Source organism: Pseudophryne corroboree, chromosome 1 (assembly GCF_028390025.1).
Source record: "Pseudophryne corroboree isolate aPseCor3 chromosome 1, aPseCor3.hap2, whole genome shotgun sequence".
NCBI classification, from domain to species: domain Eukaryota; kingdom Metazoa; phylum Chordata; class Amphibia; order Anura; family Myobatrachidae; genus Pseudophryne; species Pseudophryne corroboree.
The window spans coordinates 422352525-422496703 of record NC_086444.1 but is presented as its reverse complement, the minus strand read 5'-3'; the positions used below and the strand labels follow the sequence as shown (position 1 = coordinate 422496703).

General features: G+C 45.5%; 1 protein-coding gene across 1 annotated transcript; it reads right to left on the bottom strand.

The window, feature by feature from the left end:
- Positions 1-68115: 68115 nt before the first annotated feature.
- Positions 68116-117675, bottom strand: LOC134958956 (uncharacterized). The gene is made up of 5 exons (XM_063941581.1): positions 117477-117675; positions 71984-72072; positions 71653-71674; positions 69732-70361; positions 68116-68299 (listed from the first exon to the last, which is right to left on the bottom strand). Exons 1-5 carry the CDS (start codon positions 117673-117675, stop codon positions 68193-68195), a joined length of 1047 nt encoding a protein of 348 aa, XP_063797651.1. The 3' UTR covers positions 68116-68192.
- Positions 117676-144179: the final 26504 nt, after the last annotated feature.

Here is a 144179-nt window from a genome sequence, read left to right as displayed (position 1 = left end):
TATTATAAATTTATTTTACACAAATGCCACACATATATACCATTATATCTAATACATAATGTTTATTTTTGCATTTATCTTTTACAGCTCCTTGTCTTAGTATTCTTCCAGCTATCTACAGCTAATTAAATGACAAACAAGTTCATCCTATGTAAGCTGAAATGCCAAGGACAAAACACCTGCATTGGTATCAGCAATTTAGATAACCATGAGAATGTGAATGAGAAATATGTGAAAAGCAATATTATATAGTGTTAAAAAAATGTTTCGTTAAAAAAGAGTGGAGTGTTTCTTTCTAATATATGGGAACCGTATATTCCAGGGACGTGCAGTCAGGGGAGGCAGTGCCTCCCCTGTCATTCATGATTAAACTAATACAAAGAAGATACTTATGACACATATTCTGTGTCATAAGTATTTTCTTTATATTATGTTAATCTTTTTAGAGTTTAAATGGCTGTTGAAATATATTTGTGCGGCACCGAGAACTGTGCCTCCTGCTCTCCATTCTAATCGTCCGGAACCAGGGGTCGGGGCCAAGCAGAGGGCTGTAAAAGCCCATTGAAAAAACCAATGGAAGCGGCACCTGTCCAAGTGCCGCAGAACAGCAGGGACGTGCTTTCAGCCTATCCGAAAGCACGCCCCTGTTACTGCATCCGGCTGTGCCAGCGTCTGGTGAGTGTACGAGTGGGAGCATCGCATTGTAATATCTCTCTCTCTCTCTCTCTCTCTCTCCTTACCTCACCTCTACCGCTGTGATATCAGGGTTATCTCTGCGCTCCCTGTGCATTCTCTGCGGTTACTGGTCTCCTCCCGCTGCCCAGTGCTCCCCCTGTTCCTTCGCTGGCCCTGTATGCTCTAACGTATGGAGCCAGTAACCTCCCTCCGCGCAGCCAGGGAACAGGATCCAGCTTCCCACATGCCTGGGTGCACACGTCAGGAAGCAGAGACTACGGAGAGATCAGTGGCCGTGGCGGTAATGAGGCGGACCGAAGTGACCCCTAGTGTGATGCGGAAACTACAGGGAGAATTGGGGAGCGCCGGGCAGCAGGAGGAAATCAGTTAACGAGTAGTGGACACCGGGAGCGCAGAGATAACCCTGATACCGCAGCGGGAGAGGTTAGTACATCTCTCTCTCTCTCTCTCTCTCTCTCTCTCCCTCCCTCTCTCCGTCCCTCCCCCCCTCCCCCCCCCCCCCCTGTGTATAACTTCAGGAACCACTGGATTGTTTGTAAGTATAACTTATTTTTTTACAGGTACCCCTATTGTATTCTATTGGACAAGTGGACGTGATCAGCGTGGGATGTAGGTAAGTAATCTCTCAATCATTTTTACAGGTACCCCTATTGGATTCTACTGGACAAGTGGACGTGAGTCTCGGTGTTGGATGTAGGTAAGTATGTGTTGTCAAAGTCGAAAAATATTGAAGAACACACAGCACGTATAAACTGCACACACATGCCCACTGCGCGTGCACTTGTTCTGCCGTGCGTGCACATATCCGCAATTTGCGTATGGTCGCTCCCGCGGACCTGCGCATTGGCGCGTGGTATGGGTATTTACGGCAGAGTTTGTGTACGCATGGAGAGCCATCAAAACACATTACATATTTAATCCAAATAGTGCACAATGTACACATAGTCTCCTTGCACCACATCAGAAAGTTATAGCTGTTTAAATGGTTGTAGAACAAAGGGATTTACCTTTACAGGATAAGAGGGGACAGACTAAGGTTATAAGGTGATATTTGGTATCCAGCTGTAGGGTATTTTAAGGGTAACATTCCGGTGTTAGTCTGCGGAAGATCGCATGGTCCTGCGGATAGTTATGTGCAGGAGCAGAATATAGATATAAACTGTATTTACTGTATATTATGTATGCGGCGGGAATCCAGAGGAGACCACCCACAAGAGCAGTTGAGAAAGACATCGCCTACCTTTTCAAATCAACCTATGACCTCTCCTGTACTGTAAAAGTGCATCCCTGTGTCCAATGGACAAAGGGATTACAGTATCCATTGTATTGCTTTTGGAAGACTTGTATAGATAAAGCCTGCTGCAGGCCGGCCAGACACAAGACTCTCAACGTTATCTATTTGATTACGGAGGACTGGACCAGGAAGCGCACGCGAATATTCTCACGTATGTACATTGACCTGTAGCCATTATTCTGTTATATATATTGTTTGTATTGTAGTGTATAATTTGTATTGTAAACCCCCTTTCAGAAATAATCCACTGTGGTGTCGGAACCCAGCGGTTAATCACAATTGGTGTTGTGTGCTCATTGCCCTGCTAAGGTTTAAAGTGTATTATTATTATTATTATTGCATTGCATTGCTGTAGAAGGTTTTAAGTGTATCTCTGGGTGTGTACGCACTGTGAGTAATTTGTACCGTCAGCGCGGCGTGTGTACGCAAAGTCCGTACACTGTACGGGACTCTGTACGCTAATAGCGTAAAAGGTGCGTAGAGTATGAACTAAGTATAGCGGCCGCAGCGGCTAAAGGTTTAAAGTGTATTGACGGTGTGTTTAAGGTATAGCTTTTATTCCTGTAAAGATAATCGACATTATCAATTGGGGGCATCGTCCGATTTTCCACATTTTTACTGCTTAACAGGTCACAAGCAGACATAATCTATCAGCATAAGGGTGGACGGGGATCCTACGTATCCTTTTCTTGGTCGGTGGATATACCGAAAACCCTACTTAATTGCTGATTAGATGGTGTCTGCTCTGTATGGTTTGTAGGGATGCTGGTAAGAACTCGTAAGGTAAGCAGGTAAAAAGTTATTTAAAATCTGTGAATTTATTTTTGGCGCCAAATGCGTACACAACAAAAGCGTACACCCATACCCTTTGCATACTCTCCCACATTGTTGCCATAACATTCAGATTACTAGATTCATAATATAAATATTAAGGAAGGAAGTGTAAAACACAAAAGCAGTCTGGCCTAGTTATAAAGGTTTATACAGAAAAGAAACTGTGTGGCGTGTTAAGTGAGTGATTATAGTTAATATTGCTCACATTTATAGAAATTGTGTGAGTTGTTTTATTGCGTCCGCACATTGGTACACGTGGTACGGAACGTGAGGACAGCGTACACAAAACGTGCACGTAGCGCAAGGCCGCACACGTGGCATTAAGGTACGCAAGGTTGCGTAATTACGCAAGCTTGCATAGCGTGTGTGCATAATAAAACCCACAAGATAGTTTAGTTTAAAGGTGGGATAGTAGCCACGCTACAATAACACAAGATTGCCCAGCTTCCAAAGTTTAGTATAAAACCCTTATTTACTGTATTGCCTCTGGGAGTAAAGCTGCATGTCTGAATGATAATTTTCTATACAGAAAAATAAAGTGTATTTGAGTGAGCGAGTGCAGGAGTGAGTGGATACTGAACCCAAGAACTAGGTGGACTACTAGGTGGTCTAGGTGTGCACACTGGGTTAGTAGAGATCCGGTGGCGTAGGGTTCACAACCCTGCGTTATTAAGAGTGGACTAGGTGGTCTTGGTGGACTGAGTGGTATCCCACACAACTCTAGGTGGTCTACGAGGTGGTACTAGTTGGTCTACAACAATGGTAGGGCATATAGATAACTAGTATCTATAGCCTGTGCTATTGCATCACACGTCCGTTTGTTCTGCACAGAGCAACGTGATATTATTGTGTCATCTGTGGAAGAGCATACGTAGACGTGATTGTATAGACAAAGGGGTTTTTCTTTGATAACTTCGGGAAATCTCCCTGGTGGGTTTCACTGGAAAGAGTGAAAGATAGTTATCTAATTTCTCTGTTTTTCACTTGTCAAAGTCGGAAAAATATCATGCTACACGTTGCCATATATTCACCCCATGCGCTTGCCCGCTGCACATGCACATTCTCTCCCGTGCGTACGCATATTCGCAGTTGCGTGACGGCGCCTCCTCGGCCATGCGCTCGAGCGCGTGGTATGTGCATTTACGGTAGAGTTTGTGTGCGTCTAGCGGGCGACTCAATCGTTACATAGTAAATCCAAATAGTATGTTTTATAGGTAATGTTCCCCTTAATAATAACTGTAAGTTTGTTTATTGTAACTGGTCACTGGACAGAGGAATTCCTCTTTGCATGATGCTTAGACAGACAGGGTTTGAGCAGTGGTGTTTGGTACCTAACTAAAGAACATTTTATTAGAAACAATCCGGTGCTGGTTAGGTAAAGATTAATCGCTCCTGCGTATAGTTATGTCTATTAGTAGTTTCTGGACATTTACTATATTTGCGGTTCATTATCCATGCGGCGGGAATCCTGAGATTCCCTCCCACCTGAGCAGTTCGATATAGTCACAGCCCACCTGTTCAAACTAACCTATGACCTTTTGTTATAATGCGGGGAGACATTCCTGTGTCCAATGAACAATGAGATTATAGGTCCCTTTGTAGTGTACTGTACGCAGTGTATATAAGAACAGCCAGCCTGGCCAGCTCAGTCTCTCTCCACAACGGTTTTCATCATTGACTAACTAGAGAGCTGGCACCAGGACTGCGCAGCGATCATTCCCAGTGTGTAAGTTCTTTTCTGTAACCAACTTGTTCTCTGTTTGTATTTTGCCACGTTCTCTCTTTTACTCTTTCTCATTGTATGTTATTGTTTGCGATCGTGACGCTATTGTATATTTATGTGTAGTTATTCTGCTTAGATATTGATGTTAGTCTGTAGTGTATGAACTGTTAACTGTTTTCCCCTTTTTACATAGCTAAATATTGTTAGTAAAGGTTTTGGAGCCTTAGCAAGGTATTGTGTGTTTATTACATTGCTGAGGGTAATCGGAGCGTCTCAATCGCTCAAGCAGCTTTTGTATTAACAAGGTTAAGCAGCGTTATATCGCTACAGTATTTCAGTAGTAAGGTTTACAGTATAAACTCAATCTTTCAGTGTGTTGCATACAAGGTTTACTGAGTGTCATCCCGTGAGCGTCTGCGCCGCTCGTGTTCCCCTCGTGATCACGAGCGTCCGCTACGCTAGTAGCGTAGCATTACGGTAGTCGGCCGCCCATAGCGTGCTCGACACCAAGCGTTAGCTGTGAGCGAGCGTGCCGCATGTGCGTCTCGACCACGGCTAAGCATCTGCAACGCTAAGTGCGTACCCTTACGGTACCCCATACGCCAATTACGTACTGAGTCTCTTACCCATATATAGTGTATGTTATAAGATAAATATTTAGCTTTATCAATTGGCGGCTCGTCCGTCCTCCACATATCCGCACTAGCGAACACAGACTTTATCTGTCAGCAAGGGCGGGAAGGCAGTATCCCTTCGTATCCGTATTGGTGGTGAGGGATACAGTAGTGCTGACTAGATAAGCGTCTGCATCGCTACGCTGTAGGAGTGCTGGTGGAATCCGGAACCGGAAGGTAAGAACAAAACGCTATTGTCTTTTAAAACTGTTTATCTCTGTTTTGCGTACGCAACACACGCACACACCTGCATTTCTTTTCATTTGTGTAATTTTCACATCTCACCTTCCTGCTTGCCATTTATAATTGATAACGTGCTGAGAAAGATTTGTTGCTATTGGTAGTTAAAAGTAATATTAATACGTTAAGGAGTAAATTGTAAAACACGCACACGGCTTTACCTAAAGATACAAGGAAAGATCTGTGTGGTGCTCGGTAGATGATTACAGTTAAAGATCATCTACATTGATATAAACGTGTTAGTTGTATTTCTGTGGATATACCTGGCTTGCGTACACGTGTCTCTAACAAAGGGCGGGACTAGCGTACGCGACGCAAGGGCCGACGCACGGAGCGTATATTACGCAACAGAGCGTCTGGGTATGCCCACATAATACAAATCACACGATAGTATTGTTTTAGTAGGCGATACTGAGGCAACGCGATAATAGCACAAATCAATCTCAGTGTCCAAAATTTTAAGCTAATAGATCCTTCTCTAGTTGCAACTCCTCTGGATTAGCCTGCGATACTGAATGAAAGGGATTTCTGCGCAGAAACGAAAGTAAAGAGTATATGAGGTGAAAGTGTGTGTATACATATATATATATAAGTTTCTAATTTTTGGGTGGAACCACAGGAAATCATTGAGTTCTCGTGAGGTACATACGTGTAAGTGACGGCACGGTGGCTTGGGAGGCATCCCTTGTTAAACATATTAAAAGAAGAGCATTAGAGTATAGCAGACCAGGAGGTCTACTGTAGCACAGACCAGGAGGTCACGGACCAGGAGGTCCAGGTACAGCAGACTAGGAAGTCCGCTATAGATAAAGAGTAAAGAAGCACAACACCAGGAAGGGTTGGTGCGGTACCCATATAGGCCATTAAGCTCTGGCTGAAGGAATTCGCAGCCACAATTTTCGATTCCACTGGTCGTTCCGCACATAAGATTAGTTGCTTATGTGCAGAACGATTGTACCGCATGTAATTGTGTGCATTAGTTAGTAACTTGACCCAGTACCATTTGCGTACGCTAGAGGGGTCATAAACGCTATTTGTACATTCTAACGTGATTTGTGTAATTTTTTTTTATTTTAAGGGAGGTTCGCTGGTCACTCGGGAATTCTCTAACAACCAATAGTTACTGGGAAGGGTTAAGTGCTCTTCGGATCACACCCACATGTTCCAGTAAATAGAGGTTCAGGTTGCAGGGGCCCTAGGTTGAGTACGCCAGCGCTAAGGCAGTGTGTGGGCGTATTGGTCGACGTGGGCGAGTGAGTGGAGGTACTCGGTAAACTTCCGCCGCTGGCCTACCCCGGACATCTTGGTTTTTGTAAGGGTTCGCTGAAGACCCTGATTTGAAGGTCAGAGGTAGTGAAAGCAACACCTGCAAAGATGGGGGCCAGTTGTTCAGGTAGGGGGCGATCAACCTCGGTTCAGGTTGACTTAGTAAACCGACCAATCGGGTCGGCAAGGTATATCATGTGTGAGAAATACGGTTCACACACAGAGGTTTTGTGCGATGAATGGGAAAGAATGACTGTGCATGACGGGGAAAAGTTCCCACGGGTAGGCAGTTTTAGTCCCGAGGTGTTACAAAATCTAAGGAGAAGGATATGTCTCATTAAATCTGCAAAGAGACGGATCAAACATTATGATTATTTACAGTTATGGCAACAGGAAGGTGAAATACAAAGAGGATTGGCTCAAGCGGCTGGATCTAACCCTATCAGGAAACTGATAGCCACCGCGCCTCCACCACTATACATAACGGGAGAGAAAGTGGTTACAGAGAATGACACACTGATGTATGATAAACATGCACTTAGTAACTGTATAAATGTTAAGAATAATGTAACTAAGATTGTTGATGCTAATACTAACCCGTGCAAGCTGTACCCTGTTTTAAACTTTCCCCAGGATTGTGACCAAGAGGATGAGCCCACAACAATATCGGCACTCTCTCTAGCAGCCACCATAGCAGAAACAACAGTGGGCACGACCCAACCAGTAAGAGCAGTATAAAAAGGCCCCTAGTGGAGGGACAGGTGAGGTCGTATCAACTGGTAAGTACGGCACTGTACACTATGCTGAAACCATTACACCACATGTTGTAGAATCTACTCAGAATGATGTTATTGAACTTAATCCCATTAGGGTAATTGCAGTACCAAATGGGAAAAATGACACTTCAGGAGTCACTCCTGTCAGACACATCGCCATGCACTGCCCCTTTTCCCGAACGGAATTAAGATCAATGGTGTCTGAATTCCATGATCCTAGGAAAGATCTAGTTGCAAGCCAGAAGTACATTAGAGAGCTAGGAAATACTGTGGAGCCCAATAACAAAGACTGGCGGATATTGCTGAGGGCATGTTTACCTTCCAATGTCGACTCAGCGAGATTTATAGCTGACTGTAAATTAGACGAAGAGGTACCCCTTACGGATGTGTACAACCAAGATAATGTAAAGAGAATAAATTTACAGTTAGGAGAGTATTTCCCAGCTGTTGCCAAATGGAACAAAATTTTCTCCATCAAACAAAAAGAGGGAGAAACAGCTGCTGATTATTTTCATCGGGCACTGCAGGAAATGGCTAAGTATACAGGGATAGAAGACATTAAAACAAATGTGAATCATAGAGAAGTAGCAGTATCTGTGTTAATGGATGGTTTAAAGGAAGTATTGAGGACGAGGGTACAGACCACCCAACCATGTTGGAGAGGTTTGTCAGTGACTACTTTGAGAGAGGCCGCTATTGATCATGATCGAAACATCACCAGACACAGGGAGTCGCAGAGTGATAAGTTAATGGCCGTAAGTATACAGGCCCTGACCACAAGGCCACCTCAGTATAAGTCTCCGACCCCTGTGGGTAAGGCAAATGTGGTAACTTGTTATTACTGTCATAAAGAGGGACATTTTGCACGAGACTGTAGATCGAAAAATGCACAAAAATCATATCAACCCCCTAGACAACGACATGACACACGAAATTGGGATCAAGGACCGCAGAGACGGAGTTATGAGCCACACGCAGGGGAAACAAAAAGGTATCCCCCAAGAAGAGACTGGCAAGTCTCTGATAGTTCCCATTTACCCCCTTCACAGGTAATAGCTGCCAGCGCAATGCAGGGAGGCCACCACATACAATAGGGGTGGGGCCACACCTGTAGTCTGCAGCCAGTGAAATTAATTGCGAGCCTTGGAAATTAACCTGAGGTCACAATTGATGTAGCTGGTAAATCTCTAAATTTCCTTGTAGATACGGGGGCGGCCAAGTCAGTGATAAATTCGACCGTGGGCTTGAGAACCACTGGTAAAACAATTCCAACCATGGGAGTAACAGGAGTAGTACAGCACTACCCTTTAAGCAAACCTGCAGAGATTACGATAAGGCCTTTGCATACCAAGCAATCTTTTCTGCTGGCTGCATCGGCTCCGACTAATCTCCTAGGGAGAGATTTACTGTGCAAAATGGGATGTGTCATATATTGTACTCCTGAAGGTGTGTTCTTGGACATACCCGAAAACCACGCTCAGGAAGTGCAGGATATGCTAGACTCCCCAACAAGATTAATGTCCCACACTGTTGTTGTAAATAGGTGTCCTTCCAAAGTAGAGGAAATGATTTCCCAGATACCGGAATCACTTTGGACCAAGGATGGACAAGACACTGGATTAATGGCAAACGTAGCCCCAGTAGTTGTACAAGTAAAAGATGGTAGGATAGCTCCAAAAATCCCACAATACCCTCTGAAGCCAGAGGTGGAGTTAGGAGTTTTCCCTGTAATAGAGCGCTTGCTACAACAGGGCATTCTGGTAAGAACGTCCAGCACTGCCAATAGTCCCATCTTCCCTGTTAAAAAGAGTGGGGGGAGGGGTTACAGATTAGTGCAGGATCTAAGAGGGATCAACAAAATAGTTGAGAGTCAATTCCCCGTAGTGCCAAATCCAGCTGTCATCCTTATGCAAATCCCTCCTACTGCCAAATTTTTCACTGTGATTGACCTCTGCTCCGCCTTCTTCTCGGTACCTCTGCACCCTGACAGTCAATACTTATTCGCATTTACATACAGAGGAGTTCAGTACACCTGGACTTGATTACCACAAGGTTTCATTGACAGTCCAAGTATTTTCTCTCAGGCCTTGCATGATTGTTTACAGTCTTTACAACCTGAGAGTGGATCAGTATTAATACAGTACGTGGATGATTTACTGCTGTGTTCTGATTCACTAGTAGCGTCCCTGAGAGATACGAAACAACTCCTGTTTCATCTTTCAGACACAGGACACAAGGGCCCTCATTCCGAGTCGTTCGCTCTGTAATTTTCTTCGCATCGCAGCGTTTTTCTGCTTAGTACGCATGCGCAATGTTCGCACTGCGACTGCGCCAAGTAATTTTGCTATGAAGATAGTTTTTTTACTCACGGCTTTTTCTTCGCTCCGGCGATCGTAGTGTGATTGACAGGAAATGGGTGTTACTGGGCGGAAACAGGCCGTTTTATGGGCGTGTGGGAAAAAACGCTACCGTTTCCGGAAAAAACGCGGGAGTGGCTGGAGAAACGGAGGAGTGTCTGGGCGAACGCTGGGTGTGTTTATGACGCCAAACCAGAAACGACAAGCAGTGAACTGATCGCAGATGCCGAGTAAGTCTGAAGCTACTCTGAAACTGCTAAGTAGTTTGTAATCGCAATATTGCGAATACATCGTTCGCAATTTTAAGAAGCTAAGATTCACTCCCAGTAGGCGGCGGCTTAGCGTGTGTAACTCTGCTAAAATCGCCTTGCGAGCGAATAACTCGGAATGAGGGCCCAGGTTTCCAAAGATAAGTTACAATTATGCCAGACCAGGGTGAAGTATTTGGGACACTGCCTAACACAAGGACTGAGACACCTTACCGCTGATAGAATTCAAGCAATTCGTGACATGACCCTGCCACAAACCCAGCAACAGATTAGAACGTTTTTAGGAATGTGTGGGTATTGCCGTAACTGGATCCCAGGTTTTTCCATACTAGCCTTGCCTTTGCAGGAGATGGTCTTCTCAAACAAACCTGATCGGATTTCGCACACAGACGAGTCTGAGATGGCATTTGAGAGACTTAAACAGTGCCTAACGCAGGCACCAGCATTAGGTATGCCAGATTATGGAAAACCCTTTGAACTGTACGGAACAGAGAGTGCTGGGTGCGCAGCAGGTGTCTTAACCCAGAAGCATGGTGATGCCAGCAGGCCGGTAGCCTACTATAGCGCTCAGCTAGACACGGTAGCGCGATCCCTCCCCACATGCTTGCAAAGTGTTGCAGCAATAGCATTGCTAGTAAGTAAAAGCGAAGATGTAGTGCTAGGACACAACCTCACAATTCATACACCACATGCAGTGTCAGCTTTACTGAATTCTGCCCAAACCAGACACGTCTCATCAGCGCGGTTTACAAGATGGGAATTGGCATTGATGGCCCTGGTAAACATTACTATAAAGAGATGCAGTGCACTAAATCCTGCAACATATCTCCCAGGTGTGCCTGGACAGCCACAAAGGGTGGAGGATGAGAGTGATAGTGAAGGAGGATTTAGTAAGGACAGCGACACACATGATTGTATGGAATATTTGACCCAAAATTTCACGGCAAGGCCTGACATCAGTGACAACCCACTGGAAGATGTAGATTTTACTTTCTACACTGATGGTAGTTGTCACAGACAGACGGACTCGGGAGACTTGTGTACTGGATACGCAGTCGTAGATGACCAAGGTACCATAGAAGCGGAACCCCTAGGTCCACCACACTCAGCACAAGTTGCTGAACTGGTTGCCCTAACCAGAGCATGCGAATTGGCTAAGGGCAAGTCAGCCAATATCTATACAGATTCTAGGTACGCCTTCGGAGTAGTCCATGATTTCGGGGCCCTATGGCGCCTCAGAAATTTCATGACAGCAGCTGGCACACCAGTAGCGCATGCAGCCCACATCAAAAGACTTCTAACAGCGATACAGGAACCCGACAGAGTGGCTGTTATCAAGTGTAAAGCTCACACGTATAGCCAAGACCCGGTATCACTTGGTAACAGCCGAGCAGACGAAGCTGCTAAATCAGCAGCCAGTAACACCATACAAACAGACGGTACACAACTGATTGTATTTGATACTGTAAACACACAGAAATTATATGAAATGCAAAATTTGTGTTCACCCCAAGAAAAGGCAGTTTGGAGGTCAAAAGGATATGGCCAGGAGTCCTCAGGACTCTGGACAGATGGACAGGGTAAGCCAGTGGCACCCAGAGCATACCTTCCAAGTCTAGCGGAAGCGGCACATGGGCTGACTCATCTAGGCAAAGAAGGAATGTGTAAGTTGGTAAGAGCTTATTGGTGCGCCCCAGGATTTTCTTCCCATGCGGGTAAAAGAGCGATGACATGTCTCACCTGCTTGAGGAAGAATATCGGAAAGGCAATACCGACAGAGCCATCCCATATCCCTCCGACAGATGGCCCTTTTCAGGTAATACAAATTGATTTCATACAATTGCCACCTTGTAGAAATTTAAAGTATGTATTGGTCTGTATTGATGTGTTCTCAAATTGGGTTGAAGCATTTCCCGCGGCCACAAATACCGCTGTGTTTACTGCAAAGAAAATTGTGCAGGAATTTGTGTGCAGGTATGGTATCCCTAGAATCATTTAGAGTGATAGGGGTACCCATTTTACAGGTGAAGTCTTTCAAACAATGTGTAAGTTGATGGGAATTAATAGTAAACTGCACACTCCGTACCGCCCTCAGGCGAGTGCGAAGGTGAAAAGAGTAAACAGCACTATTAAAAACAAATTAAGCAAGGTAATGGCTGAAACAGGATTGTTGTCGCCCGAAGCTTTGCCAATCGTATTATACAGCATCAGAACCACTCCCAGGTCCCCTCTTAATCTGTCTCCTTTTAAAATTCTGTTTGGTCGACAACCCCATGTTATGATTAACCCCCAGGATGATTTGAAATGTAACAATGAAGTAACCGTAAAGTACTTGGTTAAGATGAGTAAGCAATTGAGGAATCAGAATGATAATCTAAAGTTGGTGATTCCTGATTTGCCAGACAGTAATTGTCATGACATTGAACCTGGGGATTATGTAATGATACGGAATTTTCTACGCTCAGGTTGCCTTATTGACAGATGGGAAGGACCATATCAAGTCTTTTTGACCAGCACAACAGCATTGAAGGTTGCCGAGAGAGAGACTTGGGTCCATTCATCTCATTGTAAAAAGGTCACTGACCCAGAGAGGTCCCGTGATAAAGAACAGACGGTAGAGGTTGTATCACTAGAGTGTCTGTTCAGGGAAGATTAAGACGACACCTGAGCGCTGAGAATAATAAGATCGGAGGCGTTTGTCGAGCCAGATTTCTTTTCCCCATTTGTTATTTTCTCCAGTTCCCATCTCCCTCCTGTTTCCCTTCCCCCTTCTTATTTTCCTCCTTTTACTCCTCTAAGATGGACTTGCCCCAAGAGACTGTGATCCGGATTTTCCTGTTGACCATGATGTTGACCAGAGCAGTCTGTTTCGGTGAGAGTACCATGGAGGTCGAGGAAGGATCGGGAATGGGTTCTGATGACCAGGATGGAGGCGTAGATTTCCAAGAGCAACATAATCTCCGAGTAAAGGCGAGTATCAGAAAACGATCTGGTAGCATTGACAATAGAAGGAATTGTGAAGGATTGTTAGCTGAAGAGAACTGCATCTGTAGGCATTGTGACAATATAGTTGAGGATGGGTGCATCAAGAAATGTCAGTCCAGTTTTAATGTCCACATGGACCGGCATCCATTGAGTGACTATCACTCCTTAGTGGGTAAAGTGTTAAATCAGACAGACTGTTGGGTATGCTCTCAAGTACCTCAAGGTCATAGCAAATCAGGACTAGTACCATTCCCTTTAACTGTAGGAGAGGTACTTGAGTTAAGTGGTGGGAGGCCGGTGGACAAGAGGTTTAATATCTCTAGTCCTCCTAGTTTGAAGCTCCACCAGTATCATGTGGATAGGTCTTTAGTATGCTTTAACATTTCCAATCCCCGAAAGCCGGGAAATTGGGAAGTGTCATGGAGTAATCAAACCATGACATTTTCATATAGAGCCGATAGAATGCCCATAGACACAGAACTTATACGCCAGATAGCCGACCATGGAAGATTTTTCCGGTATAGGTACACTCTAGGAAGTAGGACCATACGAGTTGGAGAAGTATCACCAGGATACTGTGCACATATCGTACAACCTGATACGTGTACTAGACAGATGGGAGAGTTAGGGTTAGGAGATTTCACATGGAAAATTTGTAACATGGTAATGTCATACTCTGTCCCATATGTTCTCCCCGATGATGCATATTTCATATGCGGGAGAAAGGCGTATAAGTGGCTTGCCCCAAACTCAGAGGGATTGTGTTACATTGGAAAAGTACTGCCTGAAGTAATGACTGTAACCCATAACAAAATGAAAGATATTCACCGCAGTGCCCAAGCTCCTTATACTCACACTCATTACGAGCACATCGTTAAACGGCACCTGATAGAAAGAACAGAGCATCCAGCCTCTGATCTGATCCATGAATCCACCGGGATTCAATTCCTACTCGCGTTAGATATCACTCGTACTGCCAGAGGAGTGATAAATTATAAATATATATCTGCGCTTGCAAATTTGTTAGACAATATCACCGAAATGTATGACGACACGTTCAGGTACACTGGGAAAGAGTTACAAGCCTACAAAACAGAACTGGTTCAGCATAGGATGATTCTCAATTACCTCACAGCTGTGACAGGCGGGTATTGTGTTACCCTAGCAACTCAGTATGGTATAAAGTGCTGCACGTATATTACAAACAGCACTGAGGACCCGGCCGAGGTCATAGACCAAAAGATGGATGACATTTTACAATTAAAGTGGGAGTTTCGAAGGAAACACAATCTCACACTCGCTGCTGTGGGTAATGAGCTGACCAGTTGGGTGTCATGGTTGAACCCACGAAATTGGTTCTCTGGTTTAGGAGAATGGACCCAAGGTATTATAATGGATGTAGGAAAATTTCTCTTGTGTATTCTGGGAGTCGTCATATTGGTTGGCCTGATATTTAGATGCGTTCGGATTTTAACGAAGTGTAAAGGTAGTACTAGAGTGATGAGTCTGAGGAGCGAGGACACTGTATTAACAACAACTAATTTGATTTATGACCCAACGATAGAGACAATGTTGTGATGAAAATGTGATTCCACGGTCCGTTTCTTTCACCCGTTTCTCCTTTGTTTTCCTCCAAGGTACAAAGACATCCGCTTGGAAGAAGAATTTGACAACCTCTTTTATACAGACCATTGATGGACTATGCCACAGACCCCCAATATCCCTAGTGACTTTAACTTTTACGATAGCCCAATACTTTAGAGACTGTAATTTTATGGACAATGGAACAATTTTTGCTCGCTATTTATAGCAAAAGCACCGAGAGACAGCAGACAACATGTACATCAAGACAAGACATCAGACAAGCCCTCAATCAGCGACTGTTTATTTAAACTCACATAGTTTACGACTGCATTTATAATGATTGTTTCTTATCTTCATTTCTACAACCTGCAGGTAATGACACACATAGTCGACAGGGAATATAGACACAGATATCAGCACTCACATATCCCCCCATTCATGTATCATCAACTAAATGTGCTCCCCCATTTGTTGCAACCAAAAGCCGAAAAGAGCTCGGTAAAGTTTGACAGCCCATCCACAGACCCTTAATACGGGATAAGAAGGATTCAAATGTATACTTCGCAATACCTCGAAGCTTGATTTAAAACACATACGGCACGATGATACATGACCCCTCAAACATGGATTCATACACACATGCTTCTACTATCTCACTAGGTCATACCTTTTTCCCACCTTCTCCTCTCCTCCCTTTACCCAATCATAAAAAGGTATTTACATGATGACATATATTTTTCTTTTTTTTTAACTGTTTTAGGAAGTGGCAGTTATTGGTGACTGCCAAAGGGTGGACTGTCAAAGTCGGAAAAATATCATGCTACACGTTGCCGTATATTCACCCCATGCGCTTGCCCGCTGCACATGCACATTCTCTCCCGTGCGTACGCATATTCGCAGTTGCGTGACGGCGCCTCCTCGGCCATGCGCTCGAGCGCGTGGTATGTGCATTTACGGTAGAGTTTGTGTGCGTCTAGCGGGCGACTCAATCATTACATAGTAAATCCAAATAGTATGTTTTATAGGTAATGTTCCCCTTAATAATAACTGTAAGTTTGTTTATTGTAACTGGTCGCTGGACAGAGGAATTCCTCTTTGCATGATGCGAAGGGACAGACAGGGTTTGAGCAGTGGTGTTTGGTACCTAACTAAAGAACATTTTATTAGAAACAATCCAGTGCTGGTTAGGTAAAGATTAATCGCTCCTGCGTATAGTTATGTCTATTAGTAGTTTCTGGACATTTACTATATTTGCGGTTCATTATCCATGCGGCGGGAATCCTGAGATTCCCTCCCACCTGAGCAGTTCGATATAGTCACAGCCCACCTGTTCAAACTAACCTATGACCTTTTGTTATAATGCGGGGAGACATTCCTGTGTCCAATGAACAATGAGATTATAGGTCCCTTTGTAGTGTACTGTACGCAGTGTATATAAGAACAGCCAGCCTGGCCAGCTCAGTCTCTCTCCACAACGGTTTTCATCATTGACTAACTAGAGAGCTGGCACCAGGACTGCGCAGCGATCATTCCCAGTGTGTAAGTTCTTCTCTGTAACCAACTTGTTCTCTGTTTGTATTTTGCCACGTTCTCTCTTTTACTCTTTCTCATTGTATGTTATTGTTTGCGATCGTGACGCTATTGTATATTTATGTGTAGTTATTCTGCTTAGATATTGATGTTAGTCTGTAGTGTATGAACTGTTAACTGTTTTCCCCTTTTTACATAGCTAAATATTGTTAGTAAAGGTTTTGGAGCCTTAGCAAGGTATTGTGTGTTTATTACATTGCTGAGGGTAATCGGAGCGTCTCAATCGCTCAAGCAGCTTTTGTATTAACAAGGTTAAGCAGCGTTATATCGCTACAGTATTTCAGTAGTAAGGTTTACAGTATAAACTCAATCTTTCAGTGTGTTGCATACAAGGTTTACTGAGTGTCATCCCGTGAGCGTCTGCGCCGCTCGTGTTCCCCTCGTGGTCATGAGCGTCCGCTACGCTAGTAGCGTAGCATTACGGTAGTCGGCCGCCCATAGCGTGCTCGACACCAAGCGTTAGCTGTGAGCGAGCGTGCCGCATGTGCGTCTCGACCACGGCTAAGCGTCTGCAACGCTAAGTGCGTACCCTTACGGTACCCCATACGCCAATTGCGTACTGAGTCTCTTACCCATATATAGTGTATGTTATAAGATAAATATTTAGCTTTATCACACTATACAAACAATTCCAGTGAAAGAAACCGAAAAGGAAATTTTCACTGCCTCTCTCAGGAAAATATTCCAAACAGAACTTCCACCGAAATAAATTACGGTGTAAGGTCTGATAGGAGCCCTAAATTGGGTACATTGCCTTCGCTATCAACAGTGTATGGTAGTACTGGCCAGCGTGGGCGCGAGCGAGTGGAAGGCGCTCAGGTATACTTCCACCGTCTACTTATATTGAGTATTTTGGTGTTTGTGGGAATTTTTTAAAAGGTAATAGAAGAGACCCACAAATATGGGAGCCAGTTGCTCAAGTAAGAGACGTTTAGACAGGGTTCAGGCAGAATTGTGGCCAAAATGCTCCGCAAGGTTTATTATGTGTGAAAAATATGGTTCACACACAGAAGTTTTATGCAATGAGTGGATATGTATGACCAACAATGATAGGGTACCATTCCCTAGAGTGGGCAGCTTTGAACCAGAGGTATTACAGAACTTAAGGTTAAGGATATGTCTGATAAAATCCAAGAAACAAAGGATTGAACATACAGACTGTTTAAATTTGTGGCAACAGGAGGGGGATATGCAAAAGGAATTAGCTCGCGCAGCAGGTTCCAAACCTAGCGGGAAAACAATGGCGACGGCACCACCATATATTGTTGGGGAGAAAATGGCTACAGGCAATGATACATTGGTACAGAATAAGAGTGTAATTGCAAAATGTACTAACCCTAACCCTTGCCAGTTGTATCCTGTTTTAAATTTTCCCCAGGATTGCGAACAAGAAGATGAGCCCAGCACGATATCGGCACTCTCTCTAGCAGCAACCATACAAGACACTCAGGTGGGCACGGCCCAACCAACAAGAGCAGTAGTCAGGCCCCCTAGCGGAGGGATAAGTGAGGTCGTGTCCACAGGTAAGTACGGTACCGTACATTATGCAGAAACCATAGCACCCCACATTGTAGAATCAAACCAGAAGGATGTAATTGAATTAAATCCTGTCAGGGTGATTGCAGTCCACAATGGGAGGACTGACGCTCAGGGAGTCACTCCCATCAGGAACATTGCCATGCATTGTCCCTGGTCCCGGACAGAATTGAGGTCAATTATGTCAGAGTTTCCCGATCCCAGAAAGGATCTAGTCGTATGCCAGAGGTTCATTAAAGAGTTAGGTAACGCCACCGAACCCACAAACAAAGATTGGCGAACAGTGCTACGGGTATGTTTACCCTCCAATATTGACCCCGCGAAGTTCATAACTGATTGCAATTTAGACGAAGAAGTACCTATCACTGATGAGTACACTCAGGAGAAGGTACGACAAATCAATCTGCAATTAGGAATATATTTCCCTACTGTTGTCAAATGGAATAAAATCTTTTCCATAAGACAAAAGGAAGGTGAAACGGCATCCGAATATTTCCATCGAGCACTGCAGGAAATGACTAGATACACTGGGATCGAGGACATTAGAGACAATGCACATCATAGGGAGGTAGCTGTTTCAGTATTAATGGACGGGTTGAAGGAGGCACTCAGAACAAGGGTACAGACTTCTCTACCAAACTGGAGAGGTATCTCAGTGGCTGCATTGAGAGAGTCCGCTGTCGAGCATGATAAGAACATCATTAAACACAGGGAGTCACAGGGGGAAAAACTGATGACGGTAAGTATACAGGCCCTAACGGCAAAACACCATCAGCCAAAAACCCGGACCCCTGCTGTTTGGGACAGACCTAGAACATGCTACATTTGTAGGAAGGAAGGGCATTTTGCCAAAGACTGTAGGAGTAGTAGAGCGCATAGCCAAGATAGAACCCTAGACAGAGAATACGAACCACACTACTACTCACATTGGGGGTAATTCCAAGTTGATCGCAGCAGGAAATTTTTTAGCAGTTGGGCAAAACCATGTGCACTGCAGGGGGGACAGATAAAACATGTGCAGAGAGAGATAGATTTGGGTGTGGTGAGTTCAATCTGCAATCTAAATTGCAGTGTAAAAAAAAAGCAGCCAGTATTTAGCCTGCACAGAAACAAAATAACCCAGCCAAATCTAACTCTCTCTGCCAATGTTATATCTGCCCCCCCTGCAGTGCACATGGTTTTGCCCAACTGCTAAAAAATTTCCTGCTGCGATCAACTTGGAATTACCCCCATAATCGGGATCAGGGACCACATAGGAGAAGTTACGAGCCACATGCAGGGGAAACAAGGAGGTACCCCCCAAGGAGAGATGGGCAGACCTCCGGAAATTCTCAGCTACCTCCCCCACATATCGTAGCTGCCAACGCGCTGCGGGAGGGTCTCACCACACCATAGGGGTTGGGCCACACCTGTAGTCTGCAGCCAGTGAAGTTGATTGCTAGCCTTGGTAGTGAACCTGAGGTCACGGTTGATGTAGCTGGTGTACCATTACCTTTTCTTGTAGATACAGGGGCGGCCAGGTCAGTGTTAAATTCAACTGTAGGTATGAAAACCACGGGTAAAACAATTTCGGCAATGGGAGTAACAGGAATAGTGCAACACTACTCTTTGAGTAGACCTGCAGAGATTACGATAGGGCCCTTGCAAACCAAGCATCCCTTTTTGCTGGCTGCAGCGGCTCCGACTAACCTGCTTAGAAGAGATTTATTGTGTAAAATGCGGTGTGTCATATACTGTACTCCTGAGGGTGTCTTCTTGGATATACCTGAGAATCACATTCAGGAAGTGCAAGATATATTAGACACCCCTCAAAGGCTAATGTCGCATTCTGCTGTTATAGACAAGTGTCCATCAAAGGTAGAGGAAATGATCTCACAAATACCGGGTTCCCTTTGGACCAAAGATGGACAAGACACTGGATTGATGGCGAATGTAGCTCCGGTAGTAGTGCAAGTAAAAGACGGTAAGATAGCTCCAAAAATCCCTCAGTATCCTCTGAAGCCAGAGGTAGAATTAGGAGTGTACCCCGTCATAGAGCGATTGCTACAACAGAGCATCCTAGTCAGGACGTCCAGCACTGCCAATAGTCCCATCTTCCCTGTGAAAAAGAGTGGGGGGAGGGGTTACAGGCTAGTGCAGGATCTAAGGGGGATAAACAAGATAGTTGAGAGCCAATTCCCCGTAGTGCCCAATCCAGCTGTCATCCTCATGCAAATTCCCCCTACTGCAAAATTCTTCACCGTCATTGACCTCTGTTCTGCCTTCTTTTCTGTCCCTCTACACCCTGACAGCCAATACCTCTTTGCATTTACATACAGGGGAGTACAGTACACCTGGACTCGTCTCCCCCAAGGTTTCATTGACAGCCCAAGTATTTTCTCCCAGGCTTTGCATGACTGTTTACAATCCTTTCAAGCTGAGAGCGGGTCAGTATTAATACAATATGTCAATGACTTATTGCTGTGTTCTGATTCACTCGAATCGTCCTTGAAAGACACGAAACAGCTTCTGTTTCACCTTTCTAATACGGGACACAAGGTTTCAAAGGATAAGTTGCAGCTGTGCCAGACCAGGGTAAAATATTTGGGACATTGCTTGACTCAAGGACTTAGACATCTCACCGCTGATAGAATACAGGCGATTCGCGACATGACCCTGCCACAAACCCAGCAACAGATCCGCACTTTCCTTGGAATGTGTGGGTACTGCCGAAACTGGATCCCAGGATTCTCCATACTGGCTTTACCTTTGCAAGAAATGGTCTCCTCGAACAAACCAGGTTGGATCTCGCACACAGATGAATCCGAATTGGCCTTTGAGAAACTCAAACAGTGCCTATCACAGGCACCTGCATTAGGTATGCCAGATTATGGGAAGCCTTTTGAATTATACGGTACAGAAAGTGCAGGGTGCGCAGCAGGAGTTTTAACCCAGAGACATGGTGATGCCAGCAGGCCGGTAGCTTACTACAGTGCACAGTTGGACACCGTAGCGCGGTCTCTCCCCACATGCTTGCGAAGTGTTGCAGCGATAGCTTTGCTAGTAAGTAAAAGCGAAGACGTAGTGTTAGGACACAACCTGACCATCCATACACCTCATGCAGTATCAGCCTTACTGAACTCCGCCCAAACCAGACATGTCTCATCAGCACGGTTTACAAAGTGGGAATTAGCACTAATGGCCCCTGTAAACATCACCATAAAGAGATGCAGCGCGCTAAATCCTGCAACTTATCTGCCAAGTGTGCCTGGACAGGCTCAAAGGGTGGAGGATGAGAATGATGGTGAAGGAGGATTTAGTACAGATACTGATACGCATGATTGTATGGAATACCTGAATCAGACTTTCACTGCAAGACCTGACATCAGTGACAACCCACTGGAAGGCGTAGACTTTACCTTTTACACTGACACAGACAGACGGACTTGGGAGACTTGTGTACTGGATACGCAGTCGTAGATGACAGAGGTATCATAGAAGATGAACCCCTGGGCCCACCGCACTCAGCACAAGTTGCTGAGCTGGTCGCCCTAACCAGAGCGTGTGAATTGGCCAAGGGTAAGTCAGCCAATATCTATACAGATTCTAGGTATGCCTTTGGAGTAGTGCATGATTTCGGGGCCCTATGGCGCCTCAGAAATTTTATGACGGCAGCTGGCACACCTGTAGCGCATGCATCCCACATAAAAAGGCTTCTAACAGCGATACAAGAACCAGACAGAGTGGCTGTTATCAAGTGCAAAGCACACACTTACAACCAAGACCCAATCTCACTTGGTAACAGCCGGGCAGACGAAGCTACTAAATCAGCAGCCAGCACCCCCATACAAACGAACATCACATCACTGATGACATTCAACACAATCAACACACAAAAATTAATTGAAATGCAAAATTTGTGTTCTCCACAGGAAAAGGTGGTCTGGAGGTCAAAGGGGTATGGCCAGGAGTCCTCATGACTCTGGACAGGTGGACACGGTAAGCCAGTGGCCCCCAGAGTATATCTTCCAAGCTTAGCTGAGGCGGCACACGGTCTGACTCATCTGGGTAAAGAGGGTATGTGTAAGCTGGTGAGAGCCTACTGGTGTACGCCAGGATTCTCTTCTCATGCGGGTAAGAGAGCAATGACATGTCTTACTTGCTTGAGGAAGAATATTGGAAAGTCAATACCAACAGACCCATCCCATATCCCTCCGACAGACGGCCCTTTTCAGGTAATACAAATTGATTTCATACAGTTACCACCCTGTAGGAATTTAAAATATGTGTTAGTCTGTATTGATGTATTTTCCAATTGGGTAGAAGCGTTCCCTGCTGCCACAAATACTGCTACGTTCACTGCAAAGAAAATTGTGCAGGAATTTGTGTGTAGGTATGGTATCTCTAGAATAATTGAAAGCGATAGGGGTACCCATTTTACAGATGAAGTCTTTTAGGTAATGTGCAAACTGATGGGAATTAATAGCAAGCTGCATACTCCGTACCGACCACAGGCGAGTGCGAGGTGGAGAGAATGAACAGCACTATTAAGAACAAGCTGAGCAAAGTGATGGCTGAGACTGGATTGTTGTGGCCAGAAGCTTTGCCACTAGTGATGTACAGCATCAGAACCACTCCCAGGTCTCCCCTTAACCTATCACCCTTTGAGATTATTTTTGGCCGACAACCTCATGTAATGATTGACCCCCAGGATGATTTGAAATGCAATAACGAAGTGACTGTAAAATATTTGGTTAGGATGAACCAGCAGCTGAGGAATCAAAATAGAAATCTAAAGCTGGTGATTCCTGACCTACCGAACAGTAATTGTCATGACATTGAACCGGGGGATTATGTAATGATTCTAAATTTTCTACGCTCAGGTTGCCTCAATGACAGGTGGGAAGGACCGTACCAAGTCTTGCTAACCAGCACGACAGCATTAAAGGTTGCCGAAAGAGAGACTTGGGTCCACTCGTCCCACTGTAAGAAGGTCGCTGACCCAGAGAGAACCCGTGACAAAGAGCAGAGTGTAGAGAACATCGTATCACTGGAGTGTCTGTTCCGGGAAGGTTGAGAGGCAGTACTGTTGAGACGGCACCTGAGCGCGGAGAACAACAAGACCAGAGGCGGTTGTCGCACCAGTTTTTTTTATTTTCTCCATTCCCCACTACCCTCCTTCTCTTCTTCTCTTTCTCCCCCCCCCCCCCCTTCTTGTTTCCCTTCTCTTCCCTTAACAAGATGGACTTACCCCAAGAGACTACGTTCCGGGTTTTCCTGTTAATCCTGTTGTTGACCAGGACAGTCTATTTCGGTGAGGGTCCCAGAGAGGTCGAGAAAGGATCTGGAATGCGTTCTGATGGCGGGGATGGATTTGTAGAATCTCAAGAGCAACACATCACTCGAGCAAAGGCGAGTATCAGAAAGCGATCTGGTAGCCAGGGAGCTCGGAGGCACTGTGAAGGGTTATTGTCTGAGGAAAATTACATTTGTAGGAATTGTGAGAACATAGTCGAGGATGGGTGCATCCAAAGATGTCAGTCCAGCCTTAATATCGACATGGACCATCATCCGTTGAGTGATTACCACTCACTAGTGGGTAAGGTCTTAAACCAGACAGAATGCTGGGTGTGCTCACAAGTACCTCAAGGTCAGAGCAAGTCAGGATTAGTACCGTACCCTTTAGCAATAGATGAGGTACTCGAATTACGGGGTGGGAGACCGGTGGACAAGAAATTCAATATTTCTAGGCCCCCTAGTTTGAACTCCACCAGTACCATGTAGATAGATCCTTATTATGTTTCAATATTTCCAATTACCGAAAACCAGGAAATTGGGAAGTGACGTGGAATAACCAGACAATGGTCTTTTCGCACAGAGCTGATAGGATACCCATAGACTCTGAACTTGTACGCCAAATAGCCAACAGTGGAAGGTATTTTCGGTATAGGTATACTCGAGGAAGCAAGACCATGTGGGTTGGAGAAGTATCACCAGGGTACTGTGCTCATATCATCCAGCCTGATACTTGTACTGAGCAGATGGGAGAACTAGGGATTGGGTTTTTCACTTGGAAAGTTTGTAATATGGTAATGTCATATTCTGTCCCCTATGTTCTCCCCGATGATGCCTATTTCATATGTGGGAGGAAGGCGTATAAGTGGCTTGCCCCGAACTCAGAGGGATTGTGTTATGTTGGAAGAGTGTTGCCAGAGGTCATGACCATAACTCATGATAAGATGAAAGATGTTCACCGCAGTGCTCAGGCTCCTTATACTCATACTCACTATGAACACATCGTCAAGAGACACCTCATAGCGAGGACAGAGCACGTAGCCTCTGATTTGATCCACGTATCCACCGGGATTCAATTCCTTCTCGCATTAGACATCACCCGTACTGCCAGAGGAATTATAAATTATAGGTATATCCATGCGCTAGCGAACTTGATAGATAATATCACTGAGATGTATGACGACACCTTCAGGTATACGGGAAGGGAGTTACAAGCTTACAAGACGGAACTGATTCAGCACAGGATGGTCCTAAATTATATCACAGCCGTGACGGGTGGGTACTGTGTTACTCTGGCAACTCAATATGGTGTGAAGTGCTGTACCTATATCACAAACAGCACTGACGACCCCACGGAGATTATCGATCAAAAGATGGATGATATATTGCAGTTGAAGTGGGAGTTCCAGAGGAGACACAACCTTACCCTGACTGCTGTGGGTAATGAGCTGACCGGCTGGGTCTCATGGTTAAACCCACGAAATTGGTTCTCAGGATTAGGAGAGTGGGCTCAAAATTTTATTATGAGTGTAGGGAAGTTTCTCCTTTGTATCCTGGGAGTCGTCATAATTATTGGCTTGATATTTAGGTGTGTTCGAATTCTGACGCGGCGCAAGCACGGCACAAATTTGATGAGTTTAAGGAGCGAGGGCATTGTTATAGAAGCAGATTTAATTTACGACCCATCCATAGAGACAGTGTTATGATAAGGATTGCAAATGAATTCCATGGCCTGTTTCTTTCACCCATTTTTCCTTTGTCTCCCCCTCTGCCCAGATACACCCATCCGGAAAAGACATCAGCCCTACCCAAGAATGTTTATGTAAATGTTATGTGAATGTATTTTAGATATGTGTCTTATCTTCATCTCTACAACCTTCAGTTAATGACACACATAGTCGACAGGTGATATCCACATATATTAGCACTCACATATGTTCCCCCTCCATGTATCATCAACTAAATGTGCACCCCATTTGTTGGAACAAGAAGCCGAAAAGAGCTCGGTAGTGTTTGTCGGCCCACTTACAGACCCTTAATACGGGATAAGAAGAATTTAATGTATACTTCGCAATACCTCGAAGCTTATCTAAAACATATACGGCACGATGATACATGCCCCTCAGACATGGATTCATACATACATGCTTTTTACTATCCCACTAGGTCATACATTTCCCGCCTACAACTCTCCTCCGACCATCCAATCGTCTGTAGATATTGTATTGATATTTTTCTGTTTAGTGATTAGATAGTGGCAGTTATTGGTGACTGCTGATAGTGTAGGAGCTTCCGCAGTGTCAGGAATCGACTTACCAGGCTGACATCCGTCCGCCGCTGCGGACTCCGTCCTGGCTCCCTGCGGTCGCCTGTCACCTATGCCCCTGCCATGGGACATCATCAGTGGCCTGGGAACACTCCTGAGACAGCGGGCATGTAGCGCGCCGCGTCCCTGCTAGGCCGCAGCGTGGGCGCCGCCATGACAGTCTGTAAACAGCCAGTACACTGCGGCCAATCCGGTGCTTGGCCGCACCCACTTTCCTTCACTCATCCAATCCCTGTGCACCATGGGGTACATAAGAGACTGCAGGATCAGTCTGCAGGCATCCTGGACTTTGTGTCTCTCCAGCGACCCATGTGAAAGGATCTGTTCCTGTTCCTCCTGTGTTCCTGGTTCTCTGCTTAAGAACTTGTACTCCTGGTTACTCTGCACAGCTCCGTGGAACTTCAAGGCCCAGCAATACCTGCAACCTGCAAATAAGGCTTCACACTCATCACCACCTTGTGTGCTTCAGCCTGCAGTTGAAGACTGACTCCAGGTGTGTTTCATTCCTCCACCTGTGATACAGCTTGCTGCTACCAGTGCCTCATCACCTGCACTGTGAAGTCAGACTCCTGCCTCTGCTCAGGTTTGCCATTCTACACCTTGCTGCCTAAGTTTCCTGTTTTAACACCAGCACTGGTTTCCAAACCAGAACCATTTCACAAACACTTGTTCTTCTGTTTATATATTACCGGATATTATTTTCTCAAGTCATCTGTCATCCATTGCCATAGACTTTCAGTTATCATACTGAGTGATTGACTTTATTCATCTGTTATTATTGTTTCTGCTACCATTCTGTGTTATATCATCTGCCAAATAAAATACCATTGCGCTCATGCGCAGGAACGTTATCCAGCCTCCTCGTTTTCTCCCATCTACCTCCACTGACCCACTAGCGCCCCCTCCGGGGACACAGCCCAAACACAATCTGACAGTAAGTCCAGGATGCCGATGGACTCGGATGGTGGACGGAGTGTGGGGTCAGAGGCCTTGCAAAATCTGGTCTCCCGTCTGGATGGTCAAGAGGTTGCGCAGCAGCAGATGCTTCAATTCCTGCAAGGGATGTCCTCCCGATTAGATACACTACAGCAATCCCTGCCTAGTGTACTCTCTCCTACTGTTCCTGTTACTCCAGCACCTGCCAGTGCTGTGAGTTCTTCTATGCCGGCTGCATCAGCTCCAGTGTCACGTCTGCATCTGCCCGTGCCGAGCAAGTATGATGGCAGTCCTAAGTTATGTCGCGGGTTTCTCAATCAATGTGAAATACAGTTTGAGTTATTGCCACATAATTTCCCCACGCCAAGATCCAAGGTTGCCTACATCATCTCCTTACTCTCTGGATCTGCTCTGAGTTGGGTGTCTCCTCTGTGGGAACGTGCTGACCCTCTGATTAACAACTACACAGACTTCGTGTCAACCTTCAGACGGATCTTTGACGAGCCTGGTCGTGCGACATCAGCTTCGGCAGACCTGATCCAACTTCGTCAAGGTACCCGAAGCATGGGACAATATGTCATCCAGTTCCAGACGTTGGCTGCAGAGGTTCAGTGGAACAACCAAGCTCTGGTAGCAGCTTTCTGGCACGGACTCTCGGATCGGATCAAGGATGAATTGGCGACCCGTGACATTCCTGTTCAACTGTCTGATTTGACCTCCCTGTGCATTAAGTTGGACTCTCGCATCCGCGAACGCAATAATGAACGCGCTCGGAGTGAGCCACGCAGATCAAGGTTCATACCTTCTGTACAGTTCCAGTCTCCCTCTTCTGACGAGCCTATGCAGATAAATAGGTCCCGCCTAACTCCTGAAGAGCGGGCAAGAAGAATACGTGAGAGACTCTGCCTATACTGTGCTGCTGCGGGCCATCAGATTAACTCCTGCACGGTGCGTTCGGGAAACGCCAGATCCTGACTTGTAAGGGAGGAGTCAAGTTAGGATCTTTCAGTCAAGCTCCTTCTCAACAAGACCTCATCCTTCCAGTGATGCTAGAGACTCCAGTTGGGCTCCAGTCTGCGTCAGCATTAGTGGACTGCGGTGCTGCAGGAAACTTTATCACCCAAGCTGCGGTAAATAAATTTTGCCTATCTACCTGTGAACTTTCTTGTCCAGTTTACATTACTGCTGTGGATGGTAGTCGAATCTCCAAGGGGAACATTTCTCATCAAACTGTTCCAGTGGTTCTGGGAGTTGGATTTCTCCATTCTGAACTGATCAAGTTCCTGGTCATCCCTCAAGCCACCCAGGAGATTGTCTTGGGCATGCCCTGGCTCCAGCTACATAATCCACAGTTTGACTGGTCAACGTTGCAGCTTACCTCATGGGGTTCACATTGTCATCAATCCTGCTTAGCCCAAGTGTGTCCCATTAAGTCTACCGAAGTAAAGACACAGTCAAGTCTCCCAGCAGCTTATCAAGACTTCTCAGACGTCTTCTGTGAAAAGGCTGCTGATATCCTGCCGCCCCATAGGGAATGGGATTGTCCCATCGATCTCCTTCCTGGCAAGAAGCCACCTAGGGGGCGCACCTACCCGTTGTCTGTTCCTGAAACTGAGGCGATGAGTAATTACATCAGAGAGAATCTTCAGAAGGGATTCATCCGTCCGTCATCATCTCCCGCTGGTGCAGGTTTCTTCTTTGTTAAAAAGAAGGATGGAGGACTGCGTCCATGCATTGACTATCGGGGTCTCAATGACATTACTATCAAGAATAGTTATCCATTACCACTCATTACCGAATTATTTGACAGAGTTAAAGGAGCCCGCATCTTCACCAAGTTAGATCTCCGCGGTGCCTATAATCTCGTCAGAATCCGGAGTGGTGACGAGTGGAAGACAGCTTTCAACACTCGAGATGGCCATTATGAATACCTGGTAATGCCATTTGGGTTGAGTAATGCTCCAGCAGTGTTCCAACACTTTGTGAACGAAATCTTTCGTGATGTCCTGTATAAGTACCTCGTTGTTTACTTAGATGATATCCTTATCTTCTCCCAAGACCTTCCATCTCATCGTCTACAAGTTTGTGAAGTTCTCCGACGTCTTCGTGAGAACCGGCTCTACGGGAAACTATCTAAATGCACCTTTGAAGTTCCCTCTATACCCTTCCTGGGTTATATAATTTCCGGATCGGATCTTCAGATGGACCCGACAAAATTGGAAGCTATTGCCAATTGGTCCATTCCAAACTCTCTCAAGTCTATCCAGCGATTCCTGGGTTTCGCCAACTACTATAGAAAATTTATTCGAGGATTCTCCACTCTCATCGCTCCTATTACCAACCTGACTCGGAAAGGGGCAGACCATTCCAACTGGTCAGAAGAAGCCTTGGCAGCCTTCCAGAAGATCAAGCTAGCCTTTATGTCTGCTCCAGTGCTGTCTCAGCCAGATGTCAACAGACCATTCGAGTTGGAGGTAGATGCCTCTACAGTTGGGGTTGGAGCTGTTCTCTCCCAGAAGGGATCCGATGGGAAAGTCCACCCTTGTGGATTTTATTCTCGAAAGTTTCTTCCTGCAGAAGCTAACTACTCCGTGGGAGATCAAGAACTACTGGCGATCAAGCTGGCTCTCGAGGAATGGAGATATCTCCTAGAAGGGGCCAAACATCCGTTTAATATCTACACGGATCATAAAAACCTGCTATATTTAAAGGCAGCTCAGTGCCTTAACCCTCGCCAGTCCAGGTGGGCTATGTTTTTCTCACGTTTTAATTTCAAGCTTCATTTCCGCCCAGGTTCGCAGAATGTGAAAGCCGACGCGTTATCCCGATCCATGGAATCTGAAGAAGGAACATCTGACTCAGTGCCACATTCCATCCTGAGTCCCGTGGTTTTCGCTGCATCTCAAGTCTCCCCAGCCCCTCCTCCTGGTAAGACTTTTGTTTCCCCAGATCTCCGTCCCAAGTTGCTATCTTGGGCCCATCAATCCAAGTTCACTGGTCATCCTGGGGTCCTGAAGACCTTCAAGTTCCTTTCTGCTACATATTGGTGGCCAAAGATGAAAATGGACATCCAGGATTTCGTGGCATCCTGTCCTAAATGTGTGCAGCACAAGACTCCTCGTCAGTCTCCAGCAGGTCAGTTACAACCACTGTCTATCCCTAGTCGTCCCTGGTCACACCTGTCCATGGATTTTATCACCGACCTTCCTCCTTCTCAAGGACATAATACCATTTGGGTTGTAGTGGACAGATTCACCAAGATGGCTCATTTTGTTCCTCTCCAGGGTCTCCCTTCTGCCCCAAAACTTGCCCAAATCTTCCTACGGGAGATTTTCCGCTTACATGGTTTACCCTCTGAAATAATATCTGACCGGGGGGTACAGTTTGTAGCGAGGTTTTGGAGGGCCCTCTGTTCTGCCATGCAGGTCAAACTGAAGTTTTCATCTTCATACCATCCTCAGACGAATGGGCAGACAGAGAGGGTCAATCAAGAACTTGAGACTTTTTTAAGATTATATGTTTCATCTTCCCAGGATGACTGGTTCGATCTGCTCCCATGGGCCGAGTTTGCCCACAACTTTCGATACCATACTGCCACTGAAACGACACCATTCTTTGCAGTATATGGGCAACATCCCCGTGTACCTGATTTCCAAGAACTCCCTCATATGGATGTTCCTGCTGCCACTACTGCTCTGACTCAGTTTTCATCTATTTGGAGAAAAATTCACGTTTCCCTCAAAAAGGCCTCCAGTCGGTACAAGGTCTTTGCCGACCGCAAGAGACGTGCGGTTCCCCATTTGAAACCTGGGGACAAGGTTTGGCTATCAACCCGTAACCTCCGTCTCAGGGTCCCATCCATGAAGTTTGCACCACGCTTCATTGGTCCTTACCCTGTCGAAAGAGTCATCAACCCAGTGGCCTATAAATTAAAGTTACCATCTTCCCTTCGTATACCTAACGCTTTTCATATTTCTCTCCTCAGACCTCTAGTCCTAAACCGCTTTCAGAATACTCTTCCAGTAGGTCCCAAGGTTCGAACTCAGCGGGGCGTGGAATTCGAGATCAATAAAATTCTGGACTCCCGTTGTCGGTATGGACGTCTCCAGTACCTGGTCGATTGGTCCGGTTATGGCCCAGAGGAGAGAAGTTGGGTGAATTCGTCCGATGTCCATGCTCCTAGGTTGGTTCGTGTCTTCCACAGCACTCATCCCTCCAAACCACGTGGGTGTTCGGTGTCCACCCCTAAAGGAGGGGGTACTGTCAGGAATCGACTTACCAGGCTGACATCCGTCCGCCGCTGCGGACTCCGTCCTGGCTCCCTGCGGTCGCCTGTCACCTATGCCCCTGCCATGGGACATCATCAGTGGCCTGGGAACACTCCTGAGACAGCGGGCATGTAGCGCGCCGCGTCCCTGCTAGGCCGCAGCGTGGGCGCCGCCATGACAGTCTGTAAACAGCCAGTACACTGCGGCCAATCCGGTGCTTGGCCGCACCCACTTTCCTTCACTCATCCAATCCCTGTGCACCATGGGGTACATAAGAGACTGCAGGATCAGTCTGCAGGCATCCTGGACTTTGTGTCTCTCCAGCGACCCATGTGAAAGGATCTGTTCCTGTTCCTCCTGTGTTCCTGGTTCTCTGCTTAAGAACTTGTACTCCTGGTTACTCTGCACAGCTCCGTGGAACTTCAAGGCCCAGCAATACCTGCAACCTGCAAATAAGGCTTCACACTCATCACCACCTTGTGTGCTTCAGCCTGCAGTTGAAGACTGACTCCAGGTGTGTTTCATTCCTCCACCTGTGATACAGCTTGCTGCTGCCAGTGCCTCATCACCTGCACTGTGAAGTCAGACTCCTGCCTCTGCTCAGGTTTGCCATTCTACACCTTGCTGCCTAAGTTTCCTGTTTTAACACCAGCACTGGTTTCCAAACCAGAACCATTTCACAAACACTTGTTCTTCTGTTTATATATTACCGGATATTATTTTCTCAAGTCATCTGTCATCCATTGCCATAGACTTTCAGTTATCATACTGAGTGATTGACTTTATTCATCTGTTATTATTGTTTCTGCTACCATTCTGTGTTATATCATCTGCCAAATAAAATACCATTGCGCTCATGCACAGGAACGTTATCCAGCCTCCTCGTTTTCTCCCATCTACCTCCACTGACCCACTAGCGCCCCCTCCGGGGACACAGCCCAAACACAATCTGACACGCAGTATAGTATATATATATATATATATTGATTCACGTTTTTCGCATTTATTAAGATATTTACTGTTAATCACAAAATGAGTTGATATGTCCTTAAGAAAAATGTGCAGAGCTGGTCAGAATACTGTATTTGCTGAATAATCTTGTTTTAAGGCATGACTTGTACAAGACAAATGCAACATTAAATGTATTGGAAATGTATCCAGGACGGACAAAGCAACACCAGATATATCCAAGGCTAATTGAGAAGAATAAAGAAAGAAATCTTTTGAGTTTATGTCCGAAAGACTGATAAACGAAATAATAACCATTTTCAAGGCTGTCCTAGTTGCCACTTCTAACATTGTATGACAATCGATGTATTCAAGACATACATGGTGTATTCTGATTGGCTAAAATGTATTGGCAAGCATAAACCCTTTGTGTTCAAGCTATAAATAATAAAGCCATGACGGCCCCCGAGCGGGTCACTTATGATTTGCTTCGATTACGCATAAATTTGTGTCATCTTATCATTCATTGACCTCCAACCGGTTGCTAAAGGGGAACAGCATTCTGACTGATGACTGAAGAGAGTTCATAATCAGACCTGAATAGGTTAATATACCCTATCATTTGGGAGCATCGTCCGGGGTATTCCAGCATCTCCTCCACTGGCAATAAATCCTCTGATCTTTCAGGAACCGCTGATAACAAAAAAAAAAACCGGTAAGTGAGATTTATTGTGTAGATTTCTACCTGCTCACTTGAACTCAGCGCTTCCTGTGTAAATCAAGGGGAGAGTCCAGTCGGGAAGGTCAGAGGATATCTTAAAGAGCCCAGCGTCAGTCAGAAGAAATTTTTTTTTTAAGGTACCATACATGTATGTTATATTGTTGAATTGTGTTATATTGTTGAATTATGTTATATTGTTGAATTGTGGGTAAATAATTTCAGATAATTTGTCACAAGTGCACAGGGGGAATTAATCAAGTATGCAGAAAACTTTTAAATTGTACAAGTACTAATGCATGTTTATTAAGAAAATAGAGCCGTTTTATAAAGGTGGCGCATGGCCAAGATATGTTCTAATGCTGATAACCAGTTTGAATTGATAAATAATCAAAGAGGTATATGCAAATCTTGTACCTGTGTTGTTGTGTTAAGAAAATACAAAGGGTCTGTAGCACCAAGATTGCTGGCAATTACAAGCACTGCAGTCTCATTTGGTTATGTGGAAAATGATGATGAATTTTATTGTACAAAAGGGTGTCATTTTAAAAAGAGAATTGTTTGAACATTACATTAAGAATGATTGATTTAACATCATAACCTATTGGCCTAGGAACCACATAATTCCAGGTCTAAGACCCATGTGCCGTGCAGTCTCAAACAGCTGCCGTGCACGCAGATAACAGATATAGGATTTACTGTCATCTTTGTTTTTGTATCCTTGCACTGTTATATGTACTCTGTCAATATGCTTTTGAAAAGGTGGGGGGGAGTCGGGTTGTCTGCTGAATAATGAAACTAGATTCTCCTACACACACTGATAGGTATTTCTCACATCCAAGCATTCCCGGTGTTAGCTGTTACTTTCTGAAGAGAAACAAGCATTAAACTACAACAGGGATACTGATACAAGCAGGAGTCCATATAGGCAGGGGGATAGACCCTTGGAGTAACTTAACAATAATATTAGGGACGCATCTCAGTGATCCAGAAGAAATAATCTATTATGCAGGTCTCACTTGGGGAGCAGTACTAACAAATTCTCCACCAACACAGGGAGGAAGGGGCAACACTACAACCCCAGTCATTTGTCCACAGACGGATTGAAGAAGCTCTTTTAGAGATTCTTTAACAGGAGATTTTAATTCCCTCATAAGGAGTTATTAAAATACCACATCAGGATGGGTTCAAACCCGTGGATATTGTTAATAACAAGGAGGGAAGCAAAGCTTTAAAAGGAGATTTTAAGTCCCTCATAAGGAGTTACTAAAATACCACATCAGGAGGGGTTCCGCGCACGTTCACCCAGGCATGGGAGCGCGGTCTGTAAAGATGTCAGGGCCCGACAAACCCGTGGATATTGTTAGTAACAGGGAGGGGAGGAAAGCTTTGAAAGGAATAAGTAAAATTTTTAAAAGAGCAGGTTTTCCGTCAGAAGGGACACCAGACTTAGAGAAATGGGAAAAATTTGCCTCCTGTAACAAGAGTTGGATAATTAAGCATAATTGTAGAGATCAAGCATCCATCTGGATCACTGTAGCACAAGAAAGAGAAAATAAAAAAATAAGAAAAGCCGAAGAAAAGAATGCCATACCGAAGGTAACAGTTCACGTTGTCCAGGAACAAAGCAAGTGGAAAAACAGAAGCCCAACACAAGGGGCCACCGAAAGAAATTCAAAAGAAGGAACCAAGCAAGATAACAGAAAATGTTATTTCTGCAAGCGAGAAGGACATTTTAAAAAGAATTGCAAGAAATACAAAGAATGGTGTGAAAACCAGCAAGAAAAACCTACAGCATGAAGAAGTGGCTTCCCGAGGTACCTCCCTGCCAAAACACCATCTGAACAAAAAAATGATCAAGTGACCCTTGTACTGCCAACAGGTCACCAATATCAATGCATTATAGATTCGGGAGCAAGCCGAACAATTTTAAAGCAGCAAGAGGTACCAAGTGAAATAATGACCACTGAGACCTAGTCCAGCAACAGCACCTCCACACTATACCCCACCCCTATACCCAGACATGCATGCACACCCAGGTACCCCTAGTATGACCAGAATTGAATCATCTGCAAGCTCACTAACAGTGAAATTGAAAAGAGAAGAACAGGAAAATAGAACAACGTTTGAAAGTGGAAAGATGTACATGACAAGACTTAAGAGATGGTGTCATGCACAGACACTCAGGGCACCAGCAGCCCCAGACTTGAAACAGGAGAAGACTGAGTCCATCAGAACTTACTATGATAAAGTCACTATACGACACACAAGATGATAGAATATGAAAGTGTGCAACTCCTGTGTCGGCAACAGTGTACTCAGTCACCACTGGCAGTTCGATAAAAGTGACTTTACCCACAGGAGACCCAAGGGTTTCAAGAGCTGTTTTTATGCACAACCAGATTCCTCTGCGTTTACTTACAGATCAAGCCATTGCAACGACTGGATTGGGAGGTTAAGCCCTACCCTTGCAAGAAAGCAAAGATGTAACCTGAAATACAAGCTGCTATACAAGACTATCTCTCACAGGAAAAGTAAGACAAAGAGGAACAACAACTCCCAGCATAAACATCATTATGTTAAACACCAGCCTGGGTGGACTTGGACTAAGAAAATGACATGCCAGCAGCAGTGAGAAAGAATATGCAAGTAAAGAAAGAACAAAGTATGAAGAATAATGAATGAATCATAAAGAGAGGTGATTGGAAAAAAAATGAAAAGTTGAGAAACAATATGAAGGTTGCATGAAAGTTTGGAGACTAAAGGAAGTCTGCTTTAAGAAGGACAAAGAAAGACATCTGACAAGTGGTCAGTACTACCTGGCAAGATTACAGAGATAATGCCATGATTTAAAGCAACAGAAGCTCCAGGGTTTAAAGCAAATAATAAGGAACAAGACAGAAAAAGTTCCAGAAGACAAATGAATGATGCTTCTTCTGCCAATATGAAGTACAAGCTTCTTTAGGTACTCCCCAGTGAACATAATGTCTCCAGAGGAAACAGCAGAAGGTATGATTACAGTCACCTTGCCCACTGGAGAAATACGTCTGTGCCTAATGAATACTGGAGCCAGCACACGCAGAAGACAGCAGAGGGAGATACCACAAGAACTGGTGATATCAGAAATTCTTAAAGGGACAGGAGATGAGAGAAATGCAGTCACCAATACCAGCCCAATTCTTGACCTTGGAGTACATGTCCAGTGACTTTGCTGAAGCACAATGTACTAAAGCTTATCCAAGGAGAATACAGTACACACCAGCAGAAGTTTAACTTTCCAGCAACTTATCAAAGGAAAGAACAAAAAGCCATTTAGAAGCAAGTTAAAACAGAAGTTCAGTATTGGCTCATTCCCGCAGTACCAGTTGTAGAAGAAAGGAAGCAATACTACTGGACCGGAATAGCCCTGTGGAGGGGCTATATCACCAAGTGATATATCCACAAAACACACAGCTAAATACAGGATGTGAATGAACTGCTGATTGCCACCACTACTAAAAGAAGCACCAAGAAGGGGCAGTGTCCTTAGTGAAGTCTCTGGAAGAACAAGACTGCAGAGCCTCAGAAGGAGAAATTGCAGCTAGTCAAGCAAGAGTTAATCTTCCTAGGACACTCAAGGTACCCGACATCTAACAAAAGTGAGAAGGAAAAGATTTATACTGCAAGCTAAGATGCCAACTAGTGTCAAGCAAGTCAGATGATCATTCCTGGGCCTAGTAGAACACTACAGAACATGGATACCTCTAGCACCAGTCTACATGCAAGCATTGTATGACAACACTGAAAGGGAGGAGGGTCCGCATCCTACATACAGCAACAGATGAATTAAGCTATTGAACAGTTGGAAACAGCAGTTGCCTCATCTCAAGCCCTAGAACTACCTGACTATTAAAGAAGGAGGCCATACATAGAAGTCCTTATGCAAAATCATGGACTGAGGTGAAGACCAGTGGCCTACAACTTAAGCAAGCTTGACAGCGGTAATCAAAGAGCACCTACCGGCATCAGAGCAGTGATAGCAGCAACAGCCCTAGAAGAGTATAAGAGCACAGACACAGTGATGAATCAGAAGTCCTAGAAGAGGACAAGAGCACAGGCATAGTGCTGAATCATGAACTTATCATCCAGGGTCCACATGCAGGTACAGAGAAGCTTCAACAAGCAAGAACCAAACACCTGTCAGTGGCAAGGCTGACCATGTATGAAGTAGCACTGCCAAAATGTGACAAGTAACCATCAGAAGATGTATTACCCTCAACGCAGCAACCCTTTTCCAACATTAATCAATAAAGGTGTTGAATCTCAAGATTCAAAAGGAGGGAAAATCAGATTATCTACTGATGAATGGGAAAGCCAGAAGTTTCTAATATTCACTCACGAAGGTAAACAATATGGTGGGACACAATTACCCCAAGGGGGAGCCACTAGTCCATCAGATTTCTCAGAGGCAATGGCATTAATCCTGCAGAAATGGAGACCACACTTTACAGACACCCAGTTAGTTCAATATGTCGATGATCTGCTTATTGCTGCACAGACAGAAGAGAAGTGCAAAAAGGAAACAGTATCACTACTCATCTTTTTGGCAGAAGAAGATTGCAGAGTGTCAAAAGACAAGCTTCAGCTAGTACAGAAAAAAGTTGTCTTCTTAGGACACTGCATATCTCAAGGAACAAGGCATCTTACTGATAAAAGAACAAAAGCAATAACTCAAGAAAAAACCCCAAGAACATTAAAAGAAATCAGAGCTTTCCTGGGCCTTATTGGTTATTGCAGAGAATGGATACCCTCAGCCTCATTACTGATGCAACCCCTATATGAATTAATAAAAAAGGAGGCGTCAGCAGAAAACAGGGACACCATTGAAGAAGCAGTAAGACAACTAAAGCAAACCATAATAACAGCCCCAGCATTGGGATTGCTTGATCATCCACTGTGTATACAAGTACCTCACGCTGTAACAAGAATATTAAGTCAAGCAAAAACTAAGCATCTTTCTGCAGCCAGACTTACCAAATATGAAGTAGCACTGTTCAGCGCCTCCCATGTCACCATCACAAGATGCACTGTACTAAACCCAGCCACACTCCTTCCCATCAACGATTCAAAAGAGGGGAGGACAGGGGAAGATGGTAATGATGGTGAATCGTCAGATGAAGAGGAAATTGCTGCTACAGACGCAGAGAATACAACACAATCATCTCCACATGATTGCTTAGCCCTCATGGAATTAGAGACTTTACCTCTCCCTAATGTCCAAGATACACCATTGGACAATCCAGACATGAACCTGTTCGTCGATGGATCAAGATATTATGATAATGGATCCCCAAAGACAGGATATGCAGTAACAACTGAAACTGAAGTCATAGACTCTGGAGCATTGCTACCAAGTATGTCAGCACAAGAAGCAGAACTCATAGCAATGACCAAAGCCTGCATACATGCTGAAAACATGACAGCTAACATCTAGTCCCAAGATTACGCTGTTATATGGAAAAGTAGGGACTTCAAAAGTGCAAACGGAAAACCCATCAAACATGCCAGTTTGATTATGGAACTCTTCAGAGCATTGGAACTACCTAAAAGAATTGGAATAATCAAGGTACAAGCACATACTAAGAGCCAAACCATGGAAGCTAAAGGAAATGCATTTGCAGATGCAGAAGCCAAGAGAATTGCCTTACAATCAAAAGAACTTGAGCAAGTCTTAGTAGCTCAAGACGTGAAGCAAATGCCTAGTGAACAGGAGCTGATCAAAATTCAACAACAAGCATCACAAGGAGAAAAGGAGAAATGGAGACGATTGGGGGCAGAAGAAGATGAACATGGACTTTGGAAGTCAAGAGAATTGAAGTACTGTCTACCAGCAGCTCTATTTCCACCTATGTTACAAGTAGCTCATGGACAAGTGCACCATTCAAAGGAAGCCATGGTGAATAGAGTACAAGAGCATTGGATAGCTCCAGGCTTCAATAAAGCTGCAACAAACTTTGTAGCAGGATGCTGGATCTGTGGAATCAGCAATCCAGGACAAAGAACCAAGACACCTCTAGGAACTATACCCAAAGCCTCTTACCCATTTGAAAGACTACAAATTGACTATATACAGTGGTGACGAAGCAGTCCATATGAATATGTACTAGTAGCAACGGACATGTTTAGTCACTGGGCCGAAGCCTGGCCAGTAAGCAAAGCCACAGCAAAAACCACTGCAAAGAAACTGATAGCAGAAGTAGTATGTAGATTTGGGATACCTGAGGTTATAGAATCAGATAGAGGTACACATTTCACGGGAGAAGTCATGCAGCATATAATGAAAGATTTGGGGGTACAGCAGGCCTTCCATGTGCCTTACCAGCCCCAGGAGAGTGGGAGGGGGGACATCTGAACTTTGACCTTAAACTAAAACTACAGAAAATGATGACATCTTCATAGAAGTGGCACCACAAATAGTCTGTATGATTACATATGACAAACAGATCAGTCAGCTATATCAGTTACCAAACCCTTTTTCAGGATGCCTGTTTAATGTAACTCATTTAATATGGAAAAATCAGACTATTATTTTCTATAAGGATCAAACTGACTACCTAGATCAGGCTTTTAAGCCATTAACTCTTCCCCCCCATAACATAACTGTAAGCATACAGGATATCATTAACATAATCAACAATACAGAAAAATTGGAAGAGCATCTAAGGGAAGTTAATTACTCTACAAGACATGCGCAGATGCAAACAATAGTAGAAGCTGGGGAATTGAAACACATGGCCACACAGTTAAAGAATAACTTACAGCATCACTGGTGGGATATTTTCACAGGAAAATCCCCATCAGCTACAGGATTAATGAAAACTGTCCTACACCCACTACTGGCAATAGTCATAGTATTGATAGGACTGGTTGCTTGGAATTGTTATTTTCCTGCAGGTTCAGTAAACATGTGAACAAGATAAACGCAATCAGAAATGCCCAAGAGGTTCTTCTGTAGAATAGGGAGAAAAAAGTGGAATCAAAAAGAGGGGAAATGATAGTGTAGGAGCTTCCGCAGTATAGTATATATATATATATATTGATTCACGTTTTTCGCATTTATTAAGATATTTACTGTTAATCACAAAATGAGTTGATATGTCCTTAAGAAAAATGTGCAGAGCTGGTCAGAATACTGTATTTGCTGAATAATCTTGTTTTAAGGCATGACTTGTACAAGACAAATGCAACATTAAATGTATTGGAAATGTATCCAGGACGGACAAAGCAACACCAGATATATCCAAGGCTAATTGAGAAGAATAAAGAAAGAAATCTTTTGAGTTTATGTCCGAAAGACTGATAAACGAAATAATAACCATTTTCAAGGCTGTCCTAGTTGCCACTTCTAACATTGTATGACAATCGATGTATTCAAGACATACATGGTGTATTCTGATTGGCTAAAATGTATTGGCAAGCATAAACCCTTTGTGTTCAAGCTATAAATAATAAAGCCATGACGGCCCCCGAGCGGGTCACTTATGATTTGCTTCGATTACGCATAAATTTGTGTCATCTTATCATTCATTGACCTCCAACCGGTTGCTAAAGGGGAACAGCATTCTGACTGATGACTGAAGAGAGTTCATAATCAGACCTGAATAGGTTAATATACCCTATCACTGCCAAAGGGTGGACTGTCAAAGTCGAAAAATATTAAACACACAGCACATATAAACTGCACACACATGCCCACTGCGCATGCACTTGTTCTGCCGTGCGTGCACATATCTGCAATTTGCGTATGGTCGCTCCCGCGGACCTGTGCATTGGCGCGTGGTATGGGTATTTACGGCAGAGTTTGTGTACGCATGGAGAGCCATCAAAACACATTACATATTTAATCCAAATAGTGCACAATGTACACATAGTCTCCTTGCACGACATCAGAAAGTTATAGCTGTTGAAATGGTTGTAGAACAAAGGGATTCACCTTTACAGGATAAGAGGGGACAGACTAAGGTTATAAGGTGATATTTGGTATCCAGCTGTAGGGTATTTTAAGGGTAACATTCCGGTGTTGGTCTGCGGAAGATTGCATGTTCCTGCGGATAGTTATGTGCAGTAGCAGAATATAGATATAAACTGTATTTACTGTATATTATGTATGCGGCAGGAATCCAGAGGAGACCACCCACAAGAGCAGTTGAGAAAGACATCGCCTACCTTTTCAAATCAACCTATGACCTCTCCTGTACTGTAAAAGTGCATCCCTGTGTCCAATGGACAAAGGGATTACAGTATCCATTGTATTGCTTTTGGAAGACTTGTATAAATAAAGCCTGCTGCAGGCCGGCCAGACACAAGACTCTCAACGTTATCTATTTAATTACGGAGGACTGGACCAGGAAGCGCATGCGAATATTCTCACGTATGTACATTGACCTGTAGCCATTATTCTGTTATATATCTTGTTTGTATTGTAGTGTATAATTTGTATTGTAAACCCCCTTTCAGAAATAATCCACTGTGGTGTCGGAACCCAGCGGTTAATCACAATTGGTGTCGTGTGCTCATTGCCCTGCTAAGGTTTAAAGTGTATTATTATTATTATTATTATTGCATTGCATTGCTGTAGAAGGTTTTAAGTGTATCTTCTGGGTGTGTACGCGCTGTGAGTAATATGTACCGTCAGCGCGGCGTGTGTACGCAAAGTCCGTACACTGTACGAGACTCTGTACGCTAATAGCGTAAAAGGTGCGTAGAGTGTGAACTAAGTATAGCGGCAGCAGCGGCAAAAGGTTTAAGGTGTATTGACGGTGTGTTTAAGGTATAGCTTTTATTCCTGTAAAGATAATCGACATTATCAGTGTGTGTAAGTGTGTTTTTATAAATTTTTACTTTCAAGGTGTGTGTGTTGTGTTTTTATTTGGGTATTTTTGTTGTTGTAGAACTAGAGGTACCAGGGGCCCCGTTATTTCCCTGCAAGCTGGTACTTGTGGTTCTCCAAGTACCAGCAAGCAGGGGAGGCTTGCTGGGCCTTGTAGTTCCACAACAAAAAACAATATTATTATTTTTTACAAACTTATGGCTATCAGACCGGCACCCACTGCCCAGGGGTCCTGGGGACAGCCTCAGGCTTCACCCCTGGCCCTTGGGTGCCTGGAGGGGGGACCCCTTCATTTAAGGGGTCCCCACTCCTCCAGGGAACCCCGGCCAGGGGTGATTAGTTGGGGGGTAATGCCATGGCTTTGGCATTATCTTCTTGGTTAGTGGAGCTCTGTGCTGGTTTTAAACATACAGGGGACCCCTACATCTTTTGTCCCCTGCATTTTTGGGACCAGGACCGGACTAAGAGCCCGGTGCTGGTTGCCTAAATATAGGGAACACCTGTCCAATTTTGTCCCCAGTATTTAAACAACCAGGACCGGCTCAAATAGCCCGAGGCTGGTTATACTTAAGAGGGGGGACCCCACGCATTTTTTTTAACCCATTCACACCCTTTTCCACAGATAAGCATGCACGCACGGATCCATGCATGACTATCAGTGCTTAGTAAATAACCGCGTTCTATTAAATAACAGCCATGTTTGACCAATGGTCTATTGATTCATATTTGTGTGGTCGGCAGTGTATCGCAATACGAATAGCCCCAACAATGCCGAAATTTGTGTTTAGTAAATTCCAGAGATCACACTTAGAAACAAAAGCCAACTCGAATGAAATCAGGACCTTAGTAAATATACCCCAGTGAGTCCAGTCTGGCCTGAGGGGGAGGGGGCCACGATCCCCCGCTTCTCCCCTCTTCTCTCACTCTCTCCCGACCCCGGATTACTGTTCAGGCTGCTCTTGTCACCGGTGATCCCTGCAGTTCTAGGCCCAGGTCCATGTGAGTAAATACCAATAGAATTGTCATTCACTGTCTGTTCCCATCACCCTTTACTTCTCTCTTTTACACTCTCACCCGCTGCTACTGCTGTTACCCTTTCCCTGGCATCACCCTCTCCCTGTCACCCACTACAGCCACTCTTTCCCCGGTGTCACCCACTGCTGTCACCCTCTGCCTGGCGTCACCCTCTCCCTGGCATCACCCACTGCTTCCACCCGCTCCCTGGCATCACCCACTGCTGTCACCCCCTCCCTGGCATCACCCTCTCCCTGGCATCACCCACTGCTGTCACCCTCTCCCTGGCATCACCCTCCCCATCACCCTCTCCCTGCTTTCACCCCCTCCCTATCATCACCCTCCCCGTCACCCTATCCCTGGCATCACCCACTGCTGTCACCCTCTCCATGGCATCACCCTCCCCATCACCCGCTCCCTGGCATCACCCACTGCTGTCTCCCTCTCCCTGGCATCACCCTACCCGTCACCTTTTCCCTGGCATCACCCTCCCCGTCACCTCCCTAGCGTCACCCTCTCCCTGGCATCACCCACTGCTTCCACCCTCTCCCTGGCATCACCCACTGCTGTCAACCTCTCCCTGGCATCACCCTCCATGTCACCTTCTCCATGGCATCACCCACTGCTGTCACTCTCTCCCTGGCGACCCTCTCCCTGGTGTCATGCTCTTCCTGGCGTCACGCTCTTCCTGTCACCCTCTCCCTGGCATCACACACTCCCTGTTACCCACTGCTGTCACCCTCTTTCTGGCGTCACCTTCTCCCTGTCACCCACTGCTGGCTATTTTGTTGTCCAGGACTTCCATTAACTTAATAGCGCCGCCGCATCCACGGTGCTATTAAGTTAATGGAAGCCCTGGACAACAAAATTGTATTCATGTCCTCCTTCCACTCCCTTCCCAGTCCCAAGCACTAATTTTTATTTTTTTTCTATAAAAATGTGCAATATATCACGTGTATGATGAGCAGGCAGGCAGCGGGCATTGTCGGCAGTGGCAGCATCGGACTGAGATGCAAATTAGTGGCGGAGGGCTGGGTCAGTTGATGGTGGGCAAGTTTGTAAGCCATTGGCGGTGGCAGTGGGCATTGGCTCAGGGGCAGTAGCAGGCATTGGCTTGGCGGCGGTAGGGGTCATCGGCAGAATTCGGTGGACATTATGGCTGCAGTGCCTCACCAGCCACTGACCTCACCGCATGCCACAGGTATATTCATACCCTACCACTCTCAACTAGAAAACAAATACTTTATAGTTTAAAGAACACCACATGGTATCTCACTAGACTGGCAGTACAAGATCTCCACAGTCTCTATAACATTAGATATAGGATCAAACGGAGCATCCTCTCCAGGCTCCCAGGAAAAATAATTGAATTGTAATTTCTTTGAACAATTGGAATTTTTATTATACCAATATGTTGTTCATAAGCACCTAGCAGATGCTAATACAAACTCATGCATTGTTAGTAGAATTCACTGTTTATTTTTATTTTGTCAGATTTAACATGGAATTGTTATATCTGTCTATTACAAACTTCTTGATGTATTGCTATGTGAAATATAATTTGTCTCAGTACAAAGTACTCAGTACAAAAGATGGAGTCACTCAAGCCATTCTTAATTATGTTCATGTTGTTATATTATCATGACACAAATCATACATTGTGTAGTTACTAAAGATAATAGGTAATGCAGGGTTAGGTAAAGCCTCCTTTTTGCACTTGGCAGGCCCTGAACCTATGGGTATAACTGTGGAGTGCAGCTTACCTGAAGAACACCATGGGGAATTACGAGCAGCAGTGGTCAGAGGGAGGGCCACCAATTAAAGTGATGTCATGTGCTACATTTATTAATTTATGATTATGTATAGCTAAACATGTTAATATATCTTGCCTTTAACAACAGGAACACAATACCACAAACAGTAGGAAACACGGATGACTCTGCAAAGAATGCTGGAACCAGGCAGATATAAACTGCCAGCTGTCAAGTGCAAACCATGCTGGTGAATGAGTAATCAATTAAAGATTTATTGTCCAATCTGGCTGGTTGGAATGAAAATCTGGTAATGTAAAGACAATTGATAATTTTCTCCCAACTACTGAAAAACAGACAACAATGGTCAATCAGACAAATTGGTTAAATTAATTTGATTTAACCAATTTGCCTGAATGACCGTTTTTGTCAGTTTAAGTGTATGGCTACCTTTAGAAAAGCAGCACCTAGTAAGATTCAGAACTGCAGCTCACAATCCGGAGGCCTGGTGGTGGGGAAATATACAGCTGGGAAACATAGCAAATCAGAGTCCTAACTTTGTGAATCATCTCCCAAACTACCGGGAAGCAAGGACACTTTGGCTAAAATGGAAGGGTTACTATCTTCTCTACTGTTTATTTCTCTAACGTCCTAGTGGATGCTGGGGACTCCGTAAGGACCATGGGGAATAGACGGGCTCCGCAGGAGACAGGGCACTTTAAGAAAGAATTTGGATACTGGTGTGCTCTGGCTCTTCCCTCTATGTCCCTCCTCCAGACCTCAGTTTGAATCTGTGCCCGGACGAGCTGGGTGCTACTTAGTGAGCTCTCCTGAGCTTGCTATAAGAAACTATTTTGTTAGGTTTTTTTATTTTCAGAGAGATCTGCTGGCAACAGGCTCTCTGCTACGTGGGACTGAGGGGAGAGAAGCAGCCCTACTCACTGAAGATAGGTCCTGCTTCTTAGGCTACTGGACACCATTAGCTCCAGAGGCATCGTACACAGGATCGCACCCTTGGTTGTCTGATCCCGGAGCCGCGCAGCCGTCCCCCTCGCAGAGCAAGAAGCCGGCAGACAGAAGCAAGAAGACTTCGAAATCGGCGGCAGAAGACTCCAGTCTTCATATGAGGTAGCACACAGCACTGCAGCTGTGCGCCATTGCTCCCACACTAAACCCACATACTCCGGTCACTGTAGGGTGCAGGGTGCAGGGCGCAGGGGGGGGGGGGGGGGGCGCGCCCTGGGCAGCAGTTAGAGACCTCTTTGGCAAAAGTTTGCATAATATACAGTTGGGCACTGTATATATATATGAGCCCCTGCCAAAATTGTACATGAAAGCGGGACAGAAGCCCGCCGTCGAGGGGGCGGGGCTTCTTCCTCAGCACTCACCAGTGCCATGTTTTTTCTCCACAGCACCGCTGAGAGGAAGCTCCCCAGTCTCTCCCCTGCAGTTACACGGTAGAAAAGGGTAAAAATGGAGGGGGGCACATAATTAGGCGCAAAAATCAATATAAACAGCAGCTACTGGGTTAACATTAAGTTACTGTGTTATTCCTGGGTTAATAGCGCTGGGGTGTGTGCTGGCATACTCTCTCTCTGTCTCTCCAAAGGGCCTTATGGGGGAATTGTCTTCAGATGAGCATTCCCTGAGTGTGTGGTGTGTCGGTACATGTGTGTCGACATGTCTGAGGTAAAAGGCTCCCCTAAGGAGGAGATGGAGCAAATGTGTGTGTGAGGGTGTCTCCGTCGACAACGCCGACACCTGTTTGGATATGTGTAATTAAGTGCTAAGGTGAATTTATTGCACAATAGATTAGAGAACAGACAGGAAATCTACCCATGTCTGTCCCTATGTCGCAGAGACCTTTAGAGTCTCTCAATGCTCACTATCCAAAATAATAGACACTGATATCGACACGGAGTTTGACTCCAGTGTCGACTACGATAATGCAAAGTTACAGCCAAAAGGGCAGAAAAGTATTCAATACATGATTATTGTAATAAAAGATGATTTGCATATAACTGATGACTCATCTGTCCCTGACACAAGGGTACACATGTTTAAGGGGAAGAAAGCTGAGGTAAATTTCCCTCCTCTCATGAAGAAAAAGAGCGGCAATCTCCAGGCAAGAGACTGCAGTTTCCCACAAAGAATTCTCAGGCAGTATCCTTTCCCCAATAGGGCCAGGATATGATGGGAATCTTCCCCTAGGGTGTCACGTTTGCCCAAAAGGTAGCCCTGACGTAACAGCTATTCTCAGGGATCCTGCAGATAGCGTGCACATTCTGGTACACTACTCAGACCGGCGATTGTGTCGGCATGGGTTTATAGCGCTGTGGCAGCGTGGTCAGGTACCTTATCAGCAGAGATTGAGACCCTAGTATGTGTATATATATATATATATATATATATAGTGTCAAAGTCGAAAAATATAGCGACCTATGATGCCTTGTACTAACCCCAATGCACGTGCCCGCTGCTCGCGCACCGACTCCCCCGTGCGTACGCATCCCCTCAGGTTGCGTAGGGGACGCTCTGACGTCGCCTGCGCATGAAGATGGGTATTTACGGCGGTGTTTGTGTGCGACTAGCGAGCGACTCGATCGCTACATATTTAACCAATATAATGCGTTTTATAGTTAATATCCCCCTTCATAATGTCAGCAAGTATGGTAAGTTTAAAACCTCTTAGACAGAGAGATTCCTCTTTGCATGCTGGGAGGGCTCAGACAAAGGTTGGAGGGTAGTGTATGGTGTCCAGCTGTGGGGTATTGAAGAGGTGTTGTGTCTATGACAGTTGGGAGGGATTCGCATAGTTCCTGCTCATGGTTATGCACAGAAGTAGAACATAAGATTAATTGCATTCAGAATAAACTACACATAAATGCAGGGTGGGTGACTGGAATTCAGTCACCTCTTTCCCACAGACTGAAAACAAATAGCCTTATTTACACTAAGCTTTGAGATTCTATGAAGAGGGTTTACACCTTTGTTTATGAATAGGTCCAGGTTTCTCTCCAGAATAATGAGTGCTGAGATGTCATTGTCTCAACTGAAAGAGGTGACCGTGGGGTAAACAAAGCCCAGAGACAGAGTTTGTTTGGAAGATCCAAACAATAGGTTTCCACAATACAACCAGAGAGGAATTTAGAATACTAAAAAGTCCTAGCCAGCGCCCACTTCTTGAACTAACCAATGATCCCAGGTGCAGTACATGTCCCACCCCCTAACCAATGGAAAGAGGGCACAACAGTATCTATTGTAGTATGTCTTGAGCTAGTACATAAATATAGTTTGCAATAGGCTTGGGGACACAAGACTCTACTCTCCACAAGGTTTTCATCACTGATTAACTGAGGGCTGGATTTCCAGATTGCGCCTGCGATTCATTCCCATGTGTGTAAGTACTCTCTGTAACCAACTTATTCTCTGTATTTGCCATACTCTCTCTCTCTCTCTGTTATTGTTAAACTGTTGTATATTGTATATGTGTAGTTATTATGTTTAGATATTGATGTTAGCCTGTAGTGTATGAACTGTTAACTGTTTTCCCTTTTTTACATAGCTAGATATTGTTAGTAAAGGTGTTGGAACCTTAGCAAGGTATTGTGTGTTTATTACATTACTGAGGGTATTCGGAGCGTCTCAATCGCTCAAACAGCTTTTGTATTAACAAGGTTAAGCAGCGTTATATCGCTACAGTATTTCAATACAAGGTTTACAGTATAAGCGTATCCTTTCTGTGTGTTGCATACAAGGTTTACTGAGTGTCATCCCGTGAGCGTCTGTGCCGCTCGTGTTCCCCTCGTGGTCACGAGCGTCCGCTACGCTGGTAGCGTAGCATTACGGTAGTCGGCCGCCTATAGCGTGCTCGACACCAAGCGTTAAGCTGTGAGCGAGCGTGCCGCATGTGCGTCTCGACCACGGCTAAGGCGTATGGGGTACCCGTACGGTACCCCATACGCCAATTGCGTACTGAGTCTCTTACCCACACATAGTGAATGTTATAAGATAAATAATTAGCTTTATCAATTGGCGGCTCGTCCATCCTCCACATATCCGCACTGGCGAACACAGACTTTATCTATCAGCAAAGGGCGGTAAGGCAGTATCCCTTCGTATCGGGATACAGTAGTGCTGGCTAGATAAGCGTCTGTTTCGCTACGCTGTAGGAGTGCTGGTGGAATCCGGAACCGGAAGGTAAGAACAGTACGCTATTGTCTTTTAAAACTGTTTATTTCTGTTTTGCGTACGCACACACGCAGGCACGCACACACCTGTATTTCTTTTTCCATCTGTGTATTTTCACACCTCACTTTCCTGTTTGCCATTTCACAATTGATAACGTGCTGAGAAAGATTTGTTGCTATTGGTAGTTAAAAGTAATATTAATACGTTAAGGAGTAATTTGTAAACCACGCACACGGCTTTGCCTAAAGATACAAGGAAAGATCTGTGTGGTGCTCGGTAGATGATTACAGTTAAAGATCATCTACATTGATAAACGTGTTAGTTGTATTTCTGTGGATATACCCGGCTGGCGTACACGTGTCTCTAACAAAGGGTGAGACTAACGTACGCGACGCAAGGGCCGACGCACGGAGCGTATATTATGCAACGGAGCGTCTGGGTACGCCCACATAATACAAATCACACGATAGTATTGTTTTAGTAGGCGATACGGAGGCAACGCGATAATAGCGCAAATCAATCACAGTGTCCAAAATTTTAAGCTAATAGATTCTTCTCTAGTTGCAACTCCTCGGGATTAGCCTGCGATACTGAATGAAAGGGATTTCTGCGCAGAAATGAAAGTAAAGAGTATATGAGGTGAAAGAGTGTGTATACATATATATAAGTTTTTAAATTTTGGGGTGGAACCACAGGAAATCATCGAGTTCTCGTGAGGTATATACGTGTAAGTGACGGCACGGTGGCTTGGGAGGTATCCCTTGTTAAACATATTAAAATAAGAGCATTAGAGTATAGCAGACCAGGAGGTCTACTGTGGCACAGACCAGGAGGTCACGGACCAGGAGGTCCAGACAGACCAGGAGGTCTAGGTACAGCAGACTAGGAAGTCCGCTATAGATAAAGAGTAAAGGAGCACAACACCAGGAAGGGTTGGTGCGGTACCCATATAGGCCATTAAGCTCTGGCTGAAGGAATTCGCAGCCACAATTTTCGATTCCACTGGTCGCTCCGCACATAAGATTAGTTGCTTATGTGCAGAACGATTGTACCGCACGTAATTGTGTGCATTAGTTAGTAACTTGACCCAGTACCATTTGCGTACGTTAGAGGGGTCATAAACGCTATTTGTACATTCTAACGTGATTTGTGTAATTTTTTTTATTTTAAGGGAGGTTCGCTGGTCACTCGGGAATTCTCTAACAACCAATAGTTACTGGGAAGGGTTAAGTGCTCTTCGGATCACACCCACATGTTCCAGTAAATAGAGGTTCAGGTCGCAGGGGCCCTAGGTTGAGTACGCCAGCGCTAAGGCAGTGTGTGGGCGTATTGGTCGACGTGGGCGAGTGAGTGGAGGTACTCGGTAAACTTCCGCCGCCGGCCTACCCCGGACATCTTGGTTTTTGTAAGGGTTCGCTGAAGACTCTGATTTGAAGGTCAGAGGTAGTGAAAGCAACACCTGCAAAGATGAGGGCCAGTTGTTCAGGTAGGGGGCGATCAACCTCGGTTCGGGTTGACTTAGTAAACCGGCCAATAGAGTCGGCAAGGATAACGTGTGATACAGACCGGGAAGTCCGAAATGGATCACACGCAAAGGTCAATGAATGGGAAAGAATGACTGTGCATGATGGGGAAAAGTTCCCACAAGTAGGCAGTTTTGGTCCCGAGGTGTTACAAAATCTAAGGAGAAGGATATGTCTCTTTAAATCTGCAAAGAGACGGATCAAACATTATGATTATTTACAGTTATGGCAACAGGAAGGTGAAATACAAGGAGAATTAGCTTACACAGCTGACTCTCACTGTGGTAAGAAAAATATGGCAACAAGAGAGAAGGTGGTTACAGAGAGTGGCACACTGGTGTATGATAAAAATGCACTTAGCAACTGTATTATAGATGATAAGGATAAGTGTAACAAATGTAACAATGATAAAAGTAAAACTTTTAAATGTACAACTGTTAACCCGTACAAGTTGCACTCCATGTTAAACTTCCCTCAGGATTACCAGCAAGAAAGTGAGCCCACCTCGATGTCGGCACCTTTTCCAGCAGCCATCACACAAGACATCCAGGTGGACGCGACCAATTCGGTAAAGGCAATAATCAAACCCCCTAACGGAGGGTCAGGTGAGGTCGTGTCCACAGGTACGTACGGTGTTATATAGCACGCACAAACAAATGTACCTCATATTGTAGAACCAACACAAGATGATGTAATTGAGTTTAATCCTGTCAGGGTGATCACAGTCCCCAATGGGAAGACTGACGCTCAGGGAACCATTCCCGTCAGGGACAGTGCAATGCGCCGTCCCTGGTCCCGGATGGAATTGAGGTCAATTATGTCTGCATTTTCTGATCCTAGGAAAGATATAGTTGCATGTCAAAGGTTCATTAAAGAACTAGGAAACTCCACAGAACCCACCAACAAAGATTGGCGGACAGTGCTGAGGGCATGTTTGCCCTCCAGTGTTGACCCTGCGAAATTTATTACTGATTGTCAATTAGACACGGAAGTACCTCAAACGGAGGAACACAATCAGGAATGTATTAAGCAGATCAACCGGCAGTTAGGAGTATATTTCCCAGCCGTTGTCGAGTGGAACGAAATCTTCTCCATAAGACAAAACGAAGGGGAAAGTACTTCTAATTATTTCCATCGGGCATTGCAGGACATGACTAGGTATACAGGTATAGAAAACATCGAAACAAGTGCACCGCACAGAGAAGTAGCAGTATTTGTGTTAATAAATGGTTTAAAGGAAGTATTGAGAACAAGGGTACAGACCACCAACCCAAACTGGAGAAATATCTCGGTGGCTGCATTAAGAAAGTCCGCTGTTGGGCATGAGCAAAACATCAGCAAGCACAGGGAAACACAGAGAAGTAAGAAGCCTCAGATCCCTGTGGGTAAGTCAAAGGTGATAAGGTGTTATAATTGCCAGAAGGAAGGTCATTATGCAAGAGATTGTAGATCAAGAAATAGACAAAGGTTATATAAACCCCCTAGACAAGAACGCGAGCAGAGTTATGACACACGAAATTGTAATCAGGAATCACCTAGGAAGAAGTTTGGGCCGCACCTGTAATATGCAATCAGGAAAGGTGATCATTAGGACTGATAGTAAACCTGAGGTTACAGTTAATGATATTGGGAGGTCAGTTCCTTGTAGACACAGGAACGGCCGGGTAAACGTTGTCATTTATTTGTAAATGTTTCTTTTTCCCCATCTCTGACGTTCATCGGCAGAACTCAAACATCACATAGCTACTTGGTCTTTGCAGAAGTCTACCTAACCCCAGTGTGACCTACCGACATCGGTGTGTCCTGGCCAGGCACAAAAGGGTGAAGTGTGGAAATACTGGTGGGGAGGGGACTGCGCAAAGATACCAATGGATGTGTTGGTGTGACAGCCTGATGGTGAACGGAAGATCTGACAATGTTTTTTTGTTTGTTGTTTAATGTAAAATGTGATGAATTGTTCTCTCTCTCGTTTTTTTTTTTTCTTTCCTCTCTTCTCTCTCATGTTCTCATGTTTTAAAGATGGTATGTCACACATCAGTTAGACAAATGGTAATGCAAGATTTTTGCTCCTTACAGAGAGATCGCTGATTTGGAAGGAATATTGTATCACCCGAGTGTTCGTTTGGAAGACTGAGGACAGCACCTTTGAGATGACAGCAGAGCAAGAAGAACAACAAGACTAGAAGACATAAGACATCGTAACATTTTTCTTTCCCCTCAAAGTATTTTTTGTACCCCCATTACAAATTTCTCTTTCTCCTCCTGTAAGATGGACTCGCCCCAAGAGACTGCAGTCCGTGTTTTCCTGTTGACCATGATGTTGACCAGAGCAGTCTGTTTCGGTGAGAGTACCAGTGAGGTCGAGAAAGGATCCGGAATGGGTTTCTGATGACTGAGACGGAGGCGTAAATTTCCAATAGCAACACAATCACCAAGCAAAGGCGAGTACCAGAAAACGATCTAGCAGCCATGTTATTTGTAGACATTGTGAAGGATTGTTAGCTAAAGAGAACTGCATCTGTAGGCATTGTGACAATATAGTTGAGGATGGGTGCATCAAGAAATGTCAGTCCAGTTTTAATATCCACATGGACCGGCATCCATTGAGTGACTATCACTCCTTAGTGGGTAAAGTGTTAAATCAGACAGACTGTTGGGTATGCTCTCAAGTACCTCAAGGTCATAGCAAATCAGGACTAGTACCATTCCCTTTAATTATAGGAGAGGTACTTGAGCTAAGTGGTGGGAGGCCAGTGGACAAGAGGTTTAATATCTCTAGTGCTCCTAGTTTGAAGCTCCACCAATATCATGTGGATAGGTCCTTAGTATGCTTTAACATTTCCAATCCCCGAAAGCCGGGAAATTGGGAAGTGTCATGGAGTAATCAAACCATGACCTTTTCATACAGACCCGACAGAATGCCCATAGACACAGAACTTATACGCCAGATAGCCGACCATGGAAAATATTTCCGGTATAGGTATACTCTAGGAAGTAGGACCATGCGAGTTGGAGAAGTATCACCAGGATACTGTGCACATATCGTACAACCTGATACGTGTACTAAACAGATGGGAGAGTTAGGGTGAGGAGAGTTCACATGGAAAGTTTGTAACATGGTTATGTCATACTCAGTCCCATATGTTCTCCCCGATGATGCATATTTCATATGCGGGAGGAAGGCGTATAGGTTCCTTGCCCCAAACTCAGAGGGATTGTGTTATGTTGGAAAAGTACTGCCTGAAGTAATGACTGTATCCCATAACAAAATGAAAGACATTCACCGCGGTGCCCAAGCTCCTTATACTCACACTCATTACGAGCACATCGTTAAAAGGCACCTGATAGAGAGGACAGAGCACTCGGCCTCTGATCTGATCCATGAATCCACCGGGATTCAATTCCTACTCGCGTTAGATATCACTCGTAACGCCAGAGGAGTGATAAATTATAAATATATATCTGCGCTAGCAAATTTATTAGACAATATCACCGAAATGTATGACGACACATTCAGGTATACAGGGAGAGAGTTATGGATGTAGGGAAATTTCTTTTGTGTATTCTAGGAGTTGTCATATTGGTTGGCCTGATATTTAGATGCGTCCAGGTTTTAGCGAAGTGTAAAAGTAATACCAGGGTGATGAGTTTAAGGAGCGAAGACACTGTAATAACAACAACTAATCTGATTTATGACCCAACGATAGAGACAATGTTGTGATGAAAATGTGATTCCACGGTCCGTTTCTTTCACCCGTTTCTCCTTTGTTTTCCTCCAAGGTACAAAGACATCCGCTTGGAAGAAGAATTTGACAACCTCTTTTATACAGATCATTGATGAACTATGCTACAAGCCCCCAATTTCCCTAGTGACTTTAACTTTTACGATAGCCCAATACTTTAGAGACTGTAACTTTATGGACAATGGAACAACTTTTGCTCGCTATTTATAGCAAAAGCACCGAGAGACATCAGACAACATGTACATCAAGACAAGACATCAGACAAGCCCTCAATCGGCGACTGTTTATATAAACTCACATAGTTTACGACTGCATTTATAACGATTGTTTCTTATCCTCATCTCTACAACCTCCAGGTAATGACACACATAGTCGATAGGGAATATAGACACAGATATCAGCACTCACATACCCCCCCCATTCATGTATCATCAACTAAATGTGCTCCCCCATTTGTTGCAACCAAAAGCCGAAAAGAGCTCGGTAGAGTTTGACAGCCCATCCACAGACTCTTGATACGGGATAAGAAGGATTCAAATGTATACTTCGCAATACCTCGAAGCTTGATTTAAAACACGTACGGTACGATGATACATGACCCCTCAAACATGGATTCATACACACACGCTTCTACTATCTCACTAGGTCATACCTTTCCCACCTTCTCCTCTCCTCCCTCTACCCAATCATAAAAAGGTATTCCATGATGACATATATTTTTCTGTTTGAATTGTTAAGTGGCAGTTATTGATGACTGCCAAATGGTCGACTGTCAAAGTCGAAAAATATAGCGACCTATGATGCCTTGTACTAACCCCAATGCACGTGCCCGCTGCTCGCGCACCGACTCCCCCGTGCGTACGCATCCCCTCAGGTTGCGTAGGGGACGCTCTGACGTCGCCTGCGCATGGAGATGGGTATTTACGGCGGTGTTTGTGTGCGACTAGCGAGCGACTCGATCGCTACATATTTAACCAATATAATGCGTTTTATAGTTAATATCCCCCTTCATAATGTCAGCAAGTATGGTAAGTTTAAAACCTCTTAGACAGAGAGATTCCTCTTTGCATGCTGGGAGGGCTCATACAAAGGTTGGAGGGTAGTGTATGGTGTCCAGCTGTGGGGTATTGAAGAGGTGTTGTGTCTATGACAGTTGGGAGGGATTCGCATAGTTCCTGCTCATGGTTATGCACAGAAGTAGAACATAAGATTAATTGCATTCAGAATAAATTACACATAAATGCAGGGTGGGTGACTGGAATTCAGTCACCTCTTTCCCACAGACTGAAAACAAATAGCCTTATTTACACTAAGCTTTGAGATTCTATGAAGAGGGTTTACACCTTTGTTTATGAATAGGTCCAGGTTTCTCTCCAGAATAATGAGTGCTGAGATGTCATTGTCTCAACTGAAAGAGGTGACCGTGGGGTAAACAAAGCCCAGAGACAGAGTTTGTTTGGAAGATCCAAACAATAGGTTTCCACAATACAACCAGAGAGGAATTTAGAATACTAAAAAGTCCTAGCCAGCGCCCACTTCTTGAACTAACCAATGATCCCAGGTGCAGTACATGTCCCACCCCCTAACCAATGGAAAGAGGGCACAACAGTATCTATTGTAGTATGTCTTGAGCTAGTACATAAATATAGTTTGCAATAGGCTTGGGGACACAAGACTCTACTCTCCACAAGGTTTTCATCACTGATTAACTGAGGGCTGGATTTCCAGATTGCACCTGCGATTCATTCCCATGTGTGTAAGTACTCTCTGTAACCAACTTATTCTCTGTATTTGCCATACTCTCTCTCTCTCTGTTATTGTTAAACTGTTGTATATTGTATATGTGTAGTTATTATGTTTAGATATTGATGTTAGCCTGTAGTGTATGAACTGTTAACTGTTTTCCCTTTTTTACATAGCTAGATATTGTTAGTAAAGGTGTTGGAACCTTAGCAAGGTATTGTGTGTTTATTACATTACTGAGGGTATTCGGAGCGTCTCAATCGCTCAAACAGCTTTTGTATTAACAAGGTTAAGCAGCGTTATATCGCTACAGTATTTCAATACAAGGTTTACAGTATAAGCGTATTCTTTCTGTGTGTTGCATACAAGGTTTACTGAGTGTCATCCCGTGAGCGTCTGCGCCGCTCGTGTTCCCCTCGTGGTCACAAGCGTCCGCTACGCTGGTAGCGTAGCATTACGGTAGTCGGCCGCCTATAGCGTGCTCGACACCAAGCATTAAGCTGTGAGCGAGCGTGCCGCATGTGCGTCTCGACCACGGCTAAGCGTCTGCTACGCTAAGTGTGTACCCTTACGGTACCCCATACGCCAATTGCGTACTGAGTCTCTTACCCACACATAGTGAATGTTATAAGATAAATAATTAGCTTTATCAATAGATATATATATTAAAGATGCTGTCTTGAGATATATATATATATATATATATAAAACATGCCCAAAGAGACATGAGTATACTGGGTCCTAGAGTCAAAGCTATGTCGATTTCTGCTTGACGTGTCCTGTAGAATATGCAATGGACAGATGATGCCGACTTAAGAGGCATATGGAAGGCTGAGGATTGTGTGGAGAAGGGTTCTCGGACCGGGTCTCCACAGCTATAGCTGGTAATTCTGATATTTTGCCTTATATTCCTGCACAGCCTAGGAAAGCATGACATTATCAAATGCAGCCTTTCGAATAAAGAAACAAGAAAGTCAGAGGTGCGTCCTTTCTTGCCAGAGGCGGGGGCAGAGGAAAGAAGCTGCACAACACAGCTAGTTCCCAGGAACAGAAGTCCTCCCCGGCCTCTACAAAAATCCACCGCATGTCGCTGGGGCTCCACAGGCGGAGCTAGGCCCGGTGGGGGCACGCCTTCGTAAGTTCAGCCACAAGTGGGTTCACTCCCTGTTAGATCCCTGGGCAATAGATATTGTGTCTCAGGGCTACAAGCTGGACTTTGAGAAGATGCCCTCTCACCGACGGCCCTGCCGGCTTCCCCCCACGAGAGGGAAACAGTGTTAACTGCAATTCACAATTGTATCTTTAACAGGTGGTGGTCAAGGTTCCCCTCCTTCAACAAGGAGGGGGTTATTATTCGACCATGTTGTAGTCCCGAAACCAGACGGTTCGGTCAGACCCATATTGAATGTAAAATCCCTGAACATATACCTGAAAAGGTTCAAGTTCAAGATGGAATCGCTAAGAGCGGTCATTGCAAGCCTGAAAGGGGGAGATTTTATGGTGACTCGGGACATAAAGGATGCATACCTTCATGTCCCCATTTATCCACCTCATCAGGCGTACCTCAGAATTGCGGTACGGGATTGTCATTACCAATTTCAGACGTTGCCGTTTGGTCTCTCCACGGCCTTGAGAATATTCACCAAGGTAATGGAGGAAATGATGGTGCTCCTGCGGAAGCAAGGTGTCACTATTATCACGTACTTGGACGATCTCCTCATAAAAGCGAGATCAAGAGAGCAGTTGCTGAACAGCGTATCACTTTCTCTGGAAGTGTAATGGCAACACGGCTGGATTCTATATATTCCAAAGTCGCAGTTGGTTCCTACAGCTCATCTGCCTCTCCTAGGCATGATCCTAGACACAGACCAGAAAAGGGTTTATCTCCCAATAGAGAGAGCTCAGGAGCTCGTGACACTGGTCAAGAATCTATTAAAACCAAAACAGGTGTCAGTACATCACTGCACTCGAGTCCTGGGAAGGAGGGTGGCATCATACGAGGCCATTCCCTTCGGCAGGTTCCATGCGAGGACCTTCCAATGGGACTTACTGGACAAGTGGTCCGGATCACATCTTCAGATTAATCACCCTATCCCCCAGGGCCAGGGTGTCTCTCCTGTGCTGGCTGCAGAGTGCTCACCTTCTCGAAGGTTGCAGATTCGGCATTCAGGACTGGGTCCTGGTGACCACGGATGCAAGCCTCCGAGGGTGGGGGGCAGTCACACAGGGAAGAAATTTCCAAGGGCTGTGGTCAAGGCAGGAGACTTGCCTTCACATCAATATCCTGGAACTAATGGCCATATACAACGCCCTAAGTCAAGCGGAGACCCTGCTTCGCGACCAACCGGTTCTGATTCAGTCAGACAATATCACCGCAGTGGCTCATGTAAACCGCCAAGGCGGCACAAGGAGCAGGGTGGTGATGGTAGAAGCCACCAGAATTATTCGCTGGGCGGAGAATCACGTAAGCGCACTGTCAGCAGTGTTCATTCCGGGAGTGGACAACTGGGAAGCAGACTTCCTCAGCAGGCACGACCTCCACCCGGGAGAGTGGGGACTTCATCAAGAAGTCTTCACGCAGATTGCAAGTCGGTGGGAACTGCCACAAGTAGACATGATGGCATCCCGCCTCAACAAAAAGCTACAGAGGTATTGCGCCAGGTCAAGAGACCCTCAGGCGATAGCTGTAGACGCACTAGTGACACCGTGGGTGTTCCAGTCGGTCTATGTATTTCCTCCTCTTCCTCTCATACCCAAGGTGCTGAGAATCATAAGAAGAAGAGGAGTGAGAACAATACTCATTGTTCCAGATTGACCAAGAAGGACTTGGTATCCAGATCTGCAAGAAATGCTCACAGAGGACCCATGGCCTCTGCCTCTAAGACAGGACTTGTTGCAACAGGGGCCCTGTCTGTTCCAAGACTTACCGCGGCTGCGTTTGACGGCATGGCGGTTGAACGCCGGATCCTAGCAGAAAAAGGCATTCCGGATGAGGTTATTCCTACGCTGATAAAGGCTAGGAAGGACGTGATGGCTAAACATTATCACCGCATATGGCAAAAATATGTTGCTTGGTGTGAGGCCAGGAATGCCCCTACGGAGGAATTCCAGCTGGGCCGTTTCCTTCACTTCCTACAGTCGGGAGTGACTTTGGGCCTGAAATTGGGTTCCATTAAAGTCCAGATTTCGGCCATATCCATTTTCTTTCAAAAAAAAAAAAAAAAAAAACTGGCTTCTCTTCCTGAAGTCCAAACATTTGTAAAGGGAGTGCTGCATATTCAGCCCCCTTTTGTGCCTCCAGTGGCACCTTGGGATCTTAACGTGGTGTTGAGTTTCCTGAAGTCACACTGGTTTGAGACACTTAAAACCGTGGAGTTAAAATTTCTCACGTGGAAGGTGGTCATGCTATTAGCCTTGGCTTCAGCTAGGCGTGTGTCAGAATTAGCGGCTTTGTCACATAAAAGCCCCTATCTGGTTTTCCATATGGACAGGGCGGAATTGCGGACCCGTCCGCAATTTCTGCCAAAATTGGTGTCATCTTTTCATATGAACCAACCTATTGTGGTGCCTGTGGCTACTCGTGACTTGGAGGATTCCGAGTTACTAGATGTGGTCAGGGCTTTGAAGGTTTATCTAGCCAGAACGGCTAGAGTCAGGAAAACTGAGTCACTGTTTATCCTGTATGCAGTGTATGCACCCAACAAGCTGGGTGCTCCTGCTTCAAAGCAAACTATTGCTCGCTGGATCTGTAACACGATTCAGCAGGCTCATTCTGCAGCTGGATTGCCGCTGCCAAAATCAGTAAAAGCCCATTCCACAAGGAAGGTGGGCTCTTCTTGGGCGGCTGCCCGAGGGGTCTCTGCATTACAGCTTTGCCGAGCAGCTACTTGGTCGGGTTCAAACACTTTTGCAAAGTTCTACAAGTTTGATACCCTGGCTGAGGAGAACCTTGTGTTTGCTCATTCGGTGCTGCAGAGTCATCCGCACTCTCCCGCCCGTTTGGGAGCTTTGGTATAATCCCCATGGTCCTTACGGAGTCCCCAGCATCCACTAGGACGTTAGAGAAAATAAGATTTTACTTACCGGTAAATCTATTTCTCGTAGTCCGTAGTGGATGCTGGGCGCCCGTCCCAAGTGCGTACTTCTTCTGCAATACTTGTATAGAGTTATTGCTTAAATAAGGGTTATGTTGTGGTTGCATCAGGGTTGATCTGATGCTCCGTTGTTGTTCATACTGTTAACTGGGTAAGTTTATCACAAGTTATACGGTGTGATTGGTGTGACTGGTATGAGTCTTGCCCTGGATTCCAAAATCCTTTCCTTGTACTGTCAGCTCTTCCGGGCACAGTTTCTTTAACTGAGGTCTGGAGGAGGGACATAGAGGGAGGAGCCAGAGCACACCAGTATCCAAATTCTTTCTTAAAGTGCCCTGTCTCCTGCGGAGCCCGTCTATTCCCCATGGTCCTTACGGAGTGCCCAGCATCCACTACGGACTACGAGAAATAGATTTACCGGTAAGTAAAATCTTATTTTTTTATGTTTCTCAGCACGAGATGAAAGGGAGGAAAGACATTGGCTAGATGAAAAGTCCATAGAACTGTTAGTGTATTTACCTCTTCTGTCCATGAAACTTTGTACCAAGAGATTGGATTTTTTAATACAACAGAATATTTTAAAATAATTTAACAAATGAAAATGGCATGGACAAGAATGATGAGACCATTAACCTATTATTTAGTTGCACGACCTTTAGAGCCAATCACTGAAATCATGTGATTTTTTTTAGCACTCAATGGGACCTCTGCATCTGTCAACAGATAATTTGGCCCACTGTTCCTGATCAAACTGCTTCATCAGTCTCGGTTTGAGGCGGGGTGCCTTCTCCAGACTGCATGTTTCAGCTCTTTCCATAGATGTTTGATAGGATCAGGTCTCACAAAAGGCCACTTCACAATAGTCCAAAGTCCTGTTGGAGGACCCATGATATGTGACTGAGACAGAGCTTTCTCATACTGGGCAGTATGTTTTGCTCCAGAATGCCTTGTAAGTCCTGTGATTTCCTTGTGCCCTGCACAGATTTAAGGCACCCTGTGACAGGCACAGCAAAGACGCCCCAAAATATAGCCAATCCTCCTCCATATGTCACAGTAGGTATGGTGCGCTTCTCTTTGAAAGCTTATTTCTCTGACATCCTAGTGGATGCTGGGTACTCCGTAAGGACCATGGGGTATAGACGGGCTCCGCAGGAGACTGGGCACTCTTAAAAGAAAGATTAGGTACTATATCTGGTGTGCACTGGCTCCTCCCTCTATGCCCCTCCTCCAGACCTCAGTTAGTATCTGTGCCCGGCCAGAGCTGGATGCACCCTAGGGGCTCTCCTGAGCTTCCTAGAAAAGAAAGTATTTGTTAGTTTTTTTATTTTCAGTGAGATCTGCTGGCAACAGACTCACTGCTACGTGGGACTGAGGGGAGAGAAGCGAACCTACCTGCTTGCAGCTAGCTTGGGCTTCTAAGGCTACTGGACACCATTAGCTCCAGAGGGATCGAACACAGGCCCAGTCCTCGGTCGTCCGGTCCCGGAGCCGCGCCGCCGCCCCCCTTGCAGAGCCAGAAGAACGAAGAGAAGTTGAAAATCGGCGGCAGAAGACTCCGGTCTTCATTAAGGTAGCGCACAGCACTGCAGCTGTGCGCCATTGCTCCCTTAGCACACCACACACTCCGGTCACTGATGGGTGCAGGGCGCTGGGGGGGCGCCCTGGGCAGCAATTAGATTACCTTACTTGGCGAAAAGCACATAATACAGTCTGATAAACTGTATATGTGCATTAACCCCCGCCATTAAAGTACATAAAAGGACAGAAGCCCGCCGCTGAGGGGGCCGGGCCTTCTTCCTCAGCACACCGGCGCCATTTTCTTTTCACAGCTCAGCGGGAAGGAAGCTCCCCAGGCTCTCCCCTGCAGTATCCTGGTACACAAAGGGTAAAAAAGAGAGGGGGGGGCACATAAATGTAGGCGCAAAACTGTGTATATAAGCTGCTATAGGGGAAAAATCACTCAGTATAGTGTACATCCCTGTATTATATAGCGCTGTGGTGTGTGCTAGCATACTCTCTCTCTGTCTCTCCAAAGGGCCTGGTATGGGAACTGTCTTCAAATAGAGCATCCCCTGTGTGTGTGGTGTGTCGGTACGCGTGTGTCGACATGTCTGAGGTAAAAGGCTCCTCTAAGGAGGTGATAGAGCGGATAAGTGTGTGGGAGGGTGTCTCCGTCAACAACGCCGACACCTGTTTGGATATGTGTAAGTGCTGAGGTAAAATTATTGCACAAAAGGTTAGGGAACAGAAAGGAAATCTACCCTGGTCTGTCCCTATGTCACAGAGTCCTTCAGAGTCTCTCTATGTTCACTATCCAAAATAACAAAGTATCGACACGGAGTTTAACTCCACTGTCGACTACGATAATGCAAAGTTACAGCCAAGAGGGCTAAAAGATATTCAATATATGATTATTGGAATAAAAGATGATTTGCATATCACTGATGATTCATCTGTCCCTGACACGAGAGTACACATGTTAAGGGGAAGAATGCTGAGGTAAATTTCCCTCCTCTCATGAGGAAAAAGAGCGGGAATCTCCAGACAAGAGACGGCAGCTTCCCACAAGAGAATTCTCAGGCTGTATCCTTTCCCCACTAGGGCCAGGATGTGTTGAGAATCTTCCCCTTGGGTGTCCTGTTTGCACTAGCTATTCTCAGGGATCCTGCAGATAGCGTGCACATTCTAGTATACTACCCAGACCGGCGATTGTGTCGGCATGGGTTTATAGCGCTGTGGCAGCGTGGACAGGTACCTTATCAGCAGAGCTTGAGACCCTAGTATGCATATAAATATTTTAAGATGCTGTCTTAAGTGATAGATATATAATTATAAAGCATGCCCAAAGGGACATGAGTATACTGGGTCCTAGAGACAAAAGCCATGTCGATTTCTGCTTGACGTGTCCTGTAGAATATACATTGGACAGATGATGCCGACTTAAGAGGCATATGGAAGGCTGAGGATTGTGTGGAGAAAGGTTCTCGGGCCTGGTCTCCACAGTTATAGCTGGTAATTCTGATATTTTGCCTTATATTCCTGCACAGCCTAGGAAAGTACGACATTATTAAATGCAGCTTTTCGAATAAAGAAACAAGAAAGTCTGAGGTGCGTCCTTTCTTGTCAGAGCCGGGGGCAGAGGAAAGAAGCTGTACAACACAGCTAGTCCCCAGGAACAGAAGTCCTCCCCGGCCTCTACAAAAATCCACCGCATGTCGCTGGGGCTCCACAGGCGGAGCTAGGCCCGGTGGGGACACGCCTTCGTAAGTTCAGCCACAAGTGGGTTCACTCCCTGTTAGATCCCTGGGCAATAGAAATTGTATCGTAGGGATACAGGCTGGACTGTGAGAAGATGCCCCCTCACCGAGGACCCGGCGGGCTTCCCCCCAAGAGAGGGAGCCAGTGTTAACTGCAATTCGTAAATTGTATCTTCAACAGGTGGTGGTCAAGGGTCCCCTCCTTCAACAAGAGGGTGTTATTATTCGACCATGTTATAATCCCGAAACCAGACGGTTCGGTTAGACCCATATTGAATTAAAATCCCTGAACATATACCTGAAAAGGTTCAGGTTCAAGATGGAATCGCTAAGAGCGGTCATTGCATGCCTGAAATGAATCGGGACATAAGGGATGCATACCTTCGTGTCCCCATTTATCCACCTCATCAGGCGTACCTCAGAATTGCGGTACGGGATTGTCATTACCAATTTCACCAAGGTAATGGCAGATATGATGGTGCTCCTGCGGAAGCAAGGTGTCACTATTATCACATACTTGGATGATCTCCTCATAAAAGCGAGATCAAGAGAGCAGTTGCTGGACAGCGTATCACCTTCTCTGGAAGTGAAACGGCAACACGACTGGATTCTATATATTCCAAAGTCGCAGTTGGTTCCTACAGCTCATCTGCCTCGCCTAGGCATGATCCTAGACACAGACCAGAAGAGGGTTTATCTCCCAATAGAGAGAGCTCAGGAGCTCATGACACTGGTCAGGAATCCATTGAAACCTAAAACAGGTGTCAGTGCATCACTGCACTCGAGTCCTGGGAAGGATGATGGCATCATACGAGGCCATCCCCTTCGGCTGGTTCCATGCAAGGACAATGGAACTTACTGGACAAGTGGTCCGGATCACATCTTCAGATGCATCGGTTAATCACCCTATCCCCCAGGGCCAGGGTGTCTCTCCTGTGGTGGCTGCGGAGTGCTCACCTTCTCGAGGGCCGCAGATTTGGCATTCAGGACTGGGTCCTGGTGACCACGGATGCAAGCCTCCGAGGGTGGGGGGCAGTTACACAGGGAAGAAAATTCCAAGGTTTGTGGTCAAGCCAATAGACTTGCCTTCACATTAATATCCTGGAACTAAGGGCCATATACAACGCCCTAAGTCAAGTGGAGTTCCTGCTTCGCGACCAACCGGTTCTGATCCAGTCAGACCGCAGGGGCTCATGTAAACCGCCAGGGCGGCACAAGGAGCAGGGTGGCGAGGGTAGAAGCCACCAGAATTCTTCGCTGGGCGGAGAATCAAGTAAGCGCACTGTCAGCAGTGTTCATTCCGGAAGTGGACACGACCTCCACCCGGGAAAGTGGTGACTTCATCAGGAAGTCTTCACGCAGTTTTGCAAAGTGATGAAAACTGCCTCAGGTGGACTACATGGCGTCCCACCTCAATAAAAAGATAAAAAAGGTTTTACGCTGGGTCAAGGGATGATAGCTGTGGTCGCACTAGTAACACCGTGGGTGTTCCAGTCGGTCTATATATTCCCTCCTCTTCCTCTCAGACCCAAGGGCTGAGAATTGTAATAAACGGAGGAGTGTGAACAATATTCTTTGCTCCAGATTGGCCAAGAAGGACTCGGTACCCGGAACTGCAAGAAATGCTCTCAGAGGACCCATGGCCTCTGCCTCTCAGTCAGGACATGTTGCAACAGGGACCCTGTCTGATCCAAGACTTACCGCGGCTGCGTTGGACGGCATGGCGGTTGAACGCCGGATCCTAGCGGAAAAGGGCATTCCGGATGCAGTTATTCCTACGCTGATAAAGGCTAGGAAAGACGTGACAGCAAGACTTTTTCACTGTATATGGCGAAAATAGGTTGCTTGGTGTGTGGCCGGGAAGGCCCTACAGAGGAATTCCAGGGGGGTCGATTCCTGCACTTCCTACAGTCAGGAGTGACTATGGGCCTTAAATTAGGATCCATAAAGGCCAAGATTTCGGCCCTATCCCTTTTTCTCTCAAAAAGAACTGACTTCACTGCCTGAAGTTCGGACGTTGTTACAGGGGTGCTGCATATTCAGCCCCTTTTGTGCCTCCAGTGGCACCTTGGGATCTTAACGTGTGTTGGATTCCTAAAATCCCACTGGTTTGAGCCACTTAAGACCGTGAAGCTAAAATATCTCACGTGGAAAGTGGTCATGCTTTTGGCCTTAGCTTGGACTAGGCGTGTGTCAGAATTGGCGTCTTTGTCATGTAAAAGCCCATATCTGATCTTCCATATGGAAAGGGCAGAATGGAGGACTCGTCCCCAATTTCTCCCTAAGGTGGTATCATCGTTTCATTTGAACCGACCTATTGTGGTGCCTGCGGCTACTAGGGACTTGGAGGATTCCAAGTTGCTGGACGTAGTCCGGGCCTTGAAACTTTATGTTTCCAGGACGGCTAGAGTCAGAAAAACTGACTCGCTATTTATCCTGCATGCACCCAACAAGCTGGGTGCTCCTGCTTCAAAGCAGACTATTGCTCGCTGGATCTGTAGCACCATTCAGCTTCCACATTCTGCGGCTGGACTGCCGCATCCTAAATCAGTAAAAGCCCATTCCACGAGGAAGGTGGGCTCTTCTTGGGCGGCTGCCCGAGGGGTCTCGGCTTTACAACTTTGCCGAGCTGCTACTTGGTTGGGTTCAAACACTTTTGCAAAATTCTACAAGTTTGATACCCTGGCTGAGGAGGACCTTGAGTTTGCTCATTCGGTGCTGCAGAGTTATCCGCACTCTCCCGCCCGTTTGGGAGCTTTGGTATAATCCCCATGGTCCTTACGGAGTACCCAGCATCCACTAGGACGTCAGAGAAAATAAGAATTTACTCACCGGTAATTCTATTTCTCGTAGTCCGTAGTGGATGCTGGGAGCCCGTCCCAAGTGCGGACTCTCTGCAATACATGTATATAGTTATTGCTTAACTAAAGGGTTATTGTATGAGCCATCTGTTGAGAGAGGCTGTTATTGTTCATACTGTTAACTGGGTATAGTTATCACGAGTTGTACAGTGTGATTGGTGTGGCTGGTATGAGTCTTACCCTGGATTCCAAATCCTTTCCTAGTAATGTCAGCTCTTCCGGGCACAGTTTCCCTAACTGAGGTCTGGAGGAGGGGCATAGAGGGAGGAGCCAGTGCACACCAGATATAGTACCTAATCTTTCTTTTAAGAGTGCCCAGTCTCCTGCGGAGCCCGTCTATACCCCATGGTCCTTACGGAGTACCCAGCATCCACTACGGACTACGAGAAATAGAATTACCGGTGAGTAAATTCTTATTTTCTTTTGTCTGTGAACAAAGAGCTGATGTAAGTTTTTAAAAAGCTCCAATTGTTACGCATCTGTCAAAACTAAGAAAATTCTCCCAGAAGCATTCTTGCTTGTCCATATGCAGTTTAGCAAATTCTAGTCTGGCTTTTTATGTTATTGTTTTTTTCAAAAGTAAAGTGCTTCTAGGTCAGGGGTGGGGAACCTCTGGCCCGCGTGCCTTATAAGGCCTGCAAAGCCGTTTGGTCCGGCACACCATCTGCTGTATGTCAGCGAGACACGCCGCCGCTCAGTCTAGCGGCGGCATGTCTCAACTGTCAGAGCAGGGAGGAGAGCGCAGCTATGTCCGGCGGCAGCGGCGGGTACGATCTCAAACCAGCCGTCGGTTCGTGAGCCAATCAGAGCTTGCGAACCGGCAGCCAATCAGAAGCCGCCGCTGCTGGTCCATGAGCTCTGATTGGCTCACGAACCGGTGGCTGGTTTGAGGTCCTACATGCCTCTTCCCGACATAGCTGCACTCTCCTCCCTGCCCTGACCCCTGACACACGCCGCCGCTGGACAGAGCACTAAGGGGCAGGAGAGGCACACGCTGCACTCTCCTCCCCTCACCTGACAAGTAGCAGCAGTGAGCAGCACAGTGGGGTGGGGGGCATGTGTGGGGCAATGTGTATCTGGCACTGTGGGGCATTTGTGTATCTGGCACTGTGGGGCATTTGTGTATCTTGCACTGTGGGGCATTTGTGTATCTGGCACTGTGGTGGCATATGTGTATCTGGCACTGCACTATTGGGGGCATATGTGCATCACGTCCCATTTTAATTGGCTACACCCAGTACCACTAAGGGGCATAACTACTGGGGGAATAACTACTGGGGGGCAGGCTAATTTTTAAATTGATAATTTTTGTACGGCCCCCGAAGGCTTTTATAAATACCCAAATGGCCCTTGGTAGAAAAAAGGTTCCCTATCCCTGTTCTAGGTCTTCTATGGAGCCCATTGTCGCTCAAAAAGAGTCAGATAGCGTGATCAGACACTTGACTGTGGAGTTCAGCTTGTATCTTTGAAATGATCTTTTTCTACCATTCTTACTATGCTTATGTTTAATCTTGGGTTGATTTTCCTCTTTTGGCCACATCCATGGAGTTTAACTACAGTCCTGTAGACTTTAAACCTCTTAATATTTGCAACTGTAGTCACTGGAACCTCAAGCTGCTTGGTGATGTTCTTACAGCCTTTACCTTTAACATGCATGTCCATAATTTTCTTTCTGATATCCTCACGCAACTCTATCCTTTGCTTTCTCTGCTCCATGTTCAGTGTGGTACACACAATGATACCAAACAGCAGAGTGACTAGTTTCTCTGTTTAATTAGGCTGGATGAAGAAGATTGAAGACGTGTAATGTTAATTAAAAAAAGCAATTCGTTTAAATATCACTATAATCCAATTATGTATTTATGTATTATGTTTATTAATCCTGGCCATACACTAGTACAATATCGCGTACGAATGTATGATTTAGATGCGTAGTATGATGCATTGTGTGCACATTGTACGTGTTTTGGATATGATTATGATGCAATGCACGGCCCCGTGGGTCGAATGTCGAATCTTCAGATCATATGTGCAGCCCATATTATCCGTCGTAATCGTATGCACATCGGCCCTCATTCCGAGTTGTTCGCTAAGTTTTTCGTTCGCACAGCCTATTAGTAAAGTTGCGTTAATGTAGTAAATTTGCGAACATCCGCCCCCAACGTATTTTAGCACATTCGCACGCATTATTACACAAAGTGGGCGTACGGCAAATGACATCGCAACAATGCGAAATCCTCGCAGCAATGCGAACCCATCGCATAAACACATACTTCTTCGTACAAATACTAAGTTGTAGTATATTTACACATTTTTCAGTTAAAGTGATCACTTTTGCTGAAAAACGCACCACAATTTGTTTTTATACTATTAAGTGGACTAACACCTTCCAAATCAAAGTCCACAAGCCCTCCTCAATAACAAATCCAATTAGTGAATTAATTGAAATGGTCATGATCAATTAAGTATTTGTTGAAATCCCAGAAAAACACTTTGTAGCCATAAAATAACCTCCTTTTATTTACATGTTTAATATAAATATAGATGTTTGCAATGTGCTTGGTCTAATGTGTTTGTAGAATTTATTAAAGTAGAGTTTTTGTATGTGAATGAAGGTGTATGCATGTTTAAAAAGCCAATAACATGTTTTAGTTGTTGATTTAAAATAACTTACGTTAGATGTTTGAAATGTTTAAGGTAAGAAATGTTTGTTCTGCAATCTGCTGTTCCTTTATTGCATGACTAAATAATAAAGAGCCGCTGAAGTTTTTAAATTTATTAGTTTATTTTTTTTTAAAAGTGGAATACTGATATTATCATTTTTTATAATATTTTTAATTATAATCATAAAATTAACAAAATTTTTGCATGGCGTCCAAAAGCCCCACCAAGGCCTGGAGATGGCGCCTCATACTGCAAACTATATCCTGCAAGGATGTTGGATCTCCAACGGCAACATCTGTAATTAAGAGATAACAAACATTACTAACTTACTCACATTGCTTATTAGCCTAGCAAGGCACAAAGCACACTTTAATGCATGCAGGTCCAAACTGCATTCCTCCTGCTTGTGTGAAACTACATATACCAGCAGTCGTTGACTCAGTTTTGGTGCCAGGGAATGAAAAACCTGTGTAAGGGCATGCTGGGATGTGTAGTTTTTCTACAGTTGCAGTTGCGCAGTTTGGACAGGCCTGCTTAATGGCAAAGTTGATACATCATGACTGTTTTAGGGTTCAATCATTAGCCTTAAAAAAAGCCAGCATGCTCAGTTTTTTTGTGTGACTTATTCCAATTGTAAAGAGCATGGCCTACATTTGCTCCTATGTGATTTCATTGTAAGATGTAGCGTTGGCCATAGCAAACAAGGCTAAATAAATTTAATAACTTGTAGAAGTTGTTCCCCAATAGTCAAGATTAATTGTATTGTTTGTTCTGGGCAACATCCCATGTTAAAGTTATGGTGGTAATTCCAAGTTGATTGCAGCTTTAAAAATTTAAGTAGTTGCTCCAAACCATTTGCACTGCAGGGGAGGCAGATATAACATGTGCAGAGAGAGTTAGATTTGGGTGGGATGTGTTCAATCTTCTATCTAATTAGCACATTAAAAATAAAGCAGCCAGTATTTACCCTGCACAGAATCAAAATTACCCAATCACATCTAACTCTCTCTGCACATGTTATATCTGCCTCCCCTGCAGTGCACATGGTTTGGCCCAACTGCTAAAATTTGTCCGGCATGCAAACATCTTGGATTTTAACCCCTATGTTCCATCTTCAACACTGTTACACCATGTTGCCATTCATTCACATCCTTTATTTGTGGCATTATTTAAAAGGGGTTTGGTCCTGCCTCCTCACACTGCATATCAATATCTTCCGAAGGCCACCATATCATAGCATTCCCACACTCCCTGAAAGCTGCCCTTACTAAATAAGTGCAAACAGGGTTTATTTGAATGTTTTTTCATTTTGTGAATGTAACTTTCCCACCACAAATCAGTGTGTCATTAGTCTACATAACAAAGTGAAGCATGTGTTTTGTAAGTTAAAATTTTCTGACTACACAGGCCCAAGTGTAAATCGACAACAACATACTAAACTCCACTCAGGTCTAACTGTTGGCCTTCAAAACTAACACATATAAACCCTGTTGTCCTGCCAACCCTGGCTACCTAATGAGTGTCAACCTAGAGTGGACACACAAAATATTGCACACATACACACTGTACATATAATGACACTCACAAATATGTAAAGGCAACATGTACACCATGATGAAAATATCCAAATTTTGTCCTGGGGACAAGAATTCAAACAGTACAACCCTGCATGTTTTGGCATTGTAAGTGTAAGTGGGTAATCATTTCGACACCAAAACAAAACTTACTTTCCACGGCAACATCCTGACTCCCGGAATGTTCGTCAGGGGCTTCCTGTGCCCATTCACTGGGTGGTGAGCTTGGCATGATCGGTGAAGCCGGCTGAGGGATGGTGAAAGGAGGAGGGATTGGGGAAGGAGGAGGGATTGGGGAAGGAGGATGGATTGGGGAAGGAGGAGGGATTGGGGAAGGAGGAGGGATTGGGGAAGGAGGCTGGATTGGAGCAACAATTTCAGAGGGGGGGTCTGATTGCGAGGGCGAGGGGGGTGGAGAGAAATGTAAGGCAATAGAGGGTGAGGGGGGTTCAGATGGGGATGACGAAGATGAAGGAGAAGGGGTATGGGAAGGAGGAGAAGGGGTCCCAGAAAGAGATGGAGAGGTGTGGTGAGAAGGGGAATGGAAAGTGGAGTGGGCCAGGGAAGATGAGGGGGCCTTGGAAGATGAGGTGGACTGGGAAGATGATGGGGACTGGGAAGCTGAGGGGGACTGTGAAGGGGAGGGGGAGTGAGAAGGGGAGGGGGACTGTGAAGGGGAGGGGGAGTGAGAAGGGGAGGGGGAATGAGAAGGGGAGGGGGAGTGAGAAGGGGAGGGTGAGTGGGAAGGGGAAGGGGGTGGGGAGTTGTGCCGTTGTTGTTGTCCTAGAATGTAAATATTGTAAACATTGTTAAATTATGCAAAATTACATAGTATTCATTTGTTCATATCAATGTTCTGTTACATATTTTTTTTTTAATATATTTTATTTTGAAACTCAAACATGTTAAGATCCTCTTCATGTTGGCCACGGCAAATAAAATGTTTCCAAACGTGAACTTTGAAGCTCATTCCTTAATCTAGTCCATTGAGTCATAGTGATTGGTCTAGGCACCATCACCAGATTAGTATTCAAGGCACCTTATTATATAGCCAGCACTGATCCAGTATTTTGGACCAGTTTCCAGGCTGCTTCTTATTTCTTGAAAACATGCACTTGTTTCGTGTCACTTTACTACAGTCAGTACTGTTTTCCCTAACCACACACACTGTCCTAATTTCCAAAAAAATACACTGAAGGATGCAATTAGCCTACCACTTACTGTAAAATCTTGGTAATTCCAAGGGGATTACAGCAGGAATTTATTTAGCATTTGGCCAAAAGCATGTGCTCTGCAGGGGTTGCATATATAACATGTGCAGAGAGAGTTAGATTTGGGTGTGTTTAGAAATTATGGGCATGGAAAATCCAGCCTGTTTTATTTTAACACTGCAAATTTAAAAAATGCTTTAACACACACCACCACAATCTTACACACTCTGCACATGTTACATATGCTTCCCCTGCAGTGCACATGGTTTTGCACAATGGTTTTCAACAATGCGTCGGAAACAAAGAAAAACAAGCAAACATTAGCACATTTTAAGCTAAAAATCGTATGTAATGTAACTTACTTCGTGTATGGAGAGCACGGATTTGCTGGCGGATCTCCGCCAACAGATCTGGAGTCCGCCTGCGGAGATCACTCCAGCGCCTCTCCAGCTGGATGATTGTCCGCCTGCTGCGGACGCGAGTCCGCAGCAGGCGGCGGACCTCCGCGTAGGCCTCGCGCTTCACCCGATTGGGGATGAAGCGCCCAACGCGGCCTACGCGGCGGTCCATCACCGCCACCAGCACGCGGAGCTCCCGCCTGGAGAACGGTGCTGCACGCATCATGGCAATGGCGTTTTCCTTATTTGGGCATATATTTATAGTGTCTGGTAGCATGTGATTGGCCAAAAATATGTCATTTCTAATAACTTTATTGATCTTTGCAATGCTGTGAAGAGCAGAGTGTTATTTTGCACGAGCGGAAATTCGCATTAGCAGAAGCGAAAATGTTTGTTAGAAACAATTAGATAAAACACACAGAGACAGACTTTACTGAAAATTACTAAACATATCTGTGTACTCACCACAGGTCGTGTGATCATTCAGCTGGACAGTCACAAAGTGTCAAACATTGAGTATCATTTGTTTGTGTGTTTGTTTACATAATCAGGATTTGAGGATATAAAATAAATAAGGACACTATTTATTAACATTACAGTATTTAAATTATTACATAAACATTGTCAGCTTAACGTGTTTTTGTTTTTTATGTTTAAAAAGAAAAAACCATTCAAACACAACAACAGCATTCCCCAATCACTTTACAAGAACATACTAAATGCAATCATGTTTAAAAATACATAAGCATACTGGGTTGTATTATTTGTGCAAATATAAATGGGAAAAACACTATACCTGAAATGTTCTGCTACGATTCTTGCCCTCACTTGGCTCCCCCTCCGTGTCACACTCCCCCCACCGAAGCGTGGCACAACCCCTGGCTCCTCATCAGGCAATTCCTCTGCCTGAGGAAGCTCAACACTACTCCTTACCGCGATATTATGGAGTATTGCGCACAGGACCACTATTTTACTTGCCATCTCCGGCGAATACATGATGTCGCCACCCGTGCGGTGGAGCACACGAAAGCGCCCTTTCAGGACACCAATTGTGCGCTCCACCAGCTGCCTAGTGGCAGTAAGCGCGGAGTTAAATGCCATCTGTGGTCCTGGCCTGGGATTACGGTAAGGAGTCATGAGCCAGGGGGTGCAAGGATATCCACGGTCTCCTGTTGGAATAAGAGCCACATTTTAGATCTCAAATTTCATATATTGTTGTTACTTTTTAACTAAAAAATTTGAGCAACAACTCACCCAATAACCACATGTCTGGTCGTTGACTTGATCTTAATCTCTGCCATATCCCTGATTGTCTAATGACATACGCATCATGGGAACTTCCTGTAAACTTTGCGTTCAGGGAAAGGATCTGGAGGGATGGCCCACAAACAACCATTACATTCAGAGAATGAAACAGTTTCCTGTTTCTATAAATTTCTTCATTATGTCTTGGTGGCTGAATAGCAACATGTGTGCCATCCACAACCCCAATAACATGTGGGAAGCGACTACCACCTTCCGCAAATTGCCGCTTCACCACATCTAGGGCACCAACATCCAAAGGCATAGCAATAAATTGCTTAACACGCTTGATGAAAGCCTGGCAGACACGTCGCAGGACCTTACTGAACTGGCCCTGCGACATGCCAACCAGGTCTCCAACAACATGCTGGAATGATCCTGTGGCCAAAAAATGTAACACTGCAAGGAATTGTGTCAATGGTGGTATTGCTGTAGGATACCGAATTTCAGACTCCAGATCACTCTCTATTATGGAGAGAGTGTCTAGGATTAGATGTGGTGGCAGCCGGTATCTACGCACCACCACATCATCTGGCATCCCAAAAAGTATGACACGGGTTCTGAAAATTGTTGGCCTAGCACGCCTCCGTTGCCTTGGTTGATGAGGAGCCGGCTGTGGTTGTGGGGCTGGCGGTTGGGGTGGGAGTGCTGGCGTGGGTTGGGGAGGTAGGGCTTCTGCCGCAATATGTATTGACATCACACACTTTTTGGAGAGAATGTTAAGAAATGTCAATTAAAAAAAAAACAAAGTTTTCCAAAATTTTACACAATAACTGTTTTTACAATTGTGGTGTCAACTTACTGCAGGAGCGTACATTTTTTCTGTGTTGAATTCATGTCAAAAATGCAAAAATAAAAAGCAAATAAAACTAAATTTAATATTTGGATATAAAAAACATATATTAATGCAAAAAATCTTTTGAAAAAAAAAATAAAAAAAAAAATAAGAAATTTAGTACCTAGTCCAGGAAAGACCAAAACTACTTTGCAGATCAATCCTGGAAACCCCAAACACTTTGTTTAGCAAACTTTACACAAAAAATTATTAAAAAAAAAAAAAAAAAACAAGCACCAACACAGGCCAACGACACTTACCTGCTCCTAAAGAAATAAAGTCTTGTTTTTGTGGACCACACCCAAAAATAAAGTCAAAATTGGTTTTTCTCACCAAAAAAACAAAACCTACAAGAGAACACAAATGACAGTCAAAAACAGCATACAGACACTTCCAACAAACAAACTCCAACACAGGCCAACGACACTTACCTGCTCCTAAAGAAATAAAGTCTTGTTTTTGTGGACCACACCCAAAAATAAAGTCAAAATTGGTTTTTCTCACCAAAAAAACAAAACCTACAAGAGAACACAAATGACAGTCAAAAACAGCATACAGACACTTCCAACAAACAAACTCCAACACAGGCCAACGACACTTACCTGCTCCTAAAGAAATAAAGTCTTGTTTTTGTGGACCACACCCAAAAATAAAGTCAAAATTGGTTTTTCTCACCAAAAAAACAAAACCTACAAGAGAACACAAATGACAGTCAAAAACAGCATACAGACACTTCCAACAAACAAACTCCAACACAGGCCAACGACACTTACCTGCTCCTAAAGAAATAAAGTCTTGTTTTTGTGGACCACACCCAAAAATAAAGACAAAATTGGTTTTTCTCACCAAAAAGTAGATTCCTAGAAGAGAACACTAATGACAGTCAAAACAAAGAAGCACGGGAATATTTTCACAAATGGACTTGCAAAATATATATGTGTTATAAAAATTAAAACATTAAAATGTATTACAAAAACTTGCAAACACAAAAAAATTTTACAAAAAACAGAATACTCACAAACGAAAATACACACAAAAAATGACTGCCTATATTCAAAACGCAAAGAAAAGGACAAAGGTATGCTTGACAATTACTCACTCTGCCAATTCCACTATCACCTTCCCGCACAAGCCAACAACTCAAACGCCAAACTACCAACACTTACAGCATGCACAGTAGGCCCTTAAATAAGCAGTGCAATCATTCAACAGAATAACAGTGTACACCTGTGTGAATTAACGAGTCGCACGTAGGTATATAAGCGCACACACCTCGGCGTACACACGTCATCACAAACATGGCTTCTCGTGAGCAAATCGCAGCAGAGATAGACCGCATTGCAGAGCAGCAGATGGCATTGCAGAAACAACGGATAGAGTGTCAAAGGCGCTTGTTAGAATACGCCTCTGCGGAGGTTAATGCAGGACCTAGTACTCTGCAAATTTCTGCTTCTGAACCTCAAGAATTGAGTGTGGATACCCTGCCACACACACATAGTGAGCAAACTGAGGGAGAATTGACTTTAGCCACACAAACACAGCAGACAGAAGCTGCTAGTGAGGAGGAAGATGGAGATGACCAACCTGAAGAAACCTCACAGGCTACCTCCAGACGGAAAAAAAGACAGCCTGCATTCACTAAGAGGGAGTTGCGTGTCTTGGTCACGCAGGCCATGTCCAAAATACATAGGGGCCCCAAAAACATGGGGGCTGCTTCCAAAGAACGCATCTGGAGAGACATCACAAAATCTGTGAATGAAGTTGGCTCTGTCGTCAGAACATCACAGGAAGTGAGACGACGGTAAGTGCATCTTGACAATCCTTTTTCTGTGCTAAGTTGCCTAAAAAATGTAGTTACATGTCATGTTATGTCTAGCAAACACAAGCAGAACATGTGTGCTAGATATTTACTTTGAACAATAAGAAGACTCAACTTTTTCCCTCTTTCACAATATTTATGTAGGTGGGCCGACTTCAAATCCCGCCTGAAGGCAAAGAGGGCTGCGGAGTGGAATGCCTCAAGGGCAACAGGGGGGGGACCACCTGTCGCTGTGGAGTATACTGACTTGGAGGAGATGGCGATGGCCTGTGTGAGTTATGAGGAGGGCCAAGGGGTGTCTCATATGGACACGGACCTGCCTGAGATTGTGACGGGACATGACTTGGAAGGTAAGTTTACACATGTATTTGTCTGAAATTTGAACTGTATTAATAATCTTAAACTAATTTTGACTCCAACTTTTCCCCCACACATTCTTCTATTTGCTTGCCACAAAACACAGCACAGGGGGGTGAACAGTTTGAGTCACAGGCCGGTTATGTGGTTGAGGCTGAGGTGGAGGGACCTAGTGGGTCTGCCAGTGTGGGCCAACAAAACCCACCTATGCAGGTTCCTACTGGCCCCCCCACCCAACCCTCTGCTATCCCGGAGATCCTGCTTGAAATTGCTAGGTATGGTGAGAGCCTAAACACATTTCAAGACGGGGTCATCCGGGAGGTAAGCCAGATAACTGTCCGGCTCACTGAGATCCGAACCTGTGTTGAGCAAGGTGTTGCTCAACTCTGCCAAAGTCTGGCAGAGATCAGGCAGGCCCAAGAACAACTGGCCTCCTCAAACCAAAGCCTTGCAACTAACATCTTGCAAGGGCTCCAGGCCATCGCTGTCTCCCTTGCCCACAGTGGCAGAGAGCCAACCACATCGGCTCCCTCCCCTGCCCCTGCCCAGGAAGAACAGGACACTGGGCAGGCCCAACGAAGGTCACTCCGCAGACCAAGCAAAGAAGATCAGCCTCAGGCGGGGCCAAAAAGAAGAAAGTGATGTCTCTCCAGATGGGCAGCACCCATGTTTTTGTAGTTGCCTCTATGTTATTTTGGACTTGGCTTGTGTGGCCAGAATGGATCACTCCCTCTTAGTGAAATGTCTTTTTTTCTGTTTGGAGGAATTGTAGCCTGTGAGTTTCTTTTAAAAAACAACAGAGCCATCTTCCTCTCACTAGTGTGCTGTGTATTGTTGTGTTTGTGTGGTGGATACTAATTATTTCTCAGTTTGTGTCACATTTTTGTGTGGCAGGGTGTGAAATATGTTGAATTTATGATTTTATAAGATACTTTTGTCAGAAGCAGAAATTTGCAGAGTACTGAGTTCTGCAATATAATTTGTCAGTGCCATCTGCTTGGTGCTTGGTCTATCTCTGCCTGTGAGACTCATGTGGAGCCATGTTTAAATGTTGGATCATATTATTTCTGAAATAAAAAATATAATTTCAAAATGTGTGCAATTTCTTGAAGGTAATGCATTAGCAAAATCTTACTTACTAAAATATTATGTCAACATATAGACACTTGGTGACCAATCTGCTAATTCTCCTTCAAATTTTTTTTTAATAAAAAAAAAAGGTATGTTTTGCACCACACTTTAATGTCCATATTAATAAAACAGACACGACAACTTGATAAAATATCTTTGGACAACATGACATCATTGAAAACATTGACAGATGTTAAAAACCTATATTATTGTGACTTTGAAAAATAAATCATAGTGTATGCGGCATTATGTGGGTGTTGGTTAATTGATCAGAATGTTGCAGAATTATCTAACTTTAAATAAAAATGTAACTTGTTTGTATTTAGTAGTCTAACACACATTCAAACATTTCTGCACAATGCTTACACACCAAGTTAAACACAAATAACAACCTTATTTAACAGTGTGTGAGATTAATATGTGAGTAGAATAAACATGTAATGTGTGTTCAGTCAATTGCTGGTTGGTAACTTTCATGGGCTCAGTAATTAACAAGTAATTGAACATCAGATGAATGTGCTCTCCAATTAACTGCTAATTACTGCATACAACACTTGTACCAGTACTTCGCAAATGTAGAGTAACTGCAGACCTACTCTGCTGCTGCGTGAATGTTGCTACGGTTTCCTATGTTAGTTTTAACAGCGACAAAGTTTATGTGCGAAAAACACGCCCATTGCAAGTTGCATACTCCCACACAGTACGCCCACTTTCACGCCCATGTCGGAGCATTGCGAAGTCTCGCCTCCGCCACGCCCACGCCACTCCTTGTTTTCGTTTGGCAGTTACGGCTTTTTTTGTCCAAAGTAATTTTGCACAGTTGTCGTACGTATGTCTTCGCGCATGCGTAATCACGCATTTGCGCATGCGCAGATACTTACATTTCGGACATTTGCGATGCGATGACTCTTAGCGATCAACTCGGAATGAGGGCCATCGTACCTTGGGCCTAATTCAGACCTGATCGTAGCAGCAAATTTGTTAGCAGATGGGCAAAACCATGCGCACTGCAGGGATGGGGGGGGGGGGGGGGAGCAGATATAACATGTGCAGAGAGAGTTAGATTTGGGTGGGTTATTTTACTTCTGTGCAGGGTAAATACTGGCTGCTTTATTTTTACACTGCAATTTAGATTTCAGTTTGAACACACCCCAACCAAATCTAACTCTCTCTGCACATGTTATATCTGTCCCCCCTGCAGTGCACATGGGGGGTCATTCTGAGTTGATCGTTCACTAGCTATTTTTAGCAGCCGTGCGAACGCACAGTCGCTGTCCACAGGGGAGTGTATTTTAGCATGTGCGGCCGAGCTGTGCAAAAACATTTTGTGCAGTTCCTGAGTAGCTCTGAACTTACTCAGCCCTTGCGATCACTTCAGCCTGTTCGGGGCCGGAATTGATGTCAGACACCCGCCCAGCAAACGCTTGGACACGCCTGCGTTTTTTCAAACACTCCCAGAAAATGGTCAGTTGACACACACAAATGCCTTCTTCCTGTCAATCTCCTTGCGATCGGCTGTGCGAATGGATTCTTCATTGCGATGCATACGCAGTTCTGACCTGATCGCAGCGCAGCAGAAAAACCTAGCGTGTCATCAGATCAGATCGGAATGACCCCCATGGTTTTGCCCATCTGCTAACAAATTTGCTGCTACGATCAGGTCTGAATTATGCCCCTTGTTTTATGCACATACAATGCATCGTATACAATCAGCATCATTATTGAGTGGCATTTCCTTTCAGGTGATCACACGCTTTTTATGAGGCACACAATCACTTTATAGATTGTATGTTTCATTGTATGCACATAAAATTCCAAATCATGTGCTAGGGGCTACCGGGGGCATTGAAGGGAAATCTTATGAGGAATCGGATCAGATGCTGGTCGTCCTAATATATGGCCAGCTTAAGTGGTACCAACAAATCTATGCAGGTACTGGCGTTTCTATAATGGGTGCAATGAGTACGGTGCACAAGGGCCCCTGGGTCCAGGGGGGCCCACACCGCACCCATTTTAATACTTACCTTTCCGGAGTCCATCGCCGGGAGCTGCAATCACGGTGAAAATCGCCGCCAAAATGCCCGCCGCGCATGTGCGGTAGCCAAATTGGTCTCCGGATCATGGCGGGCGCCATGTTTCCGGAGATCTGCGCATGCGCAGTAGACTCCGGCACCGTGCCGGAGTCTACAACGCCGTCTACAGCGCCGTGCTGAGGAGGGGGCCCACCCGGAGGTGCACACGGGCCCCCTCCTCTGTAGAAACGCCCCTGTATGCAGGCCATTGTATAATATTGTTGGAGACTAAGCAATAATTGATCTATTTTCACAGTTGCTTTGCTTTATTCTGTGAAATAGCAGAGGCACGCAGGTACACGATACAATAGCTTTTCATTTCATCACTTTTCAGGAGGAATAAAGCATTGTTTCAATGACCAGTAAGGGTACCAACAAATTTGTCCATGACCGTAAATAAAATATAGATATATTTAAGCACAATTTCAACATTATCCAAATTAAAAATCCTAGGTGATTTCTTTATTTCCTCAGACTCATTACTAGAGGAGTCTTTTAAATTCCTCAAATAATCCCATTCTGAATGGGAATATCTGTTATATGTATACAAACTTGTCTGGGACCTTGCTCTTTTCACTCCGTGCCTGGCATAGAGATATCCTTCCTAACAATGGATTCTTTCATCCAAGCTAAGAGATTTTTAAAGTGCTCTGGAGGTTGAATTATTTGTTTTGTTATAATTGGATGCTGTACGAAAGACTCCTTCACATTGCAGTTAAAAGTTTATTACAGAATGCACAGACTCTGTGCTAGTTTAGGCAAGTTTTACTTTTTAGTAAATGGCTCATTCATTATTATTGGCCTGAAAGGGACATCCTAATATTCAGCAAACTCCAAATACTACAGCCCCTATGCTATGGGAAGGAGCGCCAGGTTTTTGCCAGCCTGCGCCATGCACAATCTTAAACTTGAATCACGCTTCCGCAGTGACACTGCCAGATAACTGGAAGTGTTACGGATCACAGGACAGCTGCTTATCCATATTTATTTATTCTTGTATTCAATTGCCCTAAATTTAGCAGGCAGCACCCACAGACAGTTCTTTGTGGAGAAGCCTAATTTCCGTACAGTATCTCAGCCTTAAAATAACGACATGGCTGTCCTAAAATGACAGACAGACAGACAGACAGTAGATAAATAGATAGATAGAGCAAAAATTACTCATTAACTGTTGCAAATCTGATAGAGACTGGGAACGAACACATGAAATAATGGGGTGACAAGAGGGATTGTGATTTATGCAATTTTGGAATGTGAAGGGGGGAAAAAACAGGGATCACAGGGTGTCCTAGAAATAAAAAGTGATTTTCTTTGATAATGTGACCCGAATAGAGGAAGCGATTCATCACTTCCTAAATGATAACGTCTCCCCTGACATATCGCCAACAATACTATGGGAAGCCCACAAGGCGACCTTGCGGGGGCTCCTGATTAGCCTAACGTCGACACAGAGGAAGATTGAGTCTAAGCGGATCACGGACCTAGAGACTGAATTAACGGCCTTGACACTCCGTCATCAGCGATTCCCCAAACGTAAATTATATTTAAAAATACTCGCCCTGAAAGGGCAACTATCCCAAATACTCACAAAGAAAACGATCAAGTCACTGTTGCGGATCCGCCAAAAATTCTATGAAAAGTCGGACAAGGCAGATACATTATTAGCCCGGCGCTTACGCGAGAAACGTACGCTCAATCGTATTCTGACCTTGAGATGTCCTGACGGATCCGCAACAAGTGACCCTAAAATGATGGCTTCCCTCTTCCAGGAATATTATGCTTCCCTTTATAACCTCCCCTCAGATGCCACTACCGACCCACATTATACTGCAACTACCCAACACTATCTTTCCTCTTGTCAATTACCGCAATTATCCGCTGAGGACCTTAAGTTACTCAATGATCCCATCACACACGAGGAGATCCTTATCACAATCGGCCAGCTCCGTCGCTCCTCCGCACCGGGTCCGGACGGATATACTGCCATATATTATAAGAAATTCTCCCAAGCCCTTCTCCCTATGTTACATTCACTATTTAACTCACTGATGGAGGGGAGCTCGCTTGATGCAGCGACCACCAGAGCCAATATTATAGTTATTGCCAAACCTGATCGGGATCCTATGGAACTAAAAAATTATAGACCCATATCGTTATTAAACACGGATTTAAAGTTATTCGCTAAAATCCTGGCAAATCGTCTCGCCCCCCATCTTCCTTCACTGATACACCCAGATCAGGTGGGCTTCATCCCCAATCGTCAGGCTGCTGATAATACTAGACGCCTTATAGATCTTATTCACCTCTCCCATCGGGATGCCACCCCAACGTTGGTGGTGGCACTTGACGCGGAGAAGGCCTTTGATAGGGTAGCATGGCCCTTCATACAACAAGCACTTCAGGCAGTGGGTATTCAAGGCCCATTTTATAATGCCATCACCTCGCTATATGTTAACCCTTCAGCGTCAATCCTGGTTAACGGCCTCACCTCCTCGCCTTTGTCTATCAAAAATGGCACCCGACAGGGATGCCCACTTTCCCCATTACTCTTTGCCCTAGTGATGGAGCCACTGGCGGCGAAAATCCGTCTGAACCCCAATATCTCGGGTATTCGGGTGGACAACCATGAATATAAAATCGCATTGTATGCAGATGATGTCATTCTCACGTTGACCGACCCACACATATCCCTACAACAGCTCTTTCAGGAGATCCACGCATATGGCTCCATCTCAAACTATAAACTCAATGCAGACAAAACAGAGATTCTGGACCTACATATCCCCCCACAGGATCTCAGTATTTTACGTTCTTCCTATGCCTTTAAATGGTAAATTACAAAACTTAAATATTTAGGCATTTACCTAACCAAATCTTATTCATCGCTATATGCTGCTAACTTCCCACGGTTGATATCTCAGTTTAAAACAGATCTTGCTGCTTGGAACAAATTCTTTATCTCCTGGTTTGGTCGCATAGCAGCAGTCAAAATGAACTTACTGCCACGGATATTGTACCTGTGGCAAACTCTGCCTATTCACATCCCAGTTAAAATATTAAAGAACCTACAGCGAGATATATCTAACTTTATTTGGGCTGGGAAGAAACCCAGGGTTAAGATACGGCTGCTGCAACAACACCGCTCGGAAGGCGGTCTTGGCGTACCTGGCCTCATGTGTCCTTTGGCACTCACCTCCGGCACAGAGAACATGGACCTGCATTGAGGCACAATCTCTTCGTATGTTCTCACCCTCAACCCTACTATGGTGCCCACCCCGTTCTCGACCTGCCTCTAGTTTTCTCTTGCCAACGGTGCGCTTTTCCTTGTCAATATGGGATTTCTGCACTCGCTTCTATCAACTTCGTTCCCACAATCCCTACCTAACTCCACTATGGAACAACCCGTACTTTCCACCGGGTAATACCCACTCTGCATTTCATCATTGGACATCGCACAATATTCTCTTCCTTCAAGACATTGCCCCTCTTTCCTCATTCCCATCTTTTGAAAATTTACAATCCCGCTACTCGCTCCCTCACTCGGTATTTTACCAATTTCTTCAAATTAGACACTTCTACGGAACACTCCCTAAACCCACCCACCCCATCATAGCTACCCCTCTGGAAATATGGTGTTGCGGCTCTCGCTCAACGAAGGGATTCCTTTCACGCATTTACCGAGTGTTACTGTCACATAATATCCCCCCCAAGGAGAGTCACGAGCTGGCATGGGAGAGGGAGGTGGGAGAGACCTTAACTGTAGAAGAATGGGAGGATATTAGACAGGAAATTGCCAAAAGCTCTATTTCAGTTCGTATAGCCGAAAACTCATATAAATTGTATTATCGCTGGTACCTGGTCCCTACTTGATTACATTCTATCTATCCAACGTGCTCGGACGAATGCTGGAGATTATGTGGTTGCAGGGGGACCCTGTTGCATGTTTGGTGGTCTTGTCCAAAAATTAGCCAGTATTGGGGACAAATTCATAAATTGGTTTTAGAAGTTACGCACTTAACCGTGCCGGACTCACCCTTTTACTCACTGCTCTCCCGCCCCGTCCCTGACACCTCGCACCACCAACGTGCCCTAATTAAACACATTCTGAACACAGCCAAATGCCTAATAGCATCTAATTGGAAATCTGTGGCCCCTCCCACCATGGCCGCTACTATTAACGCAATCTGGTACACATATAAGTTAGAGCGAATCACGGCTTCTCTCCGAGACTCCCCTACCTCCTTTATTGAGACATGGACACCATGGACCATGCATTTTAACGCTGAACCACCATTGACAACCATTTAACATCTAATACTTAGTGTTTAATTCTATATGTTTGACCCTGAATATTTGAGATATCAACCAGACCTTATTTACACCTGAAATTGGCTTCTATAGGTGGCTCGGACTGGCCGACCCTTTTCTCTCTTCCCCCCTCCCCCCCCCCCCTCCCTCTTCATACTCTTTGTCTCTTTCACCCCTTCTACTAACTTTAAAGAATAGTTGTAGCAACTAGGTAATTGGGCTACTTGGAGGCAAGCGTCACAACCACTTATTGATATGTCTATTGTGTGCCCCTCCATCCTGATTATAATTTCTCACTAGTTCCTTATATGCCTTCTATTGTTACAACGATGTATCTATCTGTTTATATGCTTATATAACCAATAAAACTTTATTTAAAAAAAAAAAAAAAAAGTGATTTTCTTCTCTAGATATCACTCCCTCACAGGGGAAAGACCATACTGACTTCACTATATCTCAGGTTGGATCCTTTTGAATGGTAAGGTCTGTGCCTACATCCGGACTTACGTGCTATACTAACTGTTGCTTAATTCACGCTAACAAACTCTGGGGGTGATTCATTCCTGATCGCTGCTGTGCAGTCCTAACTGTGCATGCGCATGCACCGCAAAGCGCAATCATGTCGGACAACAACAAAGGGCATCACCGATCAGCGACAGGGTGGTGCGAAAAATCCGATCGCACGGGCATTCACAAAGTGATTGACAGGAGGAGGCCGTTTGTGGGTGGTAACTGACCGTTTATTGGGAGTGTCCGGAACGCAGGCGTGCCCAAGCGTTTTCAGGGAGGGTGTCTGACGTCACGTATGGCCCCAATCAGCCTCTTCTCATCCCACTGTAGGAGTCCTGGGCCGTGCACAGATTGCACACAGTGGATTTTTGCAACTCGGCGTACACATGGAATAGCACCTTGCATGGTGAATTTACACTCCCCCTGGAGGCGGCGACTATCTGAATGCAGGACAGCAAAGTTAGCAGCCCAGCGATCAGGTCTGAATCACCCCCTCTGCTAAATTCATTTCTACTAGAGACTAATACTGCGGTTATTGAATAATTGTATCTGTGGGCTAATACGATCTTTGAGAATTCCATTTTGGCACAAATCTGCTACTAAATCTCTTTATTGCTTATAAAAAAGAAATTTAAACAGTGCACCTTATACAGTATATAAAACATATTTATTCTTGGGTTCATTTTGTGCAACAGTAAAATTTATATATACAGGTTGAGTATCCCATATCCAAATATTCCGAAATACGGAATTTTTTGAGTGGGAGTGAGATAATGAAACCTTTGTTTTCTAATGACCCAATGTACACATACTTTGTTTAATACACAAAGTTATTACATATATTGTATTAAATGACTTTCAGGCTCTGTGTACGAGGTGTATATGAAACATAAATGAATCGTGTGAATGTACACACACTTTGTTTAATGCACAAAGTTATTAAAAATATTGGCTAAAATTACCATCATGCTGTGTGTGTATAAGGTGTATATGAATCATATATGCACTAGGTGCTTAGACTTAGGTCCCATCGCCATGATATCTCATTATGGTATGCAATTATTCCAAAATACGGAAAAATCCGATATCCAAAATACTTCTGGTCCCAAGCATTTTGGATAAGGGATACTCAACTTGTATATGTTTACTTTTTTATGTTCTTAACATTGTCATTTGCTATATCTATCTCTCACTATACAGTATATATTGAATTATATTTAATTATATTTTTGTCCAATTACTGATATTGTTATAATATATTTATGAAGAGTTTCCATACATTATTTGTCAGAGTTATTAACACACAAAGCTCTGTGCAAATAGTTTTATATATAAAATGTATTTAGGTCCCCTATATTTTTCTGTTTAGTCTCTCTAGGTGATATTACTATTATAGCACTGGGTGGCTGCATTAGGTTGTATGGGATGTGGTCAACATCCCGGCGGACGGAATCCCGGCGGACGAAATACCAACGCCGGAATCCCGACCGGCACAATCCCGACATATTCTCCCTCTGTGGGTGTCCACGACACCCATAGAGGGAGAATATAATAGTGTGCCGAGCGTAGCGAGGCACCGTGCCTGCAGTGTGGCGAGCGAAGCGAGCCCGCAAGGGGCTGCATTCCGCTCGCCACCCCTGTCGGGATTGTGTGGTCAGGATTCCAGCGTCTGTATTTCGACCACCGGGATCCCGTCCAGCGGGATTTAGTACTGATCCTGGTTGTATATATAGTTATACATATAAATATATATATATTTCTCATACGTCCTAGAGCACAGGTTCTCAAACTCGGTCCTCAGGACCCCACACAGTGCATGTTTTGCAGGTCTCCTCACAAATCACAAGTGAAATAATTAGCTCCACCTGTGGACCTTTTAAAATGGGTCAGTGAGTAATTAATACACCTGTGCACTTGCTGGGTTACCTGCAAAACATGCACTGTGTGGGGTCCCGAGGACCGAGTTTGAGAACCTCTGTCCTAGAGGATGCTGGGGACTCCAAAAGGACCATGGGGTATTGCCGGGATCCGCAGGAGACATGGGCACACTATAAGACTTTGAATGGGTGTGAACTGGCTCCTCCCTCTATGCCCCTCCTCCAGACCTCAGTTAGATTCTGTGCCCAGAGAGAATGGACACACACTAGGGGAGCTCTCCTGAGTTTCTCTGAAAAGACTTTATGTTAGGTTTTTTATTTTCAGGCAGACCTGCTGGCTACAGGCTCCCTGCTTCGTGGGAGTGAGGGGAGAGAAGCAGGCCTACTTCTTCTGAGTTCAAGGGCTCTGCTTCTCGGCTACTGGACACCATTAGCTCCAGAGGGTTCGATCACTTGGTGCGCCTAGCTGCTTCAGTGAGGGCAGAAGACTTCAGAGTCTGAGGTACCGCGCAGTGGTCGCGCTGCGTGCCATTGCTCCCACACACAAGCGGCACTACAAGGGTGCAGGGCGCAGGGAGGGGGCGCCCTGGGCAGCAATATACCTCATGTTTATAGCCTGGCAAAGTGGTATACAGTGCATAGGCACTGTATACAGACCCCCGCCAGTATAATAATGTAAATAACTAGCGGGACTGAAGCGCGCCGATGAGGGGGCGTGGCTTAGCCCCCACCACTCTATCCAGCGCCATTTTCTCCTCAGAGATGCTGGCCCCGCCAAAACACTGTTGCACAGCTCACTGTGTAAAACGGGGGGGGCACAGTTGTTTAGTGCAAAAATAAAGCACTATATATATATATATATATATATATATATAAAATGAGCGTGTGGTAGATGAGTTGGTAAACGTTTTATGTGTTTTCCCTGTCAGATACTGGGATCTACCCATTAGAGTCAGTGTAATGTCGGTGGGTGTTTAGTACACGTGTGTCAGCATGTGTGAGTGCTCTACCACAAACGGCTATGGGAATCCCTCTGTCGGCGCCGCCGACTCCTGATGGTACTTGATTCATGAGATTGTGTCAGCATGTCAGTAGTTGTAAGCTTTTCCAAAGAAAAAACTATATGGGAGACACAGACGTATGTGGGTGACCCTGTCGGCACCAACTAATATGACTGGGTATAAATTATCATGATAATGTGATGCAATTTGTATATATGTATATGTATGGTACGGTTGCATTGATCTGTAGCTCGAGCACAGAGGTGGTAAGTGGGGGCGTAATATTAAAATTATGTATATATTTCCCTCAGATTCCTCGGGGTCACAAAAGATGCATTTTGCCCAGTTACTACTCCCTGTTGTCGACACGACTACTATGTCTTATGTCGACCATAATGTTTCCTGATTAGATCCACAACATCGGCATTCAGTACATGTTCATACACATTAAGAACGCATTAATATCACTAGGGACCCTGCAGCTCCTGGAAAAAAATAAAAAAAAAAAAAAAAAAAAATATATATATATATATATATATATATATGAGATATGTATATATGGATATACGTGTGTATATGTGTATTTAAATGTGTATATTTATACAAAAAATTTATAATGAATGCTGAAGTAAACTTTTCCTTCTCATGTGCTGGTCGCTCTGTTCGATAGCTCTAGGTCGGCCATGACAAGATGGTTTCAAATCATCATGAGGATTCCGAGTGTTTATTCTTTTCCCGCCATGGATGGAATAAAGTGAGAGTCAACCCCTGTTCTGCACGGGGCCCTGTCACAAAGGATCCTTTACAGGAAGCTAAGTGATATTTTAATTATATGCTTTGATTATACTTGCATTGCATGCGCAGGGGGGAGTGCTTGTATTCAGGAATGGTCGGTTACTTGGTCATCCAATATAATTACCCTGAGGAGAGATGTGTTACTCCTTGAGTTGGGTCCTGTCTAGAACATGGCAACATACTACCGTGCGACTACAAGGGATGGGACTCTTGGGTGCGCGGGCCACTCCCATGGCGGTCTCGGCTAGGAGGGCATTGTGGATTCACCAAAGAGATGAAAATGCTGAATCCGAAAAGAAGTGGGGTCTCTTCCCCATGAAGGGAAGCCTGGTTGGTGATGGCCTTGTTAATATACTCTAGGCAGGTGCCACGGGTAAGTTTACCTTTCTTGCCCTATGTTCCCTCACAACGGTTGGTGACGCATTGTTGTAGGATGCAGTCAGTTCGACCGAATGGATAAGGATTCCCCTTTCTTTGCAGGTAAAGGAAGGTAAAAAAAAGGTAAGAGATCAGTTGCCTTTTCAGGTTCACAGGTGCAGAAATTATCCATTGTTTCTGCCACGTCCATCGTGGGACGTTGGGTCTATCTTGCGGGGGCCCACACAGGTGGGACCTCGTTTAAAACTCTTCAGTCAGTCCTGGAAAGGACATGGACCAGTGAGTTAAAGATAGAGTCCCTAGGGGGAAATACGGGTGTTCCAGACGTTCCCCTCACTGATTTTTTCGAATCAACCTTACCGATCCTCCTCATGACAGGGAGGTAGTATGTGACGCTATACAAGAGTTGTGTCTGGATCAGATAATTGTCCTGTTGTTCCGGTCATAAAAGAAGAAGCTGTTGTTCAGACTTTTTTCGTGCTCCCAAGGCCGTACGACTCGGTCAGATAAATCCCAATTTTTCCTACTTAAACTTCATGAGGGAATCTCTCATGGCAGGGTTCTCCATTCTGAAAGTGGAGTAAGGAGGTCTAATTACGGCTTCTTCCGCTTTAGGCTTACCTGAGGTTTGCGATTCAGGATTGTTGTTACCATTTCACCAGGGTGATGACGGTATGATGGGTTTCCTTCGTTAGTAAGAAGTCACATTTATTCTGTACTGGATCACTCTCCGAATAATGGAGAGATTAAGGTGCCAAATGGTGCGAAACGTTGTTTTCTCCTTGACAGTTCTTCAACAACAGGACTTGCCAGAATCCCTGTTGGTCCCAACGACGCGGTGATCGGCTTGGGCAATATTATTAGAGGCAGTATTGAGAAGAGTTTATTTGCTTCAAAAAAAAAAAAAGGGGGGGGAAGCTCTGAGAATTCAGAGTCTGGCAGACCTGCAATGGGTTCAATCCGTCGATACAGTCAGTTGCTGAAAAAAGATGGTTGGGGACTACGAGGCCATTCAGTGGGCAGGTTCCAGGCCTGAGTGTTTAGTGGGACCTGTTGGACAAGTGGTCCGGTTTCCATCTGGGATAATCATGGTTTCAAGACCAGTATGTTGCTCCTATGGTAGCGGCGCAATTCTCACTGGGGACAAGTGTCATGTTAGGATACTTGTCGCCCCGTTAACGGTCTAGAGTTAAGGGCCATTTATAACAGTTTTCTATAGACAAGAACCGGAGAAGAAATGTCAGAAGCCAGAAAGATTTTCCGCTGGGCGACAAAAACATTTACGCACTCTATCAGCAATGTTCGTTCCAAGAGTGGACAATTGGGAAGCAAACTTCCTCGGTGGACACGTTCTCCATTCAGGAGGGTTGAGTCTTCATCAAGCGGTTTTTCACAGAAGTGATAAGTCTTTGGAGAATTCTGAAAATAAACAAGATGGCATCTTGCCTCAACAAGAAATTTCAGAAATTTTGTTACAGGTCGGGAGTCCCTTCAAGCATTAGCGGTGGAGACTCTAGTGACACCGTGGGTGTTTCGGTCAATCTATGTGTTCCCTCCACTTCCACTCTTTCCAAAAATGTTAAATGATTATAAAAGGAACAAGAGTTCAGATGATCCTCCTTGTTCCAGACTGGTCAAGGAGGGCTGGCATCTGGATCTTCAACAAATTACTCATAGGAGATCACTGTCCTCTTCCTCGGCAAGAGGATCTGTTCTGGCAGGGGCCGTGTGTGTTCCAAGTCTTACCGCGGTTTCCATTGACAACTTGGAGATTGAATGTCGGATTCCAGCCTGGAAGGGTATTCCAGTGAGGTCTTCCCTATTCTTTTTCAGTCAGAAAAGAGGTAACGTCAAGACATTACCACCATATTTGAAAAAAAAAATAAAAAAAAAATAGTGTCTTGGTGTGCATCCAAGAAGGTTCCTATGGAAGAATTCCAGTTGGATCGTTTTCTCCCTTCTTTTCTTGCAAGATCGTGTGGAGGCGATCTTTGGTTGGGCTTGATTAAGGTTCACATTTCAACCTTATCGGTTGTCTTCCAAGAAACAATTGGCCTCCTTTCCAGAGTTTAATACTTTCGTAAAAGGAGTCTAACACTTCCATCCTCCCTTTGTGCCTCTGTGACACCATGGGATCTTTACGTGGTGTTGCAGTTCCTGCAATTTCTTTGGTTGAACTTTTCAGTATTGTTAAGTTGAAATTCCTCACTTGGAAAGTGGTCATGCCGTTGACCTTGGCATCTGCAAGGCAGGTGTCTGAGTTGGCGGTTTGGTATCAAAAGAGCCCTGTTTAATCTTTCATGAAGATAGAGCGGTGTTGAAAACTCGGCAACAGTTCGGCCAAAAGTGGTTTCATCGCTTTCACTTGAACCAACCTGTTGTGGTGCCGGTGGCTACTGACGCCTGGGTGACATCGGAGTATCTCGATGTGGTCGGAATTTTAAAGATTTATGTTGCCAGTTTGGCTCAGATCAGAAAACGGAGGATCTGTTATCCTATATGCTCCCAACAAGATTGGGGTTCCTGCTTCCAAGCAGACTATTGCATGCTGGATTTGAATTACAATTAAGCTTGCTTGTTTTACGGCCGGTTTGCCGTTACCGAAATCGGTGAAGGCCCATTCTACCAAGAAGGTGGGCTCATCCTGGGCGGCTACTCGAGGGGTCTCGGTTTATAGCCTTGCAGAGCAGTTGCTTCGTCGGGTTCAAACAATTTTGCAGATATTCTACAAGTTTGATACCCTGGCTGTTGAGGCCCTCTTGTTTGGGCAATCGGTGCTGCAGAGTCATCCGCACTCTCCCGCCCATTCTAGAGCTTTGGTATAGACCCCATGGTCCTTTTGGAGTCCCCAACATCCTCTAGGACGTATGATAGGATTTTAATACCTACCGGTAAATCCTTTTCTCTTAGTCCGTAGAGGATGCTGGGCGCTCGTCCCAGTGTGTACTGTATCTGCAGTTATTGGTTATGGTTACATATGTTGGGGTTCCTTTCAGTTAGTCTGTTGCTGATGTTATTCATGCCATGGCATGCGGCTTGCTATTTTTGGTCGTGTTTACACACAGGTTGTGTCACAATTTCGGTCAGCATATTGCTGTATATTTTTTCATGCCGTCGGCTGGTGTTCTATTGAATGCCACGTTCTGCAGCATGTTTGAGGTGTGAGCTGGTATGACACTCACCGTGTTTAAACAATAAATTCTTTCCTCGAAATGTCCGTCTCCCTGGGCACAGTTCTATAACTGAGGTCTGGAGGAGGGGCATAGTGGGAGGAGCCAGTTCACACCCATTCAAAGCATACTTGCCTACCTGACCCTCTCCATGAGGGAGAAAATGCTCTGTTCCTGGACTTTCCTGGTAATGTGTGATTGCCATCACCTGTGGTGAAACACCTTTCTTGTCAATGAACTAGCTCACCACAGGTGATGGCAATCATACATTACCATGAAAGTCCAGGAACAGAGCATTTTCTCCCTCATGGAGAGGGTCAGGTAGGCAAGTATGATTCAAAGTCTTATAGTGTGCCCATGTCTCCTGCGGATCCCGTCTATATCCCATGGTCCTTTTGGAGTTCCCAGCATCCTCTACGGACTAAGAGAAAATAAGATTTTACTTACCGATAAATCTATTTCTCGTAGTCCGTAGTGGATGCTGGGACTCCGTCAGGACCATGGGGATTAGCGGCTCCGCAGGAGACAGGGCACAAAAATAAAAGCTTTAGGACTAGGTGGTGTGCACTGGCTCCTCCCCCTATGACCCTCCTCCAAGCCTCAGTTAGGATACTGTGCCCGGACGAGCGTACACAATAAGGAAGGATTTTGAATCCCGGGTAAGACTCATACCAGCCACACCAATCACACCGTACAACTTGTGATCTGAACCCAGTTAACAGTATGACAAACGTAGGAGCCTCTGAACAGACGGCTCACAACAATAACAACCCGATTTTTTTGTAACAATAACTATGTACAAGTATTGCAGACAATCCGCACTTGGGATGGGCGCCCAGCATCCACTACGGACTACGAGAAATAGATTTATCGGTAAGTAAAATCTTATTTTCTCTGACGTCCTAGTGAATGCTGGGACTCCGTCAGGACCATGGGGATTATACCAAAGCTCCCAAACGGGCGGGAGAGTGCGGATGACTCTGCAGCACCGAATGAGAGAACTCCAGGTCCTCTTTAGCCAGGGTATCAAATTTGTAGAATTTTACAAACGTGTTCTCCCCCGACCACGTAGCTGCTCGGCAGAGTTGTAATGCCGAGACCCCTCGGGCAGCCGCCCAAGATGAGCCCACCTTCCTTGTGGAATGGGCCTTGATAGATTTAGGCTGTGGCAGGCCTGCCACAGAATGTGCAAGTTGAATTGTGCTACAAATCCAACGAGCAATCGTCTGCTTAGAAGCAGGAGCACCCAGCTTGTTGGGTGCATACAGTATAAACAGCGAGTCAGATTTTCTGACTCCAGCCGTCCTTGAAATATATATTTTCAATGACCTGACAACGTCCAGCAACTTGGAATCCTCCAAATCGCTAGTAGCCGCAGGCACCACAATAGGCTGGTTCAGGTGAAACGCTGAAACCACCTTAGGCAGAAACTGAGGACGCGTCTGCAGTTCTGCCCTGTCCGAATGGAAAATCAGATATGGGCTTTTATACGATAAAGCCGCCAATTCTGACACTCTCCTGGCTGAAGCCAGGGCCAGTAGCATGGTTACTTTCCATGTAAGATATTTCAAATCCACCGATTTGAGTGGCTCAAACCAATGGGATTTGAGAAAATCCAAAACTACATTAAGATCCCACGGAGCCACTGGGGGCACAACCGGGGGCTGTATATGTAGTACTCCTTTTACAAAAGTCTGGACTTCAGGAACTGAAGCCAATTCTTTCTGGAAGAAAATCGACAGGGCCGAAATTTGAACCTTAATGGACCCTAATTTGAGGCCCATAGACAATCCTGTTTGCAGGAAATGTAGGAATCGACCCAGTTGAAATTCCTCCGTCGGGGCCTTCCTGGCCTCACACCACGCAACATATTTTCTCCAAATGCGGTGATAATGTTGTGCAGTCACCTCCTTCCTGGCTTTTACCAGGGTAGGGATGACCTCTTCCGGAATGCCTTTTTCCCTTAGAATTCGGCGTTCAACCGCCATGCCGTCAAACGCAGCCACGGTAAGTCTTGGAATAGACTCGGTCCCTGCTGAAGCAGGTCCCGTCTTAGAGGTAGAGGCCACGGATCTTCCGTGAGCATCTCCTGAAGTTCCGGGTACCAAGTTCTTCTTGGCCAATCCGGAGCCACGAGTATCGTTCTTACTCCCCTTTGCCGTATAATTCTCAGTACTTTTGGTATGAGAGGCAGAGGAGGAAACACATACACTGACTGGAACACCCACGGTGTTACCAGAGCGTCCACAGCTATTGCCTGAGGGTCTCTTGACCTGGCGCAATACCTGTCCAGTTTTTTGTTGAGGCGGGACGCCATCATATCCACCTTTGGTTTTTCCCAACGGTTCACAATCATGTGGAAGACTTCTGGATGAAGTCCCCACTCTCCCGGGTGTAGATCGTGTCTGCTGAGGAAGTCCGCTTCCCAGTTGTCCACTCCCGGAATGAACACTGCTGACAGTGCTATCACATGATCTTCCGCCCAGCGAAGAATCCTTGCAGCTTCTGCCATTGCCCTCCTGCTTCTTGTGCCGCCCTGTCTGTTTACGTGGGCGACTGCCGTGATGTTGTCCGACTGGATCAACACCGGCTGACCCTGAAGCAGGGGTTTTGCCAGGCTTAGAGCATTGTAAATCGCTCTTAGCTCCAGTATATTTATGTGAAGAGACATCTCCAGGCTTGACCACACTCCCTGGAAGTTTCTTCCCTGTGTGACCGCTCCCCAGCCTCTCAGACTGGCATCCGTGGTCACCAGGACCCAGTCCTGTATGCCGAATCTGCGGCCCTCTAACAGATGAGCACTCTGCAACCACCACAGAAGAGACACCCTTGTCCGTGGAGACAAAGTTATCCGCTGATGCATCTGCAGATGCGATCCGGACCATTTGTCCAGCAGATCCCACTGAAAAGTTCGTGCGTGGAATCTGCCGAATGGAATCGCTTCGTAAGAAGCCACCATTTTTCCCAGGACTCTTGTGCATTGATGCACAGACACTTTTCCTGGTTTTAGGAGGTTCCTGACAAGTTCGGATAACTCCCTGGCTTTCTCCTCCGGAAGAAACACCTTTTTCTGAACCGTGTCCAGAATCATTCCCAGGAACAGCAGACGTGTCGTCGGGGTCAATTGAGATTTTGGAAAATTCAGAATCCACCCGTGCTGTTGCAGCACTACTTGGGTTAGTGCTACTACGTCCCCCAGCTGTTCTCTGGACCTTGCCCTTATCAGGAGATCGTCCAAGTAAGGGATAATTAATACGCCTTTTCTTCGCAGAAGAAACATCATTTCGGCCATTACCTTGGTAAAGACCCGAGGTGCCGTGGACAATCCAAACGGCAGCGTCTGAAACTGATAATGACAGTTTTGCACCACGAACCTGAGGTACCCTTGATGTGAAGGGCAAATTGGGACATGCAGGTAAGCATCCTTGATGTCCAGGGACCCCATAAAGTCCCCTTCTTCCAGATTCGCTATCACTGCTCTGAGTGACTCCATCTTGAACTTGAATTTTTGTATGTACAGGTTCAAAGATTTCAGATTTAGAATAGGTCTTACCGAGCCGTCCGGCTTCGGTACCACAAATAGTGTGGAATAATACCCCTTTCCCTGTTGTAGGAGGGGTACCTTGACTATCACCTGCTGAGAATACAGCTTGTGAATGGCTTCCAATACCGTCGCCCTGTCTGAGGGAGACGTTGGCAGAGCAGACTTTAGGAACCGGCGAGGGGGAGACTTCTCGAATTCCAACCTGTAACCCTGAGATACTACCTGCAGGATCCAGGGGTCCACCTGTGAGTGAGCCCACTGTGCGCTGAAATTCTTGAGTCGACCCCCCACCGCCCCTGAGTCCGCTTGTAAAGCCCCAACGTCATGCTGAGGGCTTTGCAGAAGCCGGGGAGGGCTTCTGCTCCTGGGAGGGAGCTGCTTGGTGCACTCTCTTACCCTTTCCTTTGCCTCGGGGCAGATATGACTGTCCTTTTGCCCGCTTGTTCTTATAGGAACGAAAGGACTGCGGCTGAAAAGACGGTGTCTTTTTCTGTTGGGAGGGGACCTGAGGTAAAAAGGTGGATTTCCCGGCTGTTGCCGTGGCCACCGAATCCGATAGACCGACCCCAAATAATTCCTCCCCTTTATACGGCAATACTTCCATATGCCGTTTGGAATCCGCATCACCTGACCACTGTCGCGTCCATAAACTTCTTCTGGCAGATATGGACATCGCACTTACTCTCGATGCCAGAGTGCAAATATCCCTCTGAGCATCTCGCATATAAAGAAAAGCATCCTTTAATTGCTCTATAGTCAATAAAATACTGTCCCTATCCAGGGTATCAATATTTTCAGTCAGGGAATCCGACCAAACCACCCCAGCACTGCACATCCATGCAGAGGCGATGGCTGGTCGCAGTATAACACCAGTATGAGTGTATATACTTTTCAGGGTAGTTTCCAGCCTCCTATCAGCTGGATCCTTGAGGGCGGCCGTTTCAGGAGACGGTAACGCCACTTGTTTTGATAAGCGTGTGAGTGCCTTATCCACCCAAGGGGGTGTTTCCCAGCGCGCCCTAACCTCTGGCGGGAAAGGATATAATGCCAATAACTTCTTTGAAATTAGCAGTTTTCTATCGGGGTTAACCCACGCTTCATCACACACTTCATTCAATTCCTCTGATTCAGGAAAAACTACAGGTAGTTTTTTCAGACCCCACATAATACCCCTTTTTGTGGTACTTGCAGTATCAGAGATATGCAAAGCCTCCTTCATTGCCGTGATCATATAACGTGTGGCCCTACTGGAAAATAAGTTTGTTTCTTCACCGTCGACACTAGATTCGGTGTCCGTGTCTGGGTCTGTGTCGACCGACTGAGGTAAAGGGCGTTTTACAGCCCCTGACGGTGTCTGAGACGCCTGGACAGGTACTAACTGGTTTGCCGGCCGTCTCATGTCGTCAACTGATTTTTGTAACGTGCTGACATTATCACGTAATTCCATAAACAAAGCCATCCATTCCGGTGTCGACTCCCTAGGGGGTGACATCACCATTACCGGCAATTGCTCCGCCTCCACACCAACATCGTCCTCATACATGTCGACACACACGTACCGACACACAGCAGACACACAGGGAATGCTCTTATCGAAGACAGGACCCCACTAGCCCTTTGGGGAGACAGAGGGAGAGTTTGCCAGCACACACCCAAGCGCTATAAATATATAGGAACAACCCTACAGAAGTGTTGTTTCCTTTATAGCAGCTTAATATATCAATATCGCCAAAAAAGTGCCCCCCCTCTCTGTTTTTTTACCCTGTTTCTGTAGTGCAGTGCAGGGGAGAGTCCTGGGAGCCTTCCTCGCAGCGGAGCTGTGCAGGAAAATGGCGCTGTGTGCTGAGGAGATAGGCCCCGCCCCCTATTTCGGCGGGCTCTTCTCCCGGTGTTTGTGAGACCTGGCAGGGGTTAAATACATCCATATAGCCCCAGGGGCTATATGTGATGTATTTTTAGCCAGAACAAGGTATTATCATTGCTGCCCAGGGCGCCCCCCCCCCAGCGCCCTGCACCCTCAGTGACCGCTGGTGTGAAGTGTGCTGACAACAATGGCGCACAGCTGCAGTGCTGTGCGCTACCTCATGAAGACTGAAAGTCTTCTGCCGCCGGTTTCTGGACCTCTTCACTTTTCGGCATCTGCAAGGGGGTCGGCGGCGCGGCTCCGGGACCGGACTCCATGGCTGGGCCTGTGTTCGATCCCTCTGGAGCTAATGGTGTCCAGTAGCCTAAGAAGCCAATCCATCCTGCACGCAGGTGAGTTCACTTCTTCTCCCCTAAGTCCCTCGTTGCAGTGAGCCTGTTGCCAGCAGGACTCACTGAAAATAAAAAACCTAATAACTTTTTCTAAGCAGCTCTTTAGGAGAGCCACCTAGATTGCACCCTGCTCGGACGGGCACAAAAACCTAACTGAGGCTTGGAGGAGGGTCATAGGGGGAGGAGCCAGTGCACACCACCTAGTCCTAAAGCTTTTATTTTTGTGCCCTGTCTCCTGCGGAGCCGCTAATCCCCATGGTCCTGACGGAGTCCCAGCATCCACTAGGACGTCAGAGAAAAGGATTTACCGGTAGGTATTAAAATCCTATTATTTGTTGTCCCTACCACACTGTGAAACTGCAGCAGACCATAATGGTGATGAATGGGTTAAGCTGAGAGCTGATTAAACGAGCACCTGAGTTTAGTAGAATCTTTCAAAGGCTGTGTGATTCAAGCAGACAGACAGGGTAACCTCTCACAAAACTCTGGAAATTCACTTATTGCCACTGGTAGAGCGATTGACTGACAGCACAGCAGGGAGCTGGTGGATCTTTTGCAGTGAAGGCTGCAGGCAGAGTGGAGGCGATATCTGGACCACTGGAATCGCATAGAAATCCACAGAGAGAGCACAGAGCTAGGGCATAGAGTAGATACAACAAAGCACTGGCTCAGAGTAACATAATCCCAGCCTACGTAAAGGCAGCACAAGCATGGGATTGGCTAACACTTACCTACAGGTGTTTCACAAGTGCTCTCAGGTGCTCATTTGGTCTCCAATATGGCTGTCTCCTATACTGCAGACACCTGGCCATTTGGTCCCCGCACTCCCGGCTCCCAGAACCTGCATCACCTCTGCCGCTGACCACGCCTCATCCCCACACGGCTGCACAGCACCGCGAGCAACCGCACCAGCAACGGACGGACCCCAGAACCCGCAGAGGTGAGTGATTGGTTCGTGACATGCCCAGGGGGATAAGGAAGTTCAAGCAAGATGGAGGAATCCTGCTTCTGATCGCTCCAGCGTGGCCCAGACGGCATTGGTTCTCAGACCTTCAGGGTCTCTCGATAGAGCGTCCTGTTCTACATCCACAACGTCCAGACCTCCTCATTCAGGGCCCTTGTGTATACCAGGATTTGGCCTGGCTGGCTTTGACGTCATGGCTCTTGAAGCTTCAGTTCTGAGGGCCAAAGGATTTTCTGAGGCGGTCATTCAAACCATGTTGAAGGTCCGGAAACCGGCTTCTGCTTGGATTTATCATAGGGTCTAGAATTCTTACTTTGCTTGGTGCGCAGCTAACAATCATGACACTTACAAGTTTAGTACAGCCAAACTTTTGGCCTTCCTACAACAGGGCCTGGACTTGGGCCTTCGTCTGGCCTCCCTCAAGGTTCATATTTCTACCTTGTCGGTTTGGTCTCAGAGAAAAATTGTGACTCTGCCTGATGTTCATACATTCACTCAGGGTGTGTTGCGGATTCAACCTCCCAATGTCCTGCCTGTGGCTCCTTGAGATTTGTCGGTGTTTCTGGAGGCCTTGCAAGAGTCTCTGAAATCTTGCGTCTGTGGACCTTAAGTGGCTTACTCTTAAGGTTTTATTTCTGCTGGCTATTGCCTCTGCTAGACGGGTTTCAGATTTGGGTGTCTTATCCTGTCGGTCTCCCTTTCTGATTTTTCACATTGACCGGGCGGTTCTTCGGACACGCCCTGGTTATCTACCTAAGGTGGTGTCTTCTTTCCACCTTAACCAAGAGATTGTGGCTCCAGCCTTTATCTCTCCTGAATTGTCATCCAAAGAGCGGTCTTTGGATGTGGTACGGGCTCTCCGTATTAATGTGAAGAGGACAGCTTCCATTCAGAAGTCTGATTCTCTCTTTATCCTTTTTGGTTTTCACAAGCGTGGCTGGCCTGCGAATAAGCAGACCCTGGGCAGATGGATTAGAATGGTGATTGCACATGCTTATGTACAGGCTGGCTTTCCAGCTTCTGCTACCATCAAAGCCCATTCTAATCGGTCTGTTGGACCTTCTTGGGCGGCCCGCCGTGGTGCAACCCTTGAACAATTGTGGAAGGCAGCTACGTGGTCCTCAGTGAACACATTCATAAGGTTCTATGCCTTCGATACTTCCGCCTCCCAGGATGCTTCCTTTGGAATGAGGATGCTCGCTACAGTGCGTCCCTTCCCATGAGGAACTGCTTTAGGACATCCCCGATGTTATCCCTGTGGAACCCAGTGTACCCCGCTGCAGAAAAGGAGATTTATAGTAAGAACTTACCATTGTTAAATCTCTTTAGGCGAGGTACACTGAGTTCCACAGGGCGCCCACCCTGACGCACTTAGCTTCTTTGGGTTTGTATGGCATTAGCCGCTGATACCTTCTCCTGTGTGAGAATGTGGTGTATGTGGTACTAACGGTTGTCGTCTCTTTTTCCTGGTAATGCATTGGACTGGTTAATGAAACCGAGCTCCTGTGCATGGAGGCGGGTTTATGGAGGAGGTGGCGCTGAGCATCTTGGGGTGAAAGCTTTAGCCTGTTGGTGCCTCGGATCAAGATCCTACTCTACATCCCCGATGTTATTCCTGTGGAACCCCGTGTACCTCGCAGAAAGAAATTTAACAACGGTAAGTTCTTACCATAAATCTCCTTATGTAATGCAATGATATAAAGGCGCTTTCATAGTAAACAGGCTAATGAAACTGTGTTTCAGATGTTGCATATTAGTCATACAAATCAAATGACATTCTGTAACATTAGTGTCTTAAGTGTACAATACCCTAGCGCTTCTAAAGGGACATGTTGAGAAGGGCTGATGTATATTATGGACATATAAAATGGAATTTGGACAAGAGGTGATGCCTATAATTAACATGGGCTGGCTATGGCATATATTAGGGGTATATAGAGAAGTGATACATATAAAGGGACATGAGGTGGTTCTGGTATCTAAAGGCAAATGTGGATGGTTATGATGGCATTTAAAGAGGCATGTGTAGGCTATGATGTCATATAAGCTGCATGTGTAGCTGCTTGCCTCTTAAAGGGAATGTGAGGACCTGAAATCTGCTAAATAAAATTGTTGTAACCCTACTGCGATGCTGGGAATCTGAAAATAGGAATGACCATTGAAGGGTTCACTGGTGCTTTACATCAAAGACAGGCATCTCTACTGTGGGGGCGGCAGACCAATCTGAAAAGGGTGGGACTGAGCAATAAAGCTAAACAGTGGGCCAATTGGGAAACTGAGCTAAACAGTGGACCAACTGGCAAAGGGGTGGGGTCAAGCAGGCCGACAGAGGATATGGCTAAGCACTGTGCCCTCTGCGCAGGGAAAAATCTCATTGCTGCATTTCTGGCAGAGAACCATTGAATCTCTTCCACTGATGGCAATATCATAAACCAACAGTGGCTAACCATTAATGGTCAAGGGCCATCCCTATCTACTGTATCTTTCATAATCCTTCACATTCCAACAAAACCTCTTTTTGTGCCTGTCTGGTTTTGGCCTTGGTTAAGGGTGACAGGCCAACTACACCATCCATCATTTTTTCACAATAGTAGTTGAAAAACAAAAGTTTCACCTTTAGGGGTTGTGAGGATACAGGGTTCTTCTAATCCAGAGGTTCTCAAACTCGGTCCTCGGGAGCCCACACAGTGCATGTTTTGCAGGTAACCCAGCAGGTGCACAGGTGTATTAATTACTCACTGACACATTTTAAAAGGTCCACAGGTGGAGCTAATTATTTCACTTGCGATTCTGTGAGGAGACCTGCAAAACATGCACTGTGTGGGCCCCCGAGGACCGAGTTTGAGAACCTCTGTTCTAATCACTCAGAGCACAGAGACACAGAGCAGATGAAACCAAAGTAATGGTTTATTTCTCACTGCACACAGGAGTAGGTAAAACACAGGCGCAGAACAATATGCAGGTAGCAGTCCAGATAGTAGGTCCCAGTAGAGGACTTAAGTCCACAGCAAGTCCACACAGTAGTTACAGATAAACAGGTCCACGCAGCAGAACTATCACTGAGTCCACACAGCAGCGATAGCAGATTAGTCCACAGGGGAATACTTGTATAAATCCATGCAGGAGTATATACGTATGAGTCCACACAGCACTGGTGACGCATTCCACAAGGTACCCTGGCAGAGAATCACCCCTTAGCTAAAGTCCTGCGACTAGCATGAGGAGCTGACCCGCGCAACCTCTTTTAAAACCTTCCAAATGCCCATGATGCCATGCTTACCTGTGGAGGATACACAGGATCCTGATTGGTGGGATCCCATTTAAGGTAACTCCCTCCTCCCTCCCTCTCTCAGCTGGCCTTCTCCTGTTGACCACATGCTGTGTAAGGCTTCGAGTTGTCTGTCAGAGCACAGATTTTAACAGGGGAAAGTAAACAGAAGGAACAATGATAGGGAAATTGGTTTAAGTCCTGATTGTCCCCTGTGGAGGAGCATCTTCAGTGATAGATTACCTTTCCCTCTTGTTTACTTCCTGTGTGATCATATAAGGATAACAGATGGGTTAAGCAGGCTTATCAATAATAACTTGTAACCTCATACACATAATGGCATCCTCCTGACGTAACACAGCAGCATGACAGCATTATGTGCCAGGTCACAGCACACCTGTATTTACCCGAGTAAGTTTACAGTACAGAATATACAGGCTAACGCAATAGTTTTAGTCCTGTGAATGAACACACACATGGGGGGAATAGTGGACACAAGCCAGAGAGACAATGGAACAAAAGGATAAAAAGTACATTAATCGCTACAAAGAATGAACCACCACAAAATAGGATTTTAATTACCTACGGTAAATCCTTTTCACGTAGTCCGCAGAGGATGCTGGGGTCCACATTAGTACCATGGGATATAGACGGGTCCACTAGGAGCCACTGCCACTTTAAGAGTTTGAAAGTGTGGGCTGGCTCCTACCTCTATGCCTCTCCTACCAGACCCAGTCTAGAAACGGTGCCCGAGGAGACGGACAACTTCAAGAGAAGAATTTTACACAGATAGTGGCGAGATTCACACCAGCTCACACAAACAAGGCAAAGCAAAAGCTGAATAACATTACTGAACCAAGTAACAACGCAGTACGTAACTAAGAACAAAGCAGTACTGAACCAAGTAACCACTGCAGGATAACGAAGCACTGGGCGGGCGCCCAGCATCCTCTACGGACTACGAGAAAAGGATTTACCGGTAGGTAATTAAAATCTTATTTTCTCTTACGTCCTAGATGATGCTGCGGTCCACATTAGTACCATGGGGATGTACCAAAGTTCCCAGTATGGGAGGGAGAGCGTGGAGGCTCCTGCAGAACTGATTGACCAAACTTTAGGTCCTCAGAGGCCAAAGTATCGAACTTGTAGAACTTAGCAAACGTGTTCGACCCTGACCAAGTAGCCGCTCGGCAAAGTTGTAAAGTCGAGACCCCCTGAGTAACCGCCCAGGTAGAACCCACCTTATGAGTAGAGTGGGCCTTAACAGATTTTGGACATGGCAATCCTGCCGTGGAATATGCATGCTGACTAGCGAACCTGATCCAGCGAGAAATCGTCTGCTTAGAAGCAGGACACCAAATTTTCTTGGGATCATAAAGGACAAACACAGAGTCCGATTTCCTGTGACGAGCAGTCCTCTTCACATAGATCTTCAAAGCCCTCACAACATCCAAGGACTTTGATGTAATCGAAGAGTCTGTAGCTACTGGCACCACAATAGATTGGTTGATATGAAAAGCCGACACAACTTTTGGAAGAAATTGCTGACGTGTCCTGAGCTCAGCTCTATCTTCATGGATGATTAAGTAGGGGCTTTTACAGGACAAAGCCCCCAATTCCGACACACGTTGAGCAGAAGCTAAGGCCAACAATGTTACAGCCTTCCACGTGAGAAACTTGGCCTCAGCCTCCAGTAAAGGCTCAAACCAATCTGATTGCAAGAAATGCAACACCATGTTAAGATTCCAGGGTGCCGTCGGCGCCACAAAGGGAGGCTGGATGTGCAGAACCCCTTTCAAAAAAGTCTGAACCTCAGGGAGGGCAGCCAATTGTTTCTGGAAGAAAATGGATAAAGCCGAAATCTGGACCTTTATGGATCCCAAACGCAGGCCCATATCCACACCTTCTTGTAGGAAGAGGAGAAACCGTCCAAGTTGAAACTCCAACATAGGAAACTTCTTGGACACACACCAAGACACATATTTTTTCCAAATGCGATGATAATGTTTAGACGTTACTCCTTTCCTAGCCTGTATCAGGGTAGGAATAACCTTGCTCGGAATACCCTTTTGGGCTAAGATCTGGCGTTCAACCTCCATGCCGTCAAATGTAGCTGCGCTAAGTCTTGATAAGCGAACGGCACCTGTTGCAGAAGATCCTCGCGAAGAGGAAGAGCCCTCGGATCTTCCAGCAGTAAGTCCAGAAGATCCGCGTACCAAGCTCTCCTTGGCCAGTCCGGAGCAATGAGAATTGCCTGAACCCTTGTTCTCTTTATGAGCTTTAGAATTCTTGGAATGAGTGGAAGTTAAGGGAACACATACACTGACTTGAACACCCACGGAGTTACCAGGGCATCCACCGCCACTGCTTGTGGGTCTCTTGACCTGGAACAGTACCTCCGGAGTTTCTTGTTGAGACGTGAGGCCATCATGTCTATTTGAGGCACACCCCAATGACTGGTCACGTCTGTGAACACCTCCGGATGAAGGCCCCATTCTCTTGGATGGAGATCGTGTCTGCTGAGGAAGTCTGCTTCCCAGTTGTACACTCCTGGAAGGAAGATTGCTGACAACGCCAATGCGTGCCTTTCTGCCCAGAGGAGGATTCTTGCCACCTCTGACATTGCAGCCCTGCTCTTTGTTCCTCCCTGTCGGTTTATGTAGGCTACCGCAGTCACATTGTCCAACTGTACTTGAATGGCCCGATCTTGTAGAAGATGAAACGCTTGGAGAATACCGTTGTACACGGCTCTTAGTTCCTGAATGTTTATTGGAAGAATGGCTTCCTGATTTGACCATCTTCCTTGGAAGGTTTCCCCTTGGGTGACTGCTCCCCAACCTCTGAGACTTGCATCCGTGGTCAGAAGGATCCAGTTTTGGACTCCGAACCTGCGGCCCTCCAGAAGGAGAGGCATTTGCAGCCACCAGAGGAGAGAAATCCTTGCTTTCGGCGATAGATGTATCCTCTGGTGCAGGTGTAGGTGAGATCCCGACCACTTGTCTAGGAGATCCAGTTGGAAGAACCGAGCATGAAAACGTCCGTACTGTAGAAACTCGTAGGAGGCAACCATCTTCCCCAGAAGGCGAATGCACTGATGAACCGATACCCGGGTAGGCTTCAAGACATCCCGGACCATTGATTGTATCTCAAACGCTTTCTCCACCGGTAGAAACACCCTCTGCAATTCCGTGTCGAGGATCATCCCCATGAAAGACAATCTCTTTGTCGGCTCCAAATGTGACTTTGGAAGGTTAAGGAGCCAACCATGTTCCCTAAGCAGATGAGTCGTGAGAGCAATGGACTGCATCAACTTCTCCCTGGATGATGCCTTTATCAGCAGATCGTCCAGATATGGGATTATGTTCACTCCCTGTCTGCGGAGAGCCATCATCTCTGCCATCACCTTGGTGAATACCCTCGGTGCCGTGGAGAGACCGAATGGCAGTGCCTGGAACTGATAGTGACTGCCTAACAGTGCAAATCTGAGATAAGCCTGATGCAGCGGCCAAATCGTAATGTGGAGGTACGCATCCTTGATATCTAGGGATACCAGAAACTCTTCCTCCTCCAGACCTGAGATCACCGCTCTCAGAGACTCCATTTTGAATTTGAACTCCCTCAGATAAGGGTTTAACGATTTCAAGTTCAAAATCGGTCTGACCAAACCATCCGGTTTTGGTACCACGAAAAGGTTTGAATAGTAACCCATGTGTTGCACATAAGGTGTGTTAAAGCAGATTATTTATCTTATATAATACCCTTTATGAGGTCTAAGAACACTGTACGCTAACTACGTATGAAGTACCGTAAGGGTACGCACGTTGCGTAACAATCGCTTAGCCGTGGTCGAGACGCTCAAGCGTTACGTTCGCTCACGGCCAAGAGATCACTGGCAGGCACGCTATTGGCTGCCGACTACCGTAATGATTCGCTATAGCGATGCGACCGCTCGAGACCACGAGGAGATCACCAGCGGCGCATACGCTCACAATGTAAAACCTTTATATCTAAACCATAAACAGTGTATTATGCAGTAAACCCTTTGTGTAGTGATATGGTGTAAATGCAACACAGTATAACCTTACTAGCTTAAAAGCAGTTTGAGTGTCACCGACGCTCTGAGAATACTTAACTCTATAAGAAATACACAGATACCTGGGTTTAGGGTCCAACGCCTAATATATATATATTTTGAATGATATACTTGCAAAAGAATTAATACAAATACAAATCATACACTACAATATAACATAGACTAACTAACCAGGTAACTACACAGTAAATACAATATAATTAAGTTTAAGAGAAAAATGAGAGAAAGAGAGGAGAAAGATATGGCCCATAATAACAAGAGAGAAACAGTATGATTACGGAGAAAAACTTACGCACAAAGGAAACGATCGCATGCGCCTCTGGACATCCAGCTCCCGATTTTCAGCAATGATAACCGTTGAAGAGTGAGAGCTGGATGTGATCGGCCTTTCTATTTATACCCCACACACAATGCAATTCAATGGTCCCTACAATCTCATTGTTCATTGGACACAGGAATTCCTCCTCGCATTATAACAAAAGGTCATAGGTTGATTCATACAGGTGGGCTGTGACTATTTCCAACAGCTCAGGTGGGAGGGAAACTGGGTTTCCCGCCGCATGGGTAATAAAGTGCAAATAAAGTAAATGTTCATAAACTTCTTATGTCCATAACTATTCGCACGAGCGATTGATCTGCTTCAAACCAACACCGGAATATTTCTAATTAAATATTCTTCCGATGGATACTAAACACCACTGTATTACTCCTGTCTGACCCTTCGTATCAAACAAAGAGGGATTTCTCTGTTCATGAACATTCTATATTAACCAAACTTTCAGAATCTATCAAAGGGACCATGATCTAAAAAATACATTATATAGTGAAAATATGTAATGATTGAGTCGCACGCTACGATCACATAAACTCTACCGTAAATACGCATACCGTGCGCCTGCGGGTGCCCGCGACTGTGAGTATGCGCACGTACGGGAGAGCGTACGCATGCGCAGCACGGACCTGTGTGAGGTGCAAATATGGTAGTGTGCATAGAGATATTTTTCTGACTTTGACAGTCCACCCTTTGGCAGTCAACAATAACTGCCACTTCCTGAAAACATTTCAAAAAGAGAAAAATATATGTTAGGGGTTAATACATTTACATGGTTGGGTAAGGGAGGAGAGGAGAAGGTAGGAAAAGGGTATGACCTAGTGAGATAGCAGAAGCATGTGTGTATGAATCCGTGCTTGGGGGTCATGTATCATCGTGCCGTACGTGTTTTAAATCAAGCTTCGAGGTATTGCGAAGTATACATTTGAATTCCTTCTTATCCCGTGGTACGGGTCTGTGGATGGGCTGTCAAACTTTACCGAGCTCTTTTCGGCTTTGGTTGTAACAAAATGGGGGAGCACATTGTAGTTGATGATACATGAATGGGGAAGATATGTGATTGCTGATATCTGTGCCTGTATTCCCTATCGACTATGTGTGTCATTACCTGAGGGTTGTAGAAATGAAGAAAATACATAATTACGGTAAATGCGGTGGTATTCTATGTCAGGTAAATGTACATTCGTCGATTGAGGTCTTGTTTGGTGTCTGTTGAATGCAGTCTTCTTTGTGCTTTTGCTCATAAGGTGCGAGCAAAGCTGTCAATGTCCATAGATTTACAAAAGTGTTGGGCTAGCGTAATTTTAAAATTTCTAGGGAAACTGGGGATCCATGGCATAGTTCATCAAAAATCTGTGTATTAGGTTGTCAAAACTTCTTCTTTAATCCATCTGTTGTCTGTATATCGGCTCATCAAATTCCTCGTCCAAGTGGGTCTTTTTACCTTGGAGGAAACGGAAAAACAGGTGAAAGAAACGGACCGTAGAAATCGCATTTTCATCACATCATTGTTTCTACATTTGGGTCATAAATCAAGTCCATTGGAATTACAGTTTCCTCACTCCTTAAACTCATTACCCTAGTACGACGATTGCACCTCATTAAAGCCTGACCGCATCTAAATATCAAACCAATCGTTATGATAACACCTAAGATACATAGGAGAAACTTCCCAACATCCATTATGACTCCTTGAGCCCAGTCTCCTAAACCAGAGAACCAATTTCGCGGGTTCAACCATGACACCCAACCAGTCAGCTCATTACCTACAGCAGCAAGAGTGAGATTGTGTCTCCTGCGAAATTCCCACTTCAGTTGGAGAATATCGTCCATCTTTTGGTCTATGACCTCGACCGGGTCCTCGGTGCTATTCGTAATATATGTGCAACATTTCACGCCGTATTGTGTTGCCAGTGTGACACAATATCCGCCTGTTACTGCTGTGAGGTAATTAAGAACCATTCTATGCTGGACTAGTTCTGTTTTGTAAGCCTGAAGTTCCCTTCCAGTATACCTAAACGTGTCATCATACATTTCAGTGATATTATCTAACAAATTGGCGAGCGCAGAAATGTATTTATAATTCAACACTCCTCTAGCGGTGTGAGTGATATCTAACGCGATTAAGAATTGAATCCCGGTGGATTCACTGATCATGTCAGAGGCCGGGTGCTCTGTTCTTTCTATCAGGTGCCGTTTAACGATGTGCTCGTAATGAGTATGAGTATAAGGAGTTTGGGCAACACGGTGTATGTCTTTCATTTTGTCATGTGATACAGTCATTACTTCAGGCAGTACTTTTCCAATATAACACAATCCTTCAGAGTTTGGGGCAAGCCACTTATACGCCTTTCTCCCGCATATGAAATATGCATCATCGGGGAGAACATATGGGACGGAGTAGGACATAACCATATTACACACCTTCCATGTGAAATCTCCTAACCCTAATTCTTCCATCTGCTTAGTACACGTATCAGGTTGTACGATATGTGCACAGTATCCTGGTGATACCTCTCCAACTCTCGTAATCCTATTTCCTAAGGTATATCTATACCGGAAAGATTTTCCTCTACTGGCTATGTGGCGTATAAGCTCTGTATCTGTAGGCATTCTATCTGCTCTGTGTGAAAAGGTCATGGTTTGATTACTCCATGACACTTCCCAATTTCCCGGCTTTCGGGGATTGGAGATGTTAAAACATAATAGGGACCTATCCACATGGTATTGGTGGAGCTTCAAACTAGGAGGGCTGGAGATATTAAACCTCCTGTCCACCGGTCTCCCACCACTTAACTCAAGTACCTCCCCTAACGTTAAAGGAAATGGTACTAGCCCTGATTTGCTATGACCTTGAGGTACTTGAGAGCATACCCAACAATCTGTTTTATTTAACACACTACCCACTAAAGAGTGATAGTCACTCAAGGGATGTCGGTCCATATGGATATTAAAACTGGATTGGCATATCTTTATGCACCCATCCTCAATGACATTGTTACAAAGCCGACAGATACAGTTTTCTTCAGCTAACAATCCTTCACAATTCCTTCTATGGTCAATGCTATCGGATCGTTTTCTGATACTCGCCTTTACTTGTTGGTTAAGTTGTTCTTGGAAAACTACGCCTCCATTTCTGTCATCAGAACCCATTCCAGAACCTCTCTCGAACTCCATGGTACTCTCGCCGGAACAGACTGCTCTGGTCAACATCATGGTCAACAGGAAAATCCGGATCACAGTCTCTTGGGGCAAGTCCATCTTGTAGGAGGAAACGGAGAAGAATGAGAAGGGGGAAAAAAATAATTTGAGGGAGAGGGGATGGGAAGTTGGAGAAAAACAATAAAAGGGAACAGGGGATCGACAACTGCTTTTGATCTTGTGGTTCTCGATGCTCAGGTGCTGCCTTAGTCCTCCTGGAACAGACACTCTAGTGATACAACCTCTACCGTCTGTTCCTTATCACAGAACTTCTCTGGATCAACGACCTTCTTACAGTGGGACGAATGAACCCAAGTCTCTCTCTCAGCAACCTTCAATGCTGTAGTGCTAGTCAATAAGACCTGGTATGGTCCTTCCCATCTGTCAATAAGGCAACCTGAGCGTAGAAAATTCCGTATCATTACATAATCCCCAGGTTCAATGTCATGACAATTACTATCTGGTAAGTCAGGAATCACTAACTTCAGATTATCATTTTGATTCCTTAACTGTTTACTCATGTTAATCAAGTATTTTACAGTCACTTCATTGTTACACTTCAAATCATCCTGAGGGTTAATCATAACATGCGGTTGTCGACCAAACAAGATTTCAAAGGGAGACAGATTAAGAGGGGACATGGGAGTGGTTCTGATGCTGTACAGTACAATGGGTAAAGCTTCTGGCCATGTCAATCCTGTCTCTGCCATCACTTTACTCAGTTTATTTTTAATAGTGCTGTTCACTCTTTCCACTTTCGCACTCGCCTGTGGACGGTATGGAGTGTGCAGCTTGCTATCAATTCCCATCAATTTACACATTCCTTGAAAGACATCACCTGTAAAATGGGCACCCCTATCACTTTCGATAATTCTAGGGATACCATATCTACATACAAATTCCTGCACAATTTTCTTAGCAGTAAACATAGCGGTATTTGTGGCCGCCGGAAATGCTTCGACCCAATTTGAGAAAACATCTATACAAACAAGTACATATTTCAAATTTCGACAAGGGGGTAATTGAATAAAGTCAATCTGTATTACCTGGAAAGGGCCGCCGGCAGGTGGGATATGGGATGGTTCTGTTGGTATTGTTTTTCCGATGTTCTTTCTCAGACAGGTAAGGCATGACATTGCTCTTTTACTCGCATGAGATGAAAATCCTGGGGCACACCAATATGCTCTTACCAACTTGCACATCCCTTCCCTGCCCAGATGAGTCAGCCCGTGAGCTGCCTCAGCTAAACATGGAAGATATGCTCTGGGGGCCACCGGTTTACCTTGTCCATCCGTCCAGAGTCCTGAGGACTCCTGGCCATATCCCTTTGCCTTCCAGACTGCCTTTTCCTGTGTGGAACACAAATTTTGCATCTCACACAACTTCTGTGTGTTGATGGTATTAAATACCATCAGTTGTGTGGTGTCTGTCTGTCTGGGGGTACCAGCTGCTAATTTAGCCGCTTCGTCTGCTCGGCTGTTACCAAGTGATATTGGGTCTTGGCTATATGTGTGTGCTTTACATTTGATAACAGCCACTCTGTCGGGTTCCTGTATCGCTGTTAGAAGCCTTTTTATGTGAGCTGCATGCGCTACCGGTGTACCAGCTGCCGTCATGAAATTTCTGAGGCGCCATAGGGCTCCGAAATCATGGACTACCCCGAATGCGTATCTAGAATCGGTGTAGATATTGGCTGATTTGCCCTTAGCCAATTCACATGCTCTGGTTAGGGCGACCAGTTCAGCAACCTGGGCTGAGTGAGGTGGGCCTAGCGGTTCCGCTTCTATGGTGCCTTGGTCATCTACGACTGCGTATCCAGTACACAAGTCTCCCGAGTCTGACTGTCTATGACAACTACCGTCCGTGTAGAACGTAAGTTCTACATCTTCCAGTGGGTTGTCACTGATGTCAGGCCTTGCGGTAAAATTTTGGGTCAAATATTCCATACAATCATGAGTGTCTTCCTTTGTATTAAATTCTCCTTCCCCACCACTCTCATCCTCCACCCTTTGTGCCTGTCCAGGCACACCTGGGAGATATGTTGCCGGATTTAATGCACTGCATCTCCTTATGGTGATGTTTACGGGGGCCATTAGTGCCATTTCCCATCTTGTAAACCGCGCTGATGAGACGTGTCTGGTTTGGGCAGAATTTAACAAGGCTGACACTGCATGTGGTGTATGAATTGTGAGGTTGTGACCTAGCACGACGTCTTCGCTTTTCGTTACTAGCAATGCTATCGCAGCAACGCTTCGCAAGCATGTGGGGAGGGATCGCGCTACCGTATCTAGTTGAGCGCTGTAATATGCTACCGGCCTGCTGGCATCACCGTGCTTTTGGGTTAGTACGCCTGCCGCGCAACCAGCACTTTCTGTTCCGTATAGTTCAAAGGGTTTCCCATAGTCAGGCATACCTAATGCTGGTGCCTGCGTTAGGCACTGTTTAAGTCTCTCAAATGTTGTCTCAGACTCGTCTGTATGCGAAATCCGATCAGGTTTGTTTGAGGAGACCATCTCCTGCAAGGGTAACGCTAGGATGGAAAACCCTGGGATCCAGTTGCAGCAATACCCACACATTCCTAAAAATGTTCTGATCTGCTGCTGGGTTTGTGGCAGAGTCATGTCTCTAATTGCTTGAATTCTATCAGCGGTCAGGTGTCTCAGTCCTTGTGTTAGACAGTGTCCCAAATATTTTACCTTAGTTTGGCATAATTGCAACTTGTCTTTGGAAACCTTGTGTCCTGTGTCTGAAAGATGAAACAGGAGCTGTTTCGTATCCTTCAGGGATGCTTCCAATGAATCAGAACACAGTAGTAGATCATCCACGTACTGTATTAATACTGATCCACTCACTGGTTGGAAAGACTGTAAACAATCATGCAAAGCCTGAGAAAATATACTTGGACTATCTATGAATCCTTGTGGTAATCGAGTCCATGTGTATTGGACTCCTCTGTATGTGAATGCAAACAAATATTGACTGTCAGGGTGCAGAGGTACCGAAAAGAAAGCGGAGCAGAGGTCAATAACAGTGAAAAATTTTGCAGTGGGAGGGATTTGCATTAGGATGACAGCTGGATTTGGCACTACGGGGAACTGACTCTCAACTATTTTGTTAATCCCCCTTAGATCCTGCACTAGCCGGTAACCCCTCCCCCCACTCTTTTTAACAGGGAAGATGGGACTATTGGCAGTGCTGGACGTTCTTACCAGAATGCCCTGTTGTAGCAAGCGCTCTATTACGGGATAAACTCCTAACTCCACCTCTGGCTTCAGAGGGTACTGTGGGATTTTTGGAGCTATCCTACCATCTTTTACTTGTACAACTACCGGAGCTACGTTTGCCATTAATCCAGTGTCCTGTCCATCTTTTGTCCAAAGTGACTCTGGTATCTGAGATGTAATTTCTTCTACTTGGGAGGGAGTCCTATTTGTCATAATGGTATGTGACATTAATTTTGACGGGGAGTCTAACATGTCTCGTACTTCCTGAGCGTGATTCTCAGGTATGTCCAAGAATACACCTTCAGGAGTACAATAAATGACGCACCCCATTTTACACAATAAGTCTCTACCCAGGAGATTGGTCGATGCCGATGCAGCCAGCAAAAAGGAATGCTTGGTATGTAACGGCCCTACTGTAATCTCGGCTGGTTTGCTAACAGGGTAGTGCTGGACTACTCCCGTTACCCCTATGGCTGGAATTGTCTTACCAGTGGTTCTCATGCCCACTGTCGAATTTATCACTGATTTGGCCGCCCCTGTGTCTACAAGAAAGTTTAATGATTTACCAGCTACATTGATTGCAATTTCTGGTTCACTTCCAAGGCTTGCAATCAATTTTACTGGCTGCAGATTACAGGTATGGCCACACCCCTATTGGGTATGGTGACCTCCCTGAATCCCGCTGGCAGCAACTACTTGTGAGGGAGTTAGCTGGGAACTACCAGAGGTTTGCCAATCTCTGTTTGGGGGGTATCTTTTTGTTTCCCCTGCATGTGGCTCATAACTCCGTTTCTGCGGACCCTGCTCCCAATGTCGTGTGTCGTGTCGTTGTCTAGGGGGTTGATAAGATTTTTGTACATTTCTCGATCTACAGTCTCGTGCAAAGTGTCCCTGTTTGTGACAAAAATAACATGTTACCACATTTGACTTACCCACAGGGTTTGGTGATGTTAACACAGGCTGTTTTGTGGTCAGGGCCTGTATACTTACTGCCATTAACTTATCACTTTGTTGTTCCCTGTGTCTGGTGATGTTCCTATCGTGATCAATAGCAGCCTCTCTCAAAGTAGCCACAGACAGACCTCGCCAACATGGTTGTGTGGTCTGTACCCTAGTCTTTAATGATTCTTTTAAACCATCCATCAGTACCGATACTGCTACTTCTCGATGGTTTATGTTTGTTTTAATGTCCTCTATGCCTGTGTATTTTGCCATTTCTGATAATGCTCTGTGAAAATACTCTGCAGCTGTTTCTGACTCCTTCTGTTTAATGGAGAATATTTTGTTCCATTTAACTACGGCTGGGAAATACTCCTTTAACTGTAAGCTTATTCTTTTTACATTGTCTTTGTTGTACACATCTGTAAGAGGTACATCCTGATCTAATCCACAGTCAGCTAAAAATTGAGTTGCGTCAACATTGGAGGGTAAACATGCTCTCAGCAATATCTGCCAGTCTTTGTTGTTGGGCTCTACAGTGTTACCTAGGTCTCTGATGTATTTTTGGCTGGCAACTAAGTCTTTTCTAGGGTCAGGGAATTCAGACACTATGGTCCTTAATTCCATTCTGGAAAATGGGCTATACATGGCAATGTTCCTCACAGGGGTGACTCCTGATGTGTCAGTTTTCCCATTTGGAACAGCTATTACCCTAACAGGATTAACTCTAACAATATCACTCTGTGTGGGTTCTACAGCCTGTGGTGAAATGGCTTCAGCATAGTGTATGGTGCCGTACTTACCTGTAGATACGACCTCACCTATCCCTCCGCTAGGGGCCCTTGTTACTAATCTCGTGGGTGGAGCTGTGCCTACTGTGGTCTCTGCTATGGTGGCTGCTAGAGAGAGCGCTGAAATTGTTGCCGATTCGTCTTCTTGATCACACTCCTGAGGAAAGTTCAAAACAGGGTACAACTTGCACGGGTTAATACTTGCATTGGTTAATTGGTTAACATTATCTTTAACATTTACACAGTTGCTAAGTGTTTGTGTGTTACACCTTAGTGCGTCATTCTCCGCAACCAATTTCTCTCCCGATATATATGGTGGCGGTGGGGCCGTGGCTATCAGTTTTCTGATTGAGTCAGATCCCGCCGCCTGAGCCAATCCTCTCTGTATGTCACCCTCCTGTTGCCACAACTGCAAATAATCATAATGCTTGATTCGTCTCTTTGCTGATTTAATGAGACATATCCTTCTCCTTAAATTCGTTAACACTTCTGTGCTGAAGCTACCTACTCTTGGGAATTTCTCCCCGTCATGTACCGTCATTCTCTCCCATTCATCACATAAAACCTCTGTGTGTGAACCGTATTTTTCACACATCACGTACCTTGCCGACCCAACTGGTCGGTTCACTGAATCAACCCGAACCGAGGTTGATCGCCCCCTACCTGAACAAGTGGCCCCCATAGTTCGAAGGTGTTGCTTTATTCAGCCAACCCTTACGCAAACCAAAATGTTCAAAATAGGCTGACGGTGGCGGTTTACCGAGTACCCCACTCACTCGCCCACGCCGACCAATACGACCTGATCACACCGATATGGTGCTGGCGTACTCGACCCAGGGCCCCTGCGACCTGAACCTCTATTTACTGGAACCTGTGAGGGTGATCCGAAGAACACTTACTCTTTCCAGTAACTATTGGTTGTTGGATAGTTCCTGAGTGAGCAGCGAACTTCCCTTAAAATAAAAAAAATTACACAAATCACGTTAGAATGTACAAATAGCGTTTATGACCTTCGTACACAAATAGTACCGGTCAGGTTTACTAATGTACACAATTACGTGCGGTACAATCGTTCAGCACATAAGCAACTAATCTTATGTACGGAGCGGCCAGTGGAATCGAAAATTGCGGCTGCGAATTCCTTCAGCCAGAGCTTGTATGGCCTATATGGGTGTTGCACCAACCCTTTCTTGGTGTTGTGCCTGTGGACTGTATAGCGGACTTCCTTGTCTGCTGTACCTGAACCTGTTGGTCTGCTATGACCTCCTGGTCTGTTACAGTATGACCTCCTGGTCTGCTACACTCTAATGCTCAAATTGTATGTTTTAACCAGGGATGCCTCCCTAGCCACCATGTACGTCACTTACACGCATGTACCTCACGAGAACTCGACTTTTCTTGTGGTTCAACCTGTAAAATTGTATACAACACACTCACTCACCACATGTACACTTTTGTTTCTATTTCTATTTCTGCGCAGAAATTTCTCTTTAGACCAGATGTGTTACAAATTAGGAGAAGGATCTATTAATTTAAATTTCGAATTTAAAATAAATTTGTGCGATTTATCGCCTTGCGTTATTTACCGCGTTGCGCTATTTATCGCGTTGAGAAGCGAAAAAAAAAACTTGTGATTTGAGTTACGTGGGCGTACCCGGACGCTCCGCTGCGTGATATACGCTGCGTGCGTCGGCCTTTGGTTTGCGTACGCAAGTCTCAGTCCTTTGTTAGAGACACGTGTACGCAAAATAAAGATCCACCGTAACACAATTTATACGTTTATCAATGTAGATGATCCTTGATCATCTACCGCGCACCACACTGACTTCGCCTTGTCTCTCAGGCAGAGCTGTGTGTTTGTCTATACTTTAACTATATTACCTTTTTACTCTTAAACTATGAAATAGCGGCAAATCTCTCTTAGCACGTTTATCAACTATACAATAGCAAACAGGAGAGTGATATATGAAAATACACGAATGAAAAGAAATGCAGATATGCGTGCGTGTGTACGCAAGACAGAAAAATAAACAGTTTTTAAAAGAGACTAGCGTGTTGTTCTTACCTCCGGTTCCCGGATTCCTTCAGCACCCTTTACTAAGAGAAGCAGACGCTTATCCAAACAGCACTACGAGGAATATGATCTCCCGCCCTTTGCTGCTGGATAATGTCTGCTGTAATTACCTAGTGCAGATATGTGAAGGACAGGACGAGCCCGCAATTGTTAAAGCAGATTATTTATCTTATATAATACCCTTTATGAGGTCTAAGAACACTGTACGCTAACTACGTATGAAGTACCGTAAGGGTACGCACGTTGCGTAACAATCGCTTAGCCGTGGTCGAGACGCTCAAGCGTTACGTTCGCTCACGGCCAAGAGATCACTGGCAGGCATGCTATTGGCTGCCGACTACCGTAATGATTCGCTATAGCGATGCGACCGCTCGAGACCACGAGGAGATCACCAGCGGCGCATACGCTCACAATGTAAAACCTTTATATCTAAACCATAAACAGTGTATTATGCAGTAAACCCTTTGTGTAGTGATATGGTGTAAATGCAACACAGTATAACCTTACTAGCTTGAAAGCAGTTTGAGCGTCACCGACGCTCTGAGAATACTTAACTCTATAAGAAATACACAGATACCTGGGCTTAGGGTCCAACGCCTAATATATATATATATTTTGAATGATATACTTGCAAAAGAATTAATACAAATACAAATCATACACTACAATATAACATAGACTAACTAACCAGGTAACTACACAGTAAATACAATACAATTAAGTTTAAGAGAAAAATGAGAGAAAGAGAGGAGAGAGAAAGATATGGCCCATAATAACAAGAGAGAAACAGTATGATTACGGAGAAAAACTTACGCACAAAGGAAACGATCGCATGCGCCTCTGGACATCCAGCTCCCGATTTTCAGCAATGATAACCGTTGAAGAGTGAGAGCTGGATGTGATCGGCCTTTCTATTTATACCCCACACACAATGCAATTCAATGGTCCCTACAATCTCATTGTTCATTGGACACAGGAATTCCTCCTCGCATTATAACAAAAGGTCATAGGTTGATTCATACAGGTGGGCTGTGACTATTTCCAACAGCTCAGGTGGGAGGGAAACTGGGTTTCCCGCCGCATGGGTAATAAAGTGCAAATAAAGTAAATGTTCATAAACTTCTTATGTCCATAACTATTCGCACGAGCGATTGATCTGCTTCAAACCAACACCGGAATATTTCTAATTAAATATTCTTCCGATGGATACTAAACACCACTGTATTACTCCTGTCTGACCCTTCGTATCAAACAAAGAGGGATTTCTCTGTTCATGAACATTCTATATTAACCAAACTTTCAGAATCTATCAAAGGGACCATGATCTAAAAAATACATTATATAGTGAAAATATGTAATGATTGAGTCGCACGCTACGATCACATAAACTCTACCTTAAATACGCATACCGTGCGCCTGCGGGTGCCCGCGACTGTGAGTATGCGCACGTACGGGAGAGCGTACGCATGCGCAGCACGGACCTGTGTGAGGTGCAAATATGGTAGTGTGCATAGAGATATTTTTCTGACTTTGACAGGTGGAACTGGAACAATGACCTCTGACTTTTCCAATTTTTGGATGGCTTCCTGTAGTATAGCCCTTTCTGTCAGTAAAGCTGGCAAGCCTGATTTGAAGCCCGGTGAGGTGGGAGTTCTTGAAACTCCAGTCTGTAACCCTGGGACACAATATCCTGTATCCTGGCATCCAGGCCGGATGACACCCATACGTGGCTGAAACGTCTGAGTCTCGCACCCACCAGCCTGTTCTCCAGGCTGTGCGGTCCACCGTCATGCTGAGGATTTTGAGGATCCAGAAGCAGGCTTCTGGTCCTGGGAACCTGCAGGTGCAGGCTTCTTGGATTTTGCCCGACCACCTCTAAAGAAGGTGGTAGGAGGCTTGGACTTTTTTGTCTTTGTGGTCCGAAAGGACTGCGATGTTGATGAAGAAAAGGGTTTATTTATAGAAGGAGCAGCTGAGGGAAGAAAGGTAGACTTACACGCGCTTGCCGTGGAAATCCACGCATCAACGCTTCCCCAAATAGAGCCTGACCTGTGAAGGGTAGGGTCTCCACACTTCTCCTGGATTCCGCGTCTGATGACCATTGGCTTGGCCAGAATCCCCTGCGTGCTGAGACAGCCACGGAAGATTTCCTTGCATTCAGAGTACCCAGGTCGTTCATGGACTCCACCATGAAACCCGCAGAATCCTGTACGTTATGTAAAAACAGTTCAATGTCACTTTTATCCATCGTATCTAAGTCCTCTAGTAATGTGCCTGACCACTTTACTATGGCTTTAGAAATCCATGCACAGGCAATAGTGGGCCTTAACGCCACTCCTGAAGCAGTGTATATGGATTTGAGCGTAGTGTCAATCTTACGATCAGCCCGTTATTTTAACGCAGTAGATCCAGGGACAGGTAAAACCACCTGTTTAGACAGTCTGGAGACAGATGCGTCAAATATGGGTGGGTTTTCCCATTTTTTCCTATCCTCCTCAGGGAAGGGAAAAGCAACCAGAACCCTTTTTGGGATCTGGAATTTTTTCTCCGGGGTTTCCCAGGACTTTTCAAATAATGCGTTTAATTCTTTAGATGCAGGGAAGGTTAGTGAGGCTTTCTTATTGTCTGTGAAGTAAGCCTCCTCAACCTGCTCAGGTGGTGTGTCAGTAATGTGTAACACATCCCTAATGGCCTCAATCATGAGCTGCACCCGCTTTGCAAGGGATGCCGCCCCCTCAGCACATCCCCATCACCGTCTACCATGTTAAGAGTCGGTATCCGTGTCGGCTTGCATAATCTGGGCAAGTGCACGTTTCTTTGGGTATATGCTACGGGATTTTGTAGAAAAGGCAACAGAACCCGACCAAGGCCATCATTCCGAGTTGATCGCAGAGAGACATCGCATCGCAAATGTGCAAAACCTAACTAACTGCGCATGCGCAAATGCGTAAATACGCATGCGCGAGCTCAGCCGTGCGACACCGGTGCAAAAATACTACAAAAAAACCCACACGTTACTCACAAACGAAAACGAGGAGTGGCGGAGGCGTGGCGGAGGCGAGACTTCGCAATGGTCCGACATGGGCGTGAAAGTGGGCGTACAGTGTGGGAGTATGCAACTCGCAATGGGCGTGTTTTTCGCAATAAAACATTGTCGCTGTTAAAACTAACATAGGAATCCATAGCAATCTTCACGCAGCAGCCGAGTAGGTCTGCAGTTACTCTGCATTTGCGAAGTGCTGTTACAAGTGTGTATGCAGTAATTAGCAGTTAATTGGAGAGCACATTCATCTGTTGGCCAATTACTTGTTAAATACTGCTCAGATGAAAGTTAGCAAACAGCAATTGTCTGAACCCACATTACATGTTTATTCTACTCACATATAAATCGCACACACTGCCAAATAAGGTTGTTGTTTGTGTTAAAGTTGGTGTGTAAAATGTTTGTAAAGGGCAGGTTTTAATGTGTGTAAGACTACTAACTGCAAACAAGTGAAATTACACAAAATGTTAATTGCAAGCAGCAACATTTTACCTAAATAAACAGACACCCACATAATGCAGCATACACTTAATTTTGGCCAGAAATTTTTTTTTTTTTTATAATATCTGACAATGTTTTAAATGATGTCCTGTTGACCATAGATAAAACTAAAAAGTGTTGTGTCAGTTTAATTAATATGGACATTAAAAAGTGGTGCAAGGCATACCTGTAGTATTTTTGTAGATGCAATTGTTTTAAAAACTTGCAGATTGTTCCCTCGTTACACAAGTGTCTATATGCTTACATAATCTTCCTGGAACTAAGATTTACATAATGCATTACCTTGAATAAAGTGCACAATTGTTGGTAAAATATGATATGTTTATTACTGTAGTAATATTTCTAAACATCAAAACAACATGGCTACACGTGAGTATCACAGGCAGAGATGGACCAAGCAGCAAGCAGATGACACTGACACAAATGAGATAGCAGAACTCAGTACTCGGCAAAATTCAGCTTCTGACAAACTGAGAAATTTAACTAACACAATAAAATATTACACACCCTGCCACACAAAAATTTGGACCCAACTGAGAAAGAATTAGGATCCACCACACAAACACAGCAATACATAGCACACTAGTAAGAGGAAGATGGCTCTGTTGTTTCTGAAAATAAGCTCACAGGCTACAATACCTCCAAACATTAATAATACATTTCACTAAGAGGGAGTTAGCCATTCTGGACACACAAGCCAACTCCAAAATAACATAGAGGCAACATGAAAAACATGGGTGCTGCCCATCTGGAGAGACATCACTTTCTTTTTTTTCGCCCCGCCTGAGGCTGTTCTTCTTGGCTTGGTCTGCGGAGCGACCTTCATTGGGCCTGCCCAGTGGCCTGTTCTTCCTGGGCAGGGGCAGGGGAGGGAGCCGATGTGGGTGGCTCTCTGCCACTGTGGGCAAGGGAGACAGCGATGGCCTGGAGCCCTTGCAAGATGTTAGTTGCAAGGCTTTGGAATGAGGAGGCAAGTTGTTCTTGTCCCTGCCTGATCTCTGCCAGACCTTGGCAGAGTTGAGCAACACCTTGCTCAACACTGGTTCGGTGCTCACTGAGCCGGACAGCTATCTGGCTTACCTCCCGGAGGACCCCGTCTTGAAATGCATTTAGGCTCTCACCATACCTAGCTATTTCAAGCAGGATCTCCGGGATAGCAGAGGGTTGGGTGGGGGGGCCAGTAGGAATCTGCAGAGGTGGGATTTGTGGGCCCACACGCCCAGACCCACTAGGTCCCTCCACCTCAGCCTCAGCCACATAACCTTCCTGTGACTCTAACTGATCACCCCCCTGTGCTGTGTTTTGTGGCAAGCAAATAGAAGAATGTGTGGGAAAAGAGTACAATAAAAAATTAATTTTATTTAAAAACATACAGTTTAATTTGCAGACAAATACGTGTGTAAACTTACCTGGCAAGTCATGTTCCGTCAGGATCTCAGGCAGGTCCGTGTCCATATTTGACACCCCTTGGGCCTCCTCATAACTGATACAGGGCATCGCCATCTCCTCCAAGTCTGTAAACTCCACAGCGACAGATGGTCCTCCACCTGTAGCCCTAGAGGCATTCCACTCCGCAGACCTCTTTGCCTTCAGGCGGGATTTGAAGTCGGCCCAACTACATATGTTTGTGGAAATAGGGGCAAAGTAGAGTATTATTATTTCTGTCTAAAAATATATAGGACACATGTTCTGCTTTTGTTTGCTATACATAACATCACATGTAACTACATTTTTAAGACAACTTAGCACAGAGAATGGACTGCCAAGATGCACTTACCGTCGTCTAACTTCCTGTGATGTTCTGACGACAGAGCCAACTTCATTCACAGAATGTGTGATGTCCCTCCAGATGCGATCTTTCGTAGCAGCACCCATGTTTTTGGGGCCTCTATGTATTTTGGACATGGCCTGCGTGACCAAAACACGCAACTCCCTCTTAGTGAATGCTGGCTGTCTTTTCTTACGTCTGGAGGTAGCCTGTGAGCTTTCTTCCTGCTGCTCCTCACCATCTTCCTCGTCACTAGCAGCTTCTGTCTGTTGTGCTTGTGTGGCTAATGCTGATTCTCCCTCAGTTTGGCCAGTATGTGTGTGTGGCAGGGTATCCCCACTTAATTGTTGGGGCTCAGAAGCTGACATTTCCCGAGTACTGGGTCCTGCCTTTTCAACATCCGCAAAGGCGGATTCCATCATCCGTCTCTGGCACTCGATGCGTTTTTTCGCCAATGCCATCTGCTGCTGCATAATGCGGTCCATCTCTGCTGCTAATTCCTCACGAGTAGCCATGTTGCAGATGTCGTCTGTACGCCCAGGTGTGTGCCTATTTATACCTACGTGCGGCGCGTTCATTCACACAGGTGTACAGTATGCTAATCTTGCTACTGATTGTACTGCTTATTTAATGGCCTGGTTTGCATGCTGTGAGTATTTTGGTGATGAATGGAGTTTGTGTTTCTGGCTCGTGCGATAAGGTGCTCTTGGACTTTTCTGAGTGAGTAATTTTAGCATTGTCAAGCATACAATTTTCCGTTTATTTGCTTTTAGCATATACACTGTATTAATTAATTTTTGCGAAGTTCCGTTTGTGAGTATTCGTGCAATCGTGTTGTTAAATGCAAGTATGTTTGTTGGTGCAATGCAGGTGTTTTTCTGATGGACTTAGTTTTTTTTTTTTCATTGTTGTTTTTTTATGTAATTTTTGCACATAACCTGTACTTTACTGTTTCTGTTTTGTGGACTAATGTTAAAATGTTGGTCTTAGTCTCATTTTGTGTCTTTTGTAGGTGTTTCTTTTTGGAGAAGGACTCCATTTTGTTTTTGAGGCCAAATTCAGGTCTTTTTTGTGGACACAGCTTGTGACACTAATTGAGTGTCTTATTTTGACGGGCAGGTAAGTCCCCTAGGCCTGTGTTTGTGTGTGTTTGTGCTAATGGGCTCTATGTGATCTTAGTCTCATTTTGTGTCTTTTGTAGGTGTTTCTTTTTGGAGAAGGACTCCATTTTGTTTTTGAGGCCAAATTCAGGTCTTTTTTGTGGACACAGCTTGTGACACTAATTGAGTGTCTTATTTTGACGGGCAGGTAAGTCCCCTAGGCCTGTGTTTGTGTGTGTTTGTGCTAATGGGCTCTATGTGGTCTTAGTCTCATTTTGTGTCTTTTGTAGGTGTTTCTTTTTGGAGAAGGACTCCATTTTGATTTTGAGGCCAAATTCAGGTCTTTTTTGTGGACACAGCTTGTGACACTAATTGAGTGTCTTATTTTGACGAGCAAGTAAGTCCCCTAGGCCTGTGTGTTGTGGAGTATGTGTGTGTTCAAAGTGTTTTCATTATGTTTGTCAGCACTATTTTGAAAAAATACACTTATTATTTCCAGGATTGTTCTGCAAAGTAGTGCTGTTATTGCCTGTAATAGCTACTAAAGGACTAAATTTTGTGTGTAATCTAGTTTAGATTTATAACATAATTTTCATTATTTATACTTAGGTGTATTTTTTTTTTATTTAGCTCTTATTATGTGTCTGTTTGTTCGGGGTTTTTTTTTTTTAGGGGTTAAACTGTTTTTTTTTCACTTTTTTAATTTGTGTTTCTCCTTTTTTGTCTCAATTTCAAATTGGTCTGTAATTGAATCCAGAAACAATGTCGTATGCTCCTGCAGTAAGTTTACACCCTGAATTTTTATTTAGTTTTAAGGTTGTACATTTTTTTTTTCATTTGTCTTATTCTCAATATTATTATCTTTATTTTAAGTTGGTGATGTCGGTCTTTGTGGCTGCAGAAGCCCTCCCACCCCAACCCACGGAAGCACTCCCACCCCAACCGCCAGCCCCCCAACCACAACCGGCTCCTCATCAACCAAGGCAACGGAGGCGTGCTAGGCCACCAATTTTCCGCACCCGTGTCATACTTTTTGGGATGCCAGATGATGTGGTTTTTTTGCGTAGATACAGGCTGCCACCACATCTAATCCTAGACACTCTCTCCATAATAGAGAGTGATCTGGAGTCTTCAATTCGGTATCCTACAGCAATACCACCATTGACACAATTCCTTGCTGTGTTACATTTTGTGGCCACAGGCTCATTCCAGCATGTGGTTGGAGACCTGGTTGGCATGTCGCAGGGCCAGTTCAGTAAGGTCCTGCGGCGTGTCAGCCAGGCTTTCATAAAGCGTGTTAAGCAATTTATTGCTATGCCTTTGGATGCTGGTGCCCTAGATGTGGTGAAGCGGAAATTTGAGGAAGGTGGTAGTCGCTTCCCACATGTTATTGGGGTTGTGGATGGCACACATGTAGCTATTGTCCCAACAAGACATAATGAAGAAATTTATAGAAACAGGAAACTGTTTCATTCTCTGAATGTAATGGTTGTTTGTGGGCCATCCCTCCAGATCCTGTCCCTGAATGCTAAGTTCCCTGGGAGCTCCCATGACGCACATGTTATTAGACAATCAGGGATATGGCAGAGATTAAGATCAACTCAACACCAAGACATGTGGTTATTGGGTGAGTTATTTTTTTAATTTGGTACTTAATTTTTTAATACCTAAATAATATTCACATTATAATTTAATGTTCTCATCAAACAGGAGACCGTGGATATCCTTGCACCCCCTGGCTCATGACTCCTTACCGTAATCCCAGGCCAGGACCACAGACGGCATTTAACTCAGCACTTACTGCCACTAGACAGCTGGTGGAGCGCACAATTGGTGTGCTTAAAGGACGTTTTCGTGTGCTCCACCGCACTGGTGGCGATATCATGTATTCGCCGGAGATGGCAAGTAAAATAGTGGTCCTGTGCGCTATACTTCATAACATCGCGGTAAGGAGTCGCGTTGAGCTTCCTGACACAGAGGAATTGCCAGATGAGGAGCCAGGGGTTGGGCGGAGATTTGGTGGTGGGAGTGTTTCCCGGAGGGGCAGCCAAGTAAGGGCAAGCATTGTCCAAGAATATTTCAGGTATAGTGTATTTTGTTATCCTTTTGGAAATTACTAAAAAACCCTGTATGCTTATGGTCATTTTGAGCACATGTCATTTAGGTTGTTTTTGTAAGGTCATTGTGTAATTGTTAGGGTGTGTTTGAATATATTATTCTGTTTGTTTTTTTTTAAATTATAAAATGTTAAGCTTACAATGTTTTTTTCAGGGAATATAATAATGTGTCGTTGCTAATTTTTTTTTTTTTTTTTTTAACAATCATGTTTTCTTTGAACAAAACACCAACATATGTTTCAAAATGTTGAACATTTTGTGACTGTGCAGCTGATTTTTCACACCAAATGTGGTGAGTACACTGTGTTTTTTATTAATTTTATACAAAGTGTGTATGTATTGGGTGTTGTGTCAGAATAGTTTTTTTTCCTTGCTCTTCCGCGACTGCGTATTTCTGCTCTAGCTAAATAATGACTCTGCTCTTCTCAGCATTGACTCTGCTCTTCACAGCATTGCAAACATCAATAAAGTTTATTTCAATGACAGCATAGATTTTACACCAATCACATGCCAACACACACTATAAATATATGCCCAAACAAGGAAAACGCCATTGCCATGATGCGTGCTGCCCCGTTCACACGGCGGGAACTCCGCGTGCTGGTGGCGGTAATGGACCGACGCGTAGGCCGCGTTGGGCGTTTTATCCCAAATAGGGTAAAACGCGAGGCCTACGCAGAGGTCCGCCGCTTACTACGGGGGCGCCTCCGCAGTCGCAGGACCATCATCCAGCTTGAGAGGCGCTGGAGCGACCTGCGGAGGCGCACGCCAGACCTCCTGGCGGAGCTCCACCAACAGATCCGGACCCTACGTGTCCGCAGTAAGTAACATTTCGTGCACAGACGGGATTAACGCATAACCTTTGCATACTTTCGTTAAGTGTGAGTGCCAAAATTTGCACATAGAAAATTTGCATGAGTGTGTGTAGGTAGGTTATGCAGTGATGCATAACTCCCAATATGATCTTTTGCAAGAGGAAACGAAAACTCTGCTTAGGTATTTGTAATTTAATAGTTATTCTCCAGATTTCAATGCACAAGTAATGGAAATCATACATTAAGAGTGAAGTGACGGAGAAAAACATTCTGTCCCTCCTGGCGAGACTCATGTTGGGAGGTATGGTACTGACTGTATGTTGTTGGCCATAATTAATACACAGGCCGAAAAGTATAATATTTTTCCGGCTCATTGTTTTAGTAAAAAATAACAAATGTGGGTCAATTTTGACACTGGGGATGTTGTTTAGATTTAAAAATGAAAATATATTTGTAAATGGATAGACGGTATTAAATATAGTTGAATTTGAATCTGTTTGTTTGATAAGGCCAAAATCACCATGAAATATATTTAAATAACTTAGTCATGTTAACCCTGTTTCTTTAACATGGTACAGAACAGAGTAATAGAAATATACTGTGATTATTTTTTTCTTGTTTTTTAATAATTTAAACATATGTCATTATAGGGCGAGCACAACGGCAAGGTGCTGGTGCTGGTAGTCCACACCACCAACATTCCCCATCCCCTTCCCGATCACACTCCCCCTCTCCTGCCCAATCCCCCTCTCCTGCCCAATCCCCCTCTCCTGCCACCTCCCCCTCTCCAGCCACCTCCCCCTCTCCTGCCCAATCCCCCTCTCCTGCCCAATCCCCCTCTCCTGCCACCTCACCCTCTCCAGCCCAATCTCCCTCTCCTGCCCAATCCCCCTCTCCTGCCACCTCACCCTCTCTAGCCCAATCTCCCTCTCCTGCCCAATCCCCCTCTCCTGCCACCTCACCCTCTCCAGCCCAATCCCCCTCTCCTGCCACCTCCCCCTCTCCTGCCCAATCCCCCTCTCCTGCCACCTCACCCTCTCCAGCCCAATCTCCCTCTCCTGCCCAATCCCCCTCTCCTGCCACCTCACCCTCTCCAGCCCAATCTCCCTCTCCTGCCCAATCCCCCTCTCCTGCCCAATCCCCCTCTCCTGCCCAATCCCCCTCTCCTGCCACCTCCCCCTCTCCTGCCCAATCCCCCTCTCCAGCCCAAGCCCACTCTCTTTCCCAAGCCCCCTCTCCAGCCCACACCCCCTCTCCAGCCAAAACCCACACTTTTTCCAAATTCCCCTCTCTGCCCCCCTCACCCTCTGTGTCCGTAAAAATAACACCACCACCCTCACCCTATCATTCCTTAACCCACTCTGCAAGTCCCTCCCCCTTACATCCAGTCACACAATGGGACCCTCCTTCCCCCATCCTGCCTCCTTCCACCATCCAGCCTCCATCCCCCATCCAGCCAACCTCACCCCTCCAGCCTACATCCCCCAGCCAGCCAACATCACCCCTCCAGCCTACATCCCCCAGCCAGCACCTAGCACCCATCCAGCCTCCATCCCCCAGCCAGCCAACAACGCCTTCAGAATGGGCAGCAGAGGCCCCAGAGCCACTCGAGGGAGGTTGTGAAGTGTCAGAGGATAGTAAGTTCGCACACATTCCTTATTTAAAAAGAAAAAAAAATGAACAAATAAAAAAAGCATTGTTGTACTGTGTATAATCTTTTGTCTAGGTTAAATGCTTGTCTTCTTCATCATGGTATGGATGATGCATTCATTATATGTACAGTGTGTCCATCTGGTTGTAAATCACTATGTCGACAGGTTTGCCTGCACAACAACCTTTGTATGTGAAACATTATCTGCAACACATTTAGACCTGAGTGTTTTTTTTATTTTTAATTTTTTTGATTTAATTTGTTTGTGTTTTGCAAGTTACATTCACAAAATGATTATTTTATTTATTAAAAACGAATTGTCCATAATTTTTTTGTAAGGCAGGCTTTCAGGGAGTGTTGGCATGCTAGGATATGTTGTCCTCCTGAAGGTGTGGATATGCAGTGTGATGATGCAGGTCAAAACAGCACAAAAAACAAGTCTGCTTCACTACAGATGTGAATGAAGTCCAGTATGGGGTTACATGTACTAATTTGTGGTTGTGATTCTAGATAGGATGTTTACCTTTGCAAACAAACAAACAAACACACAGTTACAGTTATTTCCCACCTTCGAGAAGAGAAGTAGAATGTGATTTGTTGCTATGGACAACATCACACCCTCAATAGAACTCCCATCTTAGTAAATGTACATCATAGTGTGGTAGACTTTTACACATTGTAATTTAGCTATGTGTAACATTGCTGAGTATGCTTGTGTGTTGGTATGCTACTGTTTAGTCATTTCTACATACATGATGTATATCATTTGATATGAAAGTGTGCTTTGTGGAATTGTGATGTAATAGGAAATGTTTTATTTTAATTATTATTCATTTTTACTCTGCATTTCAGATGGTGCCATTGGAGATCCCACAAGGCTGGCAGGCATCGTTGGCCATTTGAGATTACAATTGGAGGCCATGTTGGCTGAAGTGAATCATTTGGCCAATTTAATTTAAGTTTTATAAAAAAAAAAACGTTTATAAAAATGATAAACAAAAAAATTGTTACAAAATAAACAATCATTATTTACTGTTATGCGCTTGTGATGTTTTTTAAGCAACAATCTAAAAGCATATTGCAATGCAGAAATTGGTTAGCTTTTTAAAAAAAAAAAAAAGGAGTTTAAATCTAATTTATTACATACAAATTAGGTTAGGTACCTTATTTTAATTTTAAAACAAGTAAACACATACATTCACACACTACACATACACACCAAATTATGCTATCTACATTTCTGTCAGGTACAGTTTATACATCTCTTGCACTTCTTTATAAAAAATCATGGTAATGAGCAATTATGCCTACAAACTTTTCTTAAGGTATTCTTAGCAGACTTAATTGGTCATGCACATAATCAATTATTACACTAATTGGATTTACAATTGAGGGACGCTTGCTGAGTTAGAATTGCAAGGTGTCATCTAAATTAGGTTAAAAAAACCATTGCTGTGCGTTTGTTTGCACAAAACTTAGCATATTTAAGAGGAATGCGTAAATCTACGATGACATCGTATTTTTGCGATGAGGTTTGTGTGTATGCGTTGTATTCGCAATAATGCGTTGTAATTTGACATACGCCTACCTTGTGTAATACTGCGTACGAAATCGCAAAACACCGTTGGGGGCGGATGTTCGCTATTTTACTACATTAACGCAACTATGCGAATATGTTGTGCGAACGAAAAACTTAGCGACCAACTCGGAATGACCTCCCAAATTTCCAGACTTGCTTAAAACCTGAGTTTCAGTCTCAGTATGGGCTATCCTAGTAGAAATCTGAGATATCATTCCCTTAATGGAAGCCAGCCATTGTGGCTCAGATTCAGAAGTCTGAGACATGATATTACATTCCTGGGTACATGGAATGGATTCCTCTGGAGGAGATACCTCCTCTGCAGCATAAGACACAGAGTCCCTGGATATGGTTATGTGAGAATTTGCGCGCGCACACACACACACACACACACACACACACACACACACACACACACACACGTACCTTCAGAGAGAGACAGAGTTTGGAGCCAGCACACACAGCGCCCCAGAGACAGTTCTATAAGAACTGCCTAGCGCTGAATGTGTACCCTTAATAGACTACACAGCGAATCTACAGCCTCCTTCCCTTCTACAACCCCCTGGTACCGCACAGGATAGCTGGAGTCATGTGGAGGGACAGCGCTCCCTGTCAGCATCGCTGGAAGTGGATCTGCAGGGTGAAAATGGCGCTGGTGAGCTGCTGGGTCCGCTCTGAGAAGCTCCACCCCCAAACATGGTGCATCTTCCCACACTATTTGAAATTTTATACTGGCCTGAGGTATTATGCTTGCAGCGTTTACCAGAGTCCCTGATAGCCTAAGTGACCAGTGTAAGGGCATTTGCGCTGGCCCAGGGCGCCCCTCATAGCGCCGCACCTGCTGTAACGCTGAGCCTTCCGGGTGCAGTATCAGTACTGTGCTCCCACCCTGTTGCTGCCATTCACACCAGCTCCCTGCCTGTCGAGTTGCCGGTGACACACTCACCACGGAATCTTCTGGCTCTGTTAGGCGGTGGCGGCATACTGCGGGAGTGAGCGGTCGCCTCAGGCGGCTAACGATCATCGCCCTCAGGAGCTCAGTGTCCTGTCAGTGGAGATAGTGGCCATTAACCTCTCAGGGTTGGACACTACTCCCCCCCTAAGTCCCACAAAGCAGGGAGGCTGTTGCCAGCAGCCTCCCTGTGCCTAAATTACGGTTAGAAAAAAATGAAACTAAATAAGCTCTAAGAGCTCCACTAGCTGTGACCGGCTCCTCCGGGCACATTTTCTAAACTGAGTCTGGTACTAGGGGCATAGAGGGAGGAGCCAGCCCACACTATTTAACTCTTAAAGTGCCAGTGGCTCCTAGTGGACCCATCTATACCCCATGGTACTAATGTGGACCCCAGCATCCTCTAGGACGTAAGAGAAGTACAGTTTTAGCCCCTGCCTATATCTTCACAAAGGTCAATTCTATTAGGTGCGAGCTGGGTCCTGTGAAACGTTTTCACAGCAAACTTGCACTGCTAATTGCATTTACAATCTAATTTCAAACTCGCATTGCATTTTCTGAGGAAATTCACATTTTTTGTGTGCAGCGTCCTGAGCAGGTGAGAAGGTTGGGAAAATCTTTATTCTAATCTAAAACTGTCCAGACAAAGTATAGGACCTCTGGTAACCCCCTACTAATGCACAATCATGCACCTGGAAAGTTTTAAATAGCATAATTTGACCAATAAAGATATGTCAGTTTTCAGGTGATTTCTCTAAAAAAAGCTCAATAACAGGATTTTAATACCTACCAGTAAATCCTTTTCTTCTAGGCCGTAGAGGATGCTGGGGTCCACTTCAGTACCATGGGGTTATACCAAAGCTCCAGTACGGGCGGGAGAGTGCGGATGACCCTGCAGCACCAATTGACCAAACTTGAGGTCCTCATCGGCCAAGGTGTCAAACTTGTAAAACTTTGCAAACGTGTTTGCCCCTGACCAAGTAGCTGCTCGGCAAAGTTGTAACGCCGAGACCCCCCGGGCAGCCGCCCAGGATGAGCTCACCTTTCTAGTAGAATGGGCATTTACCGACTTCGGTATCGCCAATCCTGCCGTGGAATGAGCGTGCTGAATCGTCCCCCTGATCCAGCGCGCAATGGTCTGTTTAGAAGCAGGACACCCAATTTTGTTGGGAGCATACAGGATAAACAGAGCCTCTGTTTTCTGTATCCTAGCTGTTCTTGCGACATAAATTTTCAAAGCTCTAACCACATCAAGAGACTTTGACGCAGAGAAGGTGTCAGTAGCCACTCGCACCATAATAGGCTGGTTTATATGGAAAGACGAAACCACCTTCGGAAGAAATTGTTGGCGAGTTCTCAACTCTGCCCTATCTTCATGGAAGGTCAGGTAAGGGCTCTTGTAAGACAAGGCCCCCAACTCAGACACCCGCCTTGCGGATGCCAAGGCCAATAGCATCACCACTTTCCAAGTGAGAAACTTCAATTCTATCTCCTGCAGAGGTTCAAACCAATCTGATTGAAGGAACTGCAACACCACATTAAGGTCCCATGGTGCCACCGGAGGCACAAACGGAGGTTGGATGTGCAGCACCCCTTTCACGAACGTCTGAACTTCTGAAAGGGAGGCCAATTGTTTTTGAAAGAAAACTGACAAGGCCGAAATCTGAACCTTGATTGAACCCAATCTTAGGCCCGCATCCACACCTGCCTGCAGAAAATGGAGAAAACGTCCCAACTGAAACTCCTCCATAGGAGCCTTCTTGGATTCACACCAAGACACATATTTTCTCCAAATACGGTGGTAATGTTTAGACGTTACTCCTTTCCTGGCCTGAACAAGAGTGGGAATGACTTCCTTGGGAATACCCTTTCGGGCTAGGATCCGGCGCTCGACAGCCATGCCGTCAAACGTAGCCGCGGTAAGTCTTGATACACGCACGGCCCCTGCTGCAGCAGGTCCTCGCGAGGAGGAAGAGGCCGAGGATCTTCCATGAGCAACTAATGAAGATCTGAATACCAAGACCTCCGTGGCCAGCCTGGGGCAATGAGGATTGCTCGAACCCTTGTTCTTCTTATTTTTTTGAGAACTTTTGGTATTAGTGGAAGAGGAGGGGAGACATATACCAACCGAAACACCCACTGGGTCACCAGTGCATCCACTGCTGTCTCTCGACCTGGAACAATATCTCTGAAGCTTCTTGTTGAGACGAGATGCCATCATGTCTATTTGAGGAACTCCCCAAAGACTTGTCACCTCTGCGAAGACCGCACTCTCCTGGATGGAGATCGTGTCTGCTGAGGAAGTCTGCTATTTGAGGAACTCCCCAAAGACTTGTCACCTCTGCGAAGACCCCACTCTCCTGGATGGAGATCGTGTCTGCTGAGGAAGTCTGCTTCCCAGTTGTCCACTCCCGGAATGAAAATTGCCGACAGAGCTCTTGCATGTCTTTCTGCCCAGAGGAGGATCTTTGTCACCTCTGCCATTGCTGCTCTGCTTTTCGTTCCGCCTTGACGGTTTATGTAGACGACTGCTGTTACATTGTCCGATTGGATCTGCACTGGCTGATCTTGTAGAAGATGCACCGCTTGTAGAAGGCCATTGTAAATGGCTCTCAATTCCAGAACGTTTTTGTGAAGACAGGATTCCTGACTTGACCATTTTCCTTGGAAACTCTTTCCCTGTGTGACTGCTCCCCAGCCTTGGAGACTTGCATCCGTGGTTATTAGGACCCAGTCCTGAATCCCGAACCTGCATCCCTCTAATAGTTGAGAACTGTGCAGCCACCACAGTAGCGAATCCTGGCTTTGGAGGACAGGAGTATCCTCTGGTGCATGTGTAGGTGGCTGTCACGATCCGGGTATCTGGACGCCATTTCTTACCCATCAGATGCCTCCTAAGGCTGGCTCAGCGCTCCAGGACCGGATCCCATCTGTTATCCTGATGTGCATATTCCCGCATCCTCTCCTGTCTCTCTGGACGCTGTCACAGTAACGCCTTATACATCTGGCATGGCGTCTCCCGCGGCCTCCGCCGCCGTTCCTGAGCTTCTGCATTCAGAGTGGCGATTACGTCAGCCGCGGCCTCCGCTGTGTCCGCGTGGTTGGATGTGCACCTGTCAGCCTGGCGTCTCCTGTCTCCGGTGGCCGGCGCCGCCATTACTGTTTTCCAGACCACATGGATTACAAACCAAACTTCCCTCCAAGTGTCTGCATGGGCGCAGCCATCTTGGATTCTGTCATCTGATCATATTCACCAATCTGCTGTCTGTATTATTAATTTGCATAATTGCCTAGCCAATGCCTTCCTTGCTGCAGGTATAAATAGGTTGTGCCTGAGCAAGGAAGGCGTCAGTGCTTTGGTTGTCAAACCTAGTTCCAGTTTGTCTCTCTCCTGTGAATGTCTTCCAGGTTCCAGCTCCTGTCTCCAGACTTCTGCTATAGAGACCCGCACCAGCATTCCATCTGCGGTGTAGCCTGACTCTCCGATCCATTCTGGACTCACCTGTTTCCAGCTACAACATCACCTGCTTCCAGCTCAGCTTCCAGCAGTGTACAGCTTCTCTTAAAGGGCCGGTGTCCTTTCTGCAGTTTACCACTCTCCACCGGTATTATTATTTCTCCGCTCTCAAATTCTACATTTCATCTATATTGCATCGCTCTCAAGCTTTATCTATTATTTAACTGGTTCCAGCCAGTATCCACTCCGTGCCAACACCTGTCTGGTTCTAACCAGTACCCACAGCAGCATTTTATCTACAGCAGTCCAGCTTTCCCTGGAACACCAGCTGGTACGACCCTGGGCTTTCCTCATTGCTACAGTTGAGCCTGGTAAGGACTTTCCAACTTGCAGATAATAAGAACTGTCTCATACCACCAGAGCTCTGTGGCCCCTGCCACCCTGTAGTACCCAGGAACTGTATTATTATTTCTCTGCTGATTTTTATGTTTCTTTTTACTGCTACTGTGATGCATGGAGTTTGTCATAAATAAATATCATTGACTTTTACTCAAGTTGTCGTGGTCACGCCTTCGGGCGGTTTCTCTTCATGTTTCTTACATGTCCAGGGGTCTGATACAACCTCCCAGGTTCCGGTACATCTCAGCCCCTACAACTGAGGCTGCCTTCCGTCAGCTCAGGCCCTCAGTTGTGACAGTAAGCACTGACCAAATGAATCCAATCGGAGACCAGGATCAAGCGGCCAGGCCGATGCAAGAACTGGCAGCCCGACTTGAACATCAGGAGGCTGCACAGGGCCACATCATCCGCTGTCTCCAGGATCTCTCTACTCGGCTGGATGGGATTCAGACAACTCTCCGTGGATCAGACGCGTCCGGTGCGTCAACCACAGTGACTCCAGCTATAACCCCATCCACCTTACCCGTTTCTGCTCCACGTCTTCATCTTCCAACGCCAGCAAAATTTGACGGTTCTCCAAGATTCTGCAGGGGATTTCTCAACCAGTGTGAGATTCAGTTTGAGCTACAACCTGGCAATTTTCCCAGTGACCGTACAAAAATTGCCTACATCATCTCTCTTCTCAGTGGCTCAGCCCTTGATTGGGCATCACCGTTATGGGAGAGGTCCGACACCCTGCTATCTTCTTACACTGCATTCGTGTCAACATTCAGGCGCATCTTCGACGAGCCAGGCCGGGTAACTTCAGCTTCGTCTGAGATTCTCCGTTTACGCCAGGGATCACGTACTGTAGGACAATATCTTATACAGTTCCAGATCCTGGCATCCGAACTGGCATGGAACGACGAGGCCCTGTATGCTGCATTCTGGCATGGTTTATCTGAGTGTATTAAAGACGAGTTAGCTACCAGAGACTTACCCTCCAAGTTAGATGAGCTAATCTCACTTTGTACAAAAGTTGACTTACGTTTCAGAGAGAGAGCAACTGAGCGTGGAAGATCATCTGCTCCAAAATCTTCTGCTCCTCCTCCTCGCCAACTGTCACCAACTAAAGATGAGCCCATGCAAATTGGCCGTTCCCGTTTAACTCCTGCTGAGCGCCGAAGACGTCTCTCCGAGTCTCTCTGTCTTTATTGTGCAGCTCCGTCTCACACCATTAATGCTTGTCCCAAACGTCCGGGACTCCAGACCCTAGCTCGCCAAGGAGAGGGCCGGCTAGGAGTAATGATCTCCTCTCCATCCCCTCAAGATTGTAATCTCCCAGTCTCGCTTCAAGTTGCTCAACGTTATCAGAACGTCATTGCCCTCCTTGATTCCGGAGCAGCTGGGAACTTTATTACCGAAGCCTATGTTAAACCGTGGTCCCTACCCACCGAGAGACTTCCTTCCTCCTTTTCCTTAACTGCCGTGGATGGCAGTAAAATTTTTGATACAGTTATTGCTCTAAGGACTCTACCAGTTCGTCTGAGAGTGGGAGTTCTTCATTCCGAACTTATTTCACTTTTAGTGATTCCAAGAGCCACACATCCTGTGGTCCTGGGCCTTCCATGGCTCCGTCTTCACAATCCTACAATTGATTGGACTACGCAAATCCTGGCATGGGGTCCCTCCTGTGCTGAGACATGTTTGTTTAAAGTGTTGCCTGTCTGTTCTTCCTCCCCCAGGTCGTCTGATGTTCCACCTCCTCCATATCAAGATTTCACGGATGTGTTCAGTAAGGCTTCTGCTGATATCCTTCCTCCTCATAGAGAATGGGACTGCCCGATTGATCTCGTTCCAGGGAAGGTTCCACCTCGAGGCCGAACTTATCCGTTGTCTCTGCCCGAGACGCATTCTATGGAGGAATACATTAAAGAGAACCTAGCAAAGGGGTTCATTCGACCTTCTTCTTCTCCAGCCGGCGCAGGCTTCTTTTTTGTAAAAAAGAAAGATGGTGGTCTGCGGCCGTGCATCGACTACAGAGGTTTGAACGACATTACCATCAAGAACCGCTATCCTTTACCCCTGATTACTGAGCTCTTTGACAGAGTTAGCGGAGCTACCATCTTTACAAAGCTGGACTTGAGAGGTGCATACAATCTCATCCGGATCCGTGAGGGTGACGAGTGGAAGACCGCATTTAACACCCGTGACGGACATTATGAGTACCTCGTCATGCCCTTCGGATTAAGCAATGCTCCAGCTGTCTTCCAGCATTTCGTCAATGAGATCTTCAGAGACATTCTATACCGTCATGTCGTGGTCTATCTAGATGATATCCTCATTTTTGCCAACAATTTAGAGGAACATCGTTTTTGGGTAAAGGAGGTTCTGTCCCGTCTCCGTGTCAATCATCTCTATTGCAAATTAGAGAAATGCGTCTTTGAAGTCAAGTCCATTCCGTTTCTATGGTACATTGTGTCCGGTTCCGGACTAGAGATGGATCCTGAGAAACTACAAGCAATCCAGAATTGCCCGGTACCCTTAACCCTCAAAGGGGTCCAGAGGTTCTTAGGGTTCGCCAATTATTACCGAAAGTTTATACGAGACTTTTCCACCATTGTGGCGCCTATTACTGCTTTCACCAAGAAGGGTGCTAACCCGTCCAAGTGGTCTGAAGAAGCCATGCAAGCTTTTCATCTTTTAAAACAGAGGTTCATCTCTGCGCCTGTCCTGAAACAGCCTGACATCGACTCTCCTTTCATCTTAGAGGTGGATGCCTCCTCCGTTGGAGTAGGAGCGGTGTTATCTCAGAGGGCTAAAGATGGCCATTTACATCCTTGCAGTTTCTTCTCACGGAAGTTCTCCCCAGCGGAACGCAACTATGCCATTGGCGACCAGGAGTTGCTAGCCATCAAGCTCGCTCTAGAGGAGTGGAGATATCTGTTGGAGGGAGCCTCTCATTCAATCACCATCCTTACAGACCACAAGAACCTTCTATATCTGAAAGGCGCACAATGTCTCAACCCTCGTCAGGCCAGATGGGCACTTTTCTTTTCCAGGTTCGACTTTAAACTCCAGTTCTGTCCGGGCTCTCAGAATCGCAAGGCCGATGCCCTTTCCCGCTCATGGGAGCAAGAAAATGAGTCAGAGTCTTCAGACAAGCATCCTATTATAAATCCGTTGGCATTCTCCACGGTAGGGATGGACTCTACGCCCCCATCAGGGAAAAGTTTTGTGAAGCCGACACTAAGGAAGAAGCTCATGCATTGGGCCCATGCTTCCCGCTTTGCCGGACATACAGGTATCCAAAAAACCCTGGAGTTTATCTCTAGGTCCTATTGGTGGCCAACTCTGAAAAAGGACGTTTTGGAGTTTATTGCATCTTGCCCAAAGTGTGCTCAACATAAAGTATCCCGCCAGTCGCCTGCGGGGCAACTGGTTCCACTATCTGTTCCCCGTCGACCATGGACCCATTTGTCGATGGATTTTATTACTGATTTGCCCATGTGCAACAAGTTCAATACCATCTGGGTGGTAGTTGACCGGTTCACCAAGATGGCACACTTCATTCCTCTCACCGGTCTTCCGTCAGCTTCCAAGTTGGCTCAAGTATTCATACAAGAGATCTTCCGACTCCACGGTCTTCCAGAAGAAATTATCTCAGATCGAGGAGTTCAATTCACAGCCAAATTCTGGCGAAGTTTATGTCAAGTCCTCCAAGTCAAGCTAAAGTTTTCCACGGCTTACCATCCTCAGACCAATGGTCAAACTGAGAGGGTGAATCAGGACTTGGAGTCCTTCCTCCGCATCTATGTGTCCTCCTCTCAAGATGACTGGGTTCAATTACTTCCTTGGGCCGAGTTCTGTCATAACAACCAGTATCATTCTTCATCTTCTTCAACACCATTCTTCACCAACTTTGGATTCCACCCTAAAGTCCCTGAGTTCCAACCGCTTCCAGCAACTTCTGTTCCCGCAGTGGATATCACCTTGCATCAGTTTGCCAATATCTGGAAGAGCGTACGATCAGCTCTGCTCAAGGCATCGTTCAGGTACAAGAAGTTTGCGGATAAGAAGCGTCGAGCAGTTCCTGCTCTCAAGGTGGGTGATCGGGTATGGTTATCCACGAAGAATTTGAGGTTGAGAGTTCCCAGTATGAAGTTTGCACCTCGCTTCATCGGTCCTTTTAAAATTGATCAAGTCATCAATCCTGTTGCTTACAGACTCCAGTTACCTCCTTTCTTAAAAATACCCAGGACATTCCATGTTTCCCTGTTGAAACCGTTAATCTTGAATCGGTTTCATTCCTCACTTCCTCCAACTCCGAAAGTCCAAACTCAACGAGGCGTTGAGTATGAAGTGGCCAAGATCCTGGACTCACGTCACCGTTACGGTCAACTTCAGTATCTTATTGACTGGAAGGGTTATGGCCCTGAGGAACGTTCATGGACCAATGCTTCTGATGTCCATGCTCCTGCTTTGGTCCGGAGATTTCATTCCAAGTTTCCTCAAAAGCCAAAGAAGTGTCCTGGGGCCACTCCTAAAGGGGGGGGGTGCTGTCACGATCCGGGTATCTGGACGCCATTTCTTACCCATCAGATGCCTCCTAAGGCTGGCTCAGCGCTCCAGGACCGGATCCCATCTGTTATCCTGATGTGCATATTCCCGCATCCTCTCCTGTCTCTCTGGACGCTGTCACAGTAACACCTTATACATCTGGCATGGCGTCTCCCGCAGCCTCCGCCGCCGTCCCTGAGCTTCTGCATTCAGAGTGGCGATTACGTCAGCCGCGGTCTCCGCTGTGTCCGCGTGGTCGGATGTGCATCTGTCAGCCTGGCGTCTCCTGTCTCCGGTGGCCGGCGCCGCCATTACTGTTTTCCAGACCACATGGATTACAATCCAAACTTCCCTCCAAGTGTCTGCATGGGCGCAGCCATCTTGGATTCTGTCAGCTGATCATTCCTACCAATCCGTTGTCAGTATTATTAATTTGCATAATTGCCTAGCCAATGCCTTCCTTGCTGCAGGTATAAATAGGTTGTGCCTGAGCAAGGAAGGCGTCAGTGCTTTGGTTGTCAAACCTAGTTCCAGTTTGTCTCTCTCCTGTGAATGTCTTCCAGGTTCCAGCTCCTGTCTCCAGACTTCTGCTATAGAGACCCGCACCAGCATTCCATCTGCGGTGTAGCCTGATCTCCGATCCATTCTGGACTCACCTGTTTCCAGCTACAACATCACCTGCTTCCAGCTCAGCTTCCAGCAGTGTACAGCTTCTCTTAAAGGGCCGGTGTCCTTTCTGCAGTTTACCACTCTCCACCGGTATTATTATTTCTCCGCTCTCAAATTCTACATTTCATCTATATTGCATCGCTCTCAAGCTTTATCTATTATTTAACTGGTTCCAGCCAGTATCCACTCCGTGCCAACACCTGTCTGGTTCTAACCAGTACCCACAGCAGCATTTTATCTACAGCAGTCCAGCTTTCCCTGGAACACCAGCTGGTACGACCCTGGGCTTTCCTCATTGCTACAGTTGAGCCTGGTAAGGACTTTCCAACTTGCAGATAATAAGAACTGTCTCATACCACCAGAGCTCTGTGGCCCCTGCCACCCTGTAGTACCCAGGAACTGTATTATTATTTCTCTGCTGATTTTTATGTTTCTTTTTACTGCTACTGTGATGCATGGAGTTTGTCATAAATAAATATCATTGACTTTTACTCAAGTTGTCGTGGTCACGCCTTCGGGCGGTTTCTCTTCATGTTTCTTACATGTCCAGGGGTCTGATACAACCTCCCAGGTTCCGGTACATCTCAGCCCCTACAACTGAGGCTGCCTTCCGTCAGCTCAGGCCCTCAGTTGTGACAGTGGGATCCAGACCACTTGTCCAACAGATCCCACTGGAATACTCTGGCATGGAATCTGCCAAACTATATGGCCTCGTAGGCCGATACCATCTTTCCCAACAACCGAATGCATTGATGTATCAACACTCTCGTTGGTTTCAAAACTTGTTTGACCATTTTTTGGATCTCCAGAGCTTTATCTACTGGAAGAAATACCCTCTGAACTTCTGTGTCCAGTATCATTCCCAGAAAAGACAATCTGATCGTCGGTTCCAAGTGCGACTTTGGAAAATTCAAAATCCAACCGTGTTGTTGAAGCACTGACAGGAAGAGTGCAATATTCTGCACCAGCCATTCCTTGGATCTCGCTTTTACCAGGAGATCGTCCACGTAAGGAATTATATTGACTCCTTGTTGTCGAAGGAGGACCATCATCTCTGCCATCACCTTGGTGAACACCCTCGGTGCCGTGGAGAGTCCGAACGGCAACGTCTGAAACTGGTAATGGCAATCCTGTATTGCGAACCTCAGATAAGCCTGATGTGGAGGATAAATGGGAACATGTAAGTAGGCATCTTTTATGTCTACCGACACCATGACATTTCCTTCCTCCAGACTGGAAATCACTTAACTCAGAGATTCCATCTTGAACTTGAACCTTTTTAGGTAGAGATTCAGAGATTTCAGGTTTAAAATTGGTCTGACCGAGCCGTCCGGCTTTGGAACTACGAATAGGCTTGAATAAAAACCTCCTCCCTGCTGTGACAAGGGTACCAGGACAATGACTTGATCCTGACATAATTTCTGAATTGCAGCCTTTACTAATTCTCTGTCTGGAAGAGAAGCTGGTAAGGTCGATTTGAAAAATTGGCATGGGGGGACGTCTTGAAACTCCAGCTTGTATCTATGGGACACTATTTGCAAAACCCATGGGTCCAGGCCAGATTGAGCCCAGATCTGACTGAAAAGTGTCAGACGTGCTCCCACCCGAGCGGACTCCCGCAAGGGAGCCCCAGCATCATGCTGCAGATTTGGCAGAATCAGGGGTGGACTTCTGCTCCTGCGATCCGGGAGACGCTGCAAAACTTTTTCCTCGTCCTCTCCCTCTACCTGCAAAGAAGGGGGAACCTTTGGCCTTTTTGTATTTGTTGGGCCGAAAGGACTGCATCTGAGAGTGATGTGTCTTTTTCGCCAGTGTAGGAGCATAAGGCAAGAATAACGACTTACCTGCGGTAGCCACAGAGACCATCCAGCCCATCTCCAAACAAGGCCTCACCTTTATACGGGAGAGCCTCCATATTTCTTTTGGAATCTGCGTCAGCATTCCACTGGCGAATCCACAACGCCCTCCGAGCCGAGACTGCCATGGTAGCGGCTTTTGAACCTAAAAGCCCAATATCCTTCATGGCTTCTAGCATGTATGCAGCAGCGTCTTTGATATGACCTAACTTTAGGAGAATCTCGTCTCTATCTATCGTGTCAATTTCAGATGACAAGTTATCTGACCATTTTTCGATAGCCCTACTCACTAACGCGCAAGCAATGGTGGGCCTGAGCAGTGTACCATTGGCCACATAAATAGATTTTAACGTAGTCTCCAACTTGCGGTCTGCCGGCTCCTTTAGTGAAGCTGTCCCAGGTGCAGGGAGAATCACCTTTTTTGTTAACCGTGACAGGGCACTGTCTAAATCTGGGGGTGACTCCTACCTTTCCCTGTCCTCTGCCGGGAAGGGATAAGCAACCTGAATCCTTTTGGGAATCAGAAATTTATTTTCAGGGTTTACCCAAACTCCCTCAAAAAGAGTATTTAGCTTGTGAGAAGGAGGGAAAGTTACATTTTCTTTTCTTTATAAAAATAAGCCTTCTCCTGAGGTACAGGAGGGGCTTCCGTTACTTCCGAAACCTCCCTTATAGCAACAATCATGTATTGAATGCTTTTTGCCAATTTAGGATCTATTCCCCTGGAATCACTAGTGTCGACACAGGAATCAGAGTCCGTGTTGGTATCAGTTTGTACTATTTGTGCAAATGGTCTTTTATGTGACCCAGAGGGGTCGCCTGCGGATGAAAAAGCAGAACCACTAAAAATCACATCTTCCACTGATTTTCTCCAGTTTTCTGCATGAGACTCAGACTTAACTAATCTCTTACTGATATGAGTCACACTATCACGTAATTCTTTCACCAATTCAGGCTCATGGTGTGCCGGCAGTTCCACCACATTACAACTCTGTGTCCCTAAAATGGCTCCCTCAGGGGAAGAGCTCCCTGCCTCAGACATGTCACACACGTGCACAACCACACCACAGACACTCCGGGACTTATAGGGGACAGACCCACAGTAAAATCTGTCAGAAGGACACAGATAGGATTTGCCAGTTCACAACCCAGCGCCAGCAATAAAAATAAGAATTTACTTACCGATAATTCTATTTCTCGGAGTCCGTAGTGGATGCTGGGGTTCCTGAAAGGACCATGGGGAATAGCGGCTCCGCAGGAGACAGGGCACAAAAAAGTAAAGCTTTTACCAGATCAGGTGGTGTGCACTGGCTCCTCCCCCTATGACCCTCCTCCAGACTCCAGTTAGGTACTGTGCCCGGACGAGCGTACACAATAAGGGAGGCAATTTGAATCCCGGGTAAGACTCATACCAGCCACACCAATCACACCGTACAACTTGTGATCTAAACCCAGTTAACAGTATGATAACAGAAAGAGCCTCTTAAAGATGGCTCCTTAACAATATAACCCGAATTTGTTAACAATAACTATGTACAGTATTGCAGATAATCCGCACTTGGGATGGGCGCCCAGCATCCACTACGGACTCCGAGAAATAGAATTATCGGTAAGTAAATTCTTATTTTCTCTATCGTCCTAAGTGGATGCTGGGGTTCCTGAAAGGACCATGGGGATTATACCAAAGCTCCCAAACGGGCGGGAGAGTGCGGATGACTCTGCAGCACCGAATGAGAGAATTCCAAGTCCTCTTTTGCCAGGGTATCAAATTTGTAGAATTTTACAAACGTGTTTTCCCCCGACCACGTAGCTGCTCGGCAGAATTGTAATGCCGAGACCCCTCGGGCAGCCGCCCAAGATGAGCCCACCTTCCTTGTGGAATGGGCCTTAACAGATTTAGGCTGTGGCAGGCCTGCCACAGAATGAGCAAGTTGAATTGTGTTACAAATCCAACGAGCAATCGTCTGCTTAGAAGCAGGGGCACCCAACTTGTTGGGTGCATATAGTATCAACAGCGAGTCAGATTTTCTGACTTCAGCCGTCCTTGAAATGTATATTTTTAAGGCTCTGACAACGTCCAACAACTTGGAGTCCTCCAAGTCGCCAGTGGCCGCAGGCACCACAATAGGTTGGTTCAGGTGAAACGCTGATACCACCTTAGGGAGAAAATGCGGACGAGTCCTCAGTTCTGCCCTATCCGAATGGAAGATTAGATAAGGGCTTTTATAAGATAAAGCCGCCAATTCAGATACTCTCCTGGCGGAAGCCAGGGCCAGTAACATAGTCACTTTCCATGTGAGATATTTAAAATCCACCTTTTTCAATGGTTCAAACCAATGGGATTTGAGGAAATCTAAAACTACATTTAGATCCCACGGTGCCACCGGAGGCACCACAGGAGGCTGTATATGCAGTACTCCTTTAACAAAAGTCTGTACCTCAGGAACTGAGGCCAATTCTTTTTGGAAGAATATTGACAGGGCCGAAATTTGAACCTTAATAGATCTCAATTTGAGACCCATAGACAATCCTGATTGTAGGAAATGTAGGAAACGACCCAGTTGAAATTCCTCCGTCGGAACACTCCGATCCTCGCACCACGCGACATATTTTCGCCAAATGCGGTGATAATGTTTCGCGGTGACTTCCTTCCTTGCCTTAATCAAGGTAGGAATGACTTCTTCTGGAATGCCTTTCCCTTTTAGGATCTGGCGTTCAACCGCCATGCCGTCAAACGCAGCCGCGGTAAGTCTTGAAAGAGACAGGGACCCTGTTGTAGCAGGTCCCTTCTCAGAAGTAGAGGGCACGGGTCGTCCGTGACCAACTCTTGAAGTTCCGGGTACCAAGTCCTTCTTGGCCAATCCGGAGCCACTAGTATTGTTCTTACTCCTCCTCACCGTATAATCTTCAATACCTTTGGTATGAGAGGCAGAGGAGGAAACACATATACTGATTTGTACACCCAAGGTGTTACCAGTGCGTCCACAGCTATTGCCTGTGGATCTCTTGACCTGGCGCAATACTTGTCCAGTTTCTTGTTGAGGCGAGACGCCATCATGTCTACCATTGGTCTTTCCCAACAGTTTATTAGCATGTGGAAGACTTCTGGATGAAGACCCCCCTCTCCCGGGTGAATATCGTGTCTGCTGAGGAAGTCTGCTTCCCAGTTGTCCACGCCCGGGAAGAACACTGCTGACAGTGCTATTACGTGATTCTCCGCCCAGCGAAGAATCTTGGCAGCTTCTGCCATTGCACTCCTGCTTCTTGTGCCGCCCTGTCTGTTTACATGGGCGACCGCCGTGATGTTGTCCGACTGAATCAACACCGGTTTTCCTTGCAGGAGTGGTTCCGCCTGGCTTAGAGCATTTTAGATTGCTCTTAGTACCAGAATGTTTATGTGAAGAGACTTTTCCAGGTTCGTCCATACCCCCTGGAAGTTTCTTCCTTGTGTGACTGCTCCCCAACCTCTCAGGCTGGCGTCCGTGGTCACCAGGATCAAATCCTGTATGCCGAATCTGCGGCCCTCCAATAGATGAGCCTTTTGCAACCACCACAGAAGATATACCCTTGTCCTTGGCGACAGGGTTATTCGCAGGTGCATCTGAGGATGCGACCCTGACCATTTGTCCAACAGATCCCTTTGGAAAATTCTTGCATGGAATCTGCCGAATGGAATTGCTTCGTAAAAAGCCACCATTTTTCCCAGGACTCTTGTGCATTGATGTACAGACACCTTTCCTGGTTTTAGGAGGTTCCTGACAGGTCGGATAACTCCTTGGCTTTTTCCTCGGGAAGAAAAACCTTTTTCTGAACCGTGTCCAGAATCATCCCTAGGAACAGCAGACGTATCGTCGGAAAACAGCTGCGATTCTTGGAATATTTAGAATCCAGTCGTGCCGTCGAAGAACTACTTTAGATAGTGCTCTTCCGACCTCCAACTGTTCTCTGGAACTTGCCCTTTTTAGGTCGTGCAAGTTAGGGATAATTTAGATGCCTTTTTTCTTTGAAGAAACATCTTTTCGGCCATTACCTTGGTAAAAAGGCCCGGGGTGCCGTGGATAATTCAAACGGCATCGTCTGAAACTGATATTGACAGTTCTGTACCACGAACCAGAGGTACCCTTGATGAGAAGGACAAAATTTGGACATGGAGGTAATCCTTGATGTCCAGGGACACCATATAGTCCCCTTTTTTCCGGTTCGCTATCACTGCTCTGAGTGACTTTATCTCGATTTGAACCTTTTATGTAAGTGTTCAAAACATTTTAGATTTAGACTATGTGTCACCAAGCCGTCTGGCTTCAGT

What these genes read in the sequence shown, in the direction of transcription:
- LOC134958956 (XM_063941581.1), bottom strand. Translation starts at nt 117,675, where the DNA reads ATGGATAAAAGTGACATTGAACTGTTTTTACATAACGTACAGGATTCT. An exon ending in GGAGACCCTACCCTTCACAG is followed by an intron (nt 72,073 to 117,476) that starts GTCAGGCTCTAT and finishes TTGCCTGATGAG; the next exon opens with GAGCCAGGGGTTGTGCCACG. An exon ending in TCAGGATGTTGCCGTGGAAA is followed by an intron (nt 68,300 to 69,731) that starts GTAAGTTTTGTT and finishes TCTTAATTACAG; the next exon opens with ATGTTGCCGTTGGAGATCCA.